The 144,179-nt window shown below is 37.1% G+C and overlaps 3 protein-coding genes, 1 non-coding gene and 2 pseudogenes across 4 annotated transcripts; 4 read left to right on the top strand and 2 right to left on the bottom strand.

Moving 5' to 3' along the window:
• Positions 1 to 42,325: 42,325 nt before the first annotated feature.
• On the top strand, positions 42,326 to 42,456 carry LOC136216254 (small nucleolar RNA R71; annotated as a pseudogene).
• A 14,214-nt stretch (positions 42,457 to 56,670) lies between these two features.
• LOC136216017 (small nucleolar RNA R71) lies at positions 56,671 to 56,777 on the top strand. The gene has a single exon (XR_010683014.1). It is a non-coding gene; the product is annotated as a small nucleolar RNA R71 (small nucleolar RNA).
• An 8,998-nt stretch (positions 56,778 to 65,775) lies between these two features.
• On the bottom strand, positions 65,776 to 73,499 carry LOC136217565 (protein DYAD-like; annotated as a pseudogene).
• Positions 73,500 to 82,626: 9,127 nt separating this feature from the next.
• On the top strand, positions 82,627 to 84,873 carry LOC136227271 (putative expansin-B14). Its single transcript, XM_066015940.1, has 4 exons — positions 82,627 to 82,833; positions 82,902 to 83,014; positions 83,577 to 83,758; positions 84,529 to 84,873. Exons 1-4 carry the CDS (start codon positions 82,650 to 82,652, stop codon positions 84,863 to 84,865), a joined length of 816 nt encoding a protein of 271 aa, XP_065872012.1. The 5' UTR covers positions 82,627 to 82,649; the 3' UTR covers positions 84,866 to 84,873.
• A 13,831-nt stretch (positions 84,874 to 98,704) lies between these two features.
• On the bottom strand, positions 98,705 to 102,316 carry LOC136217557 (protein DYAD-like). Its single transcript, XM_066004139.1, has 7 exons — positions 102,176 to 102,316; positions 101,385 to 102,043; positions 100,099 to 100,482; positions 99,715 to 99,835; positions 99,551 to 99,634; positions 98,848 to 99,432; positions 98,705 to 98,791 (listed from the first exon to the last, which is right to left on the bottom strand). The coding sequence occupies exons 1-7, from the start codon at positions 102,314 to 102,316 to the stop codon at positions 98,705 to 98,707; spliced, it is 2,061 nt and encodes a 686-aa protein (XP_065860211.1).
• A 3,523-nt stretch (positions 102,317 to 105,839) lies between these two features.
• On the top strand, positions 105,840 to 108,709 carry LOC136217549 (protein DYAD-like). Its single transcript, XM_066004126.1, has 7 exons — positions 105,840 to 105,980; positions 106,112 to 106,776; positions 106,876 to 107,259; positions 107,449 to 107,566; positions 107,648 to 107,731; positions 107,898 to 108,457; positions 108,514 to 108,709. Exons 1-7 carry the CDS (start codon positions 105,840 to 105,842, stop codon positions 108,707 to 108,709), a joined length of 2,148 nt encoding a protein of 715 aa, XP_065860198.1.
• Positions 108,710 to 144,179: the final 35,470 nt, after the last annotated feature.

Below are 144,179 nucleotides of genomic sequence, written 5' to 3'. Positions count from 1 at the left end.
TATATATATATTATTTTTATATATATATATATATATATATTATTTTTATTTTTATTTTTTTATTTTTTTTATTTTTTTTATTTATTTATATATATATATATATCTTTTTTTTGTGTTAAAAAGAAAAATTAATAAAGAAAATAAAATTTCAACCCGTTGCGGCCGGCGGGCGTCGCGTAGCGGCGGTGCCTAGCGCTGGGCAACGCTGCACGTGGGGCATGCTGCCGTGTGCCCCGCGTGCCACAGCTCTTGGAGCTGTGGCAGCGCTTGCGCGCGGGGCGTGCTGCCGCGCACGCCCCCCGTGCCACAGCGGCCAGCTGCACATTTTTTTTTAAATCAACATAAATATATTATATATTCCAAAAATAAAATAAAATAATTTTTTCATTTTTTTCATTTTTTCCATTTTTGTTTTATTATTATTTTTTTTTTGCCAACGTCAATACTTACAATTTTCTTCCAGATTGTCCCACCGAATTGACACAAAATTACACGAACACCTAATAAAATGTAAGAAAAAATAATTAAGCACACAATAATAACTTAAATGTAATAACTTAAAAGTAAATTAAAGACATAAAATTAAACTTTATTCGAGCTTGGGTTGCCTCCCAAGAAGCGCTACGTTATAGTCGGTGAGCTCGACTTAGCATTTCCTCCTAGGTGCATGCTTCCATTCGCGTTAGAAATGCAAATTCTTGAATAAATAATCCGTACCTACAAAACGGATTGTTAGCTTCAAAAAAATTTAACAAAAACCAAAAACTATATTTACAGAAATTATTGAAGAGTTTAGTTTGCTCCCTTTTTGACTCCTTTGGTAGTTCAAAAAGAGCGAAATATTCCGAGGTAGAAGGAACCTCAAACTCTTCTAGTTTTGGAGTCTTTTCCATGGGCCCGCACACAAACGGCGCATCGATTAGGATCTCCGTTTCCTCGCAACTGAGAAGGCCTTCGGAATTTGGAGAGTCCTCTTGAGAAGGCTCAATTAACTCGAGTACCACATTTTGATCACCCGGATTGGCGTCTCTAATTGATTCGTCCGCGGTTGAATCGATACGAGACTTCAATCTAGCGATTTGATTTCCCAAATCCCTACAAAATGCCTCAGTGTTAGATAATCTCACATGAATATCTTTAAGCATAGAGATTACCACATCGAGTTGCGAGGTTGATTGTTGGTGCGAACATCCGTCATCCTTGTGGTCATCCCACAGATGACGACTATAAGGCATCATACCATGAAAAAGATCATTACTAACAACAAAATAAATTATTCACAAAAAGAGAATAATATAAAAGAAGTCGATATAAACAATTTATACAAAAAGAATGGTTAAACTAACAATAAAACATTTTTGTCTAATATTGCAAGAAATTATAAATCCTCGGCAAAGGTGCCAAAAACTTGATAGTAGTTTCGTCTAGGTGGTCGTATTTTCGCTACGACCGAAATGTATATGTGGATATTATGATAAGTTATTTATACCTATGGATGTGGTCTTTCTCAATGCTTTATGTTCACTAGACGTCACTACTTAGGGGCAAGTGTACCTCGTCATCAAGTAATAATCCGGTTAAGACCGGGTATCGAATCCACGAGATTTATAATTGCAAGTATTAAACGACTCGGTTTTATACGTTATTTAAGCGGCGAATACTTTGAGGTTGGTGTGAGACACAACTACAAACTATTCCTAACTAGAGGCACATTTATGTAACAAAACTCTAGGAGGTGATGCGGATGGCGATAAGATATAATTATGACTTATAACGACTCTTAATGCATATATGGTTGATGTTTTGCTCTTACAAAGACGACTACGTGTAGTTCGACCGACCCGTGAAGTGCTTAGACTACGTGGTTCCTAGTCAAGACGTGTCTAATGCTTGGGACCTGAAATTAGGGCCCGTAAGTTCCGTGGCTTGTCAATTCCTACGGTTTCCGGTTTGTCACTTCCGGTAAGGCAACACCTATATGAATCCCTAAAGATAGCCCGAATGGCATCGGAAATCGCGTTCCCCTACACAATAATCAATTACGGGTATCAAAGCAAGCAACAAATATCAACACATATATATAAAAAAGAGATTAAGAATCATAGATTATAAATATGAAAGATGTAAATATGGATTACAAACAAGCCTAGTACATAGGATGAGATCAAGCTAATTAGCAAGTGTAAGGGAAGAATCCACCCTCGGAACTAGCTAACCGGACTCAAAAGCCGTCTCTAAGGACTTGAATGGTGGAACTCTCGGGCTTGGTGTGCGGAGATGGAGCGGAACTTTGGTGAAACGCCGGGAGCAATGGACAAGCTCTTGAGATGGGAGAATTTAGTTACACAAAGCCTAAGATAAATCTAAACTACAATAATCAAATAAGTATAGTTTTTGCTCTCTTTCTAGTTGTGTCAAATGGGGTTCAAGAGCTTCCTATTTATAAACATCAAGCAAGGGCAATGTTGTAATTTCACAAAGCACAAGTATGGAGCAACATTATTTGGTGCAGAAATCCCATGATACACCCTGCGTAAGGTGGACTACGCCCCGCGTAAATGCCCATTCCGTCAGAAATCTCCTGCATGTGGACCAGTTCCATGTCTAATTGTCTCAAACACGCCCTGCGTAGCTGGAGTACGCCCCGCGTGTTTGAGTCTCTGAAGTTTTCTCGCTGGAACTGGAGCTTTTACGCCGTGCGTAGTTGAAACACGCCCCGCGTAAAAGAGTCTCTGATCTTTTATCATTGCGGGACTGCCTGATACGCCCCATGTATATGAGTTGACTCGAGGAGACAGTGCAGTCTGACTTTCAGGATAAGGCCAATTATTTACGACATATTTCATACGCCTCGCGTAGGGTGGCATACGCCCCGCGTATGCTGAGTCAATTCCACATGGCGTCCGAAGATAAGGCAATTATTGCTGACACCATGTTTTACGCCCTGCGTAAGGGGTGATACGCCCTGCGTATCTGAGTAGGTTTTTGCTCCTTGCTTGTACCTGAAATACAAATCTTGCGAGCTGAGTTAGCTTGACGTTTTTATTTCCTAAACTAATCAAAAACAGGGGAAATTGACCGAAAGTACGGAGTTTATTATTATTTTGTTATTTTATTCAAAGCATTATATTTTGTAATTAAACTTATTTATTTCTTCTAAAATCAACCCGTAAATCACGCTAAAAGATAGGGGTAAAATACCCCTATCAATTTCACGATTCGAAATCTCCACTTGTCCACTCGTTTGTGGATGGTAAGGTGTGGCAATTCTATGAGAGACTCCAAGCTTGCCCATCAGCTTCTCAAATTTGGCATTGCAAAAGTGGGTTCCTTGATCACTAATGATCGCTCGTGGGACACCGAATCTGGCAAACAGCCTTTTCATGAATTTTACAACCACACGGGCGTCATTGGTGGGGCTAGCCATTGCTTCAACCCACTTGCTCACATAATCAACAACTACTAGGATATATTTATATGCCCAAAAGATGTAGGGAATGGTCCCATAAAATCTATTCCCCATATATCAAAAATTTCACAAACAACTATATTATTGAGGGGCATGGCATTTCTAGCTGAAATATTGCCTCTTCGTTGGCACTCATTGCAAGTGCGAACGAACACATTGGCATCTTTAAAAAGTGTTGGCAAAAAAAAACCTGATTGAAGTACTTTGGCTGCAGTCCTGCTAGCGCTATGATGTCCTCCTGCTTCTTTGTCATGACAATGGCTTAGAACAGCATGTCCCTCCTCTTGAGATATACACCGGCGAATAATTTGGTCGGCGCACAACCTGAAAAGATAGGGTTCTTCTGATAGGGGTCAAAAACCCCTATCTTTGGGTACGGTTTTAGGACGGGTTTTAACATTATTTAGTTAATAAGCGAGCATTTCTCACATTTAAATGCTTTTGTGTGAGTTAGTTAGAAATTGGAAACGTTTTATTTATTTTTCATTGTTTAGGCTCGTTTTATGACCAATCTAGGCAATTACGGCCAAAATAGCATGCATAGTATAATTCCGTTATCTTTTGAAGCTAATTGGTCCGTCAAAAGTCGCACCAAACGAAGCGTTTGCTCAAAATAAGCGATTGGCGGATCAATTTAGCCTTTGGACTAATGTTATCTGGAGTTTCTGTACGTGCGCAGGTGTAAGTTCGGGCGAAAAAGGGCATCGACGGCAGTCGGCAAGCATCAACGGCATGCCGGGCAAAAACGCTCGACGAGCGGGCCTCCGTAGGCCATGCCTGCTCGCCGAGCAGCCCGCCAGGCGCCTACTCGCCTTGCAGGGCGCTGCTCGTCGCGAGTAGCCTTGCTCGCCGAGCAGCTCGCCCTGCTCGGCGAGCAGACCTGCGGGAATTGGTCAAAAAGACCAATTCCTCCCCCACGAAGCCACGATGGACCCCACGACTTCCTACACCAATAAGGACACGAAAATAGGTTAAAAAGAGGGCCGAGCCACGCCTATAAATAGAGTTTTTCCAATGTAATTTAGACATCTTTCGTTTTTGTAAATTATCTTAGCTTTCCCCTTGTAATTCCTCTCCATCTCCTCCATCTTCTTCTTCGACCTCCATTGAAGCTCCTTCAAAGCTTTTTCTCGAGGAATTATCAAGGTCCGTCCTTAAGATTAAGTCACCGGCTGCAGAGTAAACATGTTCCCTGAAAGGGATTTTTGTATCTCCTTTTATCTTTCCTTGTTTGTACTCTTTGATACAGTTGCCGAACTTGACTTATTGTATCTTGTGACATTTATCTTCGCCTTTAATAATAATTTAGCTCTTGTTTTGTTCTATGATTATTTGTCTAATCTCTGTCTTACGCTTTATTCAATTGGTTTAACTCATTCAAAACCCCAAAATCTAGTAGGCACATATTGCGAGCTGAATCTGACCTAGTCAGAGCCTAGGAGATTGACGACCTCTTAGTTGATTAAGCGCCAATTTACTGAGCCTTAGACCTAGTTTCGGCCTTAGGGAATCACGCGCTAGGAACTTCAGGAGGGTAAGTAGGGTTAATCGCCTTGAATACAAGTGACTCATATTAGGTTTCTACTCAATAGACTTAATAATCTATCTCCATTATTATCGTTCATACCATGTTCCTTCGGATAATTGCATTAGTGAAAGATCAATTAGGAGTAGTTTAACTTAATTAGGGGTAGAGTAACTTAATTAGGCATAGAATAACTTAGTTAGAATCAAATAACTTAGTTAGGATTAGTATAATTCAACCTAGGAGTAGATTAACTTAAACAAACAAACTCAAAACCCCCTAAGCCTAGATAACACCTGAAACCGAGTAGCTCGATACTTGCAGAAATAAATCCTGTGGACGATAACCTGGACTTAACCAGAAATTTATTACTTGATAACGACGGGGTACACTTATCCCTTAGTGAGTCTCGCGGTGCAAACGCCGTGGGGCGCATCAAGTTTTTGGCGCCGTTGCCGGGGATTTATTTCTTCTGCAATATCGAACCAAAGGTCGATTTGTTAGTTTAGGCATTCTTTGTGAAAATTCTTTGTTAATATCATTTATACTTGTTTATATATATACTTGCTTATATTCGACTATAACTTATACTTGTATACATAAATACTTGTTGATATACTATTACTTAAATTCTGTAACATTACTTGTACTTATAAAATCGTTCTTCCAGCAACTATGGACAACAGAGCGTCAAATCCGTCCATGAACGATCTCAACACAAAAATGGATTTCCTTGTGGCTTCATACAGCCGTAATAACCAACCAAGGACACCATTTTGCGAGAGATGTGGCCAGAATCACCCCGGTAGGGTATGCCACATCAACTATTACATACCTAGAGGTGAGAATGTAAGTTACTTGGGTAATCATCAAAGGTATAATTCTGAACCCTCAACTTACAACTATTACGATCAGGAGCATACACGATATCCACCGGCGCCCTACATGGCACCCGTGGATACCCTTCCATGTCCCCATTCTAACTCTGATTTTTATGGCAGGCAAACAGAGTGCTCAGAAGGAATAATGACCCTCTTAAGAGAGATATCCGTCCGACTGGCAGCCAACGAGGAGGCATGCAGGACCCTAAGTAACTAGCTTGCCGCAATCAGACAGGAAGAAAGGGAATGCCAAGAGGCGTTCCTCTTACAAGAGGAGGCAATTCAAGCCATCGCCCTAAGGAGCGGCAAGGAAGTGGACACACTCGTGGCACCTCCATCGCAAACGCATCCGTCACCTCAGGTAAGTAGGGAACCGGAAGTGGTAAGCAACCCCGGTCCCGCGTCTGAAACTCCAGCTCCTAAAGTAGCTGTAGAAAAAGTAGTTAGGCCTTATGCACCAAAACTGCCATTCCCTCAGAAACAGAAAAAGGCCAACTTAGATAAGAAATTTGCTCGGTTTTCAGAAATCCTTAGTAGATTAGAAATCAATATTCCATTAATGGAAGCACTAGAGGAAATGCTGAACTATGCAAAATTTCTTAAAGACATGTTGTCGAAAAAGAAAAAGTTTGGGGAGAATGAGATAGTGGCTTTAACAGAACAATGCTCGGCCATAATCACCCATAAACTACCCCCCAAGCTTAAAGATCAAAGGAGCTTTACCATCCCGTGTAGGATAGGCAACATGCACATAGATAGGGCATTATGCGATTTAGGAGCAAGTATTAATCTTATGCCTTTATCAATTTTCAGGAAATTGGGACTCGGAGAGCCTAAACCAACAAACATGGCACTGCAGCTAGCGGATAGGTCGATCGCACGGCCTAGAGGCATAGTTGAGGATGTATTGGTGAAGGTGGACAAACTGATCTTCCCGGTCGATTTTGTGGTCCTCGACATGGAAGAAGATGACTCCGTCCCCATTCTTCTTGGGAGACCGTTCCTTGCAACCGGTAGGACACTAATAGACGTCCATGGAGGTAAATTGGTCCTAAGGGTGCAGGACGAAGAGGTAACATTTAACGTTTATGAGTCTATGAAATTTCCTCAAGAACGCTCCAAAAGTTGTAACTTTGTAGATGCGCTAATAGATGAATGTATTGAGGAAGTTGACCTTAACATGAGAAATGCCTCTTTAGAACTCGGTCTAGGTGGTGAGGAATGTGAGAACTCGAATGAACCATTTGAAGATCTCCCACCTGAAAAATGTTATTGGGTCAAGGGTAGAAAAGAGGATCTTGATCGCGAGATCAAACCCAAACCCAAAACCTCATTAGAGGAGCCTCTAGAATTGGAGCTTAAGCCCTTGCCCAACAATCTGAAATATGTTTTTCTTCAACCTCCCACAGATTTACCCGTTATTATTTCTTCTTTGTTGACAGTTGAACAGGAAGAAAAATTGGTGGAGGTGCTGATGCAACATAAAGGGGTCTTTGGATGGTCAATCCACGACATCAAAGGCATCGACCCCAAAATCTGCACGCATAGGATTTTCCTTGAGGAAGAGATAAAGCCATCCGCCCAACCTCAACGACGGCTCAACCCTAACATGAAAGAGGTGGTAAAAGCCGAGGTGATAAAACTCCTCGATGCAGATATCATCTTTCCAATTTCTGATAGCCAATGGGTAAGCCCGGTTCAATGCGTGCCCAAAAAAGGGGGAACAACGGTAATGGAAAATGAAAAAGGGAAATTAATCCCAACTAGAAAGGTTACGGGTTGGCGTGTATGCATAGATTATAGGAAATTAAACGAGGCCACCCGTAAAGACCACTTTCCTTTACCATTTATTGATCAAATGTTGGAACGGTTGGCAGGGCACGAATTTTTCTGCACTTTAGATGGGCAATCCGGCTATATGCAAATTCCTGTGGACCCTTTGGACCAAGAGAAAACCACATTCACTTGTCCCTATGGGACTTTCGCATATAGGCGGATGCCTTTCGGATTATGTAATGCCCCTGCCACATTCCAACGTTGTATGATGGCTATGTTTTCTGACATGGTCGAGGAGTTCCTAGAAATTTTCATGGATGCTTTTAATGTTGTAGGACCTACTTTCGACCAATGTCTTGAAAACTTGGACCGATTCTTAGAACGTTGTGAAGACAAGAACTTGGCACTTAATTGGGAAAAGTGCCAGTTCATGGTCCAAAATTGTATAGTATTAGGACACAAGGTGTCGGGAAAGGGGATCGAAGTCGATCCGACAAAAATTGAGTTAATTGAAAAACTGCCACCTCCTACCAATGTAAAATTGGTTAGGAGCTTTTTGGGACATGCGGGGTTTTATAGACGGTTCATAAAAGACTTCTCAAAAATCACTAAACCCCTCACTCAATTATTACTAAAAGATGCTGATTTTAATTTCAATGAAGAATGTATGTGTGCATTCAAATTACTGAAAAAGAAATTAATCGAAGCACCTATTATGGTAAGCCCGGATTGGTCCATTCCCTTTGAGTTAATGTGCGATGCCAGTGATCTGGCCGTAGGAGCCTGTCTTGGGCAGAGGGTGGATAAACTTTTTCGCCCAATCTTCTATGCTAGCAAAACCTTGAATGATGCACAGCAAAATTATTCAATAACTGAAAAGGAATTGCTAGCTGTAGTTTTTGCCTTTGACAAATTTAGATCTTATTTGGTGCTATCTAAGGTAATTGTTTTTACTGACCATGCAGCCTTGAGATATCTGATGAGCAAGCAGGATGCAAAACCTAGGCTGATCCGTTGGATCTTACTACTCTAAGAATTTGACATCGAGATCAGAGACAAAAAAGGGGAGGAAAACGTAATAGCAGACCATCTATCCAGGTTAGAGTCAGATCAACAAGCCTTAGAACATGAGGCAATCAAGGAGGTATTTCCGGACGAAACATTGTATTCGGTACGATCTCTCCCCTGGTTTGCAGACATCGCGAACTACAAAGTCGGTAACATTCTTCCCCCTGATTTAGATGCAAGTAAAAAATGTAAGTTTATGTTTGAAAACAAACAATATTTTTGGGAAGAACCATATTTATTTTGATTCTGCACTGATGGCATAATTAGGAGATGTATACCTGAAGAGGAGGTAGATTCAGTGATTAATATGTGTCATTCTAGGGAACCAGGTGGCCACTTCGGGCCAGATAGGACAGTGGCAAAAATCCTCCAAAGTGGGTTTTGGTGGCCACAAATACATAAAGATGTTAATAGCTATATTAAATACTGTGATGCATGTCAGAGAGTAGGAAATATCTCTAGGAGAAATGAGATGCTCCAACAAGGTATACTCGTGTGTGAGCTATTTGATGTTTGGGGCATAGATTTCATGGGACCCTTCCCCATGTCACACAACAACCAATACATTCTTGTGGCGGTTGACTATGTTTCCAAATGGGTAGAAGCAGAAGCTCTACCCACAAATGATGCTCGAGTAGTGATGAGATTTCTGAGAAAGAATATTTTTACTAGATTCGGGACCCCCCGGACCATCATCAGTGATGGGGGATCCCATTTTTGCAATAGGCAATTTGACATGTTGCTCCAAAAGTATGGCGTAGCTCATAGGGTTGCAACACCCTACCACCCTCAAACGAGTGGCCAGGTAGAGGTGTCAAATAGAGAGTTGAAACGTATTCTTGAAAAAACAGTAGGGAATGCTAGAAAAGACTGGAGCCTTAAGCTGGATGATGCTCTTTGGGCATATCGGACAGCTTTCAAGACTCCAATAGGAATGTCCCCCTATCGTTTAGTTTTCAGAAAATCTTGTCACTTACCGGTTGAACTAGAGCATAAGGCTTATTGGGCGCTGAAATATTTGAATTTTGACCCAAAACTTTCAAGTGAACTACGGCTAACTCAGCTGCACAAGCTGGATGAGCTCCGGTACAATTCTTACGAAAATGCCAAGCTATACAAAGAACGAACCAAGAAGGTGCATGATAGGAAAGTACAAAAGAAAACCTTTGAAATAGGTGACCAAGTACTACTATACAACTCCCGATTGAGATTCTTCCCGGGCAAACTCAAAAGTAGATGGCACGGGCCATTCTCGGTCATCAATGCACACCCCTCCGGAATGGTTGAAATCAAAGGGAGGGATGGGGCCACCCAAAAAGTAAATGGGCACCGCCTAAAGCTTTATCTTGGCAAGGACGATTCGGACGTACAAGTCCTGCGCCTATAGACAAGCACAGAATGGGAGGCCGATCAGTAAGTTATCTTCTCCACCCTAACTCTTTACACTCGTACTTCATGATTTGTGATGCAATGTTGGAACTTATTGCATATTTTTAGTGTGAGGAGGAGGGGTAGACAAACTTACAAAAATTGTATAAATTTAAAAAAATTTGTTGCGTCGTGTCTAGTTTAGTTTAGCGTTTTTGGGTTTTGTTTATGTTTTTTCATGTTTAGGACCTAAAACCGTGAACCTCCTTCGAATATAAACTTCGTTATTTGTCCTTGAGGGCTGAGAACCGAATCTAAAATTGCATGACAACCAGTTTAGGTGTAGGACACAACCCTTGTATCTGTAAAAGCATGAGCTAAGGTTTGCATTTAGACCCTACTTTTGAAGAAATGCTAAAATCATTACTTAGGTAGATAACTTAAGAATTGAAGGCATGTGACATTAAACTTGAGTTTGGGGAAAACTAGTAAACACAAAATTGAAACCCAAAGAATTGTGAGTTGAATTGGAGCCTAAGAGCGAACATCAAAAAGCTCTTTTTCTTGACATTTTTGTGTGAATGCTTTGACTTGTGGAAGATTACAGATTTTGCACCTAATACTGTGTTGAACCTACATGCAATGATTTGAGATGATAAACGATGAATCAGCCTCATTAGAATTAACCCTTTTCTTTACCTTATTTTTTCTTTTTCATCCACTCTAGGAAGCCCCTTTGAGCCTATATTTTTGTAGTTTATAGATTTTTCTTTCGTTCTAACCTATTTTTGTAAACCATAACTTGGTTTGCTACTTAATCCAAAATTTTTGCAAAGCTCAAATTGAGCCTTTGTTTTCTTCTAGCGCTTTATCTTTGTTTATGGCATTACAGTAGCAAGCCAAAAGGCTAAGAAGTGAATGAGCATCACTATCCCAAAAAGAAAAAGAGAAAAACAGAAAAAGAAAAGAAAAGAGACGAACAAAAGGGAAGAACTTCATTCCCCAGTTCTTAAAAATAAAAAACGTCTCAAGAAAACATCCCAAAAAGAAAATAAGGGATGAATAAAAAGCTCAGTCACTTCATATTTGCTAAAGCCATTTGAACTTTGTTTTTGTAGCGCTAGAACTACTAACCCTTGTTGTACCTATAACCCTCTAACCACATTACAACCCCGATTAGAGGCTGTTTTTGATATCATCGGAATCATATAGCATAGTAGAGGAACTCGGATGAATGTGCAAAATCAACGTAATCCTAAGCAAGAACATAAGCCGAGAGTAAACACTTTAGCCACCAAAATTGTGTGAAATGAGTGAACTACCTATGGTGAGGTGTTTTACTTAGCGATCCCCTTAAACTCGTTTAATTGAACATGTGTCCTTTTACTTAAAACTATGACCTATGATAATTGAAATGCGGCTTTTGGATATCGTGTCTCTACTTTGTATTTCCGAATGTATGTAATTACAGATGCTCGAAATTGTGTCAAGCACCTAGTCAAACCGGGAGGTTTTCTAGCTTGCTTGTGATGGCGGGTTTAGTTCTTAGTTTACTTGGGGACAAGTAAAGTTTTAAGTGCGAGGAGGTTTGATAGGGGTCAAAAACCCCTATCTTTGGGTACGGTTTTAGGACGGGTTTTAACATTATTTAGTTAATAAGCGAGCATTTCTCGCATTTAAATGCTTTTCTGTGAGTTAGTTAGAAATTGGAAACGTTTTATTTATTTTTCGTTGTTTAGGCTCGTTTTATGACCAATCTAGGCAATTACGGCCAAAATAACATGCATAGTATAATTCCGTTATCTTTTGAAGCTAATTGGTCCGTCAAAAGTCGCACCAAACGAAGCGTTTGCTCAAAATAAGCGATTGGCGGATCAATTTAGCCTTTGGACTAATGTTATCTGGAGTTTCTGTACGTGCACAGGTGTAAGTTCGGGCGAAAAAGGGCATCGACGGCAGTCGGCAAGCATCAAGGGCATACCGGGCAAAAACGCTCGACGAGCGCGACTCCGTAGGCCATGCCTCCTCGCCGAGCAGGCCCCTGGAGGCCTACTCGCCGACCAGGCCACTAGGCGCCTGCTCGGGCGAGCAGCATACCTGTTCGCCGAGCAGGCCGCCAGGCGCCTGCTTGCCGAGCAGGGCGCTGCTCGTCGCGAGTATCCCTGCTCGCCGAGCAGCTCGCCCTGCTCGGCGAGCAGACCTGCGGGGATTGGTCAAAAAGACCAATTCCGCCCCCAGGAATCCACGATGGACCCCACGACTTCCTACACCAATAAGGACACGAAAATAGGTCAAAAAGAGGGCCGAGCCACGCCTATAAATAGAGTTTTTCCAATGTAATTTAGACATCTTTCGTTTTTTGTAAATTATCTTAGCTTTCCCCTTGTAATTCCTCTCCATCTCCTCCATCTTCTTCTTCGACCTCCATTGAAGCTCCTTCAAAGCTTTTTCTCGAGGAATTATCAAGGTCCGTCCTTAAGATTAAGTCGCCGGCTGCAGCGTAAACAGGTTCCCTGAAAGGGATTTTTGTATCTCCTTTTATCTTTCCTTGTTTGTACTCTTTGATACAGTTGCCGAACTTGACTGATTGTATCTTGTGACATTTATCTTCGCCTTTAATAATAATTTAGCTCTTGTTTTGTTCTATGATTATTTGTTTAATCTCTGTCTTACGTTTTATTCAATTGGTTTAACTCATTCAAAAGCCCCAAAATCTAGTAGGCACATATTGCGAGCTGAATCTGACCTAGTCAGAGCCTAGGAGATTGACGACCTCTTAGTTGATTAAGCGCCAATTTATTGAGCCTTAAACCTAGTTTCGGCCTTAGGGAATCACGCGCTAGGAACTTCAGGAGGGTAAGTAGGGTTAATCGCCTTGAATACAAGTGACTCAGATTAGGTTTCTACTCAATAGACTTAATAATCTATCTCCATTATTATCGTTGCTACCATGTTCCTTCGGATAATTGCATTAGTGAAAGATCAATTAGGAGTAGTTTAACTTAATTAGGGGTAGAGTAACTTAATTAGGGGTAGAGTAACTTAATTAGGCATAGAATAACTTAGTTAGAATCAGATAACTTAGCTAGGATTAGTATAATTCAACCTAGGAGTAGATTAACTTAAACAAACAAACTCAAAACCCCCTAAGCCTAGATAACACCTGAAACCGAGTAGCTCGATACTTGCAGAAATAAATCCTGTGGACGATAACCTGGACTTAACCAGAAATTTATTACTTGATAACGACGGGGTACACTTATCCCTTAGTGAGTCTCACGGTGCGAACGCCGTGGGGCGCATCATCTTCCCAAAAATAATATTTAATTTCTACATAGAACTTCCTCCTTTGATTAGTGGACATGTTGTGAGGTTTAAGCGAACTGGCTAGATAATTATCAATGTTGGCAAACCATGGAGCCGGCTGTACAGTATATAGACGTTCGTCAGGAAAATCTTCCAAAATCTCTAGTTGTTCCTGGCTGCTTTGGTGAGGAATTCTTGACAAATGATCAGCTGCCACATTTTTCGTTCCCTTCTTATCCTTAATTTCGAGATCGAACTCTTGAAGTAAGAGTAACCACCGTATCAATCTTGGCTTTGCATCCTTCTTGGCGAAAAGATAGTGTAATGCAGCATGGTCTGTGTGAACAATGACTTTTGACAGCACCAAGTAGGGGCGAAATTTTTCGAAAGCATACACAACTGCGAGGAGCTCCTTCTCGGTCGTGGTGTAATTCTGCTGGGTCTCGGTTAATGTTTTGTTTGCATAATAGATAGGTCTGAATTTCTTCTCAACCCTCTGCCTAAGAACAGCCCCCACATATGTATCGCTTGCGTCACACATCATCTCAAAAGGTTGTTCCCAGTCGGGTCCCGCCAGTGTGGGCGAGTTGATCAGCTTGCCTTTCAAGAGTTCGAAAGCTTTTAGACAGCTTGTATCAAATGAAAATTCTGCATCCTTATGAAGCAATGTTGACAAGGGCAGCGCAATCTTTGAAAAATCTTTGATAAACCTTCGGTAGAACCATGCGTGCCCCAGAAAACTTCTCACCTCCTTTACATTAGTTGGAACAGCCAGCTTCTCTATCACTTCCACTTTAGCCTTATCCACTTCCATCCCCTTCTCCGAAATCTTATGCCCTAGAACAATTCCACTCGTAACCATGAAGTGGCATTTCTCCCAATTCAAGACCAGGTGGGTCTCCTTGCATCGCACAAGCACGGCTTCGAGGTTGTTTAGACAATTTCCAAAAGAGTCTCCATAAACAGAGAAATCGTTCATGAAGATTTCTACAGTCCTCTCCACCATATCATGAAATATAGACTTCATGCATCTTTGAAAAGTGGCTGGAGCATTGAACAAACCAAACGGCATAGGTCCCATATGGACATGTGAACGTTGTCTTCTCCTGATCCTCACTGTGAATTGCAATCTGGTTGTACCCTGAGTAACCATCAAGGAAACAATAGAATGCATACCCCGCTAACTGTTCTAACATCTGGTCAATGAAGGGCAAAGGGAAATGATCCTTCCTTGTGGCTTCGTTGAGCTTTCAGTAATCCACATAAACTCGCCACCCTATTATGGTTCTCGTGGGGACCAACTCATCTTTCTCGTTGAGTACCACTGTCATTCCTCCCTTCTTTGGTACAACATGAACATGGCTTGTCCACACACTATCGGAAATGGGATAAATAATTCCTGCATCCAGCAACTTGATCACCTCTTTTCGCACAACCTCCTTCATGTGGGGGTTCAATCTGCGCTGTGGCTGGACAAATGTCTTGTGATCCTTCTCCATCAAGATTCTATGGACACAGACTGTCGGAGTGATACCTTTGATATCATCAATTTTCCATGCCATTGCATCCTTGTTCCTTCGCAGTACCTCCATGAGTTGAGCCTTCTGGTTAGGAGTTAATTTTGAAGATATAATAACTAGACTCCCACTAGGTGGTTCCAGGAAAGAATACTCGAGGTGTGAGGGTAACGGTTTCAGTTCGGGTTTCGATAATGGTACAATGGGTATCTCCTGTGGTTCTTGATGAGTGGGAACAATTGGATCTATAGGAGGTGTAGGTAAGTTGGATTCAATGGAACAGCCTGTTCCTTCACATAAGTTCACCTCATCTCCCAAGAAAGTCTCTAGAGTGTCCTGTTCCTGTTCCTGCAAAGTGGAAAGACTTTGGAAATCATCCAAGAAACAGCATGTGTCATCACTAGCGTTAGCTCGTCTCATTGCCTCATTCATTTTGAAAATGATCTCCTCCCCATTAATTCTTAAAAACAGTTGTCCTTCTCCCACGTCTATCAATGCTTTACCCGTTGCTAAAAACGGTCTACCTAGGATAATAGGAACATGCAGGTCTTCATCTATGTCCATTATGATAAAATCAACAGGCAATATGAATTTTCCTACTTTGACCAACACATCTTCCACAACTCCCCTAGGATAACATACTGATCGATCGGCCAATTGAATAGACATTCTGGTTGGTTGTGATTCTCCTAATCCTAGTTTAACATATACAGAATATGGCATAAGGTTTATGCTAGCTCCTAGGTCACACAGTGCATTTTCAATATTTAACCTTCCAATTGAACATGGAATAGAAAAACTCCCTGGATCTTTTAGCTTTTTTGGTAGCTGCTGCTTGTTCTGGAGTATTGAAGAACAATCCCTATTGAGTTGAATCATTGATATGTTTTCCAGCTTTTTCTTGTTTGACAAGATGTCTTTCAGGAATTTTGCGTATGTCGACATCTGGGCAAGTGCTTCTACGAAGGGAATGTTGATATGCAACTTCCTCAAGGTGTCTAGTGATAGCTCCCATTTATATAGGGTTTTTAGGATTAATTTAGTTTGTTTTCCCTTTGTTTCTATTTAACTTCAGTATCGTTTTATTACTTTTTAGTTAAAATTAGTAATTTCCTTTATTTATGGCATTTTTTGTGTTTTCAGGGATTTTCAAGGACCTTGCGTGCATTTCCGAACCAGACCCAAGCCTATTAGAGCATTTTCGGATTCTTCAGGGACCATCGGAGCACTTTTGGGATTCATCAGGGACCATTAGAGCACTTTTCAGAACCCCACGGACCTAAACAGATAAAAGCCGGAGCCACAGTTCCTTAAATAGGACCTGTCTCGGTGAGACATCACATGTCTCGTCGAGACAGGCCCTCGTCTCATTGAGACATGCCTTGTCTCGACGAGACGAGGCAGGGAAAGGCGCACCAGCGCCTTCCCCCTTACTGGAATGCGCGGATTTGGGTCTGAAGCCCACCAAAAACACTTTGTAAAAGCCCATTTTTACCTTTGAGGCATTATGGTTTCCTCCCTAACTCTATAAATAGGGAGCTAAACCTAATCCTTGAGGGGGGGATTAGCCACTCAATAAATTAGAGAGCCGCTAGGGCTTTCTCTCCTCCATAATGTAGATTTATTTCTTTTTAGATTAGATTTTCCTGCTTTCTAGGTTAGATTAATTTCAGTTTTTATTTCTTATTCAAGAACAATTGATGGGAGAAGCTCCAGATCTTCTCTTTAAGCAATTGATCAGCCATTTTTGTATTAGAACATAATTTTAGAAGCTAGGCTTTTGCTCAATCATTGCATTTGGGATTTTCAATTGCTCTCATTCCATTTCTGGCGACTTTCAATCGAGGATTCATCGACAATCACTAGAGTGACAGTCTAGTTTTCTTCTCCTTTGTACTCTTCTATTGAATTTCAATATATTTATGGATTTCATCTTTATCATTATGATTGTGTTGATTTTCATATCTATGAGTTAATCTCCATCCGATCTGGGATGGAGGTGAATTTGGTGTGAATGATTATATTTGGGTTTAGAGTTAGGGTATGATTTGATTGTCAACTGTAATCTGATTGTCTGTACTTAATGTCTTGATCCGAAAGGAAATAGAATTTTAGATAGATTCGAGACCGAGAAGAGAGAGTCTATTATGAACCCATACAGTCAGACCTCGCTAGGATACTAGGAGTGCGGTTCTTACTCGGGCTACGGCTTAGAGTTCAACCAAACAGGACTTAGTAATGCTTTACATGTTGTAGAACATATTGCCTAACCAAGCTATTGTTTGAGCACGTGTGAATAGGGGTTTTAGAATACTGATTACATTCATACCTTTTCTAGAATGGTTGCCGTTATATTCCGACATGATTTAACAACTCTTAACTCTCAACCTAGATATATGATTCGACCAAAGGATCCGAAATCCCAGATTTCTCATCCATTAATCTCATCAATTGATATCCCTAGTGTTAATTTTCAGTTCTTCACAATTAATTGCATATTTATTTAATACCAATTCCATCCCAACCTTATTTGTCTCGACATTTGGACGTTTGATTAGACTTAGTGGCTCTGTAATCCTGTCTCCCTGTGGGTTCGACCTGTGCTTGCACACTTTATTACTTGTTGCGATAGGTTTATACTTGACCTTAATTTTCCTATATATCCAAGGAGCATCAAGTTTTTGGCACCGTTGCCGGGGACTATTTTGTTTATAATTAGATTAAATTTGCTTGGAACTATTTTATTTATAATTAGATTATATTTCGAAACACCTGACAAAAACACCATCAAGTTTTTGGGCTATTTCGATTATAATCTATGTAAATTGAATAGGTTGAAATAATTGTTTAGATTTGTATATATTAAAAAAAAATTATTTTTTTCGGGTTTTTCGTGTCGTCTCGTCAAGACACCTGGCTGTCTCGACGAGACGTCAAAAAAAAAAAAATTTCTCGTGTCATCTCGTCGAGACAATGTTCATCTTGACGAGACGCACCCGAAACAAAAATTTCTTAATTTAGTTTTTTTTTAAAAAAAAAAAAATTCCCGTGTCGTCTCGTCGAGACATTGTTCATTACGACGAGACGGACCAAAAAAAAATTTATTTAACGCTTTTTCTTTTTCTTTTCGTTTGCTTTCTCTATTCTTATGTTTGTTTTCTTTTTTTTTCTATTGGCAGAACCTGTTGGGGTTTGGTGTCCTATAGACAATTGTTCTAGGATACAAACTTAATGTAAATGAATTGTTCTTTATATCATTTGTTTTAATGAGATATATGTTTTATAACTTTATAAAGGCAATCCCTTTTAAACACTAAATAAAGTCTAATAAAAGGAAATCCGTAAGTTTGTTTAAAGTGATTATAAAGTGTTCATACAAGCATGAAGTGAGACAAAACTTTATGATAAACTAATAAACTTAAAACCACCCCAAGTCAAGTGATATGTTTAGGATTGATATATCACTGTTGAGACTTGTATGTAACAATGTCTTCTGTCCGTACAGATATCTGGACAGTTACATAGATCCGATGAAACGTTGTTCATTAGGATTGGGGATCCGATTTGAGATAACAGGATGGGTAGATTCATCCTTGTCACATGTTCATCTCATTGGTATTAATAGGTATAACTAATCCTCAGACTCAAAGGAATGTTAATTAGTCATCCTGAATTACTAAATGTGAGACTTTGATCCTGCGGTCCCAGAATCCTTAACAGAGGTGACTCTGGGGTGTGAACTGCAAAGATTGGGTGTCACAGGAGGTAATGTCAGGGTAGTTATACATTGGATTGAGCATTTATCACTCCCGATAAATGGGAGATACGTCCATGGATCACTTGTGGAAGACTCGACTCTAAATCCTTGCAAGGTGATAGCTTAAGAGTAGAAATGCAGATTTCACTTAACCTGTCTATTTGAGTTGACTCGGCCTATACAAGTAAAATGAACGTCTCGCTATATGTGACTTGACATCATCCATAGTCATAAGATTCAGTTCAAGGATGTAGTTGATAAAGGATCGAATTATACTGTAACTAATACGGAAAGGTTAACGACGGAATCAACCTGTCTTCTTAACGGACTCTGGGGGAATGATTACAGACTTGCCAATAACATACTCAGTACATCATTCCGTTATGCAAAGATTAAATATAATTCTTGAAGAAATTAATTTAATAGTTGCATACGGCCAGAAGTAGTGAGAACCTAATGGGTCACACATAAGACTTGGAACCTAAAAGAGAGATGGATGTTAATTAATTGATAGAAGCCCAATTGAGTCCAAGAAGGCCCATGAACATAAGGGGGGGTCGAAATTTCATGTAGTATACATGAATAATTAATTTGATTTTGTTAATCCTAATTAGATTAGGAATATGAATTAAATTAATTAAGAGATAATTAAGTTAGGAGTTTTAATTAGATTAATATACTCCTATTATTATCTAAAAAGGTTATTATTATTATCCTTAATATATTAGATATATAGTGAGATAATAATTAGGAATTCTATTCCGAATTGAATTCCTATTCAGTAACCTAATTCTATCTAACTAGGGTTTAGATACAAGAGAATATAAATACCCCCCCTTATAGTGAAATTCGACCAACTCAAGCTTACTAGCTCTAGTTGAATTTCGAAACACACAATAAAGAGAAAGAGAGAGAAAATTCGACACCCTAGTTCGAGGACGAGATTTCTCTACGGCTTCGATTGATCAATTGATTTTCATCTATTTCTTTTTCCTTGATCTTGTGTTGATTAATTAGAGGCAATCTACTTTGGTTGCTATTCAATCGGTTGATTCTAACTTAATCTTCTCGTGTTCTTATTTTGTGCTTGGGAACTCGGATAAGAGTTGTGGGCACTTCATAAACAACGGTAGATAGTTCATCAAAAGGTATTCCTTCTTATCCCTCTTTATATGAAATAACGATTAACGGATCCTATGGTTAAATGGAAGTAGGCTAAAATTTTTATATTTCCGCTGCTATATCTTAGCCTAATTTCCAACTGTGGTATCAGAGCCATCGTTAAATCTGTTATTTCATATATGAAAATTTAGAAGTTTTTCAATAGGATTGAATAAATATTTATGGTTAGGTTAATTGATAAATAAGTTTTGATTAATTAATCCTAAGGATAAATAAGTTTTAATTAATTGTTAATTAAAATTGATTATACGTGTGTTCCAAATTATTTCGGTTGATAATCATTATAACAGAATCTATTAGTTTTATAGTTAGGTTAATAAAATCAGTTTTATTAAATCTAAAGATAAAACGGAAACCTATTGTAGTTTTTCCTATTTCTGAAAATCGTTTTTAAAATCATTTTAAAATATGATATATATATATATATATATATATATATATATATATATATTTATAATTAAAAAAAATAACGAGACAGCGGGGCGAGTCGCGCCTCGCGGCGCGACTGGCCGCTGTCGCGCGCGGCTGCTGCCTCGCGGCAGCAGCTGCGTGCGGCGCTGGGGCGCCACTGCCGCAAGGCAGCGGCGTCCCGTGCGCCTTAAGGGCCGCTGCCAATCGGCAGCGGCCCACTCTCGGGCCCGGCCCGATACCCACTTGATTTTAAATGGTTTAAAATCGTTTTATATTTAAATATATATATATATTTCAGAAATTGATAGTTTTCTGTTTTGATTATCGAATGAAAATTTGTTTAAAAAGTTTGTTTTACCAATTTGTAAATCAAAATGTTAAATGAATTAAAATCTAAATAATTGGAACATGCATAATTAAAGTTTTGTATAGTTATATTAACCTAAAAGTTTAATATAAAAGGATACGAAACTATTAGAAGTAAAATTGGATGAAAGTTAATTTGATAAGTTAATGTGATTAACATAAATATTACATAAGATAGTTATGTAATCAACCAATTAAATTTATTTAATTGAGTCTATGCATGTTTAGAGTTATGGACATATTTGGACCATCTCTTTAGTCTTTTGGTATTTTTGAAATAGGGTCTGCGTGTCCTGCCTTTCTACTATCTATTGTAATTTCTCCTCTCATCTAATTCCCTTCAATTTAGTTGAAGTTTTCTTTAGTAGTATAGAAATTAATATGTAATTTCAAGGCGCCATGGAGAAGACGGATGACCTAAAGAGAAATATGTAATAGTTAGTATTTCCTTAGGTTTGCCCTTTTATTCCGTCTCTGGCTCGACGAAATAATTTAGATGATATGTCCATAACGCCAATGTATGTGAATGTATATGTCTGATGTATGCTAAAGCAAATCAAGACTAAGTTAGATTATGAGACCTAAAATAAAATCCCTCATTAAAAGTTAAGTAAATAAGTAAGTTATTAAAATCGGTTGCCCCTCCCTAATATTATAATTCAGCCGGCAGTACTGGGGGCCTTTGGGTTGTTGAGTAAACTCAAGCTCGGGGTCTTACGGTAACACCTGAATTATCGAAAAATCATTCTTTCATGAATATGGGGTAATACTTAAATTAGATTATGATAATTGGATGAGTAAACTCATGTTGTCATAAACTAATGGGCAAGATGGTTGGGATTAATATGAATAACATATTAGTTACTAATGTGGTTAGTAACCCAATAACCTAGGAATCACATTAGAGATGTGATTGATTATATGAATCTACCTAATGAATGAGACTAGCTTGTTGAGTAAACTCAAGGCGAAATCTCAGGAGTTAGGATCCTAGCTCACTAAAGGATTTGTGAAATTCTTCGAATTAATATGGAGGGCTATTAATTTGTCAAAATAGTGGGAGCAATCTGAAATAAATTAAAAGACCTATAATTTTAGATTGTTATACTTTAAAACAAATGAATGACATACGTTTACTCTTTCTCACTCTCAGGTTTAATTAAACGCACACTCTTAAAATCATGACTAAAACCAATCTGCAAAACATTCTTACCGATAACAAGTTGAATGGTTCAAACTTCACCGACTGGTTTCGTAACCTCAAAATTGTTTTGAAGTTCGATAAGATATGGTATGTACTTGATACATCGATACCCCATATCCCTGCTGATGATGCTCCCATTGAGGAAATTGATGTTTACCAGAAATATAAGGCTGATGATGATCATGCCGGATGCATCATACTTGCATCGATGACACCGGAATTACAAAGGCAACATGAGGAAATGGATGCCTATTCCATCATCATGCACCTAAAGGAATTGTTTGGGAAACAAACCAGGTGTGAACGCTACGAGATATCCAAATTGCTATATCATAGTAGGATGCAAGAGGGCACATCTGTCATGTCACATTGTGTCAAGATGATTGGCTACATTACCAAACTTTCTAGTATTGGATTTGCGATGGATAACGAATTAAGTGTAGACTTAATTCTTCAATCCCTCCCAGAAAGTTATTCACAGTTCATTATGAACTATCAGATGAATGACTTGCAAACCTCTCTTGAAGAGCTTGCAAATATGCTCAAGTCGGTTGAGCCCAATATAAAGAAAGACAAAGCCATACCGGCTCTTGTCATTGAGGGATCAAAGAAGAGGAAAGGGAATTATCCCAATCCTAAATATCCCAAGAAAGGTAAGAAAGCCGTGCCCAACAAAGCAAATGGAAAGGAAGTGAAGAAGCCCAAAGGAGAGTGCCACTTCTGTGGTAAAGACGGGCATTGGAAGAGGAACTTCAAGGAGTACCTAGCCTCCCTCAAGAAGGGAAACGACGGTGCTTCAACATCTGGTATGTTTTATATTGAAATAAATACAGTTTCACTGTCTGAATCTTGGGTACTTGATATCGGATGTGGATCTCATATTTGTACAAATATGCAGGAGCTAAAACAGACTAAGGAACTAAAGAAAGGAAGCATAAACTTGCGAGTGGGAAATGGAGCAAGAGTTGCCGCCATCGCAATTGGAGATTATGTTTTATCTTTGCCCTCTGGGCTTGTAATAGAATTAAGGAATTGTTTTTACGTTCCTGAAATGTCTCGTAACATTATTTCTATTAGCCGTCTTGTTGACGACGGTTTTCATATTTCAATAAAGAACAATAGTTGCAATTTTTATAAAGATTCGATCTTTTATTTTTCAGGAATATCACAAAATGGGATTTATGTGTTGGATGACAAAACTCATGTTTTTGCAATTGATACCAAAAGACATAAGATAGATAATTCAACTTACTTGTGGCATTTTCGTTTAGGCCATATAAACAAGAGACGCATGCTAAAGCTACATTCAGATGGGCTTATAGATCCAATCGATCATGAATCATTGGAAACATGCGAATCATGTTTAAAAGGTAAAATGACAAAGACACCCTTTAGCAATAAAGGTGAGCGTGTATCAGACACTCTAGGACTTATTCATTCAGATGTATGCGGTCTTATGTCAGTCCAAGCAAGAGGAGGATTCAGATACTTTATAAGCTTCATAGATGACCATACCCGATATGGTTACGTCTACTTGATGAAGCACAAATCAGAAGCTTTTGAGAAATTCAAATGCTTCAAGAATGAAGTGGAAAATCAATTAGAAAGGAAAATAAAGACGCTTCGATCTGATCGATGTGGCGAATATCTTTCAGATGATTTTCTGAATTATCTAACTGAATGTGGGATATGCTCACAATGGACACCTCCCTATACACCACAACACAATGGTGTATCCGAGAGGAGAAACCATACCCTACTAGATATGGTACGATCCATGATGAGCATGGCCTTACTTCCAAAGACGTTCTGGGGCTATGCCTTAGAAACTGCCCTTTTCACCCTAAATCGAGTACCAACTAAATCCGCTAGTTCCACACAATATGAATTGTTCGTTGGCAGGAAACCCGTGTTCTCATTCATGAGAGTATGGGGTTGTTCAGCGTTTGTCAAACGCATTGCGTCCGACAAACTAGATTCTAAATCTGATAAATGTTTCTTCATTGGATACTGATAGGGGTCAAAAACCCCTATCTTTGGGTACGGTTTTAGGACGGGTTTTAACATTATTTAGTTAATAAGCGAGCATTTCTCGCATTTAAATGCTTTTGTGTGAGTTAGTTAGAAATTGGAAACGTTTTATTTATTTTTCGTTGTTTAGGCTCGTTTTATGACCAATCTAGGCAATTACGGCCAAAATAGCATGCATAGTATAATTCCGTTATCTTTTGAAGCTAATTGGTCCGTCAAAATTCGCACCAAACGAAGCGTTTGCTCAAAATAAGCGATTGGCGGATCAATTTAGCCTTTGGACTAATGTTATCTGGAGTTTCTGTACGTCCACAGGTGTAAGTTCGGGCGAAAAAGGGCATCGACGGCAGTCGGCAAGCATCAAGGGCATGCCGGGCAAAAACGCTCGACGAACGGGCCTCCGTAGGCCATGCCTGCTCACCGAGCAGGCCACCAGAGGCCTACTCGGGCGAGCAGGCCGCCAGGCGCCTGCTCACCGAGCAGGGCGAGCTGCTCGGTGAGCCGGCCTGCGGGAATTGGTCAAAAAGACCAATTCCGCCCCCACGAAGCCATGATGGACCCCACGACTTCCTACACCAATAAGGACACGAAAATAGGTCAAAAAGAGGGCCGAGCCACGCCTATAAATAGAGTTTTTCCAATGTAATTTAGACATCTTTCGTTTTTGTAAATTATCTTAGCTTTCCCCTTGTAATTCCTCTCCATCTCCTCCATCTTCTTCTTCGACCTCCATTGAAGCTCCTTCAAAGCTTTTTCTCGAGGCATTATCAAGGTCCGTCCTTAAGATTAAGTCGCCGGCTGCAGAGTAAACAGGTTCCCTGAAAGGGATTTTTGTATCTCCTTTTATCTTTCCTTGTTTGTACTCTTTGATACAGTTGCCGAACTTGACTTATTGTATCTTGTGACATTTATCTTCGCCTTTAATAATAATTTAGCTCTTGTTTTGTTCTATGATTATTTGTCTAATCTTTGTCTTACGCTTTATTCAATTGGTTTAACTCATTCAAAAGCCCCAAAATCTAGTAGGCACATATTGCGAGCTGAATCTGACCTAGTCAGAGCCTAGGAGATTGACGACCTCTTAGTTGATTAAGCGCCAATTTACTGAGCCTTAGACCTAGTTTCGGCCTTAGGGAATCACGCGCTAGGAACTTCAGGAGGGTAAGTAGGGTTAATCGCCTTGAATACAAGTGACTCAGATTAGGTTTTTACTCAATAGACTTAATAATCTATCTCCATTATTATCGTTCATACCATGTTCCTTCGGATAATTGCATTAGTGAAAGATCAATTAGGAGTAGTTTAACTTAATTAGGGGTAGAGTAACTTAATTAGGCATAGAATAACTTAGTTAGAATCAAATAACTTAGCTAGGATTAGTATAATTCAACCTAGGAGTAGATTAACTTAAACAAACAAACTCAAAACCCCCTAAGCCTAGATAACACCTGAAACCGAGTAGCTCGATACTTGCAGAAATAAATCCTGTGGACGATAACCTGGACTTAACCAGAAATTTATTACTTGATAACGACGGGGTACACTTATCCCTTAGTGAGTCTCACGGTGCGAACGCCGTGGGGCGCATCAAGTTTTTGGCGCTGTTGCCGGGGATTTATTTCTTCTGCAATATCGAACCAAAGGTCGATTTGTTAGTTTAGGCATTCATTGTAGATATCCTTTGTTTATAACATCTATACTTGCCTATAGCTTATACTTGTCTATATATATACTTGTTTATATCATACTTGCTTATATTCGACTATAACTTATACTTGTATACATAAATACTTGTTGATATACTATTACTTAAATTCTGTAACATTACTTGTACTTATAAAATCGTTCTTCCAGCAACTATGGACAACAGAGCGTCAAATCCGTCCATGAACGATCTCAACACAAAAATGGATTTCCTTGTGGCTTCATACAGCCGTAATAACCAACCAAGGACACCATTTTGCGAGAGATGTGGCCAGAATCACCCCGGTAGGGTATGCCACATCAACTATTACATACCTAGAGGTGAGAATGTAAGTTACTTGGGTAATCATCAAAGGTATAATTCTGAACCCTCAACTTACAACTATTACGATCAGGAGCATACACGATATCCACCGGCGCCCTACATGGCACCCGTGGATACCCTTCCATGTCCCCATTCTAACTCTGATTTTTATGGCAGGCAAACAGAGTGCTCAGAAGGAATAATGACCCTCTTAAGAGAGATATCCGTCCGACTGGCAGCCAACGAGGAGGCATGCAGGACCCTGAGTAACCAGCTTGCCGCAATCAGACAGGAAGAAAGGGAATGCCAAGAGGCGTTCCTCTTACAAGAGGAGGCAATTCAATCCATCGCCCTAAGGAGCGGCAAGGAAGTGGACACACTCGTGGCACCTCCATCGCAAACGCATCCGTCACCTCAGGTAAGTAGGGAACCGGAAGTGGTAAGCAACCCCGATCCCGCGTCTGAAACTCCAACTCCTGAAGTAGCTGTAGAAAAAGTAGTTAGGCCTTATGCACCAAAACTGCCATTCCCTCAGAAACAGAAAAAGGCCAACTTAGATAAGAAATTTGCTCGGTTTTCGGAAATCCTTAGTATATTAGAAATCAATATTCCATTAACAGAACAATGCTCGGCCATAATCACCCATAAACTACCCCCCAAGCTTAAAGATCATGGGAGCTTTACCATCCCGTGTAGGATAGGCAACATGCACATAGATAGGGCATTATGCGATTTAGGAGCAAGTATTAATCTTATGCCTTTATCAATTTTCAGGAAATTGGGACTCGGAGAGCCTATACCAACAAACATGACACTGCAACTAGCGGATAGGTCGATCGCACGGCCTAGAGGCATAGTTGAGGATGTATTGGTGAAGGTGGACAAACTGATCTTCCCGGTCGATTTTGTGGTCCTCGACATGGAAGAAGATGACTCCGTCCCCATTCTTCTTGGGAGACCGTTCCTTGCAACCGGTAGGACACTGATAGACGTCCATAGAGGTAAATTGGTCCTAAGGGTGCAGGACGAAGAGGTAACATTTAACCTTTATGAGTCTATGAAATTTCCTCAAGAACGCTCCAAAAGTTGTAACTTTGTAGATGCGCTAATAGATGAATGTATTGAGGAAGTTGACCTTAACATGAGAAATGCCTCTTTAGAACTCGGTCTAGGTGGTGAGGAATGTGAGAACTCGAATGAACCATTTGAAGATCTCCCACCTGACAAATGTTATTGGGTCAAGGGTAGAAAAGAGGATCTTGATCGCGAGATCAAACCCAAACCCAAAACCTCGTTAGAGGAGCCTCCAGAATTGGAGCTTAAGCCCTTGCCCAACAATCTGAAATATGTTTTTCTTCAACCTCCCACAGATTTACCCGTTATTATTTCTTCTTTGTTGACAGTTGAACAGGAAGAAAAATTGGTGGAGGTGCTGATGCTATATAAAGGGGCCTTTGGATGGTCAATCCACGACATCAAAGGCATCGACCCCAAAATCTGCACGCATAGGATTTTCCTTAAGGAAGAGATCAAGCCATCCGCCCAACCTCAACGACGGCTCAACCCTAACATGAAAGAGGTGGTAAAAGCCGAGGTGATAAAACTCCTCGACGCAGGTATCATCTTTCCGATTTCTGATAGCCAATGGGTAAGCCCGGTTCAATGCGTGCCCAAAAAAGGGGGAACAACGGTAATGGAAAATGAAAAAGGGGAATTAATCCCAACTAGAAAGGTTACGGGTTGGCGTGTATGCATAGATTATAGGAAATTAAACGAGGCCACCCGTAAAGACCACTTTCCTTTACCATTTATTGATCAAATGTTGGAACGGTTGGCAGGGCACGATTTTTTCTGCACTTTAGATGGGCTATCCGGCTATATGCAAATTCCTGTGGACCGTTTGGACCAAGAGAAAACCACATTCACTTGTCCCTATGGGACTTTCGCATATAGGCGGATGCCTTTCGGATTATGTAATGCCCCTGCCACATTCAAACGTTGTATGATGGCTATGTTTTCTGACATGGTCGAGGAGTTCCTAGAAATTTTCATGGATGATTTTAATGTTGTAGGACCTACTTTCGACCAATGTCTTGAAAACTTGGACCGAGTCTTAGAACGTTGTGAAGACAAGAACTTGGCACTTAATTGGGAAAAGTGCCAGTTCATGGTCCAAAATTGTATAGTATTAGGACACAAGGTGTTGGGAAAGGGGATCGAAGTCGATCCGGCAAAAATTGAGGTAATTGAAAAACTGCCACCTCCTACCAATGTAAAATTGGTTAGGAGCTTTTTGGGACATGCGGGGTTTTATAGACGGTTCATAAAAGACTTCTCAAAAATCACTAAACCCCTCACTCAATTATTACTAAAAGATGTTGATTTTAATTTCAATGAAGAATGTATGTGTGCATTCAAATTACTGAAAAAGAAATTAATCGAAGCACCTATTATGGTAAGCCCGGATTGGTCCCTTCCCTTTGAGTTAATGTGCGATGCCAGTGATCTGGTCGTAGGAGCCTGTCTTGGGCAGAGGGTGGATAAACTTGTTCGCCCAATCTTCTATGCTAGCAAAACCTTGAATGATGCACAGCAAAATTATTCAATAACTGAAAAGGAATTGCTAGCCGTAGTTTTTGCCTTTGACAAATTTAGATCTTATTTGGTGCTATCTAAGGTAATTGTTTTTACTGACCATGCAGCCTTGAGATATCTGATGAGCAAGCAGGATGCAAAACCTAGGCTGATCCATTGGATCTTACTACTCCAAGAATTTGACATCGAGATCAGAGACAAAAAAGGGGTGGAAAACGTAATAGCAGACCATCTATCCAGGTTAGAGTTAGATCAACAAGCCTTAGAACATGAGGCAATCAAGGAGGTATTTCTGGACGAAACATTGTATTCGGTACGATCTCTCCCCTGGTTTGCAGACATCGCGAACTACAAAGTCGGTAACATTCTTTCCCCTGATTTAGATGCAAGCAAAAAAACGTAAGTTTATGTTTGAAAACAAACAATATTTTTGGGAAGAACCATATTTATTTCGATTCTGCACTGATGGCATAATTAGGAGATGTGTACCTGAAGAGGAGGTAGATTTAGTGATTAATATATGTCATTCTAGGGAACCAGGTGGCCACTTCGGGCCAGATAGGACAGTGGCAAAAATCCTCCAAAGTGGGTTTTGGTGGCCACAAATGCATAAAGATGTTAATAGCTATATTAAATACTGTGATGCATGTTAGAGAGTAGGAAATATCTCTAGGAGAAATGAGATGCTCCAACAAGGTATACTCGTGTGTGAGCTATTTGATGTTTGGGGCATAGATTTCATGGGACCCTTCCCCATGTCACACAACAACCAATACATTCTTGTAGCGGTTGACTATGTTTCCAAATGGGTAGAAGCAGAAGCTCTACCCACAAATGATGCTCGAGTAGTGATGAGATTTCTGAGAAAGAATATTTTTACTAGATTCGGGACCCCTCGGACCATCATCAGTGATGGGGGATCCCATTTTTGCAACAGGCAATTTGACATGTTGCTCCAAAAGTATGGCGTAGCTCATAGGGTTGCAACACCCTACCACCCTCAGACGAGTGGCCAGGTAGAGGTGTCAAATAGAGAGTTGAAACATATTCTTGAAAAAACAGTAGGGAATGCTAGAAAAGACTGGAGCCTTAAGCTGGATGATGCTCTTTGGGCATATCGGACAGCTTTCAAGACTCCAATAGGAATGTCCCCCTATCGTTTAGTTTTCGGAAAATCTTGTCACTTACCGGTTGAACTAGAGCATAAGGCTTATTGGGCGCTGAAATATTTGAATTTTGACCCAAAACTTTCAGGTGAACTACGGCTAACTCAGCTGCACAAGCTGGATGAGCTCCGGTACAATTCTTACGAAAATGCCAAGCTATACAAAGAACGAACCAAGAGGGTGCATGATAGGAAAGTACAAAAGAAAACCTTTGAAATAGGTGACCAAGTACTACTATACAACTCCCGATTGAGATTCTTCCCGGGCAAACTCAAAAGTAGATGGCACGGGCCATTCTCGGTCATCAACGCACATCCCTCCGGAATGGTTGAAAGCAAAAGAAGGGATGGGGCCACCCAGAAGGTAAATAGGCACCGCCTAAAGCTTTATCTTGGCAAAGACGATTCGGACGTACAAGTTCTGCGCCTGCAGACAAGCACAGAATGGGAGGCCGATCAGTAAGTTGTCTTCTCCACCCTAACTCTTTACACTCGTACTTTATGATTTGTGATGCAATGTTGGAACTTATTGCATATTTTTAGTATGAGGAGGAGGGGTAGACAAACTTACAAAAATTGTATAAATTTTAAAATTTTTGTTGCGTCGTGTCTAGTTTAGTTTAGCGTTTTTGGGTTTTGTTTATGTTTTTTCATGTTTAGGACCTAAAACCGTGAACCTCCTTCGAATCTAAACTTCGTTAATTGTCCTTGAGGGCTGAGAACCGAATCTAAAATTGCATGACAACTAGTTTAGGTGTAGGACACAACCCTTGTATCTGTAAAAGCATGAGCTAAGGTTTGCATTTAGACCCTACTTTTGAAGAAATGCTAAAATCATTACTTAGGTAGATAACTTAAGAATTGAAGGCATGTGACATTAAACTTGAGTTTGGGGAAAACTAGTAAACACAAAATTGAAACCCAAAGAATTGTGAGTTGAATTTGAGCCTAAGAGCGAACATCAAAAAGCTCTTTTTCTTGACATTTTTGTGTGAATGCTTTGACTTGTGGAAGATTACAGATTTTGCACCTAATACTGTGTTGAACCTACATGCAATGATTTGAGATGATAAACGATGAATCAGCCTCATTAGAATTAACCCTTTTCTTTACCTTATTTTTCCTTTTTCATCCACTCTAGGAAGCCCCTTTGAGCCTATATTTTTGTAGTTTATAGATTTTTCTTTCGTTCTAACCTATTTTTGCAAACCACAACTTGGTTTGCTACTTAACCCAAAATTTTTGCAAAGCTCAAATTGAGCCTTTGTTTTCTTCTAGCGCTTTATCTTTGTTTATGGCATTACAGTAGCAAGCCAAAAGGCTAAGAAGTGAATGAGCATCACTATCCCAAAAAGAAAAAAGAGAAAAACAGAAAAAGAAAAGAAAAGAAAAGAGACGAACAAAAGGGAAGAACTTCATTCCCCAGTTCTTAAAAATAAAAAACGTCTCAAGAAAACATCCCAAAAAGAAAATAAGGGATGAATAAAAAGCTCAGTCACTTCATATTTGCTAAAGCCATTTGAACTTTGTTTTTGTAGCTCTATAACTATTAACCCTTGTTGTACCTTTAACCCTCTAACCACATTACAACCCCGATTAGAGGCTGTTTTTGATATCATCGGAATCATATAGCATAGTAGAGGAACTCGGATGAACGTGCAAAATCAACGTAATCCTAAGCAAGAACATAAGCCGAGAGTAAACACTTTAGCCACCAAAATTGTGTGAAATGAGTGAACTACCTATGGTGAGGCATTTTACTTAGCGATCCCCTTAAACTCGTTTAATTGAACATGTGTCCTTTTGCTTAAAACTATGACCTATGATAATTGAAATGCGGCTTTTGGATATCGTGTCTCTACTTTGTATTTCCGAATGCATGTAATTACAGATGCTCGAAATTGTGTCAAGCACCTAGTCAAACCGGGAGGTTTTCTAGCTTGCTTGTGATTGCGGGTTTAGTTTTTTTAGTTTACTTGGGGACAAGTAAAGTTTTAAGTGCGAGGAGGTTTGATAGGGGTCAAAAACCCCTATCTTTGGGTACGGTTTTAGGACGGGTTTTAACATTATTTAGTTAATAAGCGAGCATTTCTCGCATTTAAATTCTTTTGTGTGAGTTAGTTAGAAATTGGAAACGTTTTATTTATTTTTCGTTGTTTAGTCTCGTTTTATGACCAATCTAGGCAATTACGGCCAAAATAGCATGCATAGTATAATTCCGTTATCTTTTGAAGCTAATTGGTCCGTCAAAAGTCGCACCAAACGAAGCTTTTGCTCAAAATAAGCGATTGGCGGATCAATTTAGCCTTTGGACTAATGTTATCTGGAGTTTCTGTACGTGCGCAGGTGTAAGTTCGGGCGAAAAAGGGCATCGACGGCAGTCGATGAGCATCAAGGGCATGCCGGGCAAAAACGCTCGACGAGCGGGCCTCCGTAGGCCATGCCTGCTCGGCGAGCAGGCCCCTGGAGGCCTACTCGTCGAGCAGGCCATGCCTGCTCACCGCGCAGGGCCCTGGAGGCCTGCTCGGGCGAGTAGGCCGCCAGGCACCTGCTCGCCGAGCAGGGCGTTGCTCGTCGCGAGTGGGCCTGCTCGCCGAGCAGCTCGCCCTGCTCGGCGAGCAGACCTGCGGGAATTGGTCAAAAAGACCAATTCCGCCCCCACGAAGCCACGATGGACCCCACAACTTCCTACACCAATAAGGACACGAAAATAGGTCAAAAAGAGGGCCGAGCCATGCCTATAAATAGAGTTTTTCCAATGTAATTTAGACATCTTTCGTTTTTGTAAATTATCTTAGCTTTCCCCTTGTAATTCCTCTCCATCTCCTCCATCTTCTTCTTCGACCTCCATTGAAGCTCCTTCAAAGCTTTTTCTCGAGGAATTATCAAGGTCCGTCCTTAAGATTAAGTCGCCGGCTGCAGAGTAAACAGGTTCCCTGAAAGGGATTTTTGTATCTCCTTTTATCTTTCCTTGTTTGTACTCTTTGATACAGTTGCCGAACTTGACTTATTGTATCTTGTGACATTTATCTTCGCCTTTAATAATAATTTAGCTCTTGTTTTGTTCTATGATTATTTGTCTAATCTTTGTCTTACGCTTTATTCAATTGGTTTAACTCATTCAAAAGCCCCAAAATCTAGTAGGCACATATTGCGAGCTGAATCTGACCTAGTCAGAGCCTAGGAGATTGACGACCTCTTAGTTGATTAAGCGCCAATTTACTGAGCCTTAGACCTAGTTTCGGCCTTAGGGAATCACGCGCTAGGAACTTCAGGAGGGTAAGTAGGGTTAATCGCCTTGAATACAAATGACTCAGATTAGGTTTCTACTCAATAGACTTAATAATCTATCTCCATTATTATCGTTCATACCATGTTCCTTCGGATAATTGCATTAGTGAAAGATCAATTAGGAGTAGTTTAACTTAATTAGGGGTAGAGTAACTTAATTAGGCATAGAATAACTTAGTTAGAATCAGATAACTTAGCTAGGATTAGTATAATTCAACCTAGGAGTAGATTAACTTAAACAAACAAACTCAAAACCCCCTAAGCCTAGATAACACCTGAAACCAAGTAGCTCGATACTTGCAGAAATAAATCCTGTGGACGATAACCTGGACTTAACCAGAAATGTATTACTTGATAACGACGGGGTACACTTATCCCTTAGTGAGTCTCGCGGTGCGAACGCCGTAGGGCGCATCAGATACCCTAAGGAAACTATGGGATATTACTTCTATCATCCAGATGATCAGAAAGTAATCGTATCCAAGCACGCAACCTTCTTAGAGAAAGAGTTTCTCGAAGAAACACAAAAGGGAAGCATGATTGAACTTGACGAAGTTCAAGAAGGAGAAACACCAACTGAAACGACAGAGGCGGTTGAGGTAACCAAAGGAGTCCCATTAGATGAGACTCCAGTGCCACCTATTCGTAGATCACAAAGAGTTCGTGAACTCCCAGTTAGATATGGTTTTCTAGTGGGAGATGATAATGAGGTTCCCGTGTTAGACGACGAACCCGAAAACTACGAAGAGGCTCTTACTAGTCCAGATTCTAAAGCATGGCTTGAGGCCATGGATTCTGAAATGGATTCCATGTATACTAACCAAGTGTGGACTTTGGTTGATCCACCCGAAGGGATAAAACCCATTGGGTGCAGGTGGATCTTCAAAAAGAAGACTGACATGGATGGAAAGGTTAGCACCTACAAAGCTAGGTTAGTAGCGAAAGGATATCGTCAGAAGCAAAGAATTGATTATGACGAAACTTTCTCTCCTGTGGCTATGTCCAAATCAATCAGAATCATGCTTGCTATTGCCGCTCACTTCGATTATGAGATTTGGCAAATGGATGTGAAAACAGCTTTCCTGAACGGAAACCTGCTTGAGGATGTATATATGATGCAGCCTGAAGGTTTCATATTGAAGGATGCAAATAAAGTTTGCAAACTTCAGAGATCCATTTATGGACTCAAGCAAGCGTCTAGAAGCTGGAATAAGCGTTTTGACGAAACCATAAAACAATTTGGTTTCGAACAAAATTGCAAAGAAGCTTGCATTTACAAGAAAGCAAGTGGGAGCTCTATAGCATTTCTCATACTATATGTGGACGATATATTATTAATGGGAAATGACATTGCTCTACTACAGTCGGTGAAAGTATGGTTATCTGGTAACTTCTCAATGAAAGACCTTGGTGAAGCAGCCTATATACTTGGTATAAAGATCTACAGATATAGATCACGTAGACTGTTTGGTCTTTCACAGGCTACATACATTGAAAAGGTGCTAAATCGGTTTAGCATGCTTGAATCGAAACGAGGTAACTTACCCATGCTACATGGAGTAAAGTTAAACAATCATCAATGTCCTAAAACCGATGATGATAAGACGCATGGTTGTAGTCCCGTACGCCAGCGCGATCGGTTCGATTATGTATGCTATGCTATGCACTAGACCTGACGTAGCATTCGCGTTATCAGTAACGAGTCGTTACCAAGGTAATCCAGGAGACGAGCATTGGATTGCTGTCAAGAACATTCTTAAGTACTTGAGAAGAACTAAAGATATGTTCCTAGTGTACGGAGAAGGTGATCTGAAAATAGAAGGATTTTCAGATGCAAGTCATCTCACAGATGAGAATGATTTTAAATCCCAATCAGGATACCTATTTATCTTGAATGGGGGCGCGGTCAGTTGGAAGAGTTCCAAGCAGGGAAGCGTAGCTTTCTCTATGGCCAAGTCAAAGTACATCGCTGCTGCAGAAGCAGCAAAGGAAGCAGTTTGGATTAGAAAGTTCATTACAGAACTAAGTGTGGTGCCTGACATTGTCAATCCCATTACTCTGTACTGTGATAACAATGGAGCCATTGCGCAAGCAAAGGAACCACAGTCTCATAATGCATCCAAGCACTACCTAAAGCGATACCACATCATTAGAGAGATTGTGGCTAGAGGAGATGTGAGAATAGAAAAAGTACCTACAGAGGACAACGTTGCAGATCCGTTGACAAAGCCTTTAACCCTGAAAGTACATGATCGTCATTTAACTTCTACTGGGATAAGTTTTAGAAACAATTGGCTTTAGTCCAAGTGGGAGTATGTTGGGGTTTGGTGTCCTATAGATAATTATTCTAGGATACAAACTTAATGTAAATGAATTGTTCTTTATATCATTTGTTTTAATGATATATATGTTTTATAACTATATAAAGGCAATCCCTTTTAAACACTAAATAAAGTCTAATAAAAGGAAATCCGTAAGTTTGTTTAAAGTGATTATAAAGTGTTCATACAAGCATGAAGTGAGACAAAACTTTATGATAAACTAATAAACTTAAAACCACCCCAAGTCAAGTGATATGTTTAGGATTGATATATCACTGTTGAGACTTGTATGTAACAATGTCTTCTGTCCGACAGAAAGTTGATCTCACAAGCTTCATATATACAGATATCTAGACAGTTACATAGATCCGATGAAACGTTGTTCATTAGGATTGGGGATCCGATTTGAGATAACAGGATGGGTAGATTCATCCTTGTCACCTGTTCATCTCATTGGTATTAATAGGTATAACTAATCCTCAGACTCAAAGGAATGTTAATTAGTCATCCTGAATTACTAAATGTGAGACTTTGATCCTGCGGTCCCACGATCCTTAACAGAGATGACTCTGGGGTGTGAACTGCAAAGGTTGGGTGTCACAGGAGGTAATGTCAGGGTAGTTATACATTGGATTGAGCATTTATCACTCCCGATAAATGGGAGATACGTCCATGGATCACTTGTGGAAGACTCGACTCTAAATCCTTGCAAGTTGATAGCTTAAGAGTAGAAATGCAGATTTCACTTAACCTATCTATTTGAGTTGACTCGGCCTATACAAGTAAAACGAACGTCTCGCTATATGTGACTTGACATCATCCATAGGCATAAGATTCAGTTCAAGGATGTAGTTGCTAAAGGATCGAATTATACTGTAACTAATACGGAAAGGTTAACGACGGAATCAACCTGTCTTCTTAACGGACTCTGGGGGAATGATTACAGACTTGCCAATAACATACTTAGTACATCATTCCGTTATGCAAAGATTAAATATAATTCTTGAAGAAATTAATTTAATAGTTGCATACGGCCAGAAGTAGTGAGAAACTAATGGGTCACACATAAGCCTTGGAACCTAAAAGAGAGATGGATGTTAATTAATTGATAGAAGCCCAATTGAGCCCAAGAAGGCCCATGAACATAAGGGGGTGTCGAAATTTCATGTAGTATACATGAATAATTAATTTGATTTTGTTAATCCTAATTAGATTAGGAATATGAATTAAATTAATTAAGAGATAATTAAGTTAGGAGTTTTAATTAGATTAATATACTCCTATTATTATCTAAAAAGGTTATTATTATTATCCTTAATATACTAGATATATAGTGAGATAATAATTAGGAATTCTATTCCGAATTGAATTCCTATTCAGTAACCTAATTCTCTCTAACTAGGGTTTAGATACAAGAGAATATAAATACCCCCCCCTATAGTGAAATTCGACCAACTCAAACTTACTAGCTCTAGTTGAATTTCGAAACACACATTAAAGAGAAAGAGAGAGAAAATTCGACACCCCTAGTTCGAGGACGAGATTTCTCTACGGCTTCGATTGATCAATTGATTTTCATCTATTTCTTTTTCCTTGATCTTGTGTTGATTAATTAGACGCAATCTACTTTGGTTGCTATTCAATCGGTTGATTGTAACTTAATCTTCTCGTGTTCTTATTTTGTGCTTGGGAACTCAGATAAGAGTTGTGGGCACTTCATAAACAACGGTAGATAGTTCATCAAAAGGTATTCCTTCTTATCCATCTTTATATGAAATAACGATTAATGGATCATATGGTTAAATGGAAGTAGGCTAAAATTTTTATATTTCCGCTGCTATACCTTAGCCTAATTTCCAACAGAACCCTCTAATCGGAATACTCACCGACGTCGGATTGATTTTCAGGACTGCAGCTTGGATTGAAAATTTAGCATCAGAAATTCGGGGTTGGATTGACAGCCACCCCTGAGGGAGTTTTTCTATCCTATTTCTTTTTTTTACACTTTATGTTTTGCTTTTATGTAATGATGGAAGTAAATGCATGTTGTAAGTGTGAGGAGGAGATACTAGGATATGATGATTTTTGATTCTGTCATTTGCATGTTTTTAATTTCTTTTTGTTTTTCTATATTAGGTTGCATGTTTTTGTTTTAATTTTAGGATTTCGTTCTTTATGTTTTTGTTTGCTTTTTAATTCTAGGAATAAAAAGAATCATATGCAGTTGAATTTGATACATTTAGCTATCCCGCAATACAGTTGACAATGCGCTTAAATATTTGCACATTCTAAATGAAATTGATGCATGAGAAAAATCTTGAACAACGTTTGAGTCTCCAAAGAGTATTGTTTGCCTAAAATTGACATGGAACGGAACGTTAGCTGAGGCTAGGATTGATACAAATAACCCTTGAATTGTGAGTTAGAGCCAGAAAGATCAATATTTTTAGACTCATATTTAGGAACAATTGATCTCTTAGGTGTGGGATTACATTTATTGTCTTTGTGCTCATAGGAATTGCATCCAATATTGGTTGAATTTTGTGTTTCTATTAAACTTGAAATGATTAGGCAACCTAGGTATAGCCCTTTGTGAATTTAGCCTATTTCTTTGTTTAGGCAAAATCCCTTAATAATTCCACTAGATAAGCCCCTTTGAGCCTTTTACCCATTTCTTTGATCAACCTTGTTACAAACCTTAGCCTTCTTAAATATCCTTTCTCACCCAAGTTAATTGACTCAATTTAGTTTTGATAAATCCTTAGACACACCTATCCTTCAAATTCTCGCTAGCAATCATTAAAATGTTGTATTTTTAATAGACGAAGCAACCTTTACCCATTTGATTTTCACTCTTTATCCCCTCTATTCAAAAGAAAAAAAATGGTTAAAAACCATATCAAAAAAAAGAACAATAAAATAGAGGAAATGATAAAAGACGTGTTTATATTTTTAGTTGCTTCCTGAATACTTCATTGAATCACAAACACAACCTTGAGCTTAAACCTTCTTATACATAGCGGATAACATGTCCCTTTTTGGATTCTGACTTGCTTGAGGACAAGCAAGATTTTAAGTGTGGGGAGGTGGTTTATAGCTCCCTAATGCGAAAAATATGTCATTTTTGCAAAAAATTTAACTATTTGAGTCATTAACTTTTTGCCTAAAATTTTTCTTTTTCATACCCCAACCTTTAGCCAATGTTACAATACCCTTTAAAGACCTATGATTTTGTTTAATTTTAATGCATTAATTTTGACCGGATGGATGATGCAATCCCAACGTGACCACTTTGTGCAATAACATGTAGAGCGTTTACAAAAAAAAAATTACAAAAACACTTGAGCGTTAGAGTGACCACTTGTGAGCTATCAATTTTAGTCATTTTCTTTCATTTTCATGAAGTGTTGATTGATAAAACCAATTAATCAGTTTTGGAGACTTGTCTGAGGTTCATTATGTTTTTAATTGCAAAATGAGTAGTCTGAACTATTGTGAATAATAAAGTGTAGTAGATTCTTGTTTTTGTAAGAGAGCTATTTGTTAATTTTTCTCTGTTTTGAATTCTGTCTTGCTTGGGGACAAGCAAGATTCAAGTGTCGGGATGTTGATAGCTCCCATTTATATAGGGTTTTTAGGATTAATTTAGTTTGTTTTCCCTTTGTTTCTATTTAACTTCATTATCGTTTTATTACTTTTTAGTTAAAATTAGTAATTTCCTTTATTTATGGTATTTTTGGTGTTTTTAGGGATTTTTAAGGACCTTTCGTGCATTTCCGAACCAGACCCAAGCCTATTGGAGCATTTCCGGATTCTTCAGGGACCATCAGAGCACTTTTGGGATTCATCAGGGACCATTAGAGCATTTTTTGGAAGTCCAGGGACCTAAACAGATAAAAGCCGGAGCCACAGTTCCTTAAATAGGACCTGTCTTGGCGAGACATCACCTGTCTTGTCGAGACAAGCCCTCGTCTCATCGATACATGCCTTGTCTCGACGAGACGAGGCGGGGAAAGGCGCACCAGCGCCTTCCCCCTTGCTCGAATGCGCGGATTTGGGCCTGAAGCCCACCAAAAACACTTTGTAAAAGCCCATTTTTACCCTTGAGGCATTAGGGTTTCCTCCCTAACTCTATAAATAGGGAGCTAAACCTAATCCTTGAGGGGGGGATTAGCCACTCAATAAATTAGAGAGACGCTAGGGCTTTCTCTCCTCCATAATGTAGATTTATTTCTTTTTAGATTAGATTTTCCTGCTTTCTAGGTTAGATTAATTTCAGTTTTTATTTCTTATTCAAGAACAATTGATGGGAGAAGCTAATTGATGGACTTGTGTTTCTAGATTTTTAATTGATGCTTGTGTCTGCTTCATGAACTGCATCATCATTGTCTTCATGTCTGGCTCTACATCTTCTTTTGGTGGCACAGGTTGTTTATAATGCTGCTGAGGTTGCCTCTGATAGTGTCCTCCTTGCTGTTGTTGATATCTTGGTTGTTCCTGATACCTCGGTTGCTCCTCCTGGTTGGGCTGGCCTGTCCATTCGAAATTCGGATGATTTCTTATGGCTGGGTTATATGTGTTAGAGTATGGGTTCGGTGGATTCCTCTGATTATACCCTGCATAATCGCATTCTGCCTGTGCTCCCTTCCCTTGCTTGACTCCGGGACAGTTGATGTTAAAATGAAGCCCTCCACAAAAATCACAAATATCATTGAATGGTGGTTCGTTGTGGATCAAGGACACGTTTATCTTGCCGAGTTGCCTGGCAAGCTGTTCCACCTGGCTTGTCAATTTTGACACAGCATCTTCATTCCCCACTTTTTTTCCTTCACTTCTGGCGGAGTGCCAGTTATAGCTCGTGCTCACTACTCTCTCAATTAGGTCATATAAGGCTTGGGGTTCAAGGTCTTCAGGGTTCCCATTTGCAATGGATTCGATTTGGATCTTATAAATGTTAGTGACTGTTGGGATTTAGTGTCCTATAGACAATTATTCTAGGATACAAACTTAATGTAAATGAATTGTTCTTTATATCATTTTTTTAATGAGATATATGTTTTATAACTATATAAAGGCAATCCATTTTAAACACTAAATAAAGTCTAATAAAAGGAAATCCGTAAGTTTATTTAAAGTGATTATAAAGTGTTCATACAAGCATGAAGTGAGACAAAACTTTATAGTAAACTGATAAACTTAAAACCACCCCAAGTCAAGTGATATGTTTGGGATTGACATATCACTGTTGAGACTTGTATGTAACAATGTCTTCTGTCCGATAGAAAGCTGATCTCACAAGCTTCATATATACAGATATCTGGACAGTTACATAGATCCGATGAAACGTTGTTCATTAGGATTGGGGATCCGATTTGAGATGACAGGATGGGTAGATTCATCCTTGTCACATGTTCATCTCATTGGTATTAATAGGCATAACTAATCCTCAGACTCAAAGGAATATTAATTGGTGTTCTGGATTACGGAATGTGATGCTTTGACTCTGGTGTAACACGATCCTTAACAAAGATGACTCTGGGGTGTGAACAGTAGACGTTGGGTATCACAGGAAGTGATTGCGGAGTCGTTATATATTGGATTGAGCATTTATCACTCCCGATAAATGGGAGATACATCCATGGATCGCTTGTGGAAGACTCGACTCTAAATCCTTGCAAGGTGATAGCTTAAGAGTAGGAAATACAAATTTCACTTAACCTATCTTTTTGAGTTGACTCGGCATGTACAAGTAAAATGAACGTCTCGCTATATGTGACTTGACATCACCCATAGTCATAAGATTCAGTTCAAGGATGTAGTTGATAAAGGATCGAATTATACTGTAACTAATACGGAAAGGTTAACGACAGAATCAACCTGTCTTCTTATAGCTCTGGGGGAATGATTATGGACTTGCTAATCACATACTTTGTACATCATTCCGTTATGCAAAGATTAAATATAATTCTTTGAAAATTAATTTAATAACGTTGCATACGGCTAGAAGCAATAAGAACCTAATGGATCACACATAAGACTTGGAACCTAAAAGAGAGATAGATGTTAATTAATTGATAGAAGCCCAGTTGAGCCTAATAAGGCCCATGGACATAAGGGGCTCGAAATTCATGTAGTAATATACATGAATAATTAATTTGATTTTGTTAATCCTAATTAGATTATGAATATGAATTAAATTAATTAAGAGATAATTAAGTTAGGAGTTTTAATTAGATTAATATACTCCTATTATTATCCAATAAGTTTATTATTATTATCCTTAATATATTAGATATATAGTGAGATAATAATTAGAAATTCTATTCCGAATGGAATTCCTATTCAGTAACCTAATTCTATCTAACTAGGGATTAGATACAAGAGATTATAAATACCCCTTCCCTTGAGATTTTCGAAATCCAAGCAAGCCATACCCTACTTGTGATTTTCGAAATTCACCTAGTCTAAGAGAGAAAATTCGACACCCCTAGTTGGAGGACGAGATTTCTCTACGGCTTCGTTTGATCAATTGATTTTCATCTATTTCTTTTATCTTTGATCTTGTGTTGATTAGTTAGAGGCAATCTACTTTGGTTGCTATTCAACGGTTGATACTAAATTAATCTTCCCGTGTTTTATTTCGTGTTTAGGAACTCGAAGAAGAAAAACAAACAAAAGGGAGAAATTCGTTTTACTAATCATACATCAGGTCAGTTCACGATTTCGCGGATTTCCGGAGATTGAACCGTCGGATCGTCGCGATTTTTGGACAGGAGCTTCTAGACTTATTCTTACACGTTTCCACCGAAGGGATTGTCGTTCGGAGGTCTGGAAGGTCTGTTTCGGATAGGGGCAGATTGGTAGACAGTTTCTATCTCTTTTGAAGTTGTGGACACTTCATTAACAACGGTAGATTGATCATCAAGAGGTAATTCTTCTTATCCCTCTTTATATGAAATAACGGTTAACGGATCTTGTGGTTTATGGAAATAGGTTAAAAAATTTATATTTCCGATGCTATACCTTAGCCTAATTTCCTACAGTGACTCCATTGGAAAAGTTCTGGATCTGCATCCACATGGGGATGCCATGATTGGGTACCCTTCTTAGTAATTCCTTGTACCTCTCCTATGCCTCGTGTAGGCTGTGTCCGTGACACTCGGCTAAGGATTCATCCTCTTCTTGCACGAAATGGGATACCTCGTTTCTGAGTTTAATGGCCTGGCTCGACGGAAAATATTTCATCAGAAATGCGCTGGCCATTTCTTCCCAAGTGGTGATCGTCCCTGGTTGCAAGTTTTTCAACCAGTTCTTTGCTTTGTCTTTTAGAGAAAAAGGGAACAGCTTTAGCCTGATCACACCGTCGGAAACGCCTCGGTTTGATCTGAAAGTGTTGCATAGTGTGATAAACTCCAGGATATGTCCATTTAGGTCTTCTGACTGGTATCCATTGAACTGTACTGCTGCCTGCAACATTTGTATCATCGATGCTTTCACCTCAAACATGTTGTTCCCTTTGTTGGGCAACACGATGCACGACGAATTTCCTTCCGTGGTTGGCCTCGAATAGTCTATGATCCTCATGACAGGAGGATTGTTATTCTCTCCCTCTTCTTCCTGATATGGTTGGACTGGTTGTTCGGGTGGTACCCTTCCAGTCATTCTTCTCTCTCTTTGTCGTTCTCTTTGTCTTGCACGTCGAGCTCCCTCTGTTTCGTCTACAGGTTCTCTCTAACTCGAGATCGATAGGAAAAACAGGAGGTCCAGCTCTGCGCATAAACCGATAAAGACTCTTTCTGGCTGCACTATTTAGCAAACAGATTAAAAACACCTTGTTTCACATGAAATTTCGTATAAAATTTATTGTTTTCAATGCCCGGCAACGGCGCCAAAAACTTGTTGTCTCCTGAATGGACTCTAGTAAGTGCACTAGATACAAGTAATAAAGTGATAAGTCAAGTATCGTATCCACAGGGATTGATGACCAAAGTTTATGAGAAATACTTTGTGAACAGGGTGCTCGTAGTTTGTGATTCTTTTATATTGACAGATGTTGGTAGTCGTGAAAACTAGAGATTAAACAGATTGCTTTACGCGTCAAAATGATTAGTTGATGATGATAACAAAGGGAACAGACTACGCACAGCGGAACAGGTTGCTGTAAGCTCCACCCTAATGAATCATGAACGATGCAACTGAAGCCAAGGTTTCTGCTTTAACTCTCACTTAAGTCAACTCTCGTGTGTTCTTAAGATTCTAATACTTACTAAAACCAATAGTGTGCTAAAGGCTTGTTCTTTCTTGCATTAAAACTGTAGCAACATTTCAAAAGAGAAAACCCTTGATAAAACCACCTAACATTTCTGCTTCGGGGTTGGATGCGTGATAGAGAGTTCGGTGAAGATGAAAGCAGTGTCATATCATTCATCTAACACAAGCATACATGCATACGCATTCAAATATAGAGCCTCAATAAACACTTCATGCATTAACATCATTCATTCATTACTAGGATAGAGAACTTACATTACCGGCCCCTACTGGCTGAGCCCATTCAAAATGATTACTCACTCATACAGGCGAGTGAGCAATCAGATATTTCAAAGCTCTCAAACTCCATCTATGGAGCTCTCTCCTTATACAAAGTCTATCTTTTGTTTCTCAAAAAGTGCAATACCCTTTCCTTCCTTACTACCTCTATATAAAGGAAAGGTCATGGCCTAAAAACGGTATTAAACGTAACCGCTCAAAATATTATACAAAACAAAATCAAATGTTTCAGAAATCTAAAAATTGCTAAAAGTGGTTAAGATCATTTTGACCCTTGAACACTCAAGGGCCGAGCTTTCTTTTCATCTTGTTACTTCACGCCTGCACTTATCCGCCTCTCTACCTGCAGCTACTGTCGTACCTGCTTCCCGTCTAGTCGTTGTCCATCATCAGGGGTTCCGGCGTTTGACTGTTGGATCAAAGAATGGCATAATCTCCTCTTGGTTGTGCGAACAGGCTGCTTCCAGTCTATTCGGCTAAGTCTTTCCTTATCTGCATAAAAACACCTATAAGAACTTCTTTCTTGCAATAAAACACTACAAACACCCTTAATTCATTTTAATTAACATGTTTTAATGTAGTCAATTTCATGCCTAACACTAATTAATTAAATGAATTGAAACAAAAAAATAAGCCATAAATTGAACAATTAACATGGTAGAAGGTGAATTAATGGAAGGTACAATCCAGGATGAGGAATCCTTTGATTAAATCCTATGTATGGGTTTATGGAGTTCAGACTTATGTTTTATCAGTGATTGACGGTAATTACCCTAATAAGAAAGACAAATGTGATCAAGCTTTATCTAACTTATTTACATGCATTCAGCTAATGGTTTGATTAGGCATATAACTTAGGACATGCAAAGCATTAGGTTCTTTGGCAACTAAGGCTAAAACCGTAGTCCAGCCACGAAACCGCACTCCTAGTGGTCTCTAGCGAGGTGGGATTATACAAGTTCAGCATAGATAATTCCATGGTCAAGTTCTTATCTATCTATAATCCTATCTTTGTCATGTTATAGACATTAGGCACAAATATATACATAAAGCATGCTAGTTGATCGGCATCGACTCTAATTCTAGCAATAATCCTATTCCTAACAACTTCAATGAAGTAAGCATGCATAATCTGATCAATCTCAGGTAAACGCATAAACCTTAGGTCCCTAATCATACATAATCGTATAATCAATCTCATCCCCATCCCAAATTGGATGGGGATTAGCTCATAGAAAAACTAATCAGATAGGCAAGGTAAATATGAACAATGGAAAACATCTTCAATTAATTATAAAGATAAAAGATAAAACGAAAAGAGAGAAATCTAGAACCCGTTTTGTCGATTCTGGTTACAAAATAGAAGATCAAGCGCTTCTCCCATCAATTTTTCTTCAATAAAAGAAAAGCAGAATTGAAAACTAATCTAAAAAGCAAAAAAAAAGGAAAAGGATGGCCCTTGATATAGGTGAGATATCTCCCTATTTATAGAGTTAGGGAGAAAACCCTAATGTCACATGGGTAAAATAGACAATTACATTGTGTTTTAGTGGGCCTCAAAGCCCAAATCCGCGTATTTCAGCAAAGGGGAAGGCATTGGTGCTCCTTTCCCCGCCTTGTCTCGTCGAGACAAGGAGTGTCTCGACGAGACGAGGGCCTATCTTAACGAGACAGGTAATTTCTCGACGAGACAGGTCCCAGTTGGGGCGATTTTGCTCCGACTTTTATCTGTTTAGGTCCCTGAGCTTTTGAAAGATGCTCTAATGGTCCCTGATGAATCCCAAAAATGCTCTGATGGTCCCTGAATAGTCCGGAAATGCTCAAATAGTCCCTGGACATCCCTGAAAACACTGATAATGCCATAAATAATGGAAAATACTAAATTTAAGTAAAAACTATCAAATTAATACAAAAGCTTAACTAAAAGCTAATTAAAACAATCTAAATTACTCCTAAAAACTCTATAAAATAGGGAGCTATCACATGCATGAGAAAGGTATCACACAGTTGGCCAAGAAAAATATTCTGATTGGATTGGATCATGTTAATTTAAATAAATGTGCTAATTGTCTGGCCGGAAAACAAAACAGAGTTGCTTTCAAGAGTTCCTCTCCTTCTAGAGTGTAAAATATATTAGATCTGGTACACTCAGATCTATGTGGACCATTTCCAAAGTCACTTGGTGATGCTCATTATTTTGTGACTTTCATAGATGACCATTCTAGAAAAACATGGTATACACTCTAAAATCAAAAGATCAAGTCTTATATGTTTTCAAGCATTTTGTAGCCCGGGTTGAGCGACAAACTGGCAAGAAGCTGAAGTGCATTCATTCAGACAACGGTGGAGAGTACACTGGTCCAATTAATGTGTACTGCAAGGAGCATGGTATTCGACATCAACAAACTCCTCCAAAAACACCACAGTTGAAAGGGTTGGCTGAAAGGATGAACATAAGTTTAATGGAGAGAGTCAGATGCTTACTGTCACATTCAAAGTTGCCAAAGGAGTTCTAGGGTGAAGCTCTAGTCACAGCAGCTTATATTCTGAATCTTTCACCATGTGTGCCGCTGGATTATGATGTTCCAGAAAAGGTGTGGTCTGGAAAAGACTGTTCCTACAAACATCTGCGAGTGTTTGGTTGTAAAGCTTTTTTCCACATTCCCAGGGATGAAAGATCCAAGCTTGATGTCAAAACCAAAGAGTGTGTATTTATTGGTTATGGCCAAAATGAATTTGGCTATAAGTTCTTTGATCCAGTCCAGAAGAAGTTAATCAGAAGCCGTGATGCGGTCTTTATACAAGATCAGACAATTGAAGACATTGAGAAGTCTAGAAACGATGCTTCCGAACCTGAAACTAGCTCACCAAGCCTACAGTTAGTGCCTCCAAACGGTGCCAAGACAGGTTGGAGAAGAAATTCAAATTGATTAACCAGAGATAGTTGCTCAAGACGCTCCCATTCAGAATGAACCAGTTGATGCTGATGAAGAAGTTCACCATCAAACACCAATTGCAGAATGTTCTCCAGTTCGAACAAGATCCGGTAGAGCTATTCAATGTTCTACCAGATATTCTCCGAATGATTATGTCCTAGCGACTAACGGGGGAGAACCATAAATTTTTTAAGAAGCCATGGATGATGAACACAAGCAAAAGTGGATCGAGGCCATGCAAGATGATATGAAATCCTTGCATTAGAATAAAACTTTTGAGCTAGTGAAGTTGCCTGAAGGTAAGAAGGCTTTGAAGAACAAATGGGTGTTCAAAATCAAGAACGAAGAAAAGGCAGATTGGTTGTGAAGGGATACAGTCAAAGAAAAGGCATCGACTTTGACGAGATTTTATCACCGGTGGTGAAGATGACATACATTCGTACTGTGCTGGGGTTAGCAGCAAGTCAGAACCTGGAGGTTGAGCAAATGGATGTAAAGACTGTCTTCCTACATGGCGATTTGGAAGAAGAAATATACATGGAGCATCCAGAGGGTTTCAAGAAGAAAGGAAAAGAGGATTATGTTTGCAAGTTAAAGAAGAGTCTTTACGGCTTAAAGCAAGCACCAAGGCAGTGGTACAAGAAGTTTGAGTCAGTTATAGGGGAGCAAGGCTACAAGAAGACTACTTCAAATCACTGCATCTTCGATCAAAAATTCTCTGATGATGATTTCATTATTTTATTTCTCTATGTGGATGGTATGTTGATTGTTGGCAAGAACATCTCCAGAATTAACAATCTGAAGAAACAGTTGAGCAAGTCTTTTTCCATGAAAGACTTGGGGCCAGCAAAACAAATTCTCGGCATGAGAATCATTCGGGATAGAAGCGCCAAGAAGATATGGTTGTCACATGAGAAGTACATTGAGAAAGTACTTCAAAGGTTTAAGATGGATAAAGCTAAAATGGTTAGTTGTCCTCTTGATAATCATTTTAAACTCAGTTCCAAGCAGAGACCTTCTATTGAGAAAGAGAAGGAAGAAATGAGCAAAGTTTCATATGCTTCAGCAATCGGAAGTATAATGTACGCCATGGTATGCACACGACCGGATATTGCATATGCAGTTGGTGTCATTAGTAGATTCCTTTCAAATCTAGGAAAGGAACATTGGGAAGCTGTTAAATGGATGTTCAAGTATCTTCGCGGTACTTCAAAAATGTGTTTATGTTTTGGAAATACCAAACCAGTGCTAGTTGGCTACACAGATGCAGATATGGCTGGTGATGCTGACACAAGGAAGTCTACATCAGGGTACCTGATTACATTTGTAGGGGGAGCTGTGTCATGGCAGTCAAGACTACAAAAGTGTGTTGCACTTTCCACAACTGAAGCAGAGTTCATTGCAGCAATGGAAGCGTGTAAAGAGCTATTATGGATGAAGAAGTTCTTTAACGAACTTGGCTTCCGTCAGGAAAAATATCAGTTATTTGGTGACAGTCAGTGTGCTATTCACCTTGGAAAAAATCCATCTTTCCATTCCAGATCAAAACATATTGATGTGAGATATCATTGGATCAGGGATGTGTTGGAGATGAAATTATTACATCTTGAGAAGAACCATACAGATGAAAATGGATCAGATATGTTAACGAAGATCTTACCAATGGAGAAGTTCAAATACTGTCGAATGGCTGCAGGAATTACGATATCCTCATGTAATCGGGAGGGAGAGAATTGTTAGTTTGAAGTCTCAATTAAATGAAGGATCATTTGTGTAATTCGTAAATATTTCAAACAACAGCATTCACAACATTGAATGTTGTTGTTGGTTGTTGGTGACCCTTGGCAGTAAAAATGCCAAGGGTTAGCAGATTATATGATTGTGAGGGAGTGTTGTCCTCTGAACAGACTCTAGCAAGTGCACTAGAAACAAGTAATAAAGTGATAAATAGAGTATCGTTTCCACAGGGATTGAAGACCAAATTTTACTAGAAAAACCTTATAGAACAGAGTGTTCGTGGTGTGTGAAATCTTTACAATGAGAGATATTGTGAAAATGTGGTAAAGTCAATGAATAAACCGATAAAAACGATTACTTGATAATGGCTAAAAGGTAGAACAGGTTAGGCACAGCGGAACCGGTTACTTTAAGTCCCTAAACATCCTATTTATTCATGAATGGAGTAAAGTGAAGTCAAGATTTCTGTTTTAATGCTCACTTAAATCAACTCTCGTGTGTTCTTAAGATTCTAAGACTTACTACAACCATAAGCGTCCCTAAGGTTGGTTCTTTCTTGCATTAAGATTGAAACAGCATTTCAATAAAGAAAACCCTTGATACAACCGCCTAACATCCCTACTTCGGGGTTGGATGTTTGATAAAAAGTTCGGTGAAGATGAAAGCAGTTCCCTATCATTCATCTAACACTAGCATACATGCATAAGCAATGGCATAACAAGCTTTATCAAACACATCATAGTTTATCAACATTCATTCATAAATAGAAGATAGAGATCTAACATAACCGACCCTGACTGGCCGAACCCATTCAAAATGACTACTCACTCATACTACCGAGTGAACAGTCTACTTCCCTTCTACAGAGCTCCATCAATGGAGTTACCATCTTCCTCGAGAGCTCTTCTCTCTATCAAAACGTCTATTTTTCAGTTCACAAAAGATATCCTTTCCTTTCCCCCAATACATCTATTTAAGGGGAAAAAGATCAAAACGGTACTGAAAGTATCTGATAAAAATATTACAAAAACCAACTAAATTGTTCATAAATCCTAGACTACCAGAAGTGGTTAAGATCCTTTTGACCCTTGAACACTCAAGGGTCGAACTTTCTTGTCATCATGCTTCTTTTAACTGCTCATTTCTGCCTTTCCTGCCTGCTGCTCATGCCGTCTGTCAAGTCGCCATCTGTCATCAGAAATTGCAGCGTTATACCGCTGGATCATAGGTTGCTCATCTCCTCATGGTTTGTGCGAAACGGGCTGCTTACAGTTTGTTTGACTTTTTCTTTCCTAATTTGCATAAAAACACTTATAAGACCTTCTTCCACGTAATTTAACCTAAAAACACCCTTAATTCATCATAAATAATATGCTAAATTGTAGTCAAATTCATGCCTAACAAATACCCCCAAATTGAATCTTTGCTTGTCCTCAAGTAAACAACAGATAGAACACAAGTCAACTTACTGGGAAGGATTTAGGAATGAAAGAATACGGAAGATGAGTTGGAGGAGATCACGGAGAAAAAGGGATTATAACATATTATTTGTTCTCGAAAAATTTACAGAAAAACGCAAGTCACGATTATAAATGAAGTTATGTCAGCGTTTTATCATATAACCCTACTCAAGAAATTCCTCAAAGCTTAAAGTTAAACCTCAATTTTCACATGAACGACCTGTCTACCCAAGATGCCTCACTAAGGAAGGGAGTTTCACTTACTCTCGAATGGCCCCTTTTTCCCGTCATAGGGAATGGAATGCAACTTCTCTCCTCAGCTCAGTAAATACACCCGTAGGGTGTGAATTTGCTTATCGGTCCTATTTCTATGGGTCAAAATTTTCCAAACAGAGTTCAAAGGTCTTTTAATAGTTGTAATGTAAGGCTAGGGTATAGGTGTGGAAGTGAATGACTTTTTATTTGTAAGAATTCTATCCTCGTGCACTTTACACAGATCCCCTTGGTGTTTTCACATTCAACCTTGCACAGTTTGTTTTAACAAATGATTTACCCACTCTTTTCATTAACTCCTACCACTAAACAACCAATCCCAATGATTTTGGGCACACATTGTGATAGTGTGCCATGAATGAAGAGGTTCTTTACTGAATTTTCTTTTTCCTCTCAATCATTTTCTTTTATTCAACATTTCATTTTAGTATGCGCTCGAGTTTCCTCAGCCAATTATATTTTCAATTAAACCGCTTGCATGAGGCAGATTCTCGGCTCTTTAAGCTCAAAGTGAAGGGATTATGGTTATTCACAGGCTAGGTTAACGAAAGACAAGGGTAAGGCTCAAATGGTTCATCCTACTGTATGAGTGCAATGCACAGGTTACGTCTTTTTAAAGGTTGAGTTGGGTGCCTAATGCCTTTATCATTCTAGGTTTGTCAAAAAAATTCCATTTCTATAAGGCATACCAAAGCAAATTCTCCCTAAAGATAACAAGTACTGGCCCACTCTTTAAAGAATCAATGCATTTTATATGCAATTGCAGGCTCAAGTTCTCACTATTTTTGGGTTTCATGCATTTAGGCCAAAGGTCCCTCACGTTAATGTTGATTTAGAACTTCAAAAAAATTGGAACTTCAAGATCGGGCATTTAAGATTAACACAAGGCTATCACCACACCTTTCAATCATAACAAGCGCAGTCTGTTTAGTGATTACTGCAGAGTCTAAACAATCGAAACACTAGAATGTTTACACGAAAATGGACACAAACAAGGAATGTTTACTAAGGACTGTTAAAGATTTCTTTTTGAACTTACCAAAGATCACATGGGTATAATTTATTATTCAGAAAATACTACACTAACAACTTTGTTCAATCTTTTATCATGTTATGCACACAGATATTGCAATAACTAATGTGATTTCCCATCCCTAAATTAGAATCAAACATTGTCCTCAATGTTACGACTAACAAAAGCATAGGAAAAACAACATAACATGATAAAAGGCGAGTGTAAACAATTGCAAAGAAGGGGTATAAGTGTTACCAGATGCTTGGATAGCGAAAAATTGAATGATCAGACAGGCGGGGAAAGAGAGGAATCAACCTCTCTATCCATAGCAGGAGCATTGCCATCCCCTTTCGAGGAGGCAGCGGCAGTTGTTTCAAGTTTAGCTCTTACCGGACTCTTGATCGAGGCACCAGAGGGACTCTCCCGCCCATGTTCCTCCACACAAAGGTTTTTGAGCATGTCAATTTCGCCTTGTTGCACGGCATTTTTAGTTTCTAGGGCAAAAATCTGTTCTCTGCATGCTTGAGTCTATGCAAACAAGGCGTTGAACTTGGAGAGGATATCTTCATTGGAGAGCCTTGCGCATTTCTGGTAAAAGCCAAGATCTTTGGCATGTTCAATCTGCTCAGACTCTGATGATACTGATACTGTAGGCTCATTCTTCCTCTTCCTACTTTCAACCCTCTTGGCCTCAATAAAATCCGACATCCAGACCCACTTCCCATTCACCATTCTCCCGAAGAGCATACTCTAGAGGCTTTTCAAGTTGATTTGGTCCGGGTAGTTCACCACAGTTAGCATGTTTCGGTCTTCTGGCTTGAAGACTCTGATTGCTTCGGAAATTCTTGTCACAATGCTGCCACAGTATATGACAGAAGAGTTTTTCCTCCCAAAAGCGCTAATGTACTCCCCAAACCAAAATCCAAGGTTCATCATGCGCCCATGTACCATACTCCAAAGGACTGTAAGGTCTGCGTGAGGGATAGTGGCCTGGTTTTCGCGTGCGAAGATGGTGCTGGAAACCAGTTTGTGTAAGTACCGGATGGCGTAGTCCTCAATACCAAATGCTTTGGATGCACTACCCTCGTAACTTGACTGTGTTTTCGTATGAGAACAACCTGAATTCTTCCATATCACAGAGTTGCAGCCTCCTTTGTTCGCCCACAGCCTGTTCTCAAAATTCAGGAAAGTTAAAGCCCAAAAAGCTCTATGCTCCATCTCTACTGAAATGACAAGACTTTCCATACAACAATCTAAATGGGGACATTCCAATGTGTGTCTTATATGCAATTCTATATACCCATAAATCATCGTCAAGCTTGTTTGCCCAGTCTTTCCTAGAATTGCCCACGGTTTTTTCCAAAATTCGTTTGATTTCACGATTTGAAATCTCCACCTGCCCACTAGTTTGTGGGTGGTAAGGCGTGGCAATTCTATGAGAGACTCCAAGCTTGCCCATCAACTTTCCAAATTGAACGTTCCAAAAGTGGGTTCCTTGATTACTTATGATCGCTCGTGGGACACCAAATCGGGCAAACAGCCTTTTTAGGAATTTTACAACCACACGGGCATCATTGGTGGGACTAGCAATTGCTTCAACCCACTTGCTCATATAGTCGACTGCAACTAAGATGTATTTATGTCCAAAAGACGTAGGGAATGGTCCCATGAAGTCTATGCCGCATATATCAAATATTTCACAAACAACAATATTATTGAGGGGCATGGCATTTCGAGCTGAAATATTGCCTGTTCGTTGGCACTCATTACAAGTGCGTACAAACACATTGGCATCTTTGAAAATGGTTGGCTAGAAAAAACCTGATTGAAGCACATTGGTTGGTGTTCGGCTCGCGCTATGATGCCCACATGCTTCACGATCGTGACAATGGCTCAAAACAGCATGTCCCTCTTCTTAAGTGATGCATCTGCGAATGATCTGATCTGCGCATAACCTGAAAAGATAGGGTTCCTACCAAAAATAATATTTGATTTCTGCATAGAACTTTTTCCTTTGGTTAGTGGACATGTTATGAGGTTTAATTGAACTAGCAAGGAAATTCGCAATGTCAGCAAACCATGGAGCAGGCTGTATAGAATACAAACGCTCATCTGGAAAAATCTCTACAATTTCAGGTTGTTCCTGGCTGTTCTGATGAGAAATTCTAGACAAATGATCAGCAGCTACATTTTCGGTCCCCTTCTTGTCCTTGATCTCGAGATCAAATTCTTGGAGTAAGAGTAACCACCGTATCAGCCTTGGCCTTGCATCTTTCTTTGCGAACAGGTAGCGTAATGCAGCATGGTCTGTGTAGATAATGACTCTTGACAAAACCAAGTATGGACGGAATTTGTCAAAAGCATATACTACTGCGAGAAGCTCCTTTTCTGTCGTGGTGTAGTTCTGCTGAGCCTCGGTTAATGTTTTGCTTGCATAATAGATAGGCCGGAACTTCTTCTCAATCCTTTGCCCAATAACAGCTCCTACACATGTATCGCTAGCATCACACATCATCTCAAATGGATGTTCCCAGTTGGGTCCTGCTAGTATAGGTGAGTTGATCACCTTGCTTTTCAATAGTTCAAATGCTTTGACGCAGCTTGTGTCAAATGAGAAGTCCACATCTTTATGTAGCAAAGCTGAAAAAGGTAACGCGATCTTTGAGAAATCCTTTATAAACCTTTGGTAGAACCCTGCGTGTCCAAGGAAACTTCTCACATCTTTGACATTAGTTGGAACGGCAAGTTTCTCTATTACTTCCACCTTGTCCTTGTCCACTTACATCCCTTTTTCAGAGATTTGATGCCCGAGAACGATTCCGCCAATAACCATGAAGTGGCATTTCTCCCAATTTAGAGCTAAATTGGTCTCCTTACATCGTACTAGCACAACCTCCAGGTTGTTCAGACAGCTTCCAAATGAATTTCCATAGACGGAGAAATCGTCTATGAAGATTTCCACAGTCTGTTCCACCATATCATGAAATATAGACATCATGCACCTTTGAAATGTAGCTGGGGCATTGTATAATCCAAACGGCATGCGTCTGTAGGCATATGTCCCGTAGGGACAGGTAAAAGTTGTCTTTTCTTGATCTTCACAATGGATCGCAATTTGGTTGTACCCCGAATAACCATCAAGAAAACAGTAAAAATGCATACCATGTCAACCGTTCTAGCATCTGATCAATGCAGGGAAAAGGGAAATGGTCTTTCCTTGTTGCCTCGTTGAGCTTTCGGTAGTCCACACATACTCGCCATCCTGTTATGGTTCTTGTGGGAAACAACTCATGAATAGGGATGGTCCAAACACGGTCAGAGATGGGATAAATGATTCCTGCATCTAACAGCTTGATTACTTCTTTCCTCACAACCTCCTTCATGTGGGGGTTAAGTCTTCGTTGTGGTTGGATAGACGGCTTGTGATCTTTTTCCTTCAGAATTCTATGGACACATACTGCTGGACTAATACCCTTGATATCATCAATTTTCCACGCTATAGCATCGTTGTTTCTTCGTAATACCTCCATGAGTTGAGCTTTCTGATCAGTGGTTAGTTTTGAAGATATAATCACCGGGCTTCCACTTGGTGGCTCAAGAAACGCATACTCTAGGTGTGATGGCAAAGGTTTTAGTTCAAGTTTAGATAATGGCACAGTGGGTATTTCAGGTGGTTCTTGATGAGTAGGAACAATGGGATCCAGAGGAAGTGTTGACAAGTTGGTTTCAATGGAACAGCCAGTTCCTTCACATAGATTCACTTCTTCTCCCAAGAAAACCTCTAGAGTGTCATGTCCTTGTTCCTACGAAGTAGAAAGACTTTGGAAATCATCTAAGAAACAACATGTGTCATCACTAGTGTTAGCTCGTCTCATAGCCTCATTCATCTTGAAAATGATTTCCTCCCCATTAATTCGCAAAAATAATTGTCCTTCTCCTACATCAATCAATGCTTTGTCCGTTGCTAAGAACGGTCTACCCAAGATAATAGGAACATGCAAGTCCTCGTCTATGTCCATTATGATAAAATCAACATGCAGTATGAATTTTCCTACTTTGACCAATACATCTTCCACTACTCCCCTAGGGTAACATACCTACCAGTCAGCTAACTGAATGGACATTCTGGTCGGTTGTGGTTCTCCTAGTCCTAGCTTAGCATACACAGAATATGGAATTAGGTTTATACTAGCTCCTAAGTCACATAGTGCATTTTCAATATTTAACTTGCCAATTGAACATGGAATCAAAAAACTCCCTGGATCCTTTAGTTTCTTCGAAAGCTGCTGCTTATTCTGGAGTATTGACGAGCAGTCCCTATTCAGTTGGATCATCGAGATATTTTCCAGTTTCTTCTTATTAGACAAGATATCTTTTAAGAATTTTACATATGTCGGCATCTGGGCAAGTGCCTCCACGAAGGGGATGTTGATGTGCAGCTTCCTCAAGGTGTCTAGCACCTTTGAATTTTGCTCTTCAAGCTTCTTATTTATCAGCCTCGTCGGATAAGGTACAGGTGGCACATAGGGCGGAGGTGGTCTATACCTCTTTCCTTATTCCTCCTGGTCTTGATCATCGGTCAATTCTACCCCGACGGGCTCTTCTTGACTAGGAACAGCTTGTTCCTTCTTTTCTTCAGCATTTTGAGAAGTACCTGCACACTCAACACTTTTATCAGTTGAAAAATGAGGGTGAGTTTCCTTACCAGATCGTAGAGTGATAGCCATGACATCTCCTTTGGGATTTGGTTCAGTGTTACTTGGCATTATCCCTTTTCCTTTTGACGAGGATACAGTAAGCTGATAGACCTGTGTCTCCAGATTTTTTATCGACGTTTGTGTCTGCTTCATGAACTGCATCATCATGGTCTTCATGTCATGTTCTATATCTTCCTTCGGTGCAACTGGCTGCTTATAATGTTGTTGAGGTTGCCTCTGGTATTGTCCTCCTTGTTGCTACTGATACCTCAGTTGTTCCTGCTGATTTGGCTGCCCAGTCCATCCGAAGTTCAGATGATTTCTTGTGGCTGGATTGTATGTATTTGAGTATGGGTTTGGTGGGTTCCTTTGATTATATCCAGCATAATCACATTGCTCCTGCTCACTTTTCCCTTGCTTGACTCCAGGACAGTTGATGTTGAAGTGAGGTCCTCCACAGAATCACAAACATCATTGAACGGCGGTTCGCTGTGAATGGATGATACATTAATCTTGCTGAGCTGTTTTGCAAGTTGTTCCACCTGGGTGGTCAGTTTTGACACAACATCATCATTCCCCGCTCTTTTTCCTTCACTCCTAGCTGAGTGCCAGTTATAGCTTGTGTTTACGACTTTCTCGATAAGGTTGTACAAGGTTGGGGTTCAAGATCTTCGGGGTTACCATTGGCAATGGATTCAATCTGGATTTTATAAATGTTGGTGACTCCATTATAAAAATTCTGTACTTGCATCTATATGGGGATGCCATGATTCGGTATCCTTCTCAATAGTTCTTTGTACCTTTCCCATGTCTCGGCCAAGGATTCATCATCTTCTTGCACGAAATGAGATACCTCATTTCTGAGTTTGATGGCCTGTCTAGGTGGAAAATATTTCATTAGAAAAGCACTGGCCATTTCTTCCCAAGTGGTAATGGTTCCTAGCTGTAGGTTCTTTAGCCAGTTTTTTGCTTTATCTTTGAGAGAAAAAGGAAACAGCTTTAGCCTTATCACATCATCGGAAACTCCTCGATTTGATCGGAAAGTGTTGCATAGTGTAATGAACTCCTGGATATGCCGGTTTAGATCTTCCAACTGGTATCCATGGAATTGCACTGCGGGCTGCAACATTTGTATCATAGATGCTTTCACTTCAAACATGTTGTTCCCTTCGTTAGGCAACACTATGCACGATGAGTGTCCTTCTGTGGTCGGTCTAGAATAGTCTCTGATCCTCATAACAGGAGGATTGTTGTTCTCTCCTTCCTCCTCTTGGTTGGGTTGAACTGGCTGTTCTGGTTGTACTCTTCCAGCCATCCTTATTTCTCTTTATCGCTCTCTTTGTCTTGCTCTTCGAGCTCCCGCTCGGTTTCGTCTACACGTTCTCTCTAACTCAAGATCGATAGGAAAAACAGGTGGTCCAGCTCTGCGCATAGACAGTGGGGGCACTACTTCTGGCTGCACTACTTAGCAAACAGATTAAAAACACCTTGTTTCACAGAAATTTTCAGATAAATTTTGTTGCTATCAATCCCTGGCAACGGCGCCAAAAACTTGTTGTCCTCTGAACAGACTCTAGCAACTGCACTAGAAACAAGTAATAAAGTGATAAATAGAGTATCGTCTCCACAGGGATTGAAGACGAAATTTTACTAGAAAAACCTTGTAGAACAGGGTGTTCATGATGTGTGAAATCTTTACAATGAGAGATATTGTGAAAATATGGTAAAGTCAATGAATAAACCGATAAAAACGATTACTTGATAATGGATAAAAGGTAGAACAGGTTAGGCACAGCGGAACCGGTTACTTTAAGTCCCTAAACATCCTATTTATTCATGAATAGAGTAAAGTGAAGTCAAGGTTTCTGTTTTAATGCTCACTTAAGTCAACTCTCGTGTGTTCTTAAGATTCTAAGACTTACTACAACCATAAGCGTCCCTAAGGTTGGTTCTTTCTTGCATTAAGATTGAAACAGCATTTTAATAAAGAAAACTCTTGATACAACCGCCTAACCTCCCTGCTTCGAGGTTGGATGTTTGATAAAAAGTTCGGTGAAGATGAAAACAGTTCCCTATCATTCATCTAACACTAGCATACATGCATAAGCAATGGCATAGCAAGCTTTATCAAACACATCATAGTTTATCAACATTCATTCATAAATAGAAGATAGAGATCTTCCATAACCGGCCCTGACTGGCCAAACCCATTCAAAATGACTACTCACTCATACTACCGAGTGAACAATCTGCTTCCCTTCTATAGAGCTCCATCAATGGAGTTACCATCTTCCTCGAGAGCTCCAAAACTTCTGCTAACATCAACCAAACATTGGTAACAACTCAACCACTCTTCAAATCTTTGTTCACCACTCCACCTTGGCTCTCAAACACCCCAAACAATTTGAAATCCAACTCAACCTTTAGAATTGACACAGCTCATAATAGTTTACCTATGGATTCCTCATCCATTTATGGACAAGCAAATTTCGGGTCCAAGTTTGGACTAGGTGGCAACCCTGTTTATTGTTACATTCTTGGGGACACGAATGATTTAAAGGGGGGAGGGGTAATTCCATTGGTGAAGGTAATAAGAGGAGGTAGTGAGAAGGCTAATCATAGTAAGCAAAAGAAGAAAGGTAAGAATGGGATAGATGGGTTCTCGGTTGATTATGATAGTGGTATGCTTGCAAGTATGGCCTGGTTTAAAGGGATGCTAAATGAAAACTATGGTATGCAATGTTGGGATACCCATGGTATCCATCTGCCCTATCAGCAGCCCTATTGCTTTGTGACACTACACGATCAAGCATGGCCCTGGATTGAAGAATTTGAAGTGCTGCCTCATCTTCAAGATGCAAACCTTGCTAAGTTTGCTTCATTGATGGGTTCAGGAGCCTTCTTGGAGTGTTCTATAGTAGTTAACATGGTAAATAATGAGGTAGACTCACTAGTTGAGCATATTGAAGAGGTCTTTTTCGAGGGTCAATATACTTTATGTCGACCGTTATTTCCATCTCATCATTTTAGCGTTGTCAAACTTGAGAGGAGAATGAGTTCTTTCTACCTTGTACAAGGCTTAAATCTGAGCAATCAAACCCTTGTTTTAGCCCATTATACTCAGGATCATCAAGATGAATTTACACTAAAGGAGAAACTTCATGTTTTTGTGGTGAGTGCAAAGCAAGCAGTTGATCCACTTGGGGTTCTTCAGCATGAAAGGATACTACAAATCCCTCAGCAACTCGATAAATGCCAGTTAAATCTCCTAGTTCTGAAAAGGGTTCGAGGTGATGATGACAGTGATGAATATGATGAGCAAAAGAGAAGTGTTAGAGATTTTGGATTGAGCTACTCATTTTTTGGACATGCAAATGCTAGTGATGGTCGGGGACAAGTTTTGTTGAAAATGACGGGGAGTAATGAAGTTGTGTTTGGGAATGCGTTCTAGCCTTGTGACAGCATGAATGGATCAAACGAAAAAGAATTGGCAGCCAAAATTGAAGAGGAAGCTTTTGAAAAGACGAATTATATTCATGCTCCTATCACAGGAACAATGAAAAAATTTGATATTTTGTCTAGGTTCCTAAATGAGACAGAGACTAATAAAAAAATATTTACCAGACATAACTTCGAACTGTGGGATTAAGGGCAAAGACACAACAACAGCCACTCTATCTTGGTTCATCTATGTTCTTTGCAAACATCCTGATGTGCAAGACAAGGTTGTGAATGAAGCAAGAAATGTTTCAAAAGCAAAGGAATTTACAAATTTTGCAGAAGGTGCAGCAGGAGCTATTGAAAAGAAGAATTATCTCCATGGTACTAGCACAGAAACACTCATACTCTATCTGGTTATGCCCTTTGACACAAAGGTTTGCTTTTCTGATGATACTCTACAAGATGATTTTCGTATAAAGAAAGGAGATGCAGTAGCTTACCAACCTTATGCAATGGGAAGAATGAAATTCATATGGGGTGATGATGCTCTAGAATATAAGCCAGAAAGAAATGAACATGGTCTTTTCAGCCACAGAGCTCTTTCAAGTTCACTGTCATCACCCTACAAATTCAATGGGTTGTTTCTGTTCCGGAGCCTTTCCAAGTTCACTGAGTTCCAAACTTTATACATTCTTGGCGACAAAGAATGCTCTAAAGGGGGAAGTATTGTCACGATTATTCGAATTATTAGAGAAATTAAAAGGGGAATTATTAGCTATTAATTAGGCGGGTGATTGTTTTACATTTAAGTGTTAATTAGTTGTTATTTAGGACTGTTTACAGTTGTAACAGTTCTATTATTTACAGCTGTAGGATTCTGTAACTGCTGCCACATCAGCAATAGGTTGGTCTATATAGAGTCATGCCTTGTATGGAAAAGGTATCAGATTAATATTGAATGAAACTATCTCTCTTTTCTTCTTTCTCTCTCCCTAATTCTTTCTCTTTCTCTTCTTATTCTTCTCCTATCACCTGTAAGTCGTTGTTTTCTATCACTAGCTGATGATGCTGAGTCAACAAGTCAGCATTGTAAGTCGTTGTTGTTTTCTATTACAAGAATGATGCTGGGTAATCAAGTCAGCATAATTATAAGCCAACCAGTCAGCATGAGTATTTCAACAAGTCGGTATAATGCTGACTTATAGCATGGTACTGAGGTGTTAATACAGGTCAACATGTTCGTGCTGTGTTCAAGACAACATGGTCTTGCTGTGTTACCACTGGTCAGTAGGTCTTGCTGAGTTAGTACATTTTGAGTAAGGATATTTTGGGTATTTTCACAATCTTGTAAAGGCTATAAAAGGTCTGGGTTGGGAAGTAGTTTCATATGAGAGATTATTCTTAGACTAAGTCATTAGTGTACACTGTGATATACTGAGTTGGGGATTGGGAAAACATGAGGGTTTCTTGAGAGGAAACTGTTTCAATCTTGTTGTAATCTCCATTGATTAGTGAAGTTGCTGGATGTAGGCAGTTAAGCCGAACCAGGGTAAATTCTGTGTGTATTCTTTTGATTGTTGTTTCAAGATCCAATCTGTGATCTTTGTGAACTTTGTTTATCTGTGTGGTTGATTGATCGTTCGAAGTATAGTTCAACAATTGGTATCAGAGCTAATCAAGAACAGAGCAATAGGTTTTACAAAGATCGAGATCGAGCGTTTCAATGGTAAGGGAGATTTTGCTCTATGGAGACAGAGGATGAAAGCAATCTTGGTTCAAATAAAGGTTGCGAAGGCTCTGAAGGGCGAGAAAGAACTTCCGGCGACAATGACGAAGGAGGAGAAAGAAGATCTTGGCGACAAGGTGCTGAGAGAAGTCTCGAAGGAAACCTCAGCTGCTGGGGTTTGGCTCAAGCTTGAACAGTTGTACATGACGAAGACACTCACCAATCGTGTTTATCTTAAGGGAAAGCTTTTCGGCTTCAAGATGAACGAGGACAAGCCAGTTGAAGACTATCTTGATGATTTCTCAAAGATCATAATTGACCTAGAGAACATAGAGGTAAAGATAGATAATGAAGATCAGGCCATAATGATCTTGAATTCTTTACCCCAGTCTTTTAGTCATTTCGTTGAAACCATGAAGTACGCTAGAGAAACACTAAGTCTGGAAGAAGTTCTTATGGCTCTAAAGTCAAAACAGATTGAGGCCAGCACCAACACTGAAACTGCAGAAGGATTGCTTGTTCGTGGAAGGTCTGAGAAAAAGGACTCTCACAAGCCAAAGAACAAGAACGGGAAAAAGTCCAAAACTCCATCCTCAAGCAATAAAGAAGGCAATGTCTACAAGTGTTTTCACTGCCATAAGGAAGGACATTTCAGGAAAAACTGTCCTGAGAGGAAGAAGAGTCAAGGTCAGCCTAAAGATCAAGGCGAAGCCGCTGTGGTAGAAGAAGGTTATGAGAGCGCTGAAGTTCTTGCTGTCACTGATAAAGATCCAAACACTGACTGGATCTTGGACAGCGGATGTACGTTCCATATGACTCCCAACAGGACGTGGTTCGAAGACTTTCAAGAAGAAGGTGGGAGGGTTCTTCTAGGCAACAACAAGTTGTGCAAGGTACTGGGTCAAGGCTCCATCAGGCTGAAGATGTTCGATGGTCAAGAAAGGATTATGACCAGTGTGAGGTATGTGCCAGAACTGAAAAGAAATTTAATTTCTTTGGGTACGCTTGATAAACAAGGATACAATTATAGAGCCGAAGGGGGTATCATAAGAATAGCTAGAGGATCTTTAGTTGTTATGAAAGGTACCATGAGTAATGGCCTATACACACTCTTAGGTAGTATTGTGTTAGTCTCTACAGCAAATCTCACCGAGTCTAAAATTGATAGAACCAATCTTTGTCACCTTAGACTAGGTCACGTGAGTGAAGTTGGTTTACATGAACTTAGGAAGCAGGGTTGTTTTGGTAAAGATCACATAGGAAAGATAGATTTCTGTGAGAACTGTGTCTTAGGGAAGTCAAGTAAAGTCAAGTTTCCTAAGTCAGCAATACATAGAACCCAGGACATTCTTGAGTACATTCACTCTGACCTATGGGGGCCAACAAGAACTAAGTCTCATGGTGGGAGGACCTATTTTATGACCCTTATTGATGATTACTCTAGAAGAGTATGGGTTTATATTCTAGCTCATAAGAATGAGGCCTTGCAAACGTTCAAGGATTGGAAAGTGTTAGTGGAAAACCAAACAGGAAAGAAAATCAAAAGGTTGAGAACCGACAATGGTTTGGAGTTTCTTGACAAAGATTTCATCACTTTGTGCAAGAAGTCAGGTATAACCAAACATCACACCGTTCCTGGAACTCCACAGCAGAATGGCCTAGCAGAGAGGTATAATAGGACTATCCTAGAGAGAGTTAGGTGCATGTTAATCCAATCCAGTCTCCCTAAGTCTTTCTGGGCTGAAGTAGTGCAAACTGCGTGTTACCTAATCAATAGGTGCCCATCATCTGCTATAGGTTTTAAAACACCTATGCAAATGTGGTCTGATAACCCTGAGGATTATGAAAAACTTAGAGTGTTTGGTTGTTCAGCTTTTGCACACGTTAGACATGAAAAATTAGAACCTCGGGCTCTAAGATGTGTTTTTATAGGCTACCCTATAGGAGTCAAGGGCTATAAGTTGTGGTGCCTAGAACCTGGTTATAAGAAATCCATAGTCAGCAGAAATGTTGTGTTCAATGAGATGGATTTTCCTTATCAGAAAAACCAAGAGAAAACTCAGTTAGAACCGAGTAGTCCTGAGTCCATTCAAAACCTTGAGAGTGTTAAGAATGAGGTGGAGCTTGAAGAAAATAGTGAAAACACCCGTAAAACCGAGCAAGAAGTCAGTGATGGTAATTCTACTGAGTCCAGTAAAAGCTATAGACTTGTTAGAGACCGTGAAAGAAGAGTCCCTAGGGCCCCGGTTAGATATGGTTTTGAGGACCTTGTAGCTTATGCATTTAGTGTTGCTAGGGCAGTACAAGAATCTGAACCTGTAACCTATAGGGAAGCTGTGAATTCGGTTGACAATGAACAGTGGCTTAACGCTATGAAGGATGAGATAAAATCCCTTGATAAAAATGAAACTTGGATTTTGGTAGATAAACCTCCTGATAAGAAGTTGGTCGGTTCAAGGTGGGTGTTTAAAAGAAAGGAAGGGATACCTGGTGTAGAGAAACCTAGGTTTAAAGCTAGGTTGGTGGCCAAAGGGTTTACTCAGCAGGAAGGTATAGACTTTAATAAAATCTATTCACCGGTTGTTAAACATAGGTCTATAAGGATTATTCTCTCTCTTGTAGCTCGTTTTGATCTAGAATTAGAACAGTTAGATGTCAAAACAGCTTTTCTTCATGGAAACCTGGATGAGGTCATATATATGCAACAACCAGAGGGTTTTGAAATAGGAGATAAAGACCAGCGGGTATGTTTGCTTAAGAAGTCTCTATATGGTCTGAAACAGTCCCCTAGACAGTGGTACATGAAGTTCGATGAGTTTATGATAAGTCAGGACTTTCATAGGTCTAGTTATGACTGGTGTGTGTATAGTAGAGACCTTAGTGATGGCTCTAAGATTTATCTCTTGTTATATGTTGATGACATGCTTATAGCTTGTCACAACAAAGCAGCCATAAATCAGTTAAAGGCACAACTAAACACACGGTTTGAGATGAAGGATCTCGGGTCAGCACGGAAAATTTTAGGGATGCAAATTTCTCGAGACAGAGGAAGAAAGAAGCTGTTCCTAAGTCAGTCAGTTTATCTGAGCAAGGTGTTAGAACGTTTTGGTATGACGAATTCAAAGGCCGTTCTCACTCCACTTGCAAGTCACTTCAAGCTGAGCAGTAAGCAAAGTCCTCAAACTGATGAGGAAAAGGAAGACATGGAGAGGGTGCCATATTCTAGTGTTGTAGGTTGTCTAATGTACGCGATGGTCTGTACACGTCCAGATTTGGCTCATGCTGTGAGTCTCATTAGCAGGTTCATGGCAAATCCAGGAAGAGCACATTGGTCAGCGGTGAAGTGGGTGCTGAGGTATGTCAAAGGCTCACTGAGTAAAGGTTTGAGTTATGGTGGAGCTGAAGCCCTAGTGGATGATGTAGCAGGTTTTGTTGATTCTGATTATGCTGGTAGCATTGACACAAGAAAATCTCAAACCGGGTACGTATTCACTGTGTTTGGAACAGCAATAAGTTGGAGGGCAAGTCTACAGTCAGTTGTGACTTTGTCAACAACCGAGGCAGAGTTTATTGCCGTCACAGAGGCAGTAAAGGAAGCAATGTGGCTGAGAGGAGTCTTAGCGGAACTTGGAGTGACACAGATTGATGGTTTGAAGATTTACTGTGATAGTCAAGGAGCTATACACCTGTCAAAACACCAAGTATTTCACGAGCAATCCAAACACATAGATGTGAGAATGCATTTCGTCAGGGATGTGATTAGCACTGGTACTGTTCAGGTGGTGAAAGTGGGAACTGAGGATAACCCAGCCGACATGCTGACCAAATCTGTTTCAAGTAATAAATTTGAACATTGCTTGAAACTGGTTAGGATGGTCAGTGATCCTTGAGTGTATTTTCTTCACTAGTTGATGGAGTGATTAGAAAGACAAGGTGGAGATTGTAAGTCGTTGTTTTCTATCACTAGCTGATGATGCTGAGTCAACAAGTCAGCATTGTAAGTCGTTGTTTTCTATTACAAGAATGATGCTGGGTAATCAAGTCAGCATAATTATAAGCCAACCAGTCAGCATAAGTATTTCAACAAGTCGGTATAATGCTGACTTATAGCATGGTACTGAGGTGTTAATACAGGTCAACATGTTCGTGCTGTGTTCAGGACAACATGGTCTTGCTGTGTTACCACTGGTCAGTAGGTCTTGCTGAGTTAGTACATTTTGGGTATTTTCACAATCTTGTAAAGGCTATAAAAGGTCTGGGTTAGTACATTTTGGGTATTTTCACAATCTTGTAAAGGCTATAAAAGGTCTGGGTTGGGAAGTAGTTTCATATGAGAGATTATTCTTAGACTAAGTCATTAGTGTACATTGTGATATACTGAGTTGGGGATTGGGAAAACACGAGGGTTTCTTGAGAGGAAACTGTTTCAATCTTGTTGTAATCTCCATTGATTAGTGAAGTTGCTAGATGTAGGCAGTTAAGCCGAACCAGGGTAAATTATGTGTGTATTCTTTTGATTGTTGTTTCAAGATCCAATCTGTGATCTTTGTGAACTTTGTTTATCTGTGTGGTTGATTGATCGTTCGAAGTATAGTTCAACAACACCAACCCTAATTCTTCTCTATTCACTACTTCCAAAAATCCCTAATCGTTACACAAACAAACAATTCTTAATAACTATTCAAGCATTAATGTTGGTTCATACCTCCATCCAACACAAAGATTGTGAAATTTCCATCAATTGTTCTTCAATCTTAGTCTTCTTATTCATCAAATCAATATACATTTCCTGCAAAAGATGGGGGAAAGGAACTATTAAATTAATCAATTAAATAACTTGCAAGTCAATCTTTCAGAATTCAGATTTACCTTGAGTAATAGAAGAAATAGGAGTAGCAGCAATTGCTTCTTCTTCCTCGCTAATTTTCTTGGATACTGTTCATCAAACAAATTCGATGAATTTTGTAATGCCAATTTCTGTGTTTCCCAACAAGTCAAGGGTTGAAAGGATACAAGATATCAGCTAGCTTTTAGGTAAGCTAATCAGGCATAAATACACAGCTTACAAATTAATTTCCTAGAATCAAGCTAATTTACATATTGAACAGAACCTCTCTAATATGGAATAGTAGAATATCCAACTAATTGAAATGAAAATATAAACATCATGGACAGGAAAACAAGAAAGGATAATTACTTTTTCAAATTAGATATCTCTTCCTTGAGGCTCTTGAATTCCCTCGCACAAATAGGATCCTGAGTCGGGTTGTCACCAGTATGCCAACCAGGTGGTGAAGTCCAGTGAGGATCCTGAACCCCAGCTTCTCTTCTTATTTCAATCAAATCGGCTTTCTCAAGCCAATATTCCATTGCTCCTTCTGCATTGTGCCTCCTCCTAAACCTCTCTTCACCTCCTGGTGCCACCTTCCCAGCCATGTGCTTCAGCAAATGATCCAGCAGACCTGTATCTCCAATTAGCTTCCTTGCCTGAGCTCTCAGCTCTGGCCTGAGAATTGGTCTCCCAAATACTGCACCTTGTTCTTTCATTATTTTCAACATGTTCACTTCAGCCAACTTATACCTTCATTTATAAATCCCAATTGCTTATCAAATTCAATTCCTAACCAGTTTAGAAACATTAATTAAAGGCTAAAAGTGAAATCATTGAAATTGCTTACCCCTTGGCAGACCATCGATTAATGGAGTTTTTTTTTAAGAACTCTTTCCTTTTTATGCTAGTAAACTACAATGTGACCATCTATCATTCAAATTGCCTATGACCAATATCGGAGTAAGAGTATATAGACTGAAATTGACGGAACAAATTCTGAATGAGAAATTAAAAACTGATATGAGGACCAAAAGCAACAGATTGGATAGTAGAATAGAATCCATCATCTTGACAAACTGAAGTGGAAATATAATCAAATGCACGAAAAAAATTATCAATCTTTCGGAAGAAACTAAACTTAGTTAGAGAATAAGAATGAGTGACATTAACATAATTTCTCATGTAGTAAGAATAATGTGAATGAAACAGAACATGTATCAGAATTTTCATGTAAAGAAAGTACTACCAGAATCTGTTTGAGGGGAATTTGGAACCAGAAACAGTAAGGAGCAGCTTATTAGCACACATATTGTTAATTATAGAATAATATCAACAGTTCTGATAACATAGTAAACAAAACTAAGAACATAAACAGAAAAATCAAAAAGCAATAACGAAACTAATAGTTGGGAGACATGATATTCCTTATAAGTTCAAGGTTACTTAAGAGCATAAGCTAAAGTAACTCAAATTAGGAGAAGTAACTAATTATCAGCATATTTGCAGAAAAGGACTTGAGATCAGCACAAACGAGAGTAACAATTGTTTATCAAATTCAATTCCTAACCAGTTTGGAAATATTAATTGAAAATTAAAGGCTAAAAGTGAAATCATTCGAATTGCTCTACCTCTCAGCAGACCATCTATCAATGGAGTTTTTAAGCACTTTTTTCTTTTTATGCTTGTAAACTACAATGTCATTCTTATTTTCTCGTTTTGGTCTTTTCTTCTTCTGAATGACCTTGCAAGACCGCTGTAGTTGCTTTCTTTTGCCGTTTTTTCTAGTTTCGGGATCGTCAATTTCTTCACCCGCTACGTTCTCTTCTTCTTCATCGTCTTCCTCTTCTTCTTCTCCTTCTTCCTCTTCATCGTCGATTTCTTCTTTGCCAGCTGTTACATTACATGATTTAACTGATTTGCTTTCGTGCCTAGCCAAAGTACCTGACATGCCGGCGCTGGCCCCATTTTACTGCTCCTGTATCCTCGAGTTCGGACAGGCACCCTTTCTTCAGGACAATATTACTTCTAGACCTAGAAATTGAAACGGAGCTGGTTGACAGTCTCTGAGCTGAAATCGAAGGAACCACCCAGAAATGCCACAAATTCTTCTTCTGAGTAATTTCCTGGTCAGAAATTCTCCGGTAGAGTGCTTCCGCTGCAATTTCTGATCCGATAATGTAGTCCCTGAGAGGGTAAATGCTAGGAAATCTCAAGCAAACTCTCATTCTCGTCTTCTTATTCACCTAAAAGCAGAATCATTAAGAACTTGACTCGCGGGCGCATATATATATATATATATATATATATATATATATATATATATGTTGGGAATTTTACGTGGCTTGTGGAAACAATAAATTTCAATTTTATTGAATTTATAGGGTAGAGATGTATTTAACTTTATAGAGTTATAATCCGATAAAACAAAAATAGTTTCTCGAAAATATCTAAAATAATTATCAAATTATTTTGTGTCTCCCCAAAACAATTGTACTACCATCTATCAATTAGAAAGCAAATACACAATACAATATGTATTATGTAATTTATCCTCACTCTCAATATTCTCAACTCCCCTTTCTCTCTTTTTTCTCAATCTTCATTTCCTGTTTCACAAGTCATAATTCTCGTAAAAATTGGCTCTGAGACAGCATCATGAATGATAGACAAAACTCTTAGAGCTTTCGGTGATTCCTCTTCATGAGCCCTTATTTGATTTAGAGTTGGATTGTCTCCAAGAGGTGTTACCTCCTTTTAGATTCAACCCAAGTCCAACCCTTTTAAATGAGTTTTCATTTTGATAGCCCAAATTAGATAATTTTCACCATTGAAACTTAGAGGAGAAAAAACCGATGATGATTGGTTGGGTGTCATTCTTAAAAACTCAATGATCCCTTAAGATCATTGAAGCTCTAATACCACAAGCAATATATTGCTAAGAAAATAATAGCTTAAAACTTGAAGATTATTTTATTGAGTTTATGAGATTTATCGCTTCCGCTAAATTGTCCCAATCAAGAAAAATTCCCAACAGCATAAACGACGGTAGCATAAATGTTGATTTGAATAAAATAGAAGTAAGTAAACAAAGCCAAGAAATAGTAATGAATCAAAATAACAAAGTATTTCATTAAGAGAGTGATTAATCATGTCCATATTTTATGTTTGTAATCTCAATTTTTCTAACAAAGTATAAGTAAGGGATTGTTTGGCAAAACGAGATGATTGGACGACTATGGTACGCTCATGGGGTGCACTTTGGAAGTATAATTCCCCAACTGAAGTGCATCCTCCTTGTTCTGTTTTTCTTAAATCTCGATATTTTGGAAAGCGTTTTGGTTGCTGAAACGTTATTCTTAAAGATTGGGTGTCTGGTAAAACTTACGCTTCCTTAGTCAATTTCAATGTTTAATTTTATTCATTATATAAACACATTATTTCAAAAAAAAAATTTAAAATTGCGCACAATGCGCTTACATTAAAGAAGAAAGAAAAATCCTCACCAGACCCGAATGCGATTCGAACCCATGACCTCCCTAGTCATAATATGTAGCATTTTCTAGTTAGGGTATAATATGTAAATTCCATCTAATTATATATATATATATTTTTTCTTATTCTTATTATTATTATTATTATTATTATTATTAATACTAAATTCTAATGCTATAAAAAATATAATATATGAGAAAACTGAAAAATGTAAAATGTATGATTTTTTTTAACTTCTTATTATTTACTTTGCTGATTCTCCTAACCGCGAAACAAATCTAGTGTATATATTTTCACGGATTCTTAAACTGCGAAGGCAGAAGCGAATCTGCAAATTCCATGGTTATTAAAACCGGACCGGTCAAAGAACCGGAAAGGACAAAGGGTCAAGGGTTAGAGGTTCAATCGGGGTTTAACCGAGGTTCAACCGGTATAAAAAAAATTCTAAATGAGAGTTTCTCTTAATATTTTTATGAGGAATTAATAAGAGTCAGTTTTTCTCTCTCCTGAAAGCCAAGAGGTACAATTGTGAAAGCTATAAGAAGAGATAATCAGAACCACATTTGGAAAAAGGACACACACACATAAAAGAAGACACACACAGGGGAACCAAAAAAAATATCAAAGACTTTTCATGTATCATCATTCTTCCATGGCTTCTTCTTCCTCCAATATGAACTAATTTCCAATTTCTAGCTAGAGGTTTTTAGGTCTTGAACAATCAATTGGGAGATCATTCTGTACTTAATCTTTTTCATCTATTCAAGTAATCAATTTCTATTCTGTTCTTGTTCGTATTGCATGATTTAATTGAATCCTTGATTTGATTATTTACTTGTAATCGTTTCGCTAATTAGATGTTTAAATACGTAATCGTTTAATTCATCTAATGCAAGTAGCAAATAACATAGTTAATTGTGGACAAGCTTTTAACCTATGTTGTGAATCTAATTGATATGCTTTAAATAATCCTGCTTTAGTGATTATTGAGTAGAATTAGTATCTCTTTCATACTTTAATGCTTTCAATCAAATTAAATTCTGAAGCTTTGTTTGGAATTGTTTAATTGATTATGGAAAATTAATGAACTTTTCTTAATTGTCCAATCAGTAAGAAGAGATAGGTTGTTAATGCTTTTTAATAACCATAGCTAATTTATTTGAAGGATTTAAATTTATATTTTCTATGATCGATGATCAATTGTTTAATTCAAGACTCAAACCTAACCTCTAGCTGGAATCTTTTTCATATATATTTCTCAACTATTTAATTTTTCTCTTATTTTATTATTATTTGTTATTTTCTATTTATTTCATTCTACAAATCAAAACCCCCCTTTTACTTTTTAATTGTTAATTCTGAAAAGGTATAATTCTACCAGTCTCTGAGGATTCGACCCTACTCCATATTTACTACAGTTTTTGGATTCCAAGAGTATGTATTTTATTTTTGGTGAATTCGACACTCATCAGCATCCTCCAGTTTTGAATGACTTGACACCGTTCATTCTACAATTTGAATGACATTGAGACTGAACCTTCTCCAGTTTTGAATGACTTGAGACTGTTGTTCCCAAGTTGCAAATGTTGCGGTTGGCATAGAAGTTAACCACTCTTTGGCTCTATCTTCAAAGTGAAAGGAAAGAGGCAAAGTTTGATTGCTTCGGCAGTCACATCGGGTATTTTAAAAGTGTCACAAATTTCAAGGAAATTTGTCAAATGGGTGTTAGGATTTTCGTTAGGTAACCCATAAAATGTTACGTTGTTTTGCAACATATTAAGCAAAGCTGGCTTAATTTCAATTTGGTTTGCGGTTATTCTGGGTCTAACGATACTATTGGTTACACCGGCCACTCCTGGCCTAGCGTATTCCATAAGTGTTGGTGGATTTGCCATATTTTCTGGCTCGAAATTTTGTTTGTTTTCGTTTTTCTTGTCTTTCTTTTTCTTTTTAATGGTCTTTTCAATTTCTGGGTCTAACGGGTTTGGTGCAATGCCTGAACTTCGAGAACTGTGCATGAACTTGAATTCTTACACGAACCAAAACTACCTTCAAAACAGAATTGAAAAATAAATATGTTAGTATATTAAAATTATAAATTGGGAAAAAGAAAAATAGCACATTCATCCTATATTGACTTAAAATTCAACATGTATTATGGCTCAAGTTTCCTTAAAAACTTCAATTGGTGTTAATGTAAGACGAAATCAAAAACCGAGCTAAAAATTTTAGTTCAATTTAATGCCTATAAAACTAATTGAAAATTTAAAATAAGATTTATTGTATCATGGATTTCATGATATAAAATAGAGATTGAAAATAAAGAATTTTACTTAAATACATTCACTCGAGACAATTTTACTTAAAATCGCATCAGAGATTTGTGAAAAATTTGAAATATATTGCCCGTATAGAAATATATTATTTCTAACGATAATGATAACCTTTAAATAATCATAAGTTAAATGTATATAAAACATATGAAAATGTTAAGTTTATAAAAATAATAATGATAGAGTTATGAAAAATAATGTTTATAAAATAAATGTTAAGTTGAATAAATACGTTGCAAAATGTGTTGCATTTACTTAAAATACATTTTTGTATATGTTGAAAAATGTGGGTGTCATTTTATGTTTATTCGTTTCATTCATTCGTATTAAAATAAAATGATATATGTGATATCTCCTCCCACACTTAATTTGGACCATGTCTTCATTGGTGCAAAAATGGATAAAACACGAAAAATATACTACGAAATAAGATATAAAAACATGAAATAAAAGCATCCATCATTAAACAAATCATTCAATAGAAAAGAAATTAAAATTGTACCAAACATAATTAGAAATAGATTGTACCAAACTTAAACTTAAAAACAACAAAATAAAAGATAAAGATAAAGAGAAGATAAAACCTATGCACGAGAAGGTGAGTCCGGTGGAGATGGTGAGGGTTCAATATTTTGACGACGGAAAAATGAGAGTATCCGACGTCCGGTAGACTTGTTCTCCCTCCTCAAAGTGGCGATATTAGTGTCCACTTCGGCGACTCGTGTATGCATCTCATTATTGGTCTCGACCAAATCATCAATGCGCAAATTTAATTGCCTATTGTGGGCATGCATTTGGTTCCAAATCATCCTCAAATCAATAGGATCATCATCATGTTGTGCTTGGGCTTGTGGTGCTTGTTGTACATTGGGTGGCTCATCCTCCACTTCCTCCTCCGCACCTCTTTCGTCGGTACCTACATGTTGAGAACTCGAGGCTCCTCCTCCCATATTCCCACTAAGATGGGCAATACGTGATTCATACGAAACAAAAATGGGAGGACGAAAATTGACCAATAAGAGAGCTCGGTCAAGGGCCGCAATAGAGGGATATAGCCATGGTAGGAAGACATATCATAATCGGCCAATTCTCCACATGCACCCAACACTAAACCGGTAATAAAATTGCCTAGAGGTACTTGCTTAGTGTGTGACTTTGAAGCACGATATAAATTATCAAATAGCATTCCAATGCTATCAACCCTTAGACCTTTCAAAAAGCAATCAAGAACGAACAAATCCCGAACTTGAACTTTGGAACTCTCAACACGTCCAAACAACGAAAAACTCAAGAATTTGTGAAAGTAAAACAAGAAATTATCCCTAATCATTTTACTTGATGTGTTTTTGGGATTAAAATAGGCTTGACCCGAAAGAATATTACAAATAGTGTCATTATTGAATTCCTTAGGCTTATCAACAAAACCACTTGTAGGAAACCCGAAAATATTCCCCATTGCTTCATAATCAATAGTATAAGTTACACTATTGTTCCTAAAGGTGATGAAATTTTTCTTCTTATCAAATTGTAATGTAACCAAAAATTCCACAATAAATTCGGTATTGTTAAGGAATTTCATAAAAGCAAAGGTATTCCAACCTAGAGTATCAAGGAATGCATTAATTCGATCAGAGAAAGATAACTCTCTTACCGAATCAAAATGTAGGAAAGGCATGTCCACAAACTCTCTTGGCGAGCTGGCCTTTTCAGGCCAATTCGACGCGAGCTGGCAGTGCCAGCTCGCCGATCTAGCCCCAAAAAGGCCATTTTGACGAGCGAGAATGCCCAGAACGCCTTGCGCGACTGCCGGATGTCCCGAAACACAATTTTTGCCCAAACTCGTTCCTGTTTTAACCTACCCACGCACGTAAACTCCAAATAACATTAGTTCCAAGGCTAAATTGACCCGCCAATCGCTTGTTTTGAGTAAACACTCCGTTTGGTGCGACTTTTGGCGGACCAATTAGCCATAAAAGATAATGGAAATTTAACGTACATGCTAATTTGGCCATATTTGCCTAAAATAATCAGAAAACGATCATAAACAATGAAAAGTAAATAGAACATATACAATTTCTAACCAACTCAAACAAAAGCATATAAATGCGAGAATTTCTCGCTTATTCATAAAATAACACCAAAAACCGTCCTAAAATCATACCCAAAGATAGGGGGTTTTGACCCCTGTCACATGCTCAAACAATGGAGCGGTTGACACCTCTAAGGATGTTTGGCTCTCAAGGCTTGCGAAGATTATGGTTCTTTATAACCATTTTATATGAAGGTCCCATGCCCCCCATTGTTTTCATTCTCAGTTTCAGGATCGCCAATGTCTATGTTTAATGAATTTGGTGCTGAGGAAGCCAATCTGGTTGCCCCCTAGCAAAATTTTGTATGAACACACTCAAACATTTGAGCAGTATGATGGCACCCCAAGAAGATTTCACTACTCAACACGTCCTCTTATGATGTTTTGTCTTTTGATTCTCGAGTTTTCTTCGGTAGCAGCACCTTGATTGCCCCCCAATTTGTGTAATACATCTCCATTTTCGAGCAATGTGGTTAGTGATGTTCATTGGTGGCTTTCATAATTGCCCCCGAATTCGTCTATCCACACTTAGACAGATGACATGACAATTTTTGTTGGTGGCTTTTCTATAATTGCCCCCCCGGATTTGCTCATATTCAGATACGACTGACTGGGTGATGCTATGGAGATTGATCTGATGCCCCCAAACTTTTTGATATTTTTGCTGTTGATACATTCCCTTAAAGAGCGATATGCGTCTTAAAAGGATCATTGCTGCCTGCAAGGAATTCCTGATGTTACTTTCTTTTCTTTTCTTTTTCTTTTCTTCTTTTTTTTCTTTCTTTTTTTTCAATTCCTCATCTAGCTTCGTTGAGCTGATTTTTTACGGGCATTGAAATTGAGATTTCATTTTGGACTCATTATCTTGAAAGATATCCACTGGAGCATCTGAATTTTGAATCACCAATTCATTCATACAGGGTGTCGGAACTCCATCTTGACCTTCTCTTCAAGAATCAAGGGTGATTCACTGGATTAAGAAAATTTATAGCCAAAGATGATGATCTCCTGTCATAATCATAATCATGCTGGCTCTGAGCCTTCATAATTTATCTGCTTAGTCAGTATTGCTGTCGAGGACAGTTCTGAAAGATTCTGAATTTGTCTTGCGACTGAGTTACGATTTTACCCTTGAAGGAAAATAATTTCTTAAAATAACAAAGGAAAATCCTTATGATTGCATGAAGAGGAGATATTGCTTTTCGCTACTCGACGTATCTGCTTTGATCGTATCTTTGATTGCATATGATCATATGAGTTTCTATGTAGATTATCAAGATTTTTCGTTTTTTGAAAGTGAAACTACCATATGCTTATTTTTCATATTCCTCTCCACTAATGTAGACCAACTTCATAACTAGGGATCGAAAGGTCTTTTTAGGTTAAAGGTAATAATGATGGAAAAGGCTTGGAAAACCTGTTGAATTGGTCAATTTTTATCTATCACGAAGAGATTTATTTGCTCTAACTCGGCTGATTTGACCTAATCGTCTTACGACTTTATGTACTTGACTTGCCTTAATTTTTGCCTAGATCGAGATTTTCAATCTAGTAGGCTCTTTTTTCTTCGTCCTATATTTTTCCTAGACCGCCCTTGTGGGGTTTTCAATCTAGCAGGCTCTCTTTTTGTACCCTATCTTTTGCCTCAATCGCCCTTGTTGGGTTTTCGATTTAGCGGGCTATTATTATTTTTTCTTTTTTTAGCTGCACTGGCAGTGTATTACAACACCTTGGAATGTTTGTTGCTTTGACCTGGTATTGGTCACTTTGAAGGAATATTGACTATTTGATGTTTGATCATCCTTCAATCAACTAATTTTCTTGTAAAAAATGAGAATTTGGTGATATGAAAGAAAGGTTTATCATTGGCTCAAAAGGGCGAACAAGGGAATATGATTAAAGGGTAGGTAAAAAGGCTAAATGGGCGATTCAATGAAGGCCTTAGTCATTTCCCTAATCATGAGTTAGTCAAATATTTTTCCTCGAGGAATAATCAAATAAGTTCTAGAGTTTTTTTGGCAAACCTTAGTCCGAATAACTTTCCTATAAACACATGTTTAATGATGAATTGATCAGTTATTCTGGTGCACGACCTTTGTTGATCTTCTGGATAGTCAAGTCATGTATTTGCATTTCAAGCTTTTTCTTGTTTGTCAAAATCCTCTTTTATCCCCGGCAAATCTTAGTTCAAGCGTCTATCGGGGTGCAAAGAGCAATGCAGATTTCACCTTGATCATTATCACCCGGAATAAGAGCCATAAAGGCTGAAGTGTCATGTATTACTCCTTTTTAGGAGCCAACAGTCAGTGCTCGTCATTTCTCAAGCATTTAGATCTTGTAGAAGCTTAAATAAAGCACTGAGGAGAAATCAGTAGAAGCTCACAATTTTGAGGAGAAATCTGATGATTCTGAAATAACTGAGAGTAGGAGGTGAGTCTCTTCTCATTTTGGATACATGATCTCTTGTGAACTGTGTGATTGGCTTGATACATGACACATTCAATCAACATGTTAGAAGAATGCATCCTTCATACTTTGTCTCAGTTCTGTTTGTTCTGAGCTTTTGTTTAACACTCTCTGGTCAAAATTGAAGCTGAAATTATGATTACATATTCTTCCCTCCTCATGCTTGGATACAGTGCCCCCCAATGTGTTTGACAAACTTTAAATTTTTCTTGTGAACAAAGAAATAGCTTGAACTGCATTCATCCATTCATATTCCGTATTTTCTCCGATTATCTCACTATTTTTTTACCCCATGTGTTACATTGCTTGTATGCTTTAAGTGCTTGAGAAAAGCATCGAGTGAATTCTTCCAGCTTCAACTACAGTTTCAATCCAACTGCATGAATCATCTTGAGATGATGATCTCTTTGGGATTTTCTTGAAAAATTTGGATTAGAGATTTGCTAATGCAGATAATATTGAGGCTTTAACATATCATCAAATGACTCTTTCTGCAAGGTGATATGCTTTTCTTTTCAAATTCTGGAAATTTGCACTGGTGATGGGTAAAATAGAGATCTGAAACAACAGAGTAGGATCAGTTGTTTCTCTCTGACAACTTCCACTATTTTGGCTTTTCTGTATTGTCTTTTAACCCTCTTTCTCATGTCTGGGCATTATCACCATTTCCCATTTGTTTCTGATTCGAATCCCTTTCTTCCGAAGGTGGGACATTGAAGATATATGATTCTGCAGGATTTGCCACTATAGCTTTCATATTTGAGGCTTGAGATGCCTCTATTCCTGTCTGTTCATCATTTAACAAATATATCAACTGAGCAGTCTGTTTATTCAACCCTGGGAGACTCCTTTCAATTTTTTTGCTTAATGATCCATGACTTCAAACTTCTCTCGGATTATATTTTTTCAAGCCAAATGGATGGACCCTTTTTTTTTAAAATGCTTTATTATTTTTTATCATATATTTTTAAGAAAAACATAAAAGCCTGCAAATGAATGAGACATAAGAAAGAAAATTTTTTTTTGTTCCTCAAGATTTTATTTTCATTAAAACGAAGAATGAAATATGTTTTAAAAAAATGCATGGATGTGTTATATGTAATGTTATGTGTGACATGATGTAGATATGTGGGACATGTGAAAATGGATATCGTGAAATGATAACAATGTGCCCATATGACGACATGAAGCGAACATATTATGTTATGAATGATTATGAACGATCCAGACATAATGATAATGGTTATGAAAACTGTTAGGGTTTAGTGTCCTATAGACAATTGTTCTAGGATGTAAACTAAATATGAATGAAGTGTTCTTTATATCATTTTTTTTAATAAGATATGGTTTCGTAACTATATAAAGGCAACCCCTTTTTAAAGAACTAAATAAGTCTAAACAAAAGGAAATCCCTAAGTTTGTTTAAAGTGATTATAAAGTGTTCATACAAGCATGAAGTGAGACGAAACTTTATAATAAACTAATAAACTTAAAACCACCCCAGGTCAAGTAATACGTTTAGGATTGACATATCACTGTTGAGACTTGCATGTAACAATGTCTTCTGTCAAGACAGAAAGCTGATCTCACAAGCTTCAGTTATACAGATAACCTGGACAGTTGCATGGATCCAATGAAAGGGAGTTCATTAGGATTGGGGACCCAACTTGAGATAACAGGATGGGTAGATTCATCCTTGTCACCTGTTCATCTCATTGGTATTAATAGGTATAAGTAATCCTCAGACTCAAAGGAATGTTAATTGGTGATTCTGGATTATGGAATGTGATGCTTTGATCCTGTTGTAACACGATCTATAACAGAGATGACTCTGGGGTGTGAACGGCAGACGTTGGGTATCACAGGAAGTAATTGCAGGATAATTATACATTGGATTGAGCATTTGTCACTCCGGATAAATGGGAGATACGTCCAAGGATCGCTTGTGGAAGACTTGACTCTAAATCCTTGCAAGGTGATAGCTTAAGACTTGAAATACAGATTTCACTTAACCTATCTAATTGGAGTTGACTCGGACTATACAAGTAAAACGAACGTCTTGCTATATGTGACTTGACATTATCCATAGTCATAAGATTCAGTTCAAGGATGTAGTTGATAAAGGATCGAATTATACTGTAACTAATACGGAAAGGTCAACGACAGAATCAACCTGTCTTCTTATAGCTCTAGGGGAATGTTTCGGATTTGCTAATCACATTTCGCGTACTCATTCCGTTATGCAAAGATTAAATATAATTATGTGAAAATTAATTTAATAGTTGCATACGGCTAGAAGCAATAAGAACCTAATGGGTCACACATAAGACTTGGAGCCCAAAAGAGAAACACATGTTAATTAATTGATGGAAGCCCAACTGAGTCCACTAAGGCCCAGTAGATAGGGGTGGGGCGATTTTTATGTATGGTAAATACATAAATATCTAATTTGATTTTAACAATTCTAATTAGATTATAATTCTGAATTAAATTAATTAAAGGATAAATAAGTTAGGAGTTTTAATGAGATTAAATTGCTCCTATTATTATCCTATAAGGTTATTATTATTATCTTTATATTTAAGATATAATTGTAAATAATAAATAAGAATTATATTCCGAATTAAATTCTTATTCAGTAACCTAATTCTATCTAACTAAGGTTTAGATACAAGAGAATATAAATACCCCTTATATGTGATTTTCGAAATACACATACTCAATCCGGGAGAGAGAATTTCGACCCACACTAGAGGACGAGATTATCCACCGCTTCCTTCCGTTCAATTGATTTTCATCTCTTTCTCTTATTCCTTAATCTTGTGTTGATTTATTAGAGACAATCTATTCTTGATTGTTTTAATACGGTTGATATCTAACTTGATTTTGGGTTGTGTTTTGTCTTGTGCTCGGGAACTCGAAGTAAGAGTTGTGGGCACTTCGATTGCAACGGTAGATAGAACTTCATAAAGGTATTTCCTTCTATCCCTCTTTATATGAAATAACGATTAACGGATCTTGGGTTAATGGAAATAGGTTAAAATTTTTATATTTCCGCTGCCAAACGTTTGCCTATTTTCCTTCAAAAGCATGTAATGAGGATGTATATTTAACAAGTGATGTGAAAACGTTCACATGATATGAATGAATGTCATGATGTCTAGTAGGTGGCACGTGGTAAATGTATGTTATGACATGAAGATGCATTGAGAGAAAACTGCTAGTACTATAATGTGATGATTATGATACAGATGAATTCCTAGAAGTGGCTAGGTCATTAAAACATTTTATGAGATGAAATGAATTATGCATCTAAATTAATGAAGCATATGTACATGACGAATTAAAAAATTAATGAAAACTTTAAGTTAAATGTTCAGGCATTGTAGAAAATCAATGTGTTATTAGTAAAAGCACTCGACAAACATATGATAATCACAACATATATTAAGAGTAAAAATAATGTTATGATAATGGATGATGTAACCATAAAGGGTGAACCTGCATAAAATGGCTGGTTTCTATAGGGGTAGCTCTTAGTTCTAGTTCTAATCGAGTGGTTACCAAATCCTTAACCCCTCAGTGTTGATAGGGAAGTCCAATTTGGTTTGAGAACGTTTCAGGACTCGTTCCTGGTTTCCCGAGTGGTATCCGTACTTTGTCTCACCTAAACTTAAAGGTAAGATCATAATATGACCTTTTGTGCGCGAGTGAAAATGTGGTTTATACAATATCCAATATTTAAAAATGAAAGTCAAATATAGCAATTATTCAAAGATATAACAAATAACATGTTAAACACATAACATCACTCACATAGCTAGGAAATCCCCAACAGAGTCGCCATAGTGATTCCAAACTGATGGTCAACCAGATGATAAAAAAACTTCAGTGTCAAAGATGAAACTTTGGTCAAATACGTAGAGGAAGCCAAGCGGATCCTAAATCACTTAGAAAAGAAGGAAGTGAAGTGGGAGATGATCCATGTGCTCAGGGGATCCAATACAGAAGCAGACCATCTAGCCAAATTAGCTTCAAGCAAGGACCAGTGGGCGGATCTTGAGTGTCCCTTCGAAGTAAAAGCTAAACTTGCTCTAGAATTTATAGCAGTTATGACACTTTCTCTCGATGATTGGTGAATCCCAATTCGTTAATACCTTACTGATGGATCTTTGCCTCAAGATAAGGAGGAAGCTAGAAGGATAGTGAGAAAGGCAACATATTTTTCGCTAATTAATGATCATTTGTACCACAGGTCTTTTAGTCAACCTTGGCTAAAATGTATCACATTGGAAGAAGGTCATGAGGTTCTGAGAGAATTACACGAAGGCGCATGCGAAGCCCATGAAGCATCTGCCACCATTCTCAAAAAGTCTAGGCTATCAGGGTTCTATTGGCCTACCGCGGAACAAGATGCTCAGAAACTTATAGAATCCTGCCATAACTACCAGGTCCATGCAAATGAAAGTCACACATCAAAAGCTCTTCAAAAGCCCATCATTAAAGGTTGGCCATTTTCCACACGGGGCATCGACATAGTCGGTCCCTTTCCGCCAACTAGGAAATAAATAAAGTATGTGGTAGTATATGTGGATCACTTTACAAAATGGGTAGAAGCGGAAGTTGTCTCAACCATCACTGCCGAACGAATGGTAGATTTTGTAAGAGAGAACATCGTTGGAAGGTTTGGGATCCCTCACACAATCATCACGGATAATGGAACACAATTCAGTTGCAAAGAATTCAAGTTTTCTGCAAAGATTGGGGAATCTAGAACAAATTCGCCTCGGTGTATTATCAGCAGTCTAATGGCATGACAAAAGTCACCAATAGAACCATTGTGAAGGGAAAAAAAAGAGGTTAGGTGAACATGACAAGAAATGGGCGGATCAACTGATGAATATCTTATAGGCGTATAGAACCACTCCTCGAACCGCCACTGGCGAAACACCATTCGCTCTTACTTACGGGTGGAGGTTGTCGTCCCAGTAGAAATTCAAACCCCAAGTGACAGAGTTTCCTTCTACCGTGAAGATCAAAATGAAAGGAAACTCAGGGAAAGTTTAGATCGTTTGGAGGAGAGAAGAGAAAGGGCGTATGTTCGGATCGCTGCTTATAAGCAGCGGAACACTGCGTGTCATGATAGGAGTGCCAAGCTAGTGGAGCTAAATGAAGGAGATTTGGTACTGAGAAAGGCTGATAAGATCCAATCCGATGATAGAAAAGGCAAGCTCGGGATTACGTGGACAGGGCCGTACAGAATAAGCACCAAAATTGGACCCACCACTTTCAAAATCCAAAACATGGACGGAAACACTCTACCGCGGACATGGAATATTCAGAATCTCCATAAATACTTCCTTAAAGAGTAGAATATAAGTGTCTTTTGCAGAACATAAATATTCTCGATGCAAATATGGGGGGCAACGAACGCCACCCACCAAAATTCGCAAACCGCCATCATGGCACATCTACTCTCTTCTCAAAGATAGGAGAATGAAAAGTCCCACCAGCGGACCAATTTACCTCAAAGAAAGGAAAAAGATTGGTCGCCACTAAGGGCGAGTTAAAATTATCTCAAACATGAAGATAATTACATCCTAAACTCTCCTCAAAGATAGGAGAAAGAAAAGTCTCACCGGCGGATCAATTTACCTCAAAGATAGGAAAAATATTGATCGTCATCAAAGGCAGTCTTATCTCTTAGAACTCAAAACTAAAAAAACCTCTCAAGGTTTGTTCGTCGGGGTATGGTTGGCCACCTTACCCCAAATCTTTCCTACTATTATAAGTATGTGATATAAAGCATGATTTGTTATAAAGACTTTCGATATTAATAAAAATATATTTCTTCAAAGGAACATCCAAAGATCGAAATTCTACCTTATTTATCAAATGCCAATCAAAACTTGTTGGTAATAGTTGATGAATTAATCTAGGAAATGAAATCTTATATTTAAAGTAAAATATTGGGTTAAATTGTACAATAACCCAGTTCATTAAAATACATATATCATAACCAAAAGTTGACTCACCTTTAATTTCGGTTATATTTTCTATTTATAAATTTGATTATGAATTTTTTTTTTAATCATTTGATTATGAATTCTGTTCACAAGTTAGTTTGTTAATTTGTGCCTAAAAATAATTAATTAATTCCATAAATATAGGTAACACACCTGCTTATAAAAAGAAGCAGAAACAATATCACCAAACACCTAAGAAGGAACAAGGCTGGCAAAATAAACCCTTCTTCTTCAGAGCCAGCCATATTCAAAAATAAAAAATAAAACTAAAAAAAACCATAGATGGTAAATAATTGAAGAGGGACAAAAAGAAAAAAAAAAAGAAAAACAAATAAAATGGGCAGTGTTCAAGTATCAATACCATATGGTTTAGTTGCATTTTTTATCATTTTTTGCGGCAACTTTAAGCCCAGCTTTAGCCATGGCAAAGACAGTCATAAGCAGCGACGCATCGACGATACTCACTGGCGAGAAGCCGTCGGAACTTGGTACGGCCCCCCTACTGGCTGCGGAAGTGATGGTAATTATTATAATTATCTATCAATTAATTAATTATTATGATTATTAATTAATAATGGATGGATGCAGGAGGTGCTTGTGGATATGCAAAAGCAGTTTCAGAACATCCCTTCAATTCTATGATTACTGCCATTAGTCCTAATCTTTATAAAGAAGGAAAGGGATGTGGTATATGTTATCAGGTAATTAAGCTCGAGGCGGAGCCGTAAAATAAATACTCGACGATCAATGAATATATTTGTCGCTCTTGTTAATCCGTGACAAATTCTCAATAAAATGAAATTATCATGTTCGCGACGGATATTACCGTCGGTAGTTATGATATCTTTTATATCTCCCGAAAATTGAGGGCGAGGGTCCCTCTAGCGCATGGATGGAACTACAAAGTATCGTGGAGGGGCCATTGGCCCTCGACTCCAGAGAGAATAACAAAAAAATTGATTTCTCGACAAATTTTTCCATGCTAAACATAAAATTTTTTGTCAACTTCATTGTTTTCAAAATTTGACATTAATGACGGAACTTATTTTTGTCGCTGGTTCTTAAATCCATTTTTTTTCCTTCTAAATATTGTCCAATAACCTTAATTATTCGGATCTAAATATTTCCATTGACCAAACTTGTCCAAAACCATTCAGATTTTGTGCTGACATGGCAAATATTTGAACGGTCTCAGACTAATATGATCCGGACCATATTAGAAATTTTAATTGAAAGAGTTTTTTTTGTTATAAATGAATGCAGGTAAAATGTAAAAACAATCCATGTTGTTCAGGAAAACCAGTTAGGGTGGTTGTGACAGATGTTTGTCCAGAAGGGCAACACAATCATTTTGATTTGAGTGGTACAGCTTTCGGTGCCCTTGCTAAACATGGTGAGGAAGACAATCTTCGTAAGTCTGGAGTTTTGCAATTAGAGTTCACAAGGTATATAATATAAATACATATATAAATTTTTTTACCCAAAAGTCTTTGATCAAAGTCATTCTAATTTTGATGGATTGGGGTTTTAACTTTTTATTTTAATACATTAAAACCAAGATTTTTTTTTATTTTTTTTGATATCATTAAGCTTTTAATAATTAGAAAATCAGCTTTAAATATAAAACTTGCTTAATAGAATATTATTCATTTCTTTTATATTCAAAAAAATATTTGGTTTAACAGTTCAAAAACAATTTTTTTATATATGTATATAGAAATTTGTAATGAGTAAAGCTCTTTTAATAATTAAATGAATTTGTTTTTTGAAATTAATAGCTAAATGAATTAGATATTCACAATAAGTAAAACAAATGATTGGAGTCTCATGTGCTAAAATAAAGGATTTGGCACCCAATCCATTAAAATCATAATGATTAGAGGCTTAATGATACTTTTTGCCTTGGATTGATAGGTCGGGTTGAGGGGACTCGGCTGAGGCCCAATGAACTTTTGTCTAATATATTATATATAACAAAAAATTAAAATTTGTTCTAAATTATAAATATTAATAGAGTACAATGGGTCAAACTATCCTATTTTTACAAATCTCAAAACCATCTTAGAAATAAGTGGGCTTTTACGGTTTTAGGCCAGGTCGAATCTAATGTTAATTTCCTTGTCCAACTCGGCCCGACTTATCGAATGCGGACTACACTGATATCCAAACCTGTGAACAAGTATATTTTTGGCTAATATATTAATTAATGATACAGGGTTGAATGTGACTATTCAGCAAAGAACGTAGATTTCAAAATAGATGCAGGGTCAAATCCATATTATTTAGCGTTTGTAGTAGAATACGCAGAAGGAGATGGCGACGTATCAAAAGTATTAGTAAGGGATTGTTTGGCAAAACCAAATGATTGGACGCCTATGGTACGCTCATGGGGTGCACTTTGGAAGTATAATTCCCCAACTGAAATGCATCCTCCTTTTTCTGTTCTTCTTAAATCTCGATATTCTGGAAGCGTTTTGGTTGCTGAAAATGTTATTCCTAAAGATTGGGTGCCTGGTAAAACTTACGCTTCCTTAGTCAATTTCAAAGTTTAATTTTATTCATTCCGCAAACACATTATTTCAATTAATTATTCATTATGTTTATATTTTTAGATTAGGTAGCATTTTCCCGTTGGAGTATAATATGTAAATTCCAGCTAATTATATATGTATATATATTTATCTTTTTTATTATTATTATTATCAATTCTAATGGTATAAAAAATAATATATGAGAAAACTGAAAAATGTAAAATATATGATTTTTTTACTTCTTGTTATTAATGTATATATGAATAAAAATGAAATTGAACTTCAATTAAATAATTTGTATAATATTTAATTTTATATATTTAAATGCTTAATAAAAAAAAATACTATTGAAAGTTTTAATTGGAAGAGGATCCACTTAAAGAATGTTCAACGATCCTCGAACCAAAAATTCGGATAAACTATAAAAAAAAGGTTATTATTGGAAATATAAAATAAAAAGACCAATTTAATTATTGAAATGAATGAGAAAATTTTAGATATAAAGTCAACTAATATATTTATATTTAGGGATAAGTACAAAAAAAAATGTCCGTGGTTTACACGTTTTACAAATTCGAATATGTGGTTTTTTTTTTTTTTTTTGCATACAGAGGTATGTGTTACAGGTTGTTAGCAAACAGATGCTAAATTGACTAACGGTGTTAAAATTCAAAGAGAAAATAGTTAATTTGGTCCTTATATTTATTTATTTTATAAATTAACCCCTCTAATTATGTAATTATCATAAATAAACCCCAAAATCAAAAATCAAAAATAAAAAATACCATCTTTTTTTCATTTTTTATTTTCCTTCTTCTTCTTCTTCTTCTTCTTCTTCTTCTTCTTCTTCTTCTTCTTCTTCTTCTTCTTCTTCTTCTTCTTCTTCTTCTTCTTCTTCTTCTTCTTCTTCTTCTTCTTCTCTTCTTCTATTTTTTTTTTAATTTTGATTCCAAAATTTTTGGAATTTTCCAGAATTCTGGAAAATTCTGGAAAATTCGAAAAAAATTTCAGAATTTCTGGAAATTTCTAGAATTCTGGAATTTTTCAGAATTCTGGAATCAAAATTTAAAAAAAAATAGAAGAAGAGAAGAAGAAGAAGAAGAAGAAGAAGAAGAAGAAGAAGAAGAAGAAGAAGAAGAAGAGAGGAGGAGGAGTGTCACGACCCAAACCAGGCCATCACCGGCGCATAAATTAAGTAATCTTTAATCTATGCTAGCCTTAATTCTGAACTAATAGAAATTCCAAAATTTACTAACAGAATATCAAAATCATCTCAATTACATCAATAACCTTAAAAGAATCAACTATTCAAGTCAAAACTTAATAATCAAAAGTCTCCAAAAATAAGATAGAGCTAAATCATTAAGCGGTCTCCTTCAACATCCATCTAAGGGTTACCTCACGAACAGGGACCTTAATCTGAAAAATAAATATTCAACGTGGTATGAGATTTTCGTCTATACGAGCGAAAACCTCAGTGAGTAGTAGCTACATCACACAACAGAAAGGGAAACAGGCAGGCAAGCTGATACTTTTAAATCATGACAAATATAGTTCAAAATATAGTATTTCGAAATCAGTTAAACTAAAGGGGGCAATATAAGATAATCAATTCCAAAATGCTGACAATCAATTGTCAAACATAAAACTGAAACCTCTAAAAATATCAAATATTAGTATAATCAGAAAATAAGACAAAAGCTTAAAAACACATGGTACAGTGTAACAGAGTGGTGATACTGCACACCACCAGGGCCAGATAAATGGTAAGCGCTACCAATAACAGATACAGATAACAGATAATCGCCTTCACCGATCTTATGCATGATTCTAATGCTGACACAACTGACGACAAACTGACAACTGACAACCTGACTCAAAGACAAATGCAAGGACCTAATGTTATGAAGATCGGTGAGAGGCCAGATAACAGATACAGATATACTGAGCACTTGTACCAGTTTGAAAACATATAGTATACATATATAAATCAGAAAAGCATAATTGATTGAACGAATTATCAGATTTCTAAAACAAAAGTAATAACTACGATAAATCGCGTATCAGAAAGTACAGATCATATCAAATCAAATTTTAATAATTTCAGAGTAACTGATAATAAAACAAATCAAATATAAAGGCCTGTTCCCAGAAGATACGCTCTAATACTAAGGATATTTAGTAAACATAAGATTCAAGATATACGTTTTTATGAAGGAAAATATACAGTCAAATGCTAATTTTTGATAAACCGTTTTTCAGTCTGATATTTCAATCAAATAGGATCATGTACTATAATTACCACTCACCTGGAACTTAAGCTGATGTCAAATCCCGACAGCTCGTCTCTCAATCGACGGGGTGAATATCAGAATTTCCTATTGGTTCAATAACAATGGAGAATGAGCAAACTAATCTTAATCATATCTAAACTAACGGGGACAATTAACACATTAGGGGAGAATTAATTAAACTATAAAGAATCAACTAATTAAGAAAAAGTCGACTAATATTAGCTACTGCTAACATTCGAAAAAAAAAATAAGATTAATCTTAGCTATTCCTAAACTAGCACTAATAATATGAAAACAAATTTCAAAATTTGATAATCCGCAACACCCACCTCTCAATTTAAAACCCAAAATAAGTTTGAAATGAAACTCTTTTGAATTGACATAGAAACCTTGTACAGAAAAGACAAATTTGCTTCCATTAATTTATATAAATTGTCAAACCATGTTGGAGGTTACAAAGATTGTAAAATAAGATGAAATCCCCAAAAATTCATACCCTCAAATATATAATATAACAAATTATATGGAATCATGATAGCAAGGACAAGACAAGGAAAAAAATTGGATTACAATCATAAATAATTGTCTCTGTTTTCAATGTGGAGAGGTGATTTGGGGAAAAGCAATTTGCCAACCACTTTATCCATCATAGCATACGAAATTGAAGAGTAAAATATTGATTTAAGAATGATGAACTTACTCAAACGATTGATGAACAGTAGTAGGTAGAATAGATCAAGACAGATTTTGACTTCGACAGCAAAAAAAATGGATTGACGGCGGCTCGTCAAGGAATATTGGAGAAATTGTTTTCTTTTAGAAGGAGGCTAGGTTTTCAAAGGCAAGGGATAATAACTTAAATTTAGGGATTTAAAATATAGTTATAATATAATTAAAATAATTATAATCCTATAATTCATTAATAGCTACTATGAAATAAATAAATATATATATATATATATATATATATATATATATATATATATATATATATATTTTGACAAAACCGAAAATACTATCAATCCAATACCTATATAGTGAGAATGATATATACAAATATTATTTAGGTTAGGGTCATTACATTCTTCCCCCCTAAAGGAAATTTGGTCCCCAAATTTAAATTATAAGGACACTAACCTTAAGCATTAAACAAATGAGGGTATCTAACTCGCATCTCAGATTCCATCTCCCAAGTGGCTTCACTATTAGAGTGGTTTTGCCAAAGGACTTTAACTAAAGGAATTTCTTTTGAACGCAGCTTTCGAACTTGACTGTCTAATATCCTTATGGGTTGCTTCTCATAGGACAGGTCATCTCTAACTTGTATATCTTGTGGTTGCAAAACATGAGAAGCATCAGGAATGTATTTCCTAAGCATCGATATATGGAATACCGGATGAACTTTAGTGAAACCAGGTGGAAGGGCTAACCGATATGCAACTGCACCAATCCTTTCAAGAATCTCAAACGGACCAACATAACGCGGACTCAGTTTTCCTTTCTTGCCAAACCGCATGATTCCTTTCATCGGAGAGACCTTCAGAAACACATGATCACCGATATGAAATTCTACATTCTTGCGCCTCGGATCAACATAACTCTTTTGCCTACTCTGAGCTGTTAAGAGTCTATCACGGATAACACGAACTTTATCTGAAGTCAACTGTATCAACTCAGGTCTAGTGAGTCTTCTTTCTCCAACCTCATCCCAACAAATCGGCGACCGACACTTACGACCATACAAGGCTTCATAAGGTGCCATCTCAATGCTAGCTTGATAGCTGTTGTTATAAGCAAACTCTACCAAAGGCAGATGATGATCCCAATTTTGGCCAAAATCAAAAATACAAGCTCGAAGCATATCCTCTAAAGTCTGAATAGTCCTCTCTGACTGTCCGTCGGTCTGAGGATGAAAAGCGGTGCTAAACTGAAGTTTTGTACCAAGTGCTTCTTGAAATTTCTTCCAAAATCGAGAAGTGAATTGAGTGCCACGATCTGACACAATAGAGACTGGGACTCCATGAAGTCTAACAATCTCATCAATGTATAACTAAGCAAGCTTAGAAAAATCATAAGTTATCTTCACATGAAGGAAATGAGCAGACTTTGTTAAACGGTCAACTATCACCCAAATGGAATCGTACCCTCCCCTAGTACGAGGCAATCCTACCACGAAGTCCATAGCAATGTTCTCCCACTTCCACTCAGGAATAGGTAATGGTTGGAGCAACCCAGACGGTCTCTGATGTTCTGCCTTGACTTGTTGACAAGTAAGGCATTTAGCAACAAAGTCTGCAACATCTCTCTTTATTCCACTCCACCAGTATAATTCTCTTAAATCTCTATACATCTTAGTGGAACCAGGATGAACTGTATAAGCCGAACAGTGTGCTTCCTCCAAAATTTCCCTTTTTAAATCATCAACACTAGGAACACACAGTCTAGTCCCATAACGAAGAACTCCATCATCACCAATCATGAAGTCTTGAACCTTACCCTGACAAACATCATCCTTAACTTTACACAATTGAGGATCTTCTTGTTGGGCTGCCTTGATTCTATCTAATAGAATAGGTCTAACACGAAAATGAGCTACCAACGCTTTAGACGTTGCCTCAAATTCTACTCCTTGATCAATCAACTCATGAATATCACCAATCAAAGGTCTCCTCAATACGGAAAGATGAGCTAAGCTACCCAGAGATTTCCTACTTAAAGCATCTGCTACAACGTTTGCTTTCCCTAGATGGTACTGAATAGTGCAATCATAATCCTTGAGAAACTCCACCCATCTTCTCTGCCTCAAATTCAAATCACGTTGATTAAATATGTATTTGAGACTTTTATGGTCAGTGAAAATCTCACATGTTTCCCCATACAAGTAATGTCTCCATATCTTCAGGGCAAAGATCACTGCTGCCATTTCCAAATCATGAGTTGGATAATTCTGTTCATGTTGCTTTAATTGGCGAGAAGCATACGCAATCACATGACCATGTTGCATCAATACACAACCCAGACCAACCCTTGAAGCATCATAAAATACTGTGTAGCCCCCTGATCCAGATGGAAGGGCTAACACTGGTGCTGAAGTCAACCGAACTTTCAATTCTTCAAAACTCTTCTCACATGCTTCTGACCACTGAAACTTCACATTCTTCTGGGTTAACTTGGTTAAAGGAGAAGCTATTCGAGAAAAGTCTTGCACAAAACGTCGATAGTAACCCGCTAACCCAAGGAAACTTCGAATCTCCGACACTGAGCTAGGCCTTGGCCAATGCAGAACAGCATCAACCTTCTTCTGATCAACACTCACCCCATCTTTGGATACTACGTGCCCTAAGAATGTGACACTATCCAACCAGAATTCACATTTCGAGAACTTGGCATAGAACTGGTTCTTTCTTAGGGTCTGAAGAACAAGCCTAAGATGCTGCTCATGTTCTTCTTTACTTTTAGAATACACCAGAATGTCATCTATGAAAACTATCACAAAACGATCAAGGAAGGGCTTAAACACCCTATTCATTAGATCCATAAAAGCTGCAGGAGCATTAGTGAGACCAAAAGGCATCACCAGAAATTCATAGTGACCATACCTAGTCCTGAAAGCTGTCTTAGGTATGTCAACATTTTTAACTCTCAACTGATGATAACCGGACCTCAGATCGATCTTAGAAAAGTACTTTACACCCTGGAGTTGATCAAATAGATCATCAATTCGAGGAAGAGGGTATTTGTTATGTATTGTGACCTTGTTCAACTGTCGATAATCAATGCACAATCTCATTGATCCATCCTTCTTCTTCACAAACAACACAGGAGCACCCCAAGGAGAGACACTAGGGCGGATGAACCCTTTGTCAAGCAAGTCTTGTAGTTGTTCCTTCAACTCCTTTAGTTCAGCAGGAGCCATTCGGTAAGGAGGCATAGATATGGGTCTTGTTTCGGGTGCTAAGTCAATGCAGAAATCGATTACTCTTTCAGGTGGCAAACCTGCCAAATCTTCAGGAAAAACATCAGCAAACTCATTCACCACATCAACATTCTCCAAATCAACACCCTTTGTTTGAGTATCCATAACATAAGCTAGAAACCCTTCACATTTCTTATACAACAATCTTCTTGCAGCAATAGCAGAAATAAGGCTATGAGGAGCCATGCTGCGATCTCCTTGAAATTGAAATTCCATCTCCCCAGGAATTTTAAAGGTTACTAACTTGCTATAACAGTTTAAAGAGGCATGATATGAGGCTAACCAATCCATTCCCAAAAGCACATCAAAATCTAACATTTCAAGTAATACAAGATCAGCTAAGAGTTCCCTTTCCCCTACTTTTACTAAGCAATTCTTAAAAGCTAGGTTTATGTCAAGGACATCTCCTATAGGTGTTGCCACAGATAAAGGACAATCTAACATAGTAGGTGGTACACCAAATTTCATAGAAAAACAAGGAGAAACAAAGGAATGTGTAGCACCAGGATCAATCAAAACTCTAGCATCAAATGAACATACATAAATGGTACCTATCACCACTGCATTAGATGCCTGAGCATTCTGCTGTGTCAGAGCAAAAGCTCTAGACTGACCTCGACCTGCTGTTGCATGATTAGGAGCTGAATTGGGACCTCGACCACCCTGACCTCGACCTCCTGAACTCTGGCCTCTACCACCATACTGAGAAGATGGTTGAGTACCGATAAAAGGAGTAGAAACCGTATCCTGCCCCACAGCTGGTGTTGTGTTACTGCTTGGGCAATCCTTTCTTTTATGTCCCACCTGACCACAACCAAAACAAGCCCCAGTTGCTCGATGGCACAGAGAGTTACCATGGAATTTACCGCAAAGCTGGCAGGTATGGAATGTTGATCTAGAGGAACTTTGACTATTCTGAGTACCAGTGGACTGAGCTCTCTGACCATATCTCTGATTATTCTTGGAGTATTGCCCCCCTTGACCAGGTAAGGAATGGGACCCATGAGATACTGAATAGTTACTTCCCCTACTATGTTGACCACTCTGGTTGTCATATCGAGCACGTTTGTTCTGATCACGAGCCCTATGCTGATCATCAAACATCTCCATCTGCCTGGATCGATCCACCACCTCCTCAAAGCTAGACAATCGTAGAGGAGCAATTCGATCTAATAGTCTGTCCCGAAGTCCCCTTTCAAACCTCCTTGCCTTCCTCTCCTCAGTTGGAATAAGATGCTCACCAAAACGAGCAAGTCGAGTGAATTTCATTTCATATTCACTCACAGTCATACCACCCTGTTTCAGCACTTCAAACTCTAAAGCTTTAGCTTCCTTAACACTAGGAGGAAGGAACCTCTCTAAGAAAGAATCACGGAACTGTGGCCAAAGGAAAGCGTTATCAAGTCCATTCCCTCTCTTGGAAAGATACCAACTATGTGCCACTCCTTGTAACTGATTCCCTGCTAACAATACCATCCTAGCACTGGTGCATCCCAAGACCTCATAACATCTGTCCATAGCATCCAGAAAATCCATAGGATCTGTTACAGAATCCTCACCCAAAAACTTTGAGGGTTGTAACCTCAAGAAGTCACTGAGATCCTGTAATTGAGCTCTATCATTAGGTATAGCAGATCCTGTAGTTCTTGGTTGTCTGTTTTCACCTACCACATTTGTTAGTCTTTCAACTGCTTGAAAGACCCCTTGCAATCCAGCAGCCAAATCAGTGTTAGATATTTGAGCAGGCTGAGAGGCTGAAGCTGTACGAGTGGGCTGAGATGACCCTCCAGCTGGTTGGAATATTGGTTCAGATGCTGGAGATGCTCTTCCAATAGGGTGTGAAGCTCCCCCATCAAGCTGGGATGAATTCTCAACAGTCACCCTACTCCTAGTACTAACATTAACCGTATTCTTGCCTCTTTTTCTTCCTTTAGGAGGCATGATTACCTATCCATGCAGCAAAATTAGACACTTTAGCAACGAGGTACTGAAAATGAGTAAATAGGAAGACCCAGATAGATATGTAAGATAAGGAATACGAACAGAACATGTGAATCCTATACCGTAAGTCTATAAGAACCTAAACCTGTCTCTGATACCACCTTTGTCACGACCCAAACCAGGCCATGACCGGTGCATAAATTAAGTAATCTTTAATCTATGCTAGCCTTAATTCTGAACTAATAGAAATTCCAAAATTTACTAACAGAATATCAAAATCATCTCAATTACATCAATAACCTTAAAAGAATCAACTATTCAAGTCAAAACTTAATAATCAAAAGTCTCCAAAAATAAGATAGAGCTAAATCATTAAGCGGTCTCCTTCAACATCCATCCAAGGGTTACCTCACGAACAGGGACCTTAATCTGAAAAATAAATATTCAACGTGGTATGAGATTTTCGTCTATACGAGCGAAAACCTCAGTGAGTAGTAGCTACAGCACACAACAGAAAGGGAAACAGGCAGGCAAGCTGATACTTTTAAATCATGACAAATATAGTTCAAAATATAGTATTTCGAAATCAGTTAAACTAAAGGGGGCAATATAAGATAATCAATTCCAAAATGCTGACAATCAATTGTCAAACATAAAACTGAAACCTCTAAAAATATCAAATATTAGTATAATCAGAAAATAAGACAAAAGCTTAAAAACACATGGTACAGTGTAACAGAGTGGTGATACTGCACACCACCAGGGCCAGATAAATGGTAAGCGCTACCAATAACAGATACAGATAACAGATAATCGCCTTCACCGATCTTATGCATGATTCTAATGCTGACACAACTGACGACAAACTGACAACTGACAACCTGACTCAAAGACAAATGCAAGGACCTAATGTTATGAAGATCGGTGAGAGGCCAGATAACAGATACAGATATACTGAGCACTTGTACCAGTTTGAAAACATATAGTATACATATATAAATCAGAAAAGCATAATTGATTGAACGAATTATCAGATTTCTAAAACAAAAGTAATAACTACGATAAATCGCGTATCAGAAAGTACAGATCATATCAAATCAAATTTTAATAATTTCAGAGCAACTGATAATAAAACAAATCAAATATAAAGGCCTGTTCCCAGAAGATACGCTCTAATACTAAGGATATTTAGTAAACATAAGATTCAAGATATACGTTTTTATGAAGGAAAATATACAGTCAAATGCTAATTTTTGATAAACCGTTTTTCAGTCTGATATTTCAATCAAATAGGATCATATACTATAATTACCACTCACCTGAAACTTAAGCTGATGTCAAATCCCGACAGCTCGTCTCTCAATCGACGGGGTGAATATCAGAATTTCCTATTGGTTCAATAACAATGGAGAATGAGCAAACTAATTTTAATCATATCTAAACTAACGGGGACAATTAACACATTAGGGGAGAATTAATTAAACTATAAAGAATCAACTAATTAAGAAAAAGTCGACTAATATTAGCTACTGCTAACATTCGAAAAAAAAAATAAGATTAATCTTAGCTACTCCTAAACTAGCACTAATAATATGAAAACAAATTTCAAAATTTGATAATCCGCAACACCCACCTCTCAATTTAAAACCCAAAATAAGTTTGAAATGAAACTCTTTTGAATTGACATAGAAACCTTGTACAGAAAAGACAAATTTGCTTCCATTAATTTATATAAATTGTCAAACCATGTTGGAGGTTACAAAGATTGTAAAATAAGATGAAATCCCCAAAAATTCATACCCTCAAATATATAATATAATAAATTATATGGAATCATGATAGCAAGGACAAGACAAGGAAAAAAATTGGATTACAATCATAAATAATTGTCTCTGTTCTCAATGTGGAGAGGTGATTTGGGGAAAAACAATTTGCCAACCACTTTATCCATCATAGCATACGAAATTGAAGAGTAAAATATTGATTTAAGAATGATGAACTTACTCAAACGATTGATGAACAGTAGTAGGTAGAATAGATCAAGACAGATTTTGACTTCGACAGTAAAAAAAATGGATTGACGGCGGCTCTTCAAGGAATATTGGAGAAATTGTTTTCTTTTAGAAGGAGGCTAGGTTTTCAAAGGCAAGGGATAATAACTTAAATTTAGGGATTTAAAATATAGTTATAATATAATTAAAATAATTATAATCCTATAATTCATTAATAGCTACTATGAAATAAATATATATATATATTTTTTTTTTTTTGACAAAACCGAAAATACTATCAATCCAATACCTATATAGTGAGAATGATATATATAAATATTATTTAGGTTAGGGTCATTACAAGGAAGAAGAAGAAGAAGAAGAAAAAAAGGAGAGAGAAGAGAGAGAAAGAAGAAGGAAAATAAAAAATGGAAAAGAGATGGAAAATATGGTATTTTTTATTTTTTATTTTTAATTTTGGGGTTTATTTGTGATAATTAGATAATTAGGGGGGTTAATTTATAAAATAAATAAATATAAAGACCAACTTAGCTCTTTTCTTTTTGAATTTTAACACCGTTAGTCAATTTAGCCTCTGTTTGTTAACGGCTTGTAACACTGCAACGTCCATGTCCAAAAGTTTTAATTTTTGTATCCCGATATAGGTTATAATATATATATCTTTTGGAGTGTTGACTATCGGTATATATGAGGTATAAATTAAAAAATTAAATTAAAAGTATAAAAAGTAACTAAAAGTAAATTAAAAAATTAAAAAAGGTATAAGAAATTTGAGTAAATTTTATAAAAAGGTATAAATTAAAAGTATCAAAAGTAACTAAATATATTTTATAATTACGTTACATATTATTTTATTATCATTATCTATAATTGTGACAAGTAAATGGACACATGTCCATTGATATGACCATTCTATATTTTATTATCTAAAATGTCACTTTTTCATGATAAGAAAGAAAAAAACAAATGTTGTTTATGTAGATATATATCTTAAAACGAGGTAAGGTAAAAAAACAGAGGTAGGTAGATATATACCTATATATAAGAGAAAGAAAGGAGGGTCCAAGGAGAGAGGGAGGGAAACGAAGTAGAAGAAAAGAAAATGTGAGGTAGATTAAGTACACATGTTACATAAGATTGGGTTATCATATACATTGAATTAGAACAAAATTAATACAAGTCAGAGGTATAATATTTGGTGTATTGTGTGAAGTTTCCGTGGACGGGTTAGTGGTACGAGAAATGCTTGTATAATGTGTTAAGTTTTACGCTCGTCATAAGAGGTAATCTTATTTTCTCTTTAATACGGTTTTAATTAGACAGTTATATATTAAAATAAACTGTTCTTTAGAGGTTTCGGTACCGGAAGAAATAGACGTTAGCCAATTATTAAATTGTTCGAATTTGAATTTTTATAGGTTCAGGAATATTCAAAGAAATTGAATAAAATTAGTATGGATAGACTCGTAGCAGTGTCACGAGTCTAACTGAATATTCGGTCAGAATTAACGATATCAGTTTAAATGGTCAAAATTCGAATATTTATAGATTCAGACAATTACAACGAATTTGAGGATTAAAAATTAGTACGAATTGACTTATGATAATATAATGGGTCTAACGGTATATTTGGTCTAAATTAACTATACCGGTTTAGTGATATCCATAACTATTCTGGTGACAAATAAAAATAAGTCGCATAAAAGTATGTGGTTTAATATTTAATTTTAAACTATTTATATAATATTTAAGTGGTTTTGAATACGTTAGATTAAATGGTTTAAAATATATTCTTTAAATATTTATATATTTTGTTATTTTGGTTATTGGAAGAATAATTGTTTATTATCAGGGTATTTTGAAAATGGGTTGGAAAATGAATTTGATTATATTATGAGAATTGTTTTTGGATTTAGAAAGTTGAACTGTTTTGGGGATTGAGAAAGCTGATTCGATTATTGTTAGTATTTCTGTGATTTGGATTGAAATCCAAATATGATTTTATGTTGTGATAGTTTGAAAGAAAGATAAAATGGTTTTTCAATCTAGGATTGCCCGGGGTAGGGTTATAAATGTAAGACCATACCTAATGGCGGTATGGTCAGAGTGCACGGCTGGTAGTCCTAACTGTTAGGCAAGGAACGAGATATAAATGAGATATCTCGATTATTGATATTGTTGATGTTATGAGAAACTACACGGGTGGAATTCGAGGATTGACACATACAAATTTTGTATTACCTTTGACAATGCTTGATGATTTGAAATATAATATTTTACGTTTGTTTTATTACGAGTTGGTTCGTTAAAACGATTTATTTGCTTATGAGGTGGTTTGATAAAACATTGATTTGATAAAACGTTTATTTGATTACAAATTGGTTTGATAAAACGTTTATTTGTTCATGAGCTGGTTTGGTACAACGTTTATTTAATTTGATTCGTTTTGATAAAATGATATATATAGTATAAAGTGAAATGTATAAATAAATTATTACCGTGTCAATTAACGCGTCAATAAGTTAAAACGAGTTAATAAGTTAAGAGAACTACCTAAAATAGGTAGAACTACGTGGCTTTGATTCCCGATTTAAAGATTACAAGACGTTCGGGATACGTAGGAAGCTTGGTAGAATTATCAAGTCCAAGCCAAATAATAAAATAAAACTTTAGGTAGTTCGAATAAATTATTATCTATTAGAATATAAGTTTGGTTTTTAGACTGCTAGAAGTACGTTATCATGTTTTCCGTTCATACCCGATGCTGTTTAAGGTCGGGTGTGACAAACACATACCTCTGTTTGCAAAAAAAAAAAAAAAAACCACAGGTTCGAGTTTGTAAAACGTGTAAACCACATGCATTTTTTTTTGTACTTATCCCTTATATTTATTATAATTATATTACATTTATATTTATTAAAAAAAATACTATCAATAATTACATGTGTTATTATTAAAAAAACACTATCAATGATAATTATATGTGTTACCTACATTATATTATACAAATAAAAACATAGTAGTAAATAATATCTGACGAGTTTCTAACGAGAATGTTGATAAACTATAAAAAAAAAATGCATAAAACATAGTAAGGCATCCTTTCAAAAAAAACATAGTGGTAAATGTTGCCCAAATACTTGTTACCACTGCACTAGGAATTTCGCGAAATATTTGATAAAGTATGTTTTTTTTTTTTTTTTTTTTTGAAATAATGTGATAAAGTAACTAAGTATCTAAAATTAATAAATTAAATGTTTATTGATTTTTATCTTGTTTGATTATATACTTAATTTAAATTTTAATGTGAACATGTCACTTTAGTACAGTACAAGAAGAGAGAATTGAAATACCATCATTCACAGTATAATCACTTTTTATATATGCCAAAAATGATATGGAACAGTATAATAATTCGTATATATATTATTCACAACTCATATATATGTTTTTCCCACTTTGGGTAATCGAGGCACATAATAAATTGAGCATATTCTTATGAGAAGAGACCATATATGCTACTAGAGTTTAATCTTCTATATGATTAAAAAAAACGAACTTAATAAAATTGAATTAATGCCAGTTTAGATTTATTACCCAAGTTTGCTTTAGAAGTAGCAAAGCCTCTGGTAAGTCCCTACTCCTGCTGCTGCTGATCACAGTACTTGATCACTTCCTTTCCTTGATCATCTTCCTCCCACTCCTCCTGGCTCATTTCTTTCTTCTCTGTTCCCAACTGTACAAAATCAGGCATATTATCAGATGAAGGAGAATAACCACTAAAGGGAAAGAAGTAAAGCTGAGATTTTTACAACATACACATGCTATGGCACCATGGTTTCTTCTTTGGTAAGTGACAGGAAGGATGGAATTCTGACCAGGAAATTGAGATCCATTGTCGTTTTGATTGTTAGGGAATTCATTGAGGTTGATCATAGAGGTTTCGGTTGTGTTAGATTGACAACTTAGAGGAGAGGAGATTGGTCTCATTAAAGCTAATGGCTTCACTGGGGAAGTAGGAGATAGAAGGAGTTGGGGCTGTGTTGCCGTGGTGGATGAGACAGAAGGTGGTGTAGGGACTGAAAACAGGTCTTTAAACTGTACCACAACCTGAGGAGACGACATTGACCTGTTTGGCCACAAGAAAGTACCCTGTGGTTTGCATATCCTGAACCCACTTTTCAGCCTTTCTATTTTTGCAGCTTTTTCCTCCCTTGCCAATGTTTTTTTCTTCTGCTCTGCAGTTTCTTCTCTCTCTATTTCAGTGACTGTTGATGATGTTTCTAGTAATGCTATTAATGCAGCATCAGATGATTCAGTCCTGTTTGACTCTTCTAGTTTGGTTTTCATTTTCTCCTTTTCTTCCTTCAATATGGAAAATTCCTCAATGAACTAATGAATAATATAATATATGAATGCAATTAATTAACAAACAAACGCAACAATTCAGAATTGCTATTCAAGCATTAATGTTGGTTCATACCTCCATCCAACACAAAGATTGTGAAATTTCAATCAATTGTTCTTCAATCTTAGTCTTCTTATTCATCAAATCAATATACATTTCCTGCAAAAGATGGGGGAAAGAAACTATTAAATTAATCAATTAAATAACTTGCAAGTCAATCTTTCAGAATTCAGATTTACCTTGAGTGGAGTTACAAAGCTGTCATGCTCTATGCTGCAACAGGTAATAGAAGAAATAGGAGTAGCAACGATTGCTTCTTCTTCCTCGCTAATTTTCTTGGATACCAGCATCTCTAAGGTACTGTTCATCAAACAAATTAGATGAATTTTGTAATGCCAATTTCTGAGTTTCCCAACAAGTCAAAGGTTGAATGGATACAAGATATCAGCTAGCTATTTAGGTAAGCTAATCAGGCATAAATACACATCTTACAAATTCATTTCCTAGAATCAAGCTAATTTACATATTGAACAGAACCTCTCTAATATGGAATAGTAGAATATCCAACTAATTGAAATGAAAATATAAACATCATGGACAGGAAAACAAGAAAGGATAATTACTTTTTCAAATTAGAAATCTCTTCCTTGAGGCTCTTCAATTCCCTAGCACAAATAGGATCCTGAGTCGGGTTGTCACCAGGATGCCAACCAGAAGGTGGAGTCCAGTAAGTATCCTGAACCCCAGCTTCTCTTCTTATTTCAATCAAATCGGCTTTCTCAAGCCAATATTCCATTGCTCCTTCTGCATTGTGCCTCCTCCTAAACCTCTCTTCACCTCCTGGTGCCACCTTCCCAGCCATGTGCTTCAGCAAATGGTCCAGCAGACCTGTATCTCCAATTAGCTTCCTCGCCTCAGCTCTCAGCTCTGGCCTGAGAATGGGTCTCCCAAATATTGCACCTTTTTCTTTCATTATTTTCAACATGTTCACTTCAGCCAACTTATACCTTCATTTATAAATCCCAATTGCTTATCAAATTCAATTCCTAACCAATTTGGAAACATTAATTAAAGGCTAAAAGTGAAATCATTCAAATTGCTTACCCCTTGGCAGACCATCGATTAATGGAGTTCTTTTTTTAAGGACTCTTTCCTTTTTATGCTAGTAAACTACAATGTGACCATCTATCATTCAAATTGCCTATGACCAATATCAGAGTAAGAGTATACAGAGTGAAATTGACAGAACAAATTCTGAGTGAGAAATTAAAAACTGATATGAGGACGCAACAGATTGGATATTAGAATAGAACCCATCATCTTGGCGAACTGAGGTGGAAATATAATCAAATGCACATAAAATTATCAATCTTTCAGCAGAAACTAAACTTAGTAAGAGAATAAGAATAGTGACATTAACATAACTTACTGATGTAGTAAGGATAATGTGAGTGAAACAGAACACATATCAGAATTTTCATGTAAAGAAAGTACTACCAGAATCTGTTTGAGGGGAATTTGGAATCAGAAACAGTAAGGAGCGGCTTATTAGCACACAATTTGTTAATTACAGAATAATATCAACACTGTGTGCAAATAAGAGGCAGGATTACATAGTAAACAAAACTAAGAACATAAACAGAACAACCCAAAAGCAATAATGAAACTAATAGTTGAGAGTCACAGATTGTGCATTCCTGAGATATGAGAGTCCTTATAAGTTCCAGGTGACTTAAGAGCATAAGCTAAAGTAACTCAAATTAGGAGAAGTAACTAATTATCAGCATATTTGCAGAAAGGGACTTGAGATCAGCAGAAACGAATAACAATCAAATTCAATTCCTAACCAATTTGGAAACATTCATTAAAGAATTAAAGGCTAAAATTGAAATCATTCAAATTGCTCTACCTCTCAGCAGACCATCTATCAATGGAGTTTTTAAGCACTTTTTTCTTTTTATTCTTGTAAACTACAATGTGATTCTTATTTTCTCGTTTTGGTCTTTTCTTCTTCTGAATGACCTTGCAAGACCGCTGTAGTTGCTTTCTTTTGCTGTTTTTTCTAGTTTCGGGATCGTCAATTTCTTCCTCCACTGCGTTCTCTTCTTCCTCATCCTCTTCCTCTTCTTCTTCTCCTTCCTCTTCTTCGATTTCTTCTTTGCCAGCTTTAACGTTACATGATATAACCGATTTGCACTTGTGCCTAGCCAAGTACCTGACATGCCGGCGCTGGCCCCATTTAACCGTTCCGGTATTCTCGAGTTCAGACAGGCAACCGTTCTTCGAGACAACATTACTTCCAGACCTAGAAATAGAAACGGAGCTGGTTGACAGTCTCTGCGCAGAAATCGAAGGAACCACCCAGAAATGCCACAAATTCTTCTTCTGAGTAATTTCCTGGTCAGAAATTCTCCGGTAGAGAGCTTCCGCTGCAATTTCTGATCCGACAGTGTATTTCTCGTCCAGTAACGGAAGCTTAGTAGTGGAGTTAGTTTCACTAATGTAGTCCTTGAGAGAGTAAATGCTAGGAAATCTCAAGGAAACTCTCATTCTCGTCTTCTCATTCACCTAAAAGCAGAATCATTAAGAACTTGAATCGCACATATATAAAAACGACAGTAGCATAAATGTTGATTTGAATAAAATAGAAGCAAGTAAACAAAGCCAAGAAATAGTAATGAATCAAAATAACAAAATCACCATAACAATACGGATTGAGTTGAGTTGATCAGGCGATTTAGGAGGAAGCTTAGAGTGATCGATTTCGTAGAAGGAACCGATATAAATATGATCGGCAGGATCATCAGTCTGACTTTGAGCATGAAGAAGAAACTCAGACATAGTAGTAGTAGTTTTCAGTGAGGGAAAAATGCAGAACGATGGAAGTAGAAAAAGAAAAAGAAAAACACAAAGATTTGAAATCGGAGAAGGAAAAGTGAGGATGAAGAAGTGCAATTCTACTACTGATTTCTTCCTTTTTGTGATTAAATCACTACTTTCTTACCTCTGCACATATATATTGCAGGCATTTTATTGCGAATTGCTATAACGGAAAGCAAAACAATCATAAGATATGCTTTTTGATTTATATATGTATATATGCATGCATGCACAGCTAGCTGCACATACATGGCATGGCATGACATGGCATTGTGTCCCCTGATGATGGTTTCAGAGATTGTTTGTGAGGGAGGCGCGTGAGACATTACAATACAAATACCAGAATCAGTTAGTTTAGTAGTAATTCTTTTTTTACTATTAGGGAAGCTTAGAGAGAGACGCGTGGATTGAGTTGAAAAAGGAGTATTTTGAAACAGAAACAGAAACACATACACTTCCTCTTTTACAATTTGGTTTCCAAAAATTTAAATTGCAAAAGAAACCCAGTAAGAATTAAAGTTAATGAAAATCACCGTGGTAATTTAATTTTTTTCTTTTACATTTATGATGCGAAAACATTAATATTGAACGTTTGTCAAGAGTAATTTTTTTTGAAAATACTTTTGTTTTATACTTTTTTGTAACATTTTAAGGATTGTAAATTCTTTCCTATATGTACTTGTAGTTTTCGGTATTACTACATAATAGGAATAATACAGGCAAAACAGTGAGTTTTGCAAACTATGGAAAGATCACTAAACAGTGAATTTAGTAACCACTAATTTGAGGTATAGTTAGAGGGAATATATATATATAGGAGAGAGAAACTATTGTAATTCAATTTTTTCATCCTTTAGACTCTATGTTCTTTTAAGTTTCTCTCGTAATCGAACCGAGTTTTGCCTATTCAGGTTTATCTCGTCAGAAAATTGACGAATCCGAATTTGGGTTTAATATTCTGTTCGTGAGCTGTTTGTAAGCTTATTAACGAGCTCGTGAGGAGCTCATTAATTCAGTTCATGAACTTCGGTTGTGAACAACTCATTAATCATGTTCATTAACTGTATTGATTTGAAATTTGCTTAACACAAAACTATATAGTTTTAAAACCTATAAAATTAAATTTTACACAAAACTAAATTGTTTTATATTTCTCCCTTTATAGAAATATTATTATTAAAAAAAATCGAACCAAGTTTGCTCAGAAGCATGTTCATGAACAATATAATTGAGCTTATTCATGAACCTATAATTGAGCTTGCTTGCGAGCTTTCGAGCCGAGTTTCATCATGCTCAATTCCAGGTCGTTTATAAATCGAACTGAACACGGCCGAGCTTTTCTCGAGCCGAACACTGAACCACTCATAAGCGGCTCGAGTCATTTACAACCATACTCTCTAGTTAGAATTTGTTCTTCCTTCATTCACTAGTTTAGTGGATTTCAATTTGTTCAATCTTGATATTTGAACAGAGTTTAGTGGCTCGGTTCGTAAACGAGTCAAGCTTGAGCAAGCCAAAGTTTGGCTCGAAAGCTCGCGAGCAGGCTCGATTATAACATTTATGAACAAATTTTAGTTATGTAGAAAACTATATAGTTTTGTGTTAGTTCACAAATATCTAAACTTAACATTATTTCATTTGCTATTCGATAAGTTCGTTCACAAACATAATAAATGAGTAATAGACGAACTATTTGTAAGCATCTTGTTTATTTATTCACGAACTTTGCTTGTGAGCTTGTTTATATACACAATTAAAGAGTTATTTGCGAGCAAACTTTATAAATATAATTAACAATTTACTCACAAACAATTCATGGTTAGATAATTTTCTTAATGAACCAATCCAAAAGAGGATTTTGGACTCGAAACAAGCTCGAAGCTCGGCTCAAGCTCGTTGAACAAGCCAAAGCTCAGCTCGGGCTCGGCTCGTTAATTTTATAGCAAGCTCGGCTCGAGCTCGAGCTCGTTAATTTTATAGCGAGCCGAGCTTGAACAGGCCAAAGCTCGACTCGATTACAGTCCTATTCACAATGTCGTGAATCATCCATCTCGATTATAAATACATCATGACAACTAATTTGTTTTTTCACAAAAATAAATCTTTCAATTAACAAATTGGACATTGGCTTTTCAAATTGCTTAGGAGGCATTATTTAGAGGTTTTTCATTGAGGAAGTTCGAAAGACGTTCACTTTCCAAAGAAGTTAATCATGATAAAGCATGCATATTTTTTTGTATCCCGTACTTTGTCACGCCCGTTACTAAAACAAGTTATTGTAACGAGTTTACTAACATCTCTATTTGTAGCAGTCCCACCCATTATTTGAACTCTCATTTGTTTCCCGTTATTCCTTTCATTAATCACTTCTTAAGGAAGTAATGGCTCAAAGAGATAATGGAGTTTGAGGATGACATGTTAATCTTTAATTCGTTTTGGTCAATTATTAGATTTTTCGAGAATAAAGATTATTAATTGAAAGAAATTTTTGCAATCTATGATTTTTTAAAAGATAAATCCGTGCAAAACATTAGAAAGAGAAAATAGAGTTTCCCGCCACACAAAAAAAAAAACTTGTTCTGAAACTTGATTTAATTAAACGTATTATTATAAATTCTGCCAAACTTAAAAGTTTAAGCCCAAAATTAATATTGAAAACTAATTGTACAATTTTGTCACAAAAAAAATTCAGAAGTGTGACAAGATTTTTTCTCTCAGACTTCCCAAATTACTTTTAACAATGGATCAATCTTAAAGTTTTCACAACATAGAACGTGAAAGAAAAAATATTTAAATTACGGTGCTGGTTTTTATAACTTCAACTCATTGTGGATGTTACTTTCAAAAAAAAAAAAAAAAAAAAACTCATTGCGGGTGTTTTGTCAATTAAATTTTTTGAAAAAACAAATTCTGAAGAAGATTATATGTGTTTCTGTTGCAAAATGCTTCCTCACCACTGACACAGTACTCTTCGTTTAAGCTTTAAGGATTCAAATTTTTTTGTCAACCCACGCGCCTCTGTACAAAGCATTACTACTAAACTAACTGATTCTGGTATTTGTAATGTGTCACGCGCCTCCCTCACCAACAATCTCTGAATACTAAACCAAGCATCAGGGGACACAGATTTGGGTATTTAATCATTATAAACCGCATGATCCCAAATCATATCAATGTCGCCATGCCATGCCATGTATGTGCAGCTGTGCATGCATACAATTACATATACATATCAAAAAGCGTATCTTATAATTGTTTTGCTTTCCGTTATATCAATATGCAATGCCTGCGATATATACGTGCAGAGGTAAGAAAGTAGTGATTTAATCGCAAAAAGGCAGAAATCAAGAGCTTATATATAATTAGTAGAATTTCACTTCTTCATCCTCACTTTTCCTTCTCTGATTTCAATTTCTTTGTGTTTTTTTGTCTTCTTCTTCTACTTCCATCGTTTTTCATTTTTCCCTCACTGAAAGGTACTACTATGTCTGAGTTTCTTCTTCACGCTCAAAGTCAGACTGATGATCCTGCTGATCATATTTATGTCGGTTCCTACTACGAAATTGATCACTCTAAGCTTCCTCCTAAATCGCCTGATCAACTCAACTCAATCCGTATTGTTATGGTGATTTTGTTATTTTGATTCACTTGCTTTCTTTACTTGCTTTTATTTTATTCAAATCAACACTTATGCTACTGTCATTTATATATGTGCGATTCGAGTTTTTTATGGTTCTGTTCTGGTTCTGCTTTCAGGTGAATGAGAAGACGAGAATGAGAGTTTCCCTGAGATTTTCTAGCATTTACTCTCTCAAGGACTACATTAGTGAAACTAACTCCACTACTAAGCTTCCGTTACTGGACGAGAAATACACTATCGGATCAGAAATTGCAGCGGAAGCACTCTACCGGAGAATTTCTGACCAGGAAATTACTCAGAAGAAGAATTTGTGGCATTTCTGGGTGGTTCCTTCGGTTTCAGCTCAGAGACTGTCAACCAGCTCCGTTTCTATTTCTAGGTCTAGAAGTAATATTGCCCCGAAGAAAGGGTGCCTGTCCGAACTCGAGGATACCGGAGCGATAAAATGGGGCCAGCGCCGGCATGTCAGGTACTTGGCTAGGCACAAATGCAAATCGGTTATATCATGTAATGTAACAGCTGCTGGCAAAGAAGAAATTGACGATGAAGAGGAAGAAAGAGAAGAAGAGGAAGACGATGAGGAAGAAGAGAACGCAGTGGAGGAAGAAATTGACGATCCCGAAACTAGAAAAAACAGCAAAAGAAAGCAACTACAGCGGTCTTGCAAGGCCATTCAGAAGAATAAAAGACCAAAACGAGAGAATAAGAATGACGTTGTAGTTTACAAGCATAAAAAGAAAAAAGTGCTTAAAAACTCCATTGATAGATGGTCTGCTGAGAGGTAAAGCAATTTGAATGATTTCACTTTTAGCCTTCAATTAATGTTTCCAAACTGGTTAGGAATTGAATTTTGATAAGCAATTGTGATTTATAAATGAAGGTATAAGCTGGCTGAAGTGAACATGTTGAAAATAATGAAAGAACAACATGCAGTATTCGGGAGACCAATTCTCAGGCCAGAGCTGAGAGCTGAGGCGAGGAAGCTAATTGGAGATACAGGTCTGCTGGATCATTTGCTGAAGCACATGGCTGGGAAGGTGGCACCAGGAGGTGAAGAGAGGTTTAGGAGGAGGCACAATGCAGAAGGAGCAATGGAATATTGGCTTGAGAAAGCCGATTTGGTTGAAATAAGAAGAGAAGCTGGGGTTCAGGATTCTTACTGGACTCCACCGCCTGGTTGGCATCCTGGTGATAACCCGACTAGGGATCCTATTTGTGCCAGGGAATTCAAGAGCCTCAAGGAAGAGATTTCTAATTTGAAAAAGTAATTATCCATGAAGTTTATATTCCATATTAGAGAGATTCTATGAAATTAATCAAATAGGTCTGTGTATTTATGCTTGATTAGCTTACCTAAATAGCTAGCTGATATCTTGTATCCATTCAACCTTTGACTTGTTGGGAAACACAGAAATTAGCATGACAAAATTCATCTATTTTGTTTGATGAACAGGAACTTGGATATGCTGATATCCAAGAAAAATGAGGAAGAAGAAGCAATTGTGGCTACTCCTATTTCTTCTATTAGTGGATGCAGCATAGAGCATGATAGCTTTGTAATTCCACTCAAGGTAAATCTTGATACTGAAGATGGACCTACAAGTTATTCAATTGATTAATTTAATAATTCTTTTCCCCCGTTTCTTTTGCAGGAAATGTATATTGATTTGATGAATAAGAAGACTAAGATTGAAGAACAGTTGTTAGAAATTTCACAATCTTTGTGTTGTATGGAGGTTTGGAAGCACGATTATGCATTAAATACTCTTATCTTCTGTTCTAATCAAAGATTATGGACTAATATTAATGCTTGGATAGTAATTATGAATTGTTTGTTTGTTGGTTAATTGCTTTCGTATATTATATTGTTAACTAATTACTCGAGGATTTTCCATATTAAAGGAAGAAAGGGAGAAGTTAAAAGCCAAACTAGAAGAGCCAAACAGGACTGAATCATCTGATGCTGCATTAATAGCATTATCAGAAACAGCATCAACAGCAATTGAAATAGAGAGAGAAGAAGCTGCACAGCAGAATAAAAAAGCATTGGCAAGGGAGGAAAGAGCTGCAGAAATAGAAAGGCTGAAAAGTGGATTCAGGATATGCAAACCACAGGGTAGTTTCTTGTGGCCAAACAGGTCACTCTCGTCTCCGCAGCTTGTGGTCCACTTTGAAGACCTGTTTTCAGTCCCTACACCACCTTCTGTCTCATCCACCACAGCAACACAACCCCAACCCCAACTCCTTCCATCTCCTACTTCCCCAGTGAAGCCATTAGCTGTAATGAGACCAGTCTCCTCTCCTCTCAGTTCCCAGTCAAACACAAGCGAAAGCTCTATGATCAACCTCAATGAATTCCCTAGCAATCAAAACGACAATGGGACTCAATCTCCTGGTCAGAATTCCAGCTTTCCTGTCACTTATCAAAGAAGAAACCATGGTTCCATAGCATGTGTATGTTGTAAAAATCTCAGCTTTACTTCTTTCTCTTTAGTGGTTATTCTCCTTCATCTGATAATATGCCTGATTTTGTACAGTTGGAAACTGAGAAAAAAGATATGAGCCAATGGAAGGAAGGTGATCAAGGAGAGGAAGTGATCAAGTACTGTGATCAGCAGCAGCAGGGTTGCTGCTCCACCTCTTCAACATCACCATGCTTGCCAACAGAAAGGGGCACAACTCTTCCACATCCTCCTGCTTGCCAACAGGAGTAGGGACTTGGATAGGCTCTTGCTACTTCTAAATCAAATTTGGGTAATAAATCTAAACTGGCATTAATTCAACCATCTTATCTGGAAGTTCGTTTTTTTTGTTTCTCAAAATCATACGTAAGATTAATCTCTAGTAGCATATATAGTCTCCTCTTATATGAATTTGGTCAATTGATTATGGGTCTCAGTTACCCAATGTGGCAAAAAGAGGACAGGGTATGATAGGATATATATGAATTGCGAATAATATATATACGGATCATAATACTGTTTCATATCAGTTTTACATATATATATAAAAATTGATTATATTATGAATGATGGTATTTCAATTCTCTCTTCTTAGCTGGTAATTGATTACCTATGAAGTTAATAGCGTCTTTCTAACAGAATTACATGTTCACAACTTACTAATTTGGTCATCAATGGGTTAATGAAACCAAAAATAAAAGATCAGGAGCTTAATATATCCAAATAAAAAATCAAGGGCTTAATGAATAAAAAAATAAAAAATCAGGAGCTTAATGATGCTTTTTGCCTTTAATTGATCAGACCATGTAATTAAGAAATGGAGAGACAAATATTAAATGCATATTGTTGAAATTTGTTATTATCGTATTTGAAGAAGTTCGGATTTATTCCTAACGTACGAAATGATATAAATTTACTCTCCACGTTTTCAGTAAGATTATTCCTACTTAATTGAAAATTTGAACGAACTAGTTTGGCAATTATATGACTATCATATCGGACATTCACAAACAAGTTTGTTGCAATTTTGTACATTTTTGTTAGTTATTTATAACTATATTAGTAACACATGGGCATTTTAAAGGCTTTACTAGTTTTATGGTGTGATTAAATTGAAAAGCCTCTAGAGTTGGTGGAGTTGTAATCTCAACCATTAATTACAACATTAATGGATGAGATTTAATTGATATATTTTAATATTTAATTAGTCATTTATTGATCAATCAAATCTCATCCATTCATTTTGTAATTAATGGTTGAGATGTATATAACTTCACCAACTCTAGAGGATTTCAACTCTAGAGGATCTCTAGCCGATTAAATTATATGTGGAAGACTTAGTTGTTTAACATTGTAGCGGATGTTTTTTATAACATGGTAGTAATATAATAACTATTTTACTTTCAATAAAAAATATAATATTATTGATAAAAGCTCTATTTTCATCCTCAATAAATTTCCAAAATATTCAAATGAATATTCTTTCATCCGAAATTAAATTTGAGGATATCTAGGTAATTATCATAATATTCTAGAGTTTTCATTAGTATTTCATTTTAATCAAAATAGAATTTTATTGATATAAGTCTTATTTCCATTATCGGGGATTCCAAAAATGTCAACATGATATTCTTTCCATTGGAGCATACTCTGATACTTAGATAATGATCATAATCTTCTAAGTTTTCATCAGTATAATCGACATTTCCGTCAGTGATTATCGAAACAAAGTAAGAAATATACAAAATTTCAGCATATTCTTCGAAATATGGGGATAATCAACTATAAATACTTGCACTTTATTTTTTTTTCAACCTTTTTTTAAATACATCCAAAACATGTCGGGAATGTATTTTTTTTAACTAATTTTTTTTTATAAATTTTACACCGAAAACAAATCTTACAAATAATTCAATGTATAAATTTTACAATCAAAACAAACAAATAATTCAAATATACTACAAAAATAAATTTATAAATTTTACACCCAACACAAATTTTACACCTGATTTTCTTTTATAAATACTTAGTCTCCATGGCTCTTAGTGAACAATGAACAAACAAAATTGATAAACACATTTTAAATTGAATCATTACAAAAGAATTCTAGAGACAATGGAGCCCCCTAACATTTGAGTCCCTACCCCCTAACTTCTTTTATTACAATTCTCATGATGCGAAGTATTACGAGAACAATGGTTAAAAGTTTGTTCATCCACATTATTCATGGAAGTAAATCAAAGTGTGATAACTTGCTGGATCCGTTTTGATATTCTTTGCTGGAGTTACCTGCAAAACAAAACCGGAGACAGGATCTCCGGGAAAACTCTCCGACGATCAAGTCAGTTTTTGTAAAAATGAGTCTATAATTTAGCAATAGCTTTGTGGGAAAAAATGTGAACGTACCTCCCCCCTTATTCTTAAGGCCTTTTATAAGTGTTTTTTGGGTAACCGCCGAGAGCGGTTACTCCTTAGTGGGCCACGTTCTGAGGGCGGTTACCCCTTTTTAGGCCATGTCCCTTTCGTGGCTTTCATGGCAACGAACGTGGTTCTGAGTGGGAGTCTTGACGCTCCGTTTAGGAATTCGGGGCGGTTTACTCGCTGCGCCCGCTTCCTTCATTCGGGTCCCGTCCAATCTTAGCCCATGGGGCTTTAATATGGGCTGGGCTTGCGAAATGAATATAACCCGTTTTGGGCTTTGCGGGTTATCACATGCCTCCCCCTTGGTCTAGCAAGAGCCCTTTTAGGGTCTTTTTATAGGGGACGCTTCGTCTTTGTCGAGAAGCGTTCTGTAGAGGTATATTATTGCTTTGTCCTTCGCTTTCAAATATCTTGTGTTCATTGTAACCGCATATTTCTATTCGCCCATTTTTATTTGTGAGACGTGTTATATGCAGATTATCAATTTCGCTGAGGGCATTCTCCGAAGGGATGCAGAGCGAGCCAAGGAGTTGGAAAGTCTTGGTACGGAATTGGCGACTCAGAAGTCGCTTTATGATGATGTCCAAGGGAAGGTGAAGGTCCTAGAGGGCACCTGTCAGAAGGCCGTGGGCGAGAAGGAGGAGGCCCTTAAATCCCTTCAGGCCAAGTCCGATGAACTGCAAAAAGCCCTCGACGACCTAGCTGCTTTCAAGGAGGCCCAAAAGAAGAGGGTTGAGGAGATTTTGGCTGAAGATGGCGCCCGCATCTACTGGTATGGGGAGCGGATTCATGCCGCTTATGAGCACGGGCATCAGGGTCTAGTACTTAACCGCCCCAAAGTTCCCATCCCTGAAAAGGATTTAACTGGGGAGTGGGATAAGCTGGAAGCCGAGGATGCTGATATGGATGAGGTACTCTTCTTAGATTGGAAGAGTCTTCAGGATCCTCCGATTAGCTGCGAGATCCCTATTCAGCCCGCGGAAGGAGAGGCACCCCAAGCCGTTTCTCAACCTGTGCAAGAGGTACCTCTCGCCGAAGAGGTTACTGAAGCGGTTACTGATTCAAGGGTTGAGGATTCGCTTGAAGTAGATCCTCCTACCGGAAGAGATGAGGGAGTCGCCGCAGTCCAGGAGGGCATTAGGGGCGAAGGAGAGGAAGCTGTAGCATAGCTTAACTTATATTTGGACTTTTGTATGTAAAAACCATGTAACAAACCGCTCTGATATATATATTTTCTTTCGGTTGTTGCTTTTCATATGTGTGTGATTGTCACTTTTTTGCGCCAACTATCGGGGAATCAAATTAATGAGTCACACTATGAAACTTTGGGAGCGAGTGATCGACCAAAGGCTAAGGAGGACGGTGAAGATCTCGGAAAACCAGTTTGGCTTTATGCCGGGAAGATCAACTATGGAAGCCATCCATCTAATGAGACAATTAATGGAGCACTATCGAAATAAGAAGAAAGACTTGCATATGGTTTTCATTGACTTGGAGAAAGCATATGATAAGGTACCAAGGGAAGTACTTTGGTGGGCCTTGATAAGGAAAGGCATTTCGCGGAAATATATTGACATCATAAAGGACATGTATGAGGGAGTATGCACGAGTGTACGTACTACTGTTGGGAAGACTGAAGAGTTTCCTATTACGATTGGAGTGCATCAAGGTTCCGCACTAAGCCCATTTCTTTTTACCATCGTTATGGATGAACTAACAAGTTCACTTCAAGATGGTATACCATGGTGCATGCTGTTTGCAGATGATATCATGTTGGTTGATGAGACGAAAGAAGTAGTGGAGAGGAAGTTGGAACTATGGAGACAAACTCTAGAATCTAGAGGCTTTAAGTTGAGTCGAAGTAAGATAAAATATTTGGAGTGTAAGTTTAGCAGCCGTAGGAGTAGGGAGGCAGGGACAATCACCCTAGATGGGAGAGTTGTTCAGGCCTCGGATTGCTTCCGGTATTTAGGATCTATTATCCAAACGGATGGAGAAGTAGATGGAGATGTTGCTCATAGGATTAAAGCTGGTTGGTCGAAGTGGAAGAGTGCTACGGGTTTCCTTTGTGATCCCGGCATGCCTAATAGATTGAAGGAAAAATTCTACCGGACGGCAATTAGACCAGCATTGTTATATGGTACGGAGTGTTGGGCAGTGAAACACTGCCACATCCATAAGATGTCGGTGGTGGAGATGCGTATGTTGAGATGGATGTGTGGTCATACGAGAAAGGACCGGGTGCGTAATGAAATAATTAGGACAAAAGTAGGGGTCACATCTATTGAGAATAAAATGAGAGAAAACCGACTAAGGTGGTTTGGCCATGTGAGACGTAGAGCGCTTGATGCGCCGGTTAGGAGAACCGAAGAGTGGCAAAGGGATGTAGTGGTGAGGGGTAGGGGAAGACCTAAGCAAACTTGGAGGAGGGTGATCGAGAGTGATATGAGTTTACTGGGAATTGAGGAAAATATGGTAGTGGATAGGACGGATTGGAGGGAGCGAATATGTGTCGCTGACACGACTTGACTTTCACGGTTTTATATGATGGTTCATGTTAGCCGACCCCGAATCATTTCGGGACTAAGGCTTTGTTGTTGTTGTTTTTGTATATGTGCCCTTTGTCCTTTTGCCGACTCCATATTTGTGTTTCTTCATAGCTAGGGTGGCCAGACCCTTTTTGCAATTTTGAGTACTCGTTTATTCGCTTAATTTTATGCCTTAACTTATAATTCTTCTTTCGAAAATAATCATAAGTTTTGATCATAAGGTTTTGCGAGTGATGCGTAATCATGCATCCGCCTTTCTTTAACAGGTAACACATTTATGTGTTTTTGATTTTAACCCTAAGGTTTTTTGCGAGTGATGCGTAATCAAGCATCCGCCTTTCTTTAACAGGCAACACATTTATGTGTTTTTGATTTTAACCCTAAGGTTTTTTGCGAGTGATGCGCAATCAAGCATCCGCCTTTCTTTAACAGGCAACACATTTATGTGTTTTTGATTTTAACCCTAAGGTTTTTTTGCGAGTGATGCGTAATCATGCATCCGCCTTTCTTTAACAGGCAACACATTTATGTGTTTTTGATTTTAACCCTAAGGTTTTTTGCGAGTGATGCGTAATCATGCATCCGCCTTTCTTTAAGAGGCAACACATTTATGTGTTTTTGTAAAGAATCCGCATTTTGTTGTATCATACTGAGTGAATGTAATAACTTTTATTGATGACGAGAAAAAGTTTATTACATATGTACACCAATTGTGCGGGATCGAAGCCTCATTAAAACCTTTTATCAGAAAACCCAGTGGGAAAAACTCATAAAAGGAAAAAGAGTACTCGTCATTTCCTCGAACTACTCGGCCTTTCTATATAGGCGTAGATTCTCTAGATTCCAGGTGCGCGGGAGCTTCTTTCCACCCATTTCTTCTATTTCGAAAGTGGCCGGTCCCATCTTCTTGGATACTTTGTATGGCCCGATCCAGTTGACGCCTAGCTTGCCTTTGCCATCTCTAGACTGTATTTTATCTGCTTTTTTCAAGACCAAGTCGTTTTCGTTGATCATTACTTTTCGCACTCTTCTGTCATGGTATTTCTTGATTCTATTGCGGTACATTGCCATTCGCATGTAAGCTTTTTCTCTTCGTTCCTCCACAGAATCCAAAGCATCTCTGATGTTGATAGGATTTTGTGTGTCGCAATAATAAATTGTCCGATCTGTGGGCGACTTGATTTCAACAGGTAGGACTGCTTCGGCTCCATAAACTAGCGAGAAAGGTGTTTCGCCTGTTGCTGCCTTTACAGAGGTTCTGTATGCCCACAACATATGGGGTATCTCATCCGCCCAACCTGTTTTTTTGTCACCTAGCCGCTTCTTGATGCCTTGAACCATGGCCCTGTTGGTAACCTCCGTCATACCATTTGATTGGGGATGGTTTACAGAAGAAAAATGATTCTTGATTCCCATGCTTTCGCAGTATGTTTTGAACTTGGCACAGTTGAACTGGGTGCCATTGTCGGTTATAAGCTTCTGCGGGATCCCAAATCGCATGATAATGTTCTCTCATAAGAACTCGATCATTCGCTCAGGTGTTTGTGCGGTTACTGCCTCCGCTTCTACCCATTTGCTGAAGTGGTCCACTGCGACTATCAAATACTTCCTTTTCTTTGTTGTTTCTGGGAATGGACCCACTATATCAATTCCCCATGTTGCGAATGGCCACGCCGTCATTATAGTGATTTGTTCAGCTCCGGGAACATGCTTTTCATTCGCATGGATTTGACAGTTGTGACATTCCGCAACCATCTTCTGGGAATCTTCCACCACCTTGGGCCAGTAGTATCCCATCAGTTTGACCTTTCTTGCCAATGCCGCCGAAGCTTCGTGCGCGCCACGAATTCCTTCGTGTAGTTCTCGCAGCACATAGTCTCCTTCATTGCGACTAACGCATTTCAACCATGGACATGTGTACGATTTCCGATACAAAGTTCCATCCCGCATTGAGTATCGTGCCGACTGCCCAATTATTTTTCTGGCTAAGCTCTTATCAACCGGCAAATCTTTCTGCTCCAGATATTGACGGATTGGCATCTGCCAATCTTCATCGTCTTCCAGTTCCTCGATGATCATAATCTGATCAACCTCAAATGCTGGTGCCGATTTTATTTCCAAACTGCATGCTTTTTGACTCCATGGTTCTCTACTTGCCGCTGCTTTTGCCAATTCGTCAGCTTTTGCATTTTGGCCTCGTGGAACATGCACCATCTCCCAAACGACTCCCTTGTGCGTTAACTCTTGTGTCAATCGGTTGACCACCTGATGGTATTTTACTAGCTCCTCCTGTTTCACCAGATAATTTTTTGTGATCTGGTTTATCATGAGTTTGGAATCGCTGTAGATTACCACTCTTTCTGGGGTGAGTTCATTGAGCAACCTCAATCCACATATCATAGCCTCGTATTCTGCGGCATTATTGGTAGTTTTGAAAGTTAATTTTGCTGCATAGTACAGGCGGATAACCTCCGGACCTTTGATGACGATTCCTAGCCCAGCTCCGTCTGCAGATAAGGCCCCATCTGTGTACATGCTCCACTCTTCTTTTTGTGCCTTTGGACATTCATCATCATCCCAGGTGAATTCGTTCACGAAGTCGGCGAGCACTTGGCTCTTTAGCGCTGTTCTTCCTTCATAGCGGATATCGAATTCGCCCAGGCGAATTGACCATTCCATCAACCGGCCGGATGCGTCAGGTTTCTGCAGTACCTTTCGCATTGGGATGCCAGTTCTCACAATGACAGTATGCGCCTGAAAATATGGTTTCAATCTAGTCGCCGTGGTTATCACCGCGAGGGCCATTTTGTCCAACTTCGAATACCGGAGTTCTGCGTCCTTCAAGACTTTGCTCACGTAGTATACTGGATATTGTTGCCCTTCTTCTTCTCGCACCATCACAGTGCATATCGCCATGCTGGTGACGGATACATAAAGAAACAGATCTTCTCCGTCTTCCGGCCTGCTCATTAAGGGCGGATAACATAGTAATCGCTTTATCCCCTCAAATGCTTCTTGACAATCCGGCGTCCATTCAAAGGACTTGGATTTTTTGATGGCATTGTAGAAAGGTAGACATCGCCTAGCTGAGCATGATATGAATCGCCCTAATGCCACCAACCGCCCGTTCAGTCTCTGTACTTCCCTTATGTTCCTTGGCGTCTTCATCTCCATTACTGCTTTAACCTTCTCAGGATTCGCCTCAACCCCTTTGCCGCTAACAATGAAACCCAGGAACTTTCCCGCTCTTGCTCCGAATGTGCATTTCTCTGGGTTCAATTTGAGGCCATATTTGATCAACACTTCTAGGATTTCTTTGATATCCCGCGGGTGGTCTTGCATTTTCTTGCTTTTGATGATCATGTCATCAACATAGATCGAGAAGTTCTCGCCGGATTTGTCTGAAAATATCTTGTTCATCATCCTTTGGTATGTTGCTCCCGCGTTTTTCAATCCAAAGGGCATCACCTTGAAGCAATAAGTCACCTGGTGAGTTATGAATGATGTTTTGATTTCATCCGCCTTCTCCATGGGTATCTGATGGTAACTGGATTTCACGTCGGTGAATGATAAAGCTTCATATCCTGCAGTTCCATCTACCAATATATCAATGTTAGGAAGTGGATACATATCTTTCGGACATGCCTTGTTCAAGTCGTTGAAGTCGATGCACATTCTGTACGTTCCATTCGGCTTTTTGACTAGCACCACATTGGCTAGCCATTCCGGATAGGTGACTTCTCGAATCGCATCCGACCTTAGCAAGTCCGCCACTGCTTTTTCAATCGCCTTTTGCCGCTCAGGAGCATGTCCCCTCTTCTTTTGCCGCACTGGGGTTGCCCCTTTGTCTACATTCAACCGATGGGTTGCTACGTCTGGGCTTATTCCTTTTAACACTTCATTTGGGGCGGCAAATGCCGACTCACATTGGATCAATACCTCGGTAATGGCCTTCTTTGTTTCTTCTGAGAGTCCAGCCGCTATTCGCACGTTCTTGTCATTCGAGATGGCGAATAGTTCTGTTTCTCCCAATGCTTCCGCTGGCAGCTTCTCTTCGACTTTATCCTCCTCTTCCGGTTTTGGTTCAAGTGATAATGTATAGGCCTGTTGAGATACAAGTTGATCACCTTCAACTATGACTCGCCCTTGGTGTGTTGGCAAATGTAACGTTAAATGCTTCATTGAGATGAGCGACTCCGTCTCCGACAGGAATGGCCGTCCCAGAATCATGTTGTAGGCCAGTGGGAGATCAACAATTGCGAATTCTAAATCACCTCGCCATTTTAGATTCTTATCGCCCATTTCTGCCTCCAACCCCACCTGCCCACTTGTTTGGGAGGATTGACCCCCAAAACCAGTTACATCCATGAAGGTGTGTTCCACCCGCTCGTCGTTGATTCCCAACTTGTTGAATGCTGTCCGGGTAATGACGTTGCAAGAACTACCTGTGTCGATAAGGACCCGCTTGACGTCCCATCCTTCAATGGCCATCGTGATCACCAGGGCATCCGCATGTGGCTCCGTGATTCTCGCAAATGAGTAATTGAGGGCATCCCCCCTATGTGTGTTGCTCTTTCACCGTTCACGGTGAGTTCTTTTTGTTGGAGGCTCGTAGATTCCGCCTGCTATCACGTTTATCACCCCTTTCTTCTGCTTCTTTTCTGGCCGTGTTTCTCCCTCATGCGGGAGCGTTGTTTTCTCATCAGCTGTTTCTTTTCTTACAAATTGACTCAGCTTGCCTCTCTCGATCAGTTTTTCTATTTCCTTCTTCAGTTCGTAGCAATCATCTGTGTCATGGCCATTCAACATGTGGAACCTGCAATACTTACTGGGATAGCGCCCCAAACTGGTTCGGCCTTTCACCTCGGGGAACCGCACATCCTTCTTCAAGGGGCTCTTTTCGATCCAAAGTAACACCTCTTGGCGAGTCGTGTTTAGTGGTGTGTGATATCCTCCACCTGGAAAGGGACGATCGCCTCTTCGAACAAAATTACTTTTGGACTGGGTCTGACGCCGACTGTCCGAAGTGGTTCTAGCGGCATCTCTTTCTCGCCGAGTTTGGGCCCTATATTCCCTGTTGACATCATCCACTTCCATGAATTCCTTTGCTATCTTCATGAGCTCGGCTACAGTGCGTGGTTTGTTACGGATGATTTCTTCCCGCATGCTCCACTCTGTGGTTCCATCCGCCATGATGTTGCGAATACTCACGATATCTGGGTTCTGCAAATTATGCTTTCGCTTGCCCCTGCAACATCCATTAACTCTCTGTAGTTCCTGACATGAGCCTCAGGGTCAGAATTTGGATCCCCATAGTATTTTGGTATGGCAGGTGCTTTGATTCTGTGATCTGGAATGAATTCCCGCAACGAAGGGGCAAAAGGTGAATCGCTCTAGACCTCTGCTCTCGGCCGAGGTGAGTACCCCATTCACTCCATCATGCTCCGTAATTGATCTTCTAAGTCAATATCGGGTACTCGCCGGACCTCTTCCATCCGCTGCTGGTGAATTCTGGATGGCATCCACTCGCCCATCGGTGTTGAGACGGGTGCCTGTTGGTGGACCAATCACCGTCCCGTTATAGGATCAAAGTTCCATGTGTGCTCACGCCTAGACATAGTTGTGTTAGGCGTCATCAATTCCGAACGTCTGTGAGGAAAAGGGTCCAGTTGTTGTAGCGGAAGAGTGCCTTGCATTCCTGGCAACGGTTGGGATGGCTGCCAGGTTGGAGGTGTCGTCGTAATGAGATCTGGGTGCGAGTAGTTGCTCGGGTGCTTGTGTCGATTCGTGCGACTATTCTGGCCCACTTGATTTGGCACCTGAGATGGCCGCGGAAGGACAGGTATGACAGGAATAGTCGGTGATTGTGTTGAGATAACCACAGGTTCCTGAGGGGCAGGCGCCATGGCGGTATCACGTTCGGCGAGGGCGGTTAATAAATTAATCATTCGATCGCCAGCCGCCTGGCTCATATTCGAAGCCAAGACCTGTCCTGCCATCTGCACGAAATTTCTATTGGACATCTCCATTTCATTTTGCACCTGCACTTCCAATAAGGGACCCAATTGTCCCGAGGGGCCTGACGAGCTAGGCACCACAGGCTGAGTACCTGCAGGCTGCGAATTTGCAATCCGTGAACCTCGTGAGTTCATGCTAGTGGATCTGGTCGTAACACCGGTCGTTCGTGATGGTTCTGACATGTTCTTCGTGTACCTTTAACCAAGTGTTGGTAAAAAAGGTCCACCTTCACCGCACCAATGATAACTTGCTGGATCCGCTTTGATATTCTTTGCCGGAGTTACCTGCAAAACAAAACCGGAGACAGGATCTCCGGGAAAACTCTCCGACGATCAAGTCAGTTTTTGTAAAAATGAGTCTATAATTTAGCAATAGCTTTGTGGGAAAAAATGTGAACGTACCTCCCCCCTTATTCTTAAGGCCTTTTATAGGTGTTTTTTGGGTAACCGCCGAGGGCGGTTACTCCTTAGTGGGCCACGTTCTGAGGGCGGTTACCCCTTTTTAGGCCATGTCCCTTTCGTGGCTTTTATGGCAACGAACGTGGTTCTGAGTGGGAGTCTTGACGCTCCGTTTAGGAATTCGGGGCGGTTTACTCGCTACGCCCGCTTCCTTCATTCGGGTCCCGTCCAATCTTAGCCCATGGGGCTTTAATATGGGCTGGGCTTGCGAAATGAATATAACCCGTTTTGGGCTTCGCGGGTTATCAAAGTGGAAATGATATTGAAAGATGTTTGCACCAAAAATAAAGTTTTTTTATTGCATACTCTGGTTTACTCTTTTTCATGGGATAAACTTTTCTTTTTAGGAAACTTTTTCTTAAAAGAACATTTTAAGAAACTTTTTCTTAAAAGACCTGTTTAGGAAACTTTTCATATTTTCCTAGTACATCGTTCACTTAGGATTTCCTAGAGTGAATCTCAGTTTCCCTCAAGAGAAACATCTAAAATACTGTACCACCTTCCTAGACAGTGTACCTTAGGGAAAACCATAGTCTACCTTAGGGGAAACCATGTAGTGTACCTCATGGGAAATCATAGTGTACATCGTGGGAAACCAACTTCCTATAGCGGACATCAGGGGGGACTTAAAGTAAACATATGAGAAATCATGTAGTGTACCTAATGGGAAATCATAGTGTACATCGTGGGAAACCAACTTCCTATAGCGGACATCAGGGGGAACTTAAAGTAAACATAGGGGAACCAAGTGCCAGCTAATATTTTAACGTGTTTTCATGAGCCAATTAAAAAGCAGGAACAATCAGAAAGTGTACGTATCAATCCATCATGGAAGTTAAAGTGGAGGTTACTCAATGTGCTGGAGAACGTGGATTAGTGGAAGCAAGCAAGAAGTTACCTCCAACATTTATAAATGGAAGGGATCACGATGAAATAGGCTCAACCAATCAACCAATCAACCAATCAGCCCAATCAACCAACTCAAAAACAACTACCCAAAACTCTTGCAAATTATCTCTAGACTTCAGCATTTTTACAATTCTCGATTGTTTCCTTAGATTTAATTTTCAAGTGCAAAGTTCATTCAAGCTTCCAGTACATTTTTATTTTATTTGTTGTTCAACCTTTTTCTGTAAGGTCGGTATCGTTTTGATAATCGAATCTTAGGAATTTTACGGTCTCTTTATTCCTTACAATCGTTTTGATAATTAGAAGTTAGCAAGCGCACTCAATTTCACTCCATAGTTTGATAATACTATAATTATCTGGCACGCCCGCAATTTCCCACGAAAGAGCCAAACAAAAGAATTACACAAATTGGAAGAAGAACAACTCATTCACAATATTATTTATTTATTAAAACTCAACGAACGAACTTCCACACTTTGAAACAACAAGTGCAGTCCATTAGGTAGAAACATACACACATCCTAATTGACCATATAGATAATTCAAGCGCCCGCAGATCCTTTCCGGCGAGGTCCAACGACAAGCCTCCCTTTTATTCCCGGAGAATCGCAGGCATCCAGCTCAGCCGTTAAATCATAGGGGGCGTGATCCTTATCCAGCCACTGTTGAACATTGAAGAGCGTATGACTACACTGTTTGCGAGGGCCGGTGGAAGTTACCTCTACATAATCACAGTACCATCCATGGTGAGATCCAGAGGCATCGGAAGTCAAGGAAAGGCAGCAGACAGGTGTCCCAATGCAAGGGCCGCGGCCGCTGAAGATGTCGAGGTTATCCCGCTCGTAATAGTCGTGACCGGCCTCCATGATTCCCCATGATCGGAGGTTTTTCAGATGTAGAAAACATCCTTCTGCGTCTCCTAAGGTCAGGCTTATGTTGGAATCGGTTCCTGCCTTGAATATGGGTCCGGTTTTCACATACAGAGTGTAAACGCATTCTTTATCCTGTATCCGTTAGTTGGGCTTGTAAATTAAAATGTGAGTAAAAAGAGTAAAAAACTAACTCCAACATCAAGTAATTTAAAATATACGAGTTTTAAAAGTCCATATATGCTCTCTATTATTAGCGAGTGTTTCTTTATTTTTAGTCCTTTTACTTTTTATGAATAATTTATTATTAGTACTATCTCTTATCATTATTATGAAATATAATAACACTTTTAATGATAGAATAATAAATAAGAAGTGAATATGAAAAATATGTTAGAAATGATATACATTAGTCTCTATATATCATTAACAGTCAATTGTTTATATTATTTTTAACAATTAAAAGTCCCATTCAGATGCTCCTATAAAGTTATATATTTGCATACAATATAATTTCTCCTGCGGCAACAAGGACTACTTCGATAAAGTAAAAAGAATTGATGGCTGCTCTTAATGAAAAACTCTAAAAATCAGTTATTAGTAGTTATTTTCTATTTGATACCGAGTACTATTTTATCTAATGTTTAGATCAAAATAGCAAATAACATGTTAAAAAATTAAAACAAACATTCTCTTAATACAAAATTATAAACCTTAATTTGTCATTTGGTATTGTTGAACCTATTGAAGCGCAGAACTATAGAGGTCTAACAAAAACAATATATGTTGAATATTTTTGCCAGTAAACGTAACATTTCTGTTGGTAATTTTGAATTTGCGACAAATTTAGCAGTACTGTGGAATTAGCGACAACTTATTCTGTGCAAAATAACAAAATTTGAGGTTTAGCAATAGCAGGAATTTTCACATGCACCTTAATGAGCAAGTGAATTTGCTTATTCACCGTTAGATATAGGCTTATTAAATCTAAGTCTCAGGATGCTTTGAATCTCCACCTTAGGATTCTAATAAGCCTAGATCTAACGGTGAATGAGCAAATTCTACATGCTCATTAAGATCAAGACTGTTAGCAATAGTTTGTATATATAATTGAACTTACTTGTACAGCAGCTACAGAAGAGAGAGCAAGTAAGAGCAGTAAGACATTATAGAGAGTCCTCATGTTTGTTTGTGTGAGAGTGAGTAGAAAGGTGGGTTGCGAGATTTATGGACAAATATAAAGATAAAGTTCGTTCGGAAATCACACGTGCATCAACTAAACCTTCCCATTGTATGAATGTGATTTGAAATTCAACATTCAAATTAAATTGTGTTGAATTTTAAACACAAGTCATACAATTTTGTCAAAGTTCACATTAGTCTTTTTCCCTTTGTTCACATGTAATTTTTGACTTTGATTTCTTCCATTCACATCCCAAAATTTTCTTATAAATACCATGCATTGGCATAGGTTTGTGCATCCTAGCAATTGATATTAGATTGCTAGTTTTGAGTGATATTCTCTAAGAGAGAATTGTGAGGTTTTGGGTGTATTGGGGTTAAGGGTTTTGAGTGTTATTTTCTCCATTCTTTTGTACCACTTTTGTCTCTCTAGTGGAATAATTTTCGGTCTCCTTCGCCCGTGGACTAGGCACACCGCCGAACCACGTAAATCCTTGTGTCATTTACTTTATTGTTCTTCTTTTATTTTGTTGTCAATTTATTTATCCAAATTAAATATTTCGTTCCGCTGCGGGGTTTTCCCTAACAAATTGGTATCAGAGCCAATTAATATTTATTTTGGGATCTACTATGGCGACAACAAAATTTGATATCGAGAAGTATGATCGTACTATCAGCTTTGCCTTATGGCAAGTCAAGATGAAAGCTATTTTGACACAGAACGGATTGAGCAAGGTGTTAGCAGACGAGTTACCTCCCATGGTAACAAAGGAGAAGAAACAAGAAATGGAGGAGAAAGCTCTAGCTGCCATTCAGTTATGCTTGTCAAACGAGGTTCTGCGTGAAGTCATCCATGAGAAGACTCCTAAAGGCTTATGGGAGAAACTTGAGTCTCTCTACATGTCCAAAAACCTCACCAGCAAGCTTGTTGTGAAACATCATCTTCACATGCTCAATATGGCGGAAGGTACATCCCTAAAGTCACACCTTGATAATTTTAGTTCCATTTTGCTGGATCTGGAAAATTTAGATATTAAATATGAAGAAGAAGATAAAGCTCTTATGCTGTTACGATCTTTACCGTCGTCTTTCAAAAATTTCCGGGAGACCATGATCTACAGTAAAAGCACTCTAACTGTAGATGAGGTTAAAGGGTGTCTATTTTCAAAAGATCTGATAGACAAAGAGCTTTCTGGTGATAGAAATGGCCCTGCAGAAAGTCTGGTTGTTAGAAGGAGATCTTCTACAAAAGATCCCAGCAGCAGCAACAACAACAATCGATCGAGATCAAAATCAAAATCTAGATACAGTAATGTGACATGCAATTACTGTAAAAAGAAAGGGCACATCAAAGCTGAATGTTTCAAGCTACATAAGAAAAATAAAGAAAAGGTTCATAAAGAAGACAATCATGCCGACGCCAGTGTTGCTGAAGATGAAGTAGATTGCGAAGTCTATGTCGTGTCCGAAGATGGTGCTAGATCTGGACAAGGGTGGATCCTTGACTCTGCTTGCTCATTTCACATTTGCCTTCACAGAGATTGGTTCTCCTCTTATTAATCAGTAAACAGAGGAGTTGTGTTAATGGGAAATGATTCTCCTTGTAAAGTTGTTGGTATTGGTACCGTCAAAATCAAAATGCATGATGGTGTTGTCAGAACCTTGACAGATGTACGGTATGTTCCTGACATGAAGAAAAACCTTATCTCTTTATCTGCTTTAGATGACAATAATTGCAGATTTACTGGTGGAGATGGAGTCTTGAAGGTTTTGAAAGGTGCTCTAGTCGTAATGAAAGCCAGAAAAGTTGGAAGATTGTACGTGTTACAAGGTTCAACAGCCACGGGTGTTGCTACAGTTTCCTCTTCCATGCCGGAGTCAGACATTACCAAATTGTGGCACATGAGGCTCGGCCACATGAGTGAGAAAGGCTTGTCCATGTTAAGTCAACGAGGTCTCCTTTGTGGTCAACATACGTCCAAGTTGGAGTTTTGTGAGCATTGCATTTTTGGCAAACACAAACGAGTCAGTTTCAACACTGGTGTTCACCAAACAAAATGCACTTTGGATTATATCCATTCCGATCTATGGGGGCCTGCACGTGTTCCTTCAAAAGGTGGTGCTCGATATATGCTTACCTTCATTGATGATTACTCCAGGAAGGTTTGGGCTTATTTCTTGAAGCAGAAAAATGAGGCCTTTGCCACTTTCAAGCAATGGAAAGCCTTGGTGGAAAACCAGACCAGTAAGAAGATTAAGCGTCTCCGCACTGATAATGGTCTAGAATTTTGCAATGATGAATTCAACACATTTTGTAAAGATATGGGTATCTCTAGACATCTCACAGTTCCAGGAACACCACAACAAAATGGTGTAGCTGAGCGGATGAACAGAACTCTATTGGAAAAGGTTCGTTGTATGTTATCAAATTCTAGCTTATCTCAAGACTTTTGGGCTGAAGCAGCTTTAACAGCTTGTCATTTAGTGAATCGTTCTCCGTCTGCTTCAATTAATTGTAAAACTCCTGAAGAGGTATGGTCTGAAAAACCCGCTGATTATTCTGATTTGAGGATTTTTGGATGTCATGTTTATGTTCATGTGAATGATGGAAAGTTGGAGCCCAGATCTAAAAAGGGCATTTTTCTCGGCTATCCTCCTGGTGTAAAGGGATATAAAGTTTGGCTTCTTGATCCTAAGTCACCAAAATCTGTAATCAGTAGAAATGTTGTATTTAATGAATCGGTCATGCTTAATCCAAAGGAGTCTTCAGTCACTTCTAACACCAAGATACAGAATTCTGATAAGCAGGTGGAGGTTCAAGTTGAGGTGGAGAATTCATTCTCTCCATTGAATGAACAATTGTCAGAGTCTACCGAAGTAGAAGAATCTACAGCAATTGAAGAGGAGCATCCAGTTGCTAGAAGTAGGCCAGAAAGAGAAAGAAAACAGCCTCTAAGGTTAGCAGATTATGTCACTTTTGCCTATGTTGCTGCACAAGAGACTGAAGGAGTTGGCGATCCTTCAACATATTCAGAAGCTATGTCCGGTGATGATTCTGGAAAATGGTTGATAGCCATGCAAGAGGAGGTGGAATCTCTTCACAAAAATAAAACGTGGGAATTGGTGAAACCGCCAAAGAACAAGAAGATTGTCGGTTGTAAATGGGTCTTGAAACGAAAAGATGGCATTTCGGGCGTTGAAGATGCTCGATACAAGGCACGATTGGTAGCCAAGGGCTATAGTCAGGTACAAGGAGTTGATTTTAATGATGTTTTCTCTCCTGTTGTTAAACATAGCTCTATTCGTGTTTTGCTTAGCTCTATTCGTGTTTTGCTTGCATTGGTTGCTATAAATGATTTGGAGTTGGAACAACTCGATGTCAAAACTGCCTTCTTACATGGAGAACTTGAGGAGAAAATCTATATGCAAAAACCTGAAGGTTTTGAAATCGAAGGCAAAGAAGACCATGTTTGCTTGTTGCGGAAATCACTATATGGGTTAAAGCAGTCTCCTCGACAATGGTATAAGCGGTTTGATTCCTTTATGATTGGGCATGGTTATTTTAGGAGCCAATATGATAGTTGTGTTTATTTCACAAAACTTCTAAATGGCTCATTTGTTTATTTGTTACTCTATGTTGATGATATGCTTATTGCTGCCAAGGATATGTCTGATATCAACAGATTGAAAGCAGAGCTGAGTAGTGAATTCGAGATGAAAGATTTGGGAGCTGCCAAGAAGATTCTTGGTATGGAGATCTATAGAGATAGAGCTGCATGAACACTTTGTTTAACTCATAGAAGTTTTGTTGAAAAAGTGTTGGAGCGATTTGGCATGAAAAATGCTAAACCTGTAAGTACTCCACTTGCTGCTCATTTCAGACTTTCTACTGATATGTGTCCACAGTCCAAAAAGGATATTGAATATATGTCACATGTACCTTACTCTAGTGCGGTTGGTAGTATCATGTACGCGATGGTTTGTACTCGTCCTGACATTTCACATGCAGTCAGTGTAGTCAGTAGATATATGTCTAATCCTGGTAAAGATCATTGGAATGCTGTGAAGTGGATTCTGAGATATTTAAGGGGTACTACTAATGCTTGTTTAAAATTTGGAAGGAGTGAGAATATGGTGGCAGGTTATGTTGATTCAGACTATGCAGGTGATCTTGACAGAAGAAGATCCATTACAGGTTATGTGTTTACTCTTGGTAGCAGTGCCATCAGTTGGAAAGCTACTTTACAGCCTACAGTTGCATTGTCCACTACAGAAGCAGAATATATGGCTGTAGTTGAAGCTGTAAAAGAAGCTATTTGGCTACGAGGCTTAGTTGGTGAGCTCAGTTCAAATTTGCAGAAGATTGTCGTTCACTGTGATAGCCAGAGTGCTATATATTTGACGAATGATCAGATGTTTCATGAAAGAACGAAACACATTGATGTGAAGTACCATTTTATTCGAGATGTTATTTCTGAAGGAAATATTACAGTTAGTAAAATTGGTACTGCAGATAATCCAGCCGACATGATGACGAAGCCTCTTCCAACGACTAAGTTCAAGCATTGCTTGAACTTGATTGGTATTAGCAATAAGTGAGCTAGCCCGAAAGGGCATTACGGCGAAGGAAGACCTTTGGTGAAATTTCAAATCAAGGTGGAGATTTGTATGAATGTGATTTGAAATTCAACATTCAAATTAAATTGTGTTGAATTTTGAACACAAGTCATACAATTTTGTCAAAGTTCACATTAGTCTTTTTCCCTTTGTTCACATGTAATTTTTGACTTTGATTTCTTCCATTCACATCCCAAAATTTTCTTATAAATACCATGCATTGGCATAGGTTTGTGCATCCTAGCAATTGATATTAGATTGCTAGTTTTGAGTGATATTCTCTAAGAGAGAATTGTGAGGTTTTGGGTGTATTGGGGTTAAGGGTTTTGAGTGTTATTTTCTCCATTCTTTTGTACCACTTTTGTCTCTCTAGTGGAATAATTTTCGGTCTCCTTCGCCCGTGGACTAGACACACCGTCGAACCACGTAAATCCTTGTGTCATATATTTTATTGTTCTTCTTTTATTTTGTTGTCAATTTATTTACCCAAATTAAATATTTCGTTCCGCTGCGGGGTTTTCCCTAACACCCATATTTTCCTTTGCTAAATAGGTGTCAAATTCATCAAAGTAATATATATATAAAATAAAGTGAGAGTGAAAACTTTTCAGACCTACTTTATATTTTTAAAATCTAAATCTGAGTTAAAGTGTTTATTAAGAATTAGAAATAAAAGTTATAGACATTTTTTCATTTAAAAGATCCAACATTTTTTCATTTAGTTCAATATCTCAATTTTGTACCCTATAACTATTTCAATCATTCTAACGATATAGTTCATAAAAAAAAAAAAAAAAAAAAAAAAAAAAAAAAAAAAAAAACTAATTCTAACGATATTGGAGAAACTTAAATTAACATATTAAAATATCAAATTGTTTAGGTCAAATATTAATATGAATTGCCTTCCTAAAAATTGAAGGTACAATTTATATTAATATCTGTCTAGAAAGCAGGATTTTTTTTTTTTAAGTAAAACAGGATTTTTGTTAATATCTATGTAAATTTTAAAACAAGTCATATAGATATTTATGAAAAAATAAAGTTATTTTAATTTTAATTTAGTTACTTAAATTATTTTTATTAACTTTTATGTTAGGTGTCCGCTATGGTTAATTCCTTTAAAAACAAAGTAGGATTACTTTATTTCAATAACGAATAGTATTGCGACACGTGTCAAATTAATTTAAAATAAAATAAATTATATTAAAAGTTGACCTGTTATTACAGGTTACCACTAAATAGGGAAAATTAAAGTTACAAAGGGTAAAATATAATTCTATCCACCAAACCACTTTACGGAAAATGACATTACTTTACGGAAAACCTATAAAACCTTTACAAATTTTCGTAACATTTCTATAATTTTACGTAAATTAATTATTTTTTGTTAAATTATTAATAAAAAAAATAATTTTAATTATATCCACCAAACCACTTTACGAAAATTGACACTACTTTATGAAAAATCTATAAAACCTTTACAAATTTCCGTAACATTTCTATAATTTTATGTAAATTAACTATTTTTTGTTAAATTATTAATAAAAAATATTTTTAATTCTATCCACCAAACCACTTTACGAAAATTGACACTACTTTACGGAAAATCTATAAAACCTTTAAAAAATTTCGTAATATTTGTACAATTTTACGCAAATTAATTATTTTTGGTAAATTATTAATAAAAAATAATTTTAATTCTATCCACCAAACCACTTTACGTAAATTGACACTACTTTACGGAAAATCTATAAAACCTTTACAAATTTCTGTAAACTTTGTACAATTTTACGTAAATTAATTTTTTTTTGTTAAATTATTAATAAATAAAATAATTTTAATTCTATCCACCAAACAACTTTAGGTAAATTGACACTATAAAAAATTTACAAATTTCCGTAAACTTTGTACAATTTATGTAATGTAATAAATTTTTGGTAAATTATTAAAAAAATAATTTTAATTATATCCACCAAATCACTTTACGAAATTGATACTACTTTACGAAAAATCTATAAAACCTTTAAAAATTTCCGTAAACTTTGTACAATTTTATGTAAATTAATTATTTTTGGTAAATTATTAATAAAAAATAATTTTAATTCTGTACATCAAACCACTTTACGTAAATTGACACTACTATACGGAAAATCTATAAAACCTTTACAAATTTCCGTAACATTTCTATAATTTTATGTAAATTAACTATTTTTTGTTAAATTATTAAGAAAAAATAATTTTAATTCTATCCACCAAACCACTTTACGAAAATTGACACTACTTTACGGAAAATCTATAAAACCTTTAAAAAATTTCGTAATATTTGTATAATTTCACGCAAATTAATTATTTTTGGTAAATTATTAATAAAAAATAATTTTAATTCTATCCACCAAACCACTTTACGTAAATTGACACTACTTTACGGAAAATCTATAAAACCTTTACAAATTTCCGTAAACTTTGTACAATTTTACGTAAATTAATTATTTTTTGTTAAATTATTAATAAAAAATAATTTTAATTCTATCCACCAAACTACTCTACGAAAATTGACACTACTTTACGAAAAATCTATAAAACTTTTAAACAATTTCGTAATATTTGTACAATTTTACGTAAATTAATTATTTTTGGTAAATTATTAATAAAAAATAATTTTAATTCTATCCACCAAACCACTTTATATAAATTGACACTACTTTACGAAAAATCTATAAAACCTTTACAAATTTCCGTAAACTTTGTACAATTTTACGTAAATTAATTATTTTTTGTTAAATTATTAATAAAAAAATAATTTTAATTCTATCCACCAAACCACTTTACGTAAATTGAAACTACTTTACGGAAAATCTATAAAACCTATAAAAATTTCCGTAATATTTGTAAAATTATATGTAAATTAATTATTTTTGGTAAATTATTAATAAAAAATAATCTTAATTCTATCCACCAAACCACTTTATGTAAATTGACACTACTTTACGGAAAATCTATATAACCTTTACAAATTTTCGTAACATTTGTACAATTTTACGTAAAGTAATAAATTTTTGTTAAATTATTAACAAAAAATAATTTTAATTATATCCACCAAACCACTTTACGGAAATTAACACTACTTTACATAAAATCTATAAAACATTTACAAATTTCCGTAATATTTGTACAATTTTACGTAAATTAATTATTTTTGGTAAATTATTAATAAAAAATAATTTTAATTCTATCCACCAAACCACTTTACGTAAATTAACACTACTTTACGTAAAATCAATAAAACCTTTACAAATTTTCGTAACATTTGTACAATTTTACGTAAAGTAATAAATTTTTGTTAAATTATTAACAAAAAAATAATTTTAATTCTATCCACCAAACCACTTTACGGAAATTAACACTACTTTACAGAAAATCTATAAAACATTTACAAATTTCCGTAACATTTGTACAATTTTTCGTAAATTAATTATTTTTGTTAAATTATTAATAAAAAATAATTTTAATTCTATCCACCAAACCACTTTACGTAAATTAACACTACTTTACGTAAAATCCATAAAACCTTTACAAATTTTTGTAAAATTAGTACATTTTTACTCAAGTAATTCTTTTTTCTTTAAATATTAATAAAAAATAATTTTATTTGCTAATTAATTTATATTTTATTTATAAATTTAGTAAATAACACTAAATAATTTTCGTAAAAAGCAAATATTTTACGTGAAACTCGATTTTTGGGAAATTTAATAATTTTATTTGTAAAATAACAACTTTATATAAATTTAGTATTACTTTACATAAATTAAGTCTATCAGTAGAGGATTCATGTAAAATTAAAAGGTTTTAAGTAAATATCATAGTTTTGTGAAGTTGGAGATTTTTTTATAAAATAACTTTACGTTAATTAATTCTCATATAAATAAAACTAATTTTATTTGTTAACTAATTTATATTTTATTTATAAATTTAGCAAATTTAGTATTTCTTAAAAGGAAAATATTTTCCGTGAAACTCGATTTTGTAAATTCAGTCTCACTTTACGTAAATTATGTCTAATAGTATAAGATTTACATAAAGTTCAAGGGTTTCATGCAAAACTCATTTTTTCGTGAAGTTAAAGATGTTTTTTTATAAAATAATAACTTTACGTAAATTATTCCTAAAATTATGTGATTTACGTAAAATTCGATTTTTCCTAAACTTGATGAACTTTTTTTGTTAAAAAAATAATTTCTTAAATTAATACCAATCTTACATAAATAATGTCTAAAAATAGAAAATTTACGTAAAGTTCAAAGGTTTTATGTAAAATTCAATTTTATCCAAAATTGCATTTTTTTCCCAAAAATACAACTTTACGTAAATTCGTCCAAATTTATGTTAATTGTGTCTAAAAATAGAAGATTTATGTAAAGTTCAACGGTTTTACATAAAATTTGATTTTTTTTGTAAAGTTAATGATTTTTTTTTTGTAAAGTTAATGATTTTTTTTCCCAAAAATACAACTTTGATATTTTCACTCTCCTCTTTATACGCTTATATCTCGACATTCTCTCTTATTTTCAAAAAAAAAACCCGAGAGGAAGATGGTTCTCTCCTAATTATCTTTTTCGTCCCTTCATTTTTTTTCAATTCTTTTGTTTATTTTTCTTACTTACAAAATTCAAGAATATATAATTATTAGAAAATATTAATGAAGTCAAATAAGTTATATCTGCGAGTATGGCTGATATTCTATATAGTGAAAGAATGAAGAACAAATTGATCGAATGTCTTGATGAGATATTACGAGATGAAAATAGGAGAAATCATCATCTTAAACTGATTCAATTAGATATATTGGGTTATTGTAGCAGAATGAATAATTGAATTCGAATACTTGGTGATCATGAAATTCCATCAACCAAAATAATTATCATCAAGATGAATTTGTGACTAATTCTTACGAATTTTATTTTTTTATATGTAACATATTGAATTGATAAAGTTTCTTCATATGCAACATTAGAAAAGTATTGATTGTAATAGTTTATAGAATAATATATTGATGTTGCTTCCATTTTAACATAGATTGTAATTCTTTTGTATCGTAGATATAATATTTAATTTTAATTGTAGTTTAATTCAATTTTTGCTTAACCTATATTGTAATTCTTTTGTATCGTAAATATAATATTTAATTTTAATTATAGTTTAATTCAATTTTTAGTTTTTTTTATTATATTCTAATATATTTCTTAATTAATCTGCTATTATTATTTTTTTTTTGATAGAAATTGGGACGAGACAGAACTTGGGCGGGTTGAGCACCCATGGCCCAAGAACTGACAAACCCGAAATATATAAATATATAAAAAAATTGAGTGTTTGAACAAGAGAAGAAGAAGGGGGAAGGAGAAAAATATAGGAAAGTCAAGAAAAACGCAGGTGAGAAATACTACAAATGTCATCATTGATAAACTTGTGGCAAAAAGCATGAGCTGAAGGCCACCAATTGATCACTGAGGAAGAGACTCCAAACTTAGCCAGCGCATCAGCAACTCTATTTCCTTCCCTAAAGATGTGAGAAAAAATAATGTTCATCCTAGAGCAAATGCTGAGACAATGCAACCACTCCTGACGAATACTCCAAGGAACATCCATGGAACGATGTCTAAGCATATTAACAACGTACAAAGAGTCTGACTCAATCCAAAGCTGATGCCAATTTTTCTCCCAAGCAAGATCAATTGCGAAAATAGCGGCTCTCAATTCAGCCATATAAGCAAAAGAAGGGGAGGTAGAAAAAGCAAAACAGCCTTTGGAAAATCCTCGATAGTTGCGAAAAATATCTCCCGCTCCTGCCTCGCCTGGAGTGCCAAAAGTAGAGCCATCCACATTGACTTTAACCCATCCCGGAGGAGGTTTAAGCCAATGGACCGGAATAATATTGGGAGCAGGGGGCGGCCTAGGAGAAGCAAGAAGACGGGATAAAATAACAACATCTCTCCGTGAAGAACAAAAACCTTTAGAAATGGCAAAGGACTCTTGAATCATTCGAAAAAGGGTGACCTTCGAGTGTTGAATAGAAGGAGAAACTTCCTTAAAGATTGCTTCATTCCTACAATGCCAGATTAACCATATGCAAGAGACAGTGGCAACACGCCAGATCATCGACACCTGAGAGCCAAAATGAATGCTACGAAGAGCGCTGAGGAAGTGGGTGAATTGGGAATACCGATGCAAAGAGCATTCAAAATGAATCTCAAGTGCCCTCCAAAGAGAATCTGCAAAAGAACAGCTAATGAATAAGTGGTTAATGGATTCAGCATCCCTGCCACAAAGAGCACAACGAGAGGCAAAGGAGAATCCAAGACGCTGAAGGAGGTTGTGAGTTGGAACCCGGCCATGCAAAACTCTCCAGAAAGTGAAGGAACGAGAGGGGGGAGTGTGAGCATTCCAAACAAATTTATACCAATCCACCGAGGAGGAACTAGGACTGATAGTCGAATAGTACTCTTTGGCAGAGAAAATACCCTTCGTAGAGGGCTGCCAAGCACAGAAATCAAAATCATCCATACCCCTGCGAATAGAACGAATGTTGTCTTGAACAACCAAAGGAAGAGTACTTAAGTCAAGTCACTCCGAATTTACCAAAAAATCATCAACAGAATTAAAGCGTGAACGCTTATCCTGATGATCAAGCCACTCTGCTATTTTATTATTATTGTTTCACAGAATATTTGGAATATGAAAATGTATTAAAATTCCTAAAAAATACAAATCATTGAATTTTGTAAAAATAAATAAATCATTCATCTTTAGTTAAAATTCTATAAAAAGAGTAGTCAATTATTTTTAAAATTAATTTAATTTGAATTATCATTAAAAAATATATATTAATTTCAAATATACATAATATAAATTTTTTTTCATAGCATGATATAAATTATTTAAAAGTAAATATGTCAATTTATTTATTTATCTAAATTATATAAAAGTTTCATACCCCGTGCATCGCACGGGTTTTCGACTAGTATATACATAAAATAAAGTGAGAGTGAAAACTTTTCAGACCTACTTTATATTTTTTAATTTTAAATATGAGTTAAAAGTGTTTGTTGAGCGATTTTCGCAAGTGCACGGTATACGCTTGTAGTAATAAAAGATATCGAACCCACAGGGAACGCTTTTTAACTAAAACTTTATTTAATTCGGTTTAGTCACGTGTTTAGGTTTAATAAAAGAAATGCGTTTTAATTGATGGAATTGGTTTTGGTAAATTAGGATTAGATAGAAGGATTATATCGAGTTTAGAGAACAGTTTTGTTTTGGAATTTTGATTACAAAACAGATACTTCCGTAATTGGAATAAATAGAAGGTATAAAACTTATTTTCATAAAGCAAAGAAAGCAACTTTAACTTTGTAAAGATTATGGACATGTAACAATATAGCGATTTATTCAATTAAATGGCTTTGAACCGTAGAAATCTCTCTGGATCGGAGCAGATTGCTACCTTAATCAAACTAGTATTTTATGTCTGATAAGCCACGATCAGCGATCATATCATCCATAAAAACTAAATCTGTCAAGTGTTCAACAAAGTTCTTATATGAATAAGATGGAATAGAACGTTTTAATAAAAACACCGATTTATCATTTTGAAAATCATTTTATCAGAACAATATCAAAATAATCAACAGTAAGAATATATTGAATAAATAGGTATATCATTAATGAAATGTGAATTTTCACAAGTTAACAGAGAAGTAGAAACTTGGATAGCATTGCAACGAAAACTTTGAGATCCGGGTTGTCAATCTTTCTCTCAAACTCCGTAGGTGCGTCAAACCTCATGCACTTCAGCCGTCAATTCTTCTCGCTGGATCTTCGGAATAGAGACTGATCTCGTCTACTACCAAAATGAAAACTAAACTAATACTGTTTGTAACTAATCTAATAACAATTCGTGTACAGCACGATTGTTTACACAGAAATGAAATCTAACTTTCTGATTCTTTTCTGAATCAGAAACTCAACATAATAACTTTCTTCTCTAATTTCTCTAACTTTTTCCAACCTTGATTTCTGAAATGGATCACTTATTTATAGTTGTTGAAGGGTTGTAAATGACGGGTCGTGTCCGCTGGTGAAGGGTTGCTTTTATCCGAACGAACAGACGCGTTTTTTCGATTTAAAACATGTGTTTTGTGTGCAGAATGGTTCGCTGTCGCGACTGAGATTCTGAAAATCTCAGTCGCGACAGGGGGTATAGGGACGAGTGAAAACTTCGTTTTTCTCCCGAGCTGGCTTCCGTAGGTCGCGACTGAGATTCTCAAAATCTCAGTCGCGACAGAGAGAATTTTCCTTGTCTCTCGACTGCTTTTCGTCCTTCTTGAGCGTTCTTCTGGCCGTTATGCGTTCTCGGTACGTTTTTTAGGTTTTTCCTCCATTTTAGCTCCGTTTTCGCTCTGTTTTCGCTCCTATTTGGATTTAACCAAATAATTAAGTACCTTGCATCAAAGAAGTAAATAAATACGTAAAAGTATTCCAAATGAATATAATTAGCACGATTTCAATGTAAATTTAACGTATTTATGTATGATATTTTAGGTATATTTTGGGCTTAACAGTGTTTATTAAGAATAAGAAATAAAAGTTATAAACATCTTTTTAAGGGAGAATTACTAAACTAGCCCATTTTAAGGGGTTAGATTACATTTCTAGCCTCTTTCAAAAAAAAAAAATTATAAGACTAACATATTCCATTCAGACAACTTCCATCTTTGCCCTCATCTTTTTTCTAAACAGAACTTCATCTCTCTAACATATCAAACGCTGCGATAGGAAGAGGAGGAAGAACGAGAAGCGACGGCGGCACACTCAAAGAGGTGGAGAAGAGAAAGGCGGCGATAGGAAGAGGAGGAGAAGCGAACGGCGAGGAGAAAGAAGGAGAAGCGAACGACGAGGAGAAAGAAGGAGAAGCGAATGTCGCCGATAGGAAGATGAGGAGAAGAAGGTGAACGGCGAACGGAAGAGGAGGAAGAAGGCGACCCTTTTTCCGGCAATCTCGTCCCAATATATATTGTTTCTCTTCCTTTTTCATGTTTTGCGAACCCCAAAAACAGTGGTATTGTTATCTGAAAATGCATTTTGGTTGGAATATCAGTTTCAGATTTTTCCCCGACAATGTCCATATCTATAGATATTTGTAGATATCTGTAGATATCTACAATATTTGTCGATATCGACAAATATCTACAGATATCAACACTGTCGGAAAAAAAATCTGAAACTGATATTCCAACCAAAATGCATTTTCAGATAATAATACCACTGTTTTTGGGGTTCGCACGACCAGTAAAAACATGAAAAAGGAAGAGAAACAATATATATTGGGACGCGATTGTCGGAAAAAGGGTCGCCTTCTTCCTCCTCTTCCGTTTGCCGTTCGTCTTCTTCTCCTCCTCTTCATATCGCCGTCATTCGCTTCTCCTTCTTTCTCCTCTTCCGATTGCCGAAAAAAGATAATAATTCTAACGATATTGGAGAAACTTAAATTAACATATTAAAATATCAAATTGTTTAGGTCAAATATTAATATGAATTGCCTTCCTAAAAATTGAAGATACAATTTATATTAATATCTGTAAATTTCTAATCTAGAAAGCAGAATTTTTTTTTTTATATAAGTAAAGCAGGATTTTTGTTAATGTCAATGTAAACTTTAAAACAAGTCATATAGATATTTATGAAAAAATAAAGTTATTTTAATTTTAATTTAGTTACTTAAATTATTTTTATACTATAATTTTTACTTTTATAACTTATTTATTGATTTAAAATAAATTTATATTATTTTACATACTATATAATAGTAATAATTCATTACAATTTTATCAAACCCTCATTAGTAATTAATAACTAAATAATGGTTGAGAAAAAATCTTTGCATATAGTATTAAATGATGTACATGTATTTATACAAGGATAAGGATAATAAGATAAACTACTATTTTGAGGCTAATAACTATTGATAATTGGAAAGGAAAACTACTAGAGTGGGAAGAGAATAGTTTAGAATTACATGATCCGTTGAACTAGAACCAATGCCCCCATTTGAAAGATGAAGAGAGAAGGCATGTAGTGGTGTTACCTGACTTGGGCAATGGCAGTGATAGACAAAGAAGAGCATTAAGAAGCTATGTTTCCTCATACTTGGCATATTCTTCTGCAATAAGAGTATATATACGACCAGATGAAGAGGATGTACAATAGAAGCCACATGAGCAAATCTATTTCTTTGTTGATTGTTTAGGAGTTTCTGACAGGTGCGCTTGGTATGACCAGGCTCGTGACAATAATAGCACACACCAATAGTTTTGCCTTTCTCCTCTGAGCTTTGATTGTCTCGAGTAATACCCTTAGTCAGACCCTTATAGGAGCGTCAGACACATTCTTGTGACTAATAAGAGCACTAGATGTAGGAACAACAGGAGGAGTTGAAATAACAAGCTCACTGTGCAGAACACGAGTAAGAGCCTTATGAGAGTCAGGAATGTCAACACCAGAAAGAATTTGAGAAACAACACACTCCAATTCTGAGCGAATTCCACATAAAAAGCGGAGAACATATTGACCAAGGGTACCAACTCTTTGCATAAGCTGCATATAGTAGGTCTGAACACATTGACCATGTTGCTTAGTGGTGTAAAACGACGTATAGACATCATATATTCGTGAGACATTTTCCCGACCAGAATATAGAACTTGCAAAAAAATCATGAGTTCTTTAACATACTCATATTGTTGAACCATACCAATAATGGTTGTATCAATAGAATTCTTAATCTAAATGAATAAACGAACAGCGTCCTCCAACCCATTTTCATTATCCGTTTTGGAGCATCAGTTAAGTGACGGTTCTTCGTTATACTACGAAGATAAATCTTAATAGTTTTTTACTAATCCACATAATTCAAACCAGTCAATTTGAGGTCGGTGATCTTAGAAGCCACCGAAACAAAATTAGTTACTACAGTAGTATTAGAAGTCTCTTTCTTACTGTCAGGATTTAGCTAAAATATTTATGCAACAAACTAATGCAAATTCTCAAAATAACTAGCAAACTATTCAAAAAAAATCAATAGCATGTGTGGATGCCCAACTTACACTGAAAAGGTTGTTGAAACCATAAAACAACCAGATAGGGAGGCCGAAATTACTTAGACGATGTCAAAAGATGTCAAAAAATATCGATCAAAGTTTGATCGAGCACCGAAAGGGGCACAACTCTACCACATCCTCCTGCTTGCCAACAGGAATAGGGTCTTGGATAGGCTCTTGCTACTTCTAAATCAAATTTGGATAATAAATCTAAACTGGCACTAATTCAACCATATTATCTAGAAGTTCTTTTTGTCTTCAAAATCATACGTAAGATTAAACTCTAGTAGCATATATAGTCTCCTCTTATATGAATTTGGTCAATTGATTATTTGTCTCAGTTACCCAATGTGGCAAAAACAGGACAGAGTATGGTATGATAGGATATATATGAATTGTGAATAATATATATACGGATCATGATAATGTTTGATATCATTTTTACATATATAAAAATTGATTATATTATGAATGATGGTATTTCATTTCTCTCTTCTTAGCTGGCATTCGCAAATCCAAAGTCATGATTCTAAATTCTAATATCATATCAAAATAGTATCCTTACTAGAGTGTCATGTCTACATTAATATACAATCCACACACAAGAAGTATTAGCTATAAGAATATACTGACTAGTTGATCAGACCATGTAATTAAGAAATGGAGAGACAAATATTAAATGCATAATCCTCGTTTTTGAAGAAGTTTGGATTTATTTCTAACGTACGAAATAATATAAATTAACATTTTCAAGTAAGATCAATTTTATACCTACTTAATTGAAAATTTGAATGGATTAGTTTGGCAATTATATAATTGTTATATCGGATATTTACAAATAAGTTTGTCACAATTTTATATTATACATTTTTATTGGTTATTTGTAGTTATATTAGTAACACATGAACATTTAGACACTTTACTAGTTTTTTTGTTTGATTAAATTACATGTGGAAGACTTGGTTGTTAGCATTATAGCAGATTTTTTGTAACGTGTTAGTAATACACTAATTATTTTAGACACAATTAATATTTAGAAAGTTCAATGTGAGAGTTTAAAAACGGTCAAACCAGTTTTTTAAAATTTTGTTAAGGCAATCCTAAAATTGATTAGGTTGGAGGTAAACCTGTACAAGAGAATTGTATGGATAGAAAAGTTTTATTATTTCTCATTAAGACATACTACAATATCTGCTTTATATAGCTATAGATACAAGTGAATACTAACAACTTTAATATGGGTAATTATCCTCTATTTTTCAAATCTATTTTACTACTCTATACTTCATAACTCTAACACCTCCTCTCAAGTTGTGGATGGTAGATTGACTAATCTCAACTTGACTAAACTACGATTCATTTGGCTTGACTTCAATGGTTTTGTAAATATGTCTCCAAGCTATGATTGAGATGTGATATAAGGAGTAGATATAAAATCATTCAAAAGACATTCACGAACAACGTGGCAGTTAATTGCTATGTGTTTGTTTTGCTCGTGAAAAATCGAGATTGATTATCACAACTTAATGGTATAGGTAAGTTTGGCTTGATTTCATATTCAGAAAACAAATATATCAACCAATTCACAAACAGTTGTTGGTATAGACCGTTATTTTACTTCAGCAGATGACTTTGTAACCGTGTCATGTTTCTTTGATTTCCAAGAAAGAATAATCACATTTAGATGGATAGAACAAACTCATATGTGAGCACATATTTTTCATCCGATTTCCATAATGAAAATAATAACGAGCCAAGATCCAAGTTCCCTGATAAATTCTGAACTCATAAATCCCCGAGAGGTAACATTAATATCTTACATATTTTTATCTTGAGGTGATATTATCACGTATCTCCGCGTTATATTTTTTTTAGATTTTTAATAGTTTTTCTTAGTTTTTCCGAGAAACTCTGAAACATTGAGTTTTCCTTCGTACATCGGGATGGGGACGATCTCGGAAATTTTTAATTCAATTTTCGAAAATACAAAATGATATTCCACGTAGAAAAATTTAACTAAGCATTTACAATTTATTTCAGATTTTTCTGAATCTTTTTCGACATCTCCAGCTCTAATTAGACTACAACTAGAGTCGAACCGGCTTAAATAGAGTCGGGCCGGCTCTAATTAGCGCCGAATGACACACAAAAAATTCATATAGATGCACACCTCAACACGAAGGTATTTGTCAAAAAATGTCAATTTTTTTTACGAATTATAGAGCCATCCGGTAAGAATATAGACGAGTCGTACTTTTAGGTACATTTTTAGATTTTATGGGATTTTTCTCCTATAAATACAAGTCCAAATTCATTGTTTTCAACACTAAAAATTAGAGAAAAAATTGCTCTAATTAATAGAAATACTTATAAAAATTTTGAAAAAAAAAATTCTAAAGAGAAAAAAGGTTTTTTACTTAAATTTCTATCTTTTAAACTAAGATTTTGGGTTTTGATTAACAACTCAAACATTTTTCTCTCATTTCGGATTTCAAATTCGGAGTCGAGAAAAATTTGGGAGATTCAATGTATTTGACATAATTATCATTTGCATCTTCACTAAATTTTTATAAATTTTACACCTTAATTTTTTAGGGTAAATTTCAAATAAAACTTCAGTGGTTTCACTAATTTTCAGATAAAGGACTGTGGTTTACTTTTTGTCAAAACGAGGATTGAGGTTTCACACTTTTAATAAAACAAGAACCTTTTGAATTAATACTATTAAAACCATCTTTTAACGGTTTGAAAATGAAAATTTTCAAGAATTAAAGTTGTTCAATATCATATTTGCTATGGAGCTACATTTTTTATTTTCGAAAATCATCTTTTTTGAAACTTTCTCTCTATAAACATTAACTTTCTCTCTCTTTACCAAACATCATCTAAATAATCTCAAAATAAAAAAGTTGAATAATTAAAGTTGTTTAGAATATTAGTAGTTCAAATATGTCATTTTTGAAGTCGTCAATGGTGATTTTAATAGTATCTTGCTAAAGTTGAAAACCTCAATCTTTACTTTGAAAAAAAGTAAATCACAGTCTTTTATCTGAAAATTAGTAAAACTACATGGATCTTATTTGAAATTTACTTTTTTTTATATATATAAATACATGGTCTGCATGGCCCTTGATGAATAATGAACATAGTGGAAAGAAAAATCATAAACATTTTTTTTCTTTTTTGTTTTTTTTTTTATAAAAACGAGTACATCATTTCATTTCATTAATAAGAAAATTATAAGTACAACACAAAAATCATAAATACATTTTAAATACGAATCATTATGGAACTCCGCACATCAAATCCCGACTCCACCACTCTCTAGCATATACCCCTCTTCGATTTATTCACATCACCTAGCTACAAAAGAAGTCAATTAAATTCTCATGTGAAGTTTACGAGAACAATGGTTGAAAGTTGAGTTGTTCATCCACATTCTTCATGGAAGTAAATCAATTTGGAAATGATATTGAAAGAATTACACAAATTCGAAGAAGAACAACTCATTCACAATATTATTTATTTATTTATTTATTAAAACTCAACAAACTTTCACTGAAAAAAAAAAAAAACAAAAAAAAACTAATGAAACTTCCACACTTTGAGATAATTCAAGCGGCTGCCGATCCTTTCCGGCGAGGTCCAACGACAAACCTCCCTTTCATTCCCGGAGAATCACAGGCATCAAGCTCAGCCGTTAAATCATAGGGGGCGTGATCTTTATCCAGCCACTGTTGAACATTGAAGAGCGTCTGACTACACTGTTTGCGAGGGCCGGTGGAAGTTACCTCTACGTAATCACAGTACCATCCATGGTGAGATCCAGAGGCATCGGAAGTCAAGGAAAGGCGGCAGACAGGTGTCCCAATGCAAGGGCCGCGGCCGCTGAAGATGTCGATGTTATCCCGCTCGTAATAGTCATGACCGGCCTCCATGATTCCCCATGATCGGAGGTTTTTCAGATGTAGAAAACCTCCCTCTGCGTCTCCTAAGGTCAGGCTTATGTTGGAATCGGTTCCTGCCTTGAATATGGGTCCGGTTTTCACATACAGAGTGTAAACGCATTCTTTATCCTGTATCCGCTAGTTGGGCTTGTAAATTAAAATGCGAGTAAAAAGAGTAAATAAATAATTTAAAATATACGAGTTTTAAAAGTCCATGTATCGTCTCTATTATTAGCAGCGAGTTTCTCTTTATTTTTAGTCCTTTCATTTTTTATTAATAATTTATTGTTAGTACTATCTCTTATCATTATTATGAAAAAATAATAAATAAAAAGTGAATATTAGGATTATGTTAGAAATAGTATATATTAGTCTCTCTTTATATCATTAACAGTCAATTGTTTATATTATTTTTAAAAAGTGAATTAAAAGCCTCATTTAGATGCTTCTATAAAGTTATATATCTGCATACAATATAATTTCTCCTGCCGCAACAAGGACTACTTGGATAAAGTAAAAAGAATTGATGGATGCTCTTAATGAAAAACTCTAAAAATCAGTTATCAGTAGTTATTTTCTATTTGATACCGAGTACTATTTTATCTAATGTTTAGATCAAAATAGCAAATAACATGTTAAAAAATTAAAACAAAGATTCTCTTAATACAAAATTATAAACCTTAATTTGTCATTTGGTATTGTTGAACCTATTGAAGCGCAGCAGAACTATAGAGGTCTAACAAAAACAATATATATTGAATATTTTTGCCACTAAACGTAACATTTCTGTCGGTAATTTTGAATTTGCGACAAATTTAGCAGTACTGTGGAATTAGCGACAACTTATTCCGTGCTAAATAACAAAATTTGAGGTATTGCAATAGTTTGTATATATAATTCAACTTACTTACTTGTGCAGCAGCTACAGAAGAGAGAGCAAGTAAGAGCAGTAGGACATTATAGAGAGTGCTCATGTTTGTTTGTGTGTGAGTGTGAGTAAGAAAGGTGGGTTGCGAGATTTATGGACAAATATAAAGATAAAGTTGGTTCGGAAATCACACGTGCATCAACTAAACCTTCCCATATTTTCCTTTGCTAAATAGGTGTCAAGTTCATCAAAATAATATACATATAAAATAAAGTGAGACTGAAAACTTTCCAGGCCTACTTTATATAATTTAAAGTGTTTATTAAGAATTAGAAATAAAAGTTATAAACATTTTTTTAAAAATTGTTATGTAAAAGATCCAACATTTTTTCATTTAGTTCACTAGTGCCCTATTACTATTTCAATAATTCTAACGATACTGGAGAAACTTAAATTAACATATTAAAATATCAAATTGTTTAGGTCAAATATTAATATGAATTGCCTTCCTAAAAAAATTGAAGGTGGAATTTATATTAATATCTCTAAAAATTTCTAATCTAGAAAACAGGATTTTTTTTTTAAATATCTATGTAAGCTTTAAAACAAATCCTATAGATATTTATGAAAAAATAAAGTTACTTTAATTTTAATTTAATTACTTAAATTATTTTTATTAACTTTTATATACTACAATTTTTAATTTTATAACTTATTTATTGATTTAAAA

Source organism: Euphorbia lathyris, chromosome 1 (assembly GCF_963576675.1).
Source record: "Euphorbia lathyris chromosome 1, ddEupLath1.1, whole genome shotgun sequence".
Classification (NCBI taxonomy): domain Eukaryota; kingdom Viridiplantae; phylum Streptophyta; class Magnoliopsida; order Malpighiales; family Euphorbiaceae; genus Euphorbia; species Euphorbia lathyris.
The sequence above is the reverse complement of the archived record's forward strand: the minus strand, read 5'-3'. Positions and strand labels throughout refer to the sequence as shown.

Bases quoted from the DNA above. Each gene is read 5' to 3' on its own strand.
- LOC136217557 (XM_066004139.1), bottom strand. From the start codon at position 102,316: ATGTCTGAGTTTCTTCTTCATGCTCAAAGTCAGACTGATGATCCTGCC. The intron at 100,483-101,384 runs GTAGAGCAATTT...TTATAAATGAAG, and splicing joins GATAGATGGTCTGCTGAGAG to GTATAAGTTGGCTGAAGTGA. The intron at 98,792-98,847 runs GTGGTTATTCTC...TTGGGAACAGAG, and splicing joins GCTTTACTTCTTTCCCTTTA to AAGAAAGAAATGAGCCAGGA.
- LOC136217549 (XM_066004126.1), top strand. From the start codon at position 105,840: ATGTCTGAGTTTCTTCTTCACGCTCAAAGTCAGACTGATGATCCTGCT. The intron at 107,260-107,448 runs GTAATTATCCAT...TTTGATGAACAG, and splicing joins GAGATTTCTAATTTGAAAAA to GAACTTGGATATGCTGATAT. The intron at 108,458-108,513 runs TAAAAATCTCAG...TTCATCTGATAA, and splicing joins TCCATAGCATGTGTATGTTG to TATGCCTGATTTTGTACAGT.
- LOC136227271 (XM_066015940.1), top strand. From the start codon at position 82,650: ATGGGCAGTGTTCAAGTATCAATACCATATGGTTTAGTTGCATTTTTT. The intron at 83,015-83,576 runs GTAATTAAGCTC...AAATGAATGCAG, and splicing joins GATGTGGTATATGTTATCAG to GTAAAATGTAAAAACAATCC. The intron at 83,759-84,528 runs GTATATAATATA...TTAATGATACAG, and splicing joins TTGCAATTAGAGTTCACAAG to GGTTGAATGTGACTATTCAG.